Source organism: Mustelus asterias, chromosome 26 (assembly GCF_964213995.1).
Source record: "Mustelus asterias chromosome 26, sMusAst1.hap1.1, whole genome shotgun sequence".
In the NCBI taxonomy this organism is placed as follows: domain Eukaryota; kingdom Metazoa; phylum Chordata; class Chondrichthyes; order Carcharhiniformes; family Triakidae; genus Mustelus; species Mustelus asterias.
Window position 1 is genome coordinate 44,714,326 of NC_135826.1, and position 136,244 is coordinate 44,850,569.

The following is a 136,244-nucleotide window of genomic DNA, read 5'->3' on the forward strand; positions in this document are numbered from 1 at the left end:
TGCAGTGTTACAGTCATAGCTAGGGTGTAGAGAAATATCAACTTAATGCAAAGTAGATCCATTCAAAAGTCTGACAGCAGCAGGGAAAAAGCTGTTCTTGAGTCGGTTGGTGCGTGACCTCACTTTTGTATCTTTTTCCCGACAAAAGAAGGTGGAAGAGAGAATGTCCGGGGTGCGTGGGGTCCTTAATTATGCTGGCTGCTTTGCCGAGGCTGCGGGAAGTGCAAACAGTCAATGGATGGGAGGCTGGTTTGCGTGATGAATTGGGCTACATTCACAACCTTTTGCAGTTTCTTGCAGTCTTGGGCAGAGCAGGAGCCATACCAAGCTGTGATACAACCAGAAAGAATGCTTTCTATGGTGCATCTGTAAACGTTGGTGAGAGTCGTAGCTGACATGCCAAATTTCCTTAGTCTTCTGAGAAAGTAGAGGCATTGGTGGGCTTTCTTAACTATAGTGTCGGCATGGGGGGACCAGGACAGGTTGTTGGTGATCTGGACACCTAAAAACTTGAAGCTCTCGACCCTTTCTACTTCGTCCCCATTGATGTAGACAGGGGCATGTTCTCCTTTACGCTTCCTGAAGTCGATGACAATCTCCTTCGTTTTGTTGACATTGAGGGAGAGATTATTGTTGCCGCACCAGTTCACCAGATTCTCTATCTCATTCCTGTACTCTGTCTCGTCATTGTTTGAGATTTGACCCACTACGATGGTGTCGTCAGCAAACTTGAAAATCGAGTTGGAGGGGAATTTGGCCGCACAGTCACATGTGTATAAGGAGTGATGCGCGATTAAATCACTCGGGAGGCTGGATCGTACCCGGGAAATAAAGGCTTTTATTAGTAACAAGAATGGAGCATACTGCATAACAATACAATCCCAGACTAAAGGGTCACCAGGCAGTGCAGTGACCTTTATACTCCTACAGGTAGGCGGAGCCAACCGGAGTGTACCACAGAACAATACCAACAGGTAGAATACCCCAGCCCTAACCCCAACAGTGACAACAGCAACATATGTACAAGTACCCATAGTGCTAACCATCTATGGTTCAGTACCCATAGTGGTAACCATCTATGGTTCACCACATTCACCCCTCCTTTAAAACAAAGGCCGTTGGGGCAAAAAAACAGTACGAACTGTCCATATATTCACAAGTTCAGTCGTATCGGAGGGCCGCACCGTCTCTGCGACCTCCTCAACACTGGCGGTAGCGCCGGTTCTGGTGACCGTGATGACCCTCTCTCCAAGGCGGTGTCCAGTGACTCCTCCAGTTCCTCATGGACGGGTGGACCACGAGGTGGCGACAATCTTCTGGACTCAGGAACGCCCCAAGGTGGTGAAAATCTCCTGGACTCAGGCAAGCTGTACACGGGAGTAAGAGGATTAAGTGGTGGTCCCGATACTGCCCGCGCCGTGTCAGGAGGGGAGATAAAGGGCAAGGGGTCCCTAACCAGGGGTGCGGGAGCGACGGGGGTTTCCAGGTCCCCTGCAGGCGCCAGATCTCGAATAGAGACCGTGTCTTCTCGCCCGTCAGGATATGCCACATAGGCATATTGAGGGTTGGCGTGGAGGAGATGGACCTGTTCAACCAAAGGGTCGGACTTGCGGGTCCTAACATGCCGCCGCAGGAGGACAGGTCCTGAGTACGTCAACCAAGACGGCAGTGAGGTCCCAGAGGAAGACTTCCTAGGGAAGGTAAACATCCGCTCATGTGGGGTAGCGTTGGTTGCCGTACACAGGAGGGACCGGATTGAATGGAGCGTATCAGAAAGTACCTCTTGCCAACGGGAGACTGGAAGACCCTTAGACCTCAACGCCAGTAAGACAGCCTTCCAGACTGTAGCGTTTTCTCTTTCGACCTGCCCGTTACCCCTGGGGTTGTAATTCGTAGTCCTAATTGAGGCAATCCCTTTTGAGAGCAGGTATTGCCTCAAGTCGTCACTCATAAACGACGAACCCCTATCACTGTGGATATAACTGGGGTAACCAAACAGGGTGAAAAGATCCCGCAATGCTTTGATAACCGTGGCAGCGGTCATGTCTGAACAGGGAATGGCAAAAGGGAATCGGGAGTACTCGTCAACCACGTTGAGGAAGTACACATTCCGATCTGTCAAAGGAAGGGGGCCCTTGAAATCAACACTCAGTCTTTCAAAAGAGCGAGTGGCTTGAATGAGGTGTGCCCTGTCAGGTCGGTAGAAGTGCGGCTTGCATTCAGCACATACCTGGCAGCTTCGAGTTATCGACCTGACATCCTCTACGGAGTAGGGTAGTCCGGGCCTTTACAAAATGGAAGAGCCGAGTGATCCCCGGATGGCAGAGATCATTGTGGAGGGCCTGTAGCCGGTCCTCCTGCACACTGGCACATGTTCCACGTGACAGGGCATCTGAGGGCTCATTGAGCTTCCCCGGACGGTACATGATATCATAGTTGTAGGTGAAGAGTTCGATTCTCCACCTCAAGATTTTATCATTTTTGATCTTACCCCTTAACGTGTTGTTGAACATGAACGCCACGGACCGCTGGTCCGTGAGCAGGGTGAATCGTTTTCCAGCCAAGTAATGGCACCAATGCCGGACGGCCTCCACAATGGCCTGAGCCTCTTTTTCCACAGCGGAGTGCCGAATTTCAGGGCCTTGGAGGGTGCGAGAGAAAAAGGCGACGGGCCTGCCCGCCTGGTTAAGTGTGGCGGCCAGGGCAAAATCAGATGCATCACTCTCCACCTGGAAAGGGATGGACTCATCGACAGCGTGCATCGTGGCTTTCGCGGTGTCAGCTTTTATCCCTTCAAAGGCTAAGCGAGCCTCTGCTGCCAGGGGAAAAGAGGTAGACTTTATGAGCGGACGGGCTTTGTCTACATAATTAGGAACCCACTGTGCGTAATACGAAAAGAAGCCTAAGCATCTTCTCAGTGCTTTGATGCTAGTGGGTAGGGGAATTTCAAGGAGGGGACGCATACGGTCTGGATCAGGGCCAAGAACCCCGTTTTCCACCACGTATCCAAGAATTGCTAGGCGGCGCTTGCTGAATACACACTTCTCCCTGTTATAGGTCAGATTCAGGCGAGACGCAGTGCGTAAAAACTTTAGGAGGTTGGCATCGTGGTCCTGCTGGTCATGGCCGCAGATAGTGACATTGTCCAGGTACGGGAAGGTAGCCCGTAGCCCGTTTTGGTCCACCATTCAGTCCATTGCACGCTGGAAGACCGAGACCCCATTCGTGACGCCAAAGGGGACCCTTAAGAAGTGGTAGAGACGACCATCCGCCTCAAAGGCTGTATATTTTCAGTCCTCTGTGCGAATGGGGAGCTGGTGATAGGCTGACTTCAAGTCGATGGTGGAGAACACCCGGTACTGCGCAATCTGGTTGACCATGTCAGATATGCGCGGGAGAGGGTACGCGTCCAGCTGCGTGTATCTATTAATGGTCTGACTATAGTCTATGACTATCCGGGGCCTGTCTCCAGTCTTGACCACCACGACTTGTGCTCTCCATGGGCTAGTGCTAGGTTGAATGATCCCTTCCCTGAGGAGCTGCTGAACCTCAGATCGAATAAAGATCCGATCCTCAGCGCTGTAACGCCTGCTCTTAGTTGCGATGGGCTTGCAGCCGGGCACGAGATTCTCAAATAAAGATGGCAGGGTGATTCTGAGTGTCGAGAGACTGCACGTGGAGCGCGCTGGGCAATTTGGAGGCTGCTGTTCTCCCACTGAAAGTGGAGGGAGTGGCCCATCGTACTGCAGGGTCACACTCCTCAGGTGGACCATAAAGTCTAGTCCCAGGAGTATTGGAGCGCAAAGGTGCGGTAACACGAGGAGCCTGAAGTTCTCATAAACTGTGCCCCGCACCGTTAGGTTTACCACGCAGCTCCCAAGAACGGTAACAGATCGGGACCTCGACGCCATAGAAATTGTCTGTCTGACAGTCTGTACTCAGAGACCGCACCGTTTCACGGTGTCAGGATGAATGAAACTCTCCGTGCTCCCGCTGTCAAACAGACAATGTATTAGGCGTCCGTTTACCTCTATGCCCATCATGGACTTGTCGAGTCTGTGAGGCTTGGCCTGGTCCAGGATGATTGACGCCACCGTTGAATCTTGAGTGCAACTGCAGGCAGCTGAGATGGTTGATGATGATGACCCCTGCTGGTCGTCTGCGGTCGGTGCTGACCAAAATGGCTGCGCCCATGGATCGCACGTGGTCGATGGCGTTGAAAGTGGCGGCACTCGCAGGTCGCACGTGTCTTGCGTCGTCATCCTCAGGAATGGCGGCGCTCGTGAATCGCACGTGGTGGAAGACCTCGACGAAGCCGGAGACAAGGAGACAGATCCTGGAGAGTCACACGCCGCACTGCTTGGCTTCGAGGGTGGTTTAGCTCGGCACACTTTCGCATAGTGCCCTTTCTTCCCACACACGGAGCAAAATACTATTCTGGCCGGACATCGCTGATGAGGGTGCTTTGCCAATCCACAGAAATAGCACCGCGGGCCTCCTGGAGCCGCCGCCACCGTCAGGTCCGAGGTTGAAAGTACGATCGCGCAGTTCCTAGGAGCCGCTGGGTAGAGTTGAGTCGGTGGCTGTACTTGCCACGATGTTCCCACGTGGTCGGTGGGGTAAGTTTCAAGACTTCTGGAGGCCGTTTCCATCGCATCAGCCAATTCCACCATCTTAGCTAGGTCTAAGTTACCTTGTTCTAGCAGCCGCAGGCGAATATAGGATGAGCCGATTCCCGCCACGAACGCATCTCGGATCAAGTCGTTCGTATACTGGGCCGCCGACACTGGCTTGCAGTTGCAGGCTCTGGCTAGCTGCTGAAGTTCACACAGGTACTGTCCCGTCGTTTCGCCGGGCTGCCGCCGTCGAGTGGCTAGAAGGTGTCGAGCATGAATCTCGTTTGGCGGTTTGTTGTACCGTTTCTTAAGTAGTTCGATGGCCTCTTTGTAGTCTTGGGCATCGCGGATTGTTGAATACACAGTGTCGCTTAGCCTTGCGTGGAGGACCCGCAATCTATCGGCGTCGTTTTGAATGGCTGTTGAGGCGTCGATATAATCTTGGAAACACTTCAACCAATGGTCGAAAGTGTTCGACGCTCCAGCTGCACGCGGATCTAAGGTAAGCCGATCGGGTTTTAACATTTGCTCCATGGTTTTTTGGGGGTTTTTTTTCAACCAAAAATTGTTACTAATAAAATTGATGCGCGATTAAATCACTCGGGAGGCTGGATCGTACCCGGGAAATAAAGGCTTTTATTAGTAACAAGAATGGAGCATTCTGCATAACAATACAATCCCAGACTAAAGGGTCACCAGGCAGTGCAGTGACCTTTATACTCCTACAGGTAGGCGGAGCCAACCGGAGTGTACCACAGAACAACACCAGCAGGTAGAACACCCCAACCCTAACCCCAACAGTGACAACAGTAACATATGTACAAGTACCCATAGTGCTAACCATCTATGGTTCAGTACCCATAGTGGTAACCATCTATAGTTCACCACAAGGAGTATAGTAGGGGGCTGAGAACACAGCCTTGTGGGGTACCACTGTTGAGGATGATCGTGGAGGCGGTGTTGTTGCCTATCCTTACTGATTGCGGTCTGTGATTAGGATGTTCAGGATCCAGTCGCAGAGGGAGGTGCCGAGGTCCAGGCCACAGAGTTTGGAGATGAGTTTCGTGAGAATAGTGGTGTTGAAGACAGAGATGTAGTCAATAAATAGGAAAATGACATAGGTGTCTTTGTTATCTAGGTCCCCGGTATGACTAAGATAGATAGATTTCTGATAAGTAAGGGAATTAAGGGTAATGGGGAAAGAGCAGGAAAGTGTACAGGAGGAATGTTAGATCAACCGTGATCCTATTGAATGTTGGAGCAGGCTTGAGGGGCCGAATGGCCTACTCCTGTTTCTATTTCCTATGCACTTATGCAAATCAGGCCATGGAAAAGATGAGGTAATTGAAGTAGCGTTGGATAGGCTATCTCTACTTAAAGTCGACAAGGCATAGGGCTGGGTGAGATGCATCCATGGATACTGAGGGAAGTGAGAGTGGAAATTGGAGAGGCACTGGCCATAATTTTTTAGTCTTCCTTAGACTTAGGGATGGTCCCGGAGGACAGGAAAATTTGCAAGCTTTGACACTCCCGTTCAAAAAAGGGTGTAAAGTTAAACCCAGTAGGCCAGTCTGTTTAATTTCAAAGGTGGGGAAACTTCTAGAAATAATAACTTGGGACAAATTTAATGGTCAAGTGGACCAATGGTGGTTAATGAAAGGAAATATACATGAGGGGAAAGTTTGCCAGAACTTTGCCGCCTTGGCCACCCGAGGCTCGTAAAATCCCACCCGAGGCCCACGGGGAGCGCTGTTCTGCAAGCCGCGCTCACCCCAATTCTGGTCCGGGTGTGGCGGTAAATTCCAGCCATTGCATTTCACTAATTGGCTGGAGTTGGGTAACTGAAAGTGTTGATGAGGTAATGGAGTTGATGTGGTTTACACGGGCTTTCAAACAGTTTTTGATACAGTGTCGTACAACAAACTTGTGAACATAGTTCTAGCTCCTGAAATGAAAGGGACAACAGCAAATGGACACAGAATTGGCTGAGCGGCAGGAAACAGAAGGTAGCGGTTAATAGATATTTTTCAGGCTGGAGGAAGGTTGAATGCCATTCGGTAAGTCTTAATGAAGTCTTTGCAGTCTTAAGTAGTTTAACTAGCTTAGCTTAACTAGCTTGTCAATTACAAGAAGTATGTACAAATATACAATGATGGGTTAAAGCAAGGAGCTGCCTCTATGCTTGCTTGTGTATAGAGCTCTGTCCAACATGAGACAGACCCCTAGATGCAGGTCAGCACGGTGGCACAGTGGTTAGCACTGCTGCCTCACAGCGCCAGGGTCCCAGGTTCAATTCTGGCCCTGGGTCACTGTCTGTGTGGAGTTTGTACATTCTCCCTGTGTCTGCGTGGGTTTCCTCCGGGTGCTCCTGTTTCCTCCCACAGTCCAAAGATGTGCGGATTAGGTTGATTGGCTATGGTAAATTGCCCCTTAGTATCAGGGGGATGAGCGGGGCAAATGTGTGGGGTTACAGGGATAGGGCCTGGGTGGGATTGTTGTTGGTACAGACTCAATGGGCCGAATGGCCTCCTTCTGTACGGTAGACATTCTTTGAATTGAGGTCATGTGTTCTCTTGCATCACTGTGTGGGCGGTACTGTACTCTGTCTCATGTTAGCCTTATATACGCTAGACAAGGGTTTGTCAAAGTGGGGGTTGTGTCGCGAGGATGTTGAAAATGGGTCACCAGGTATCCTGTTTAAAAAAAACACAGGATGTTTCGTGGTCCCTTTCAAAAAAAAAGTGAAATGTTCTGTTTATAGCGCACGTCTTGTAGAAGGCGGTGTGACAATGAGGATCTCAACTCATTCTCCCCATGTCTGCTCGGGTTTCCTCTGGGTGCTCCGGTTTCCTCCCACAGTCCAAAGATGTACAGGTTAGGTTGATTGGCCATACTAAATTGCCCCTTAGTATCAGGGGGATTAGGAGGGTAAATATGTGCGGTTACGGGAATAAGGCCTGGGTGGGATTGTAGTCGGGGCAGGCTCCATGGGCCGAATGGCCTCCTTCTGCACCGTAGGGATTCTATGATTCTATGACTCAGACAATGACGTAGTCAGGATGAAGGGGAAATGCTTAGTATTGCCTGATACAGTTCAAGTTATGTACATTTTATGAAAGGAAAAGATAAGGTGTATCTTTAAATGTACATTGATCCTGTGTAGATTGCGAGTGTCGCAGCAGTGTACAGCTTGACTGCTCGGTGGGTCACAAAGGGAGGCCATTTTGTAAAAGTGGGTTTGTGGTTAGTGCAGACTCGATGGGCCGAATGGCCTCTTTCCGCACTGTAGGATTCTATGATCCTATATGTGCGTAAATCATTGAAGGTGGAAGGACAGGTGGAGAGAGCAGTGAATAAAGCACATAGTATCCTGGGATTTATTAATAGGAGCATGGAGTACAAAAGCAAGGAGCTTATGTTGAATTTGTATGAATTACTAGTTCAGCCTCAGCTAGAGTATTGTGCACAGTTTCGGTCGGATGTCAAAGCTTTTCATACAGAACGCGCAGAAAAGATTGACTAGAAAGGTTCCTGGTGTGAGAAACTTCAGTGATAAAGATAGATCGGAGAAGTTGGGACTGCTTTACTTTGCAAAGAGAAGGCTAAGAGGAGACTTAAATGAGGTGTTCAAAATCATCAGGTGTCTGGACAGGGTGGACAGGGAGAAACTGTTCCCACTTATGAAAGGATCGAGAACGAGAGGGCACAGATTTAAACTAATTGGTAAAAGCAGGAAGTATTCATTTTGGTAGGACTAATTTAAATGTGGATTACAGGGTCAAAGGTAGGGTTCTGAAGACTGTGGAGGAACAGAGAGATCTTGGGGTCCATATCCACAGATCTCTAAAGGTTGCCACTCAAGTGGATAGAGCTGTGAAGAAGGCCTATAGCGTGTTAGCTTTTATTAACAGGGGGTTGGAGTTTAAGAGCCGTGGGGTTATGCTGCAACTGTACAGGACCTTGGTGAGACCACATTTGGAATATTGTGTGCAGTTCTGGTCACCTCACTATAAGAAGGATGTGGAAGCGCTGGAAAGTGTGCAGAGGAGATTTACCAGGATGCTGCCTGGTTTGGAGGGTAGGTCTTATGAGGAAAGGTTGAGGGAGCTAGGGCTGTTCCCTCTGGAGCGGAGGAGGCTGAGGGGAGACTTAATAGAGGTTTATAAAATGATGAAGGGGATAGATAGAGTGAACGTTCAAAGACTATTTCCTCGGGTGGATGGAGCTATTACAAGGGGGCATAACTATAGGGTTCATGGTGGGAGATACAGGAAGGATATCAGAGGTAGGTTCTTTACGCAGAGAGTGGTTGGGGTGTGGAATGGACTGCCTGCAGTGATAGTGGAGTCAGACACTTTAGGAACATTTAAGCGGTTATTGGATAGGCACATGGAGCACACCAGGATGATAGGGAATGGGATAGCTTGATCTTGGTTTCAGATAAAGCTCGGCACAACATCGTGGGCCGAAGGGCCTGTTCTGTGCTGTACTGTTCTATGTTCTATGAAGTGCAATATGAGAAAAAGCTTTTTCACACAGCGAGCGATTAGAATCTGGAATGCACTGCCTGAGAGAATGGTGGAGGCAGTTTCGATTGAAGTCTTAGGAGGAATGCCACTTGCGTTCAGAGGGTCAGTACAGACAACATGGGCCGAATAGCCTCCTGGTGCGCCATGCCAATTGTGTGGTCATCAGTGAGGTTCAGGTTGGAGAATTATTCCCTGAAAACCCAGTTGGTTCGGCCTCTCACTGAGAACTCCTCACCACTGCCCCCGCCCCATCTCCTCCCTTTCCTGATATCTCGTCATTCTCCGTCACACTGCATTCCAAGCTGAATGCTCCAGCCATTTCGGAAAGAAACTGGTTTGTACAGAAACCCAGCAAAAGCCTCCTTCAGTGCCTGCCACACCACTCCCTGGAGAAACCTGAGCAACTCTGCAACGCACGAACACGTACAGAATTGTAGCAACAGTCAGGAACAATCAATCAGCCACAGCCAAAACTCCCTTCAAGCTGTGCTGGTTACAGCGTCAATTCCTCTGCCCACATCTCAATTGTTTAGTGAAGGGGTGAGTCAAAGAGTGACAGCACCTACATCAACACACTCCCTCACTGACAGCACGATCTCTGTACAGCTTTGATCTAGAGAAAGATAGGAACAGCAGGAGGCCATTCGGCCCTTCGTGCCTGCTCCGCTGTTCATCACGATCATGGCTGATTGTCCAACTCAGTAGCCTAATCCTGCTTTCTTCCCGTAACCTTTGATCCCATTCTCCCCAAAGTGCTATATCCAGCTGCCTTTTGAATACATTCAATATTTTGGCATCAACTACTTCCTGTGGTAATGAATTCCACAGGCTCACCACTCTTTGGGTGAAGAAATGTCTCCTCACCTCCGTCCTAAATGGTCTACCCAGAATCCTCAGACTGTGACCCTTGGTTCTGGACTCCCCCCACCATCGGGAACATCCTCCCTGCATCTACCCTGTCTAGTCCTGTTAGAATTTTATAAATCTCTATGAGATCCCCCCTCATTCGTCTGAACTCCAGCGAAAACAATCCTAACCGAGTCAATCACTCCTCATACATCAGTCCCACCATCCCCCGGAATCAGCCTGGTAAACCTTCGCTGCACTCCCTCGAGAGCAAGAACATCCTTCCTCAGAGGGGGAGACCAAAACTGCACACAATATTGCTATTTACAATTGCTTTAGGAGCAGTTTAGAAGATCAAGGGGTGACTTATCAAGACATAAGATCTTGAGGGGACTTGATTGAGTGAATACCCAAAGGATGTTTCCTCTTGTGGGAGAATCTAGAACTTGGGGACTGTAGCAGGAGATATTGAAACCCTTGCTATTAAAGGGCTTTTAAACAAAGTAGATTAGTTAGGGACCATAATGTGCCTTATATATATCATACAAAGGTATTGTCTATTAACCACATATATAATCAATAGTCATGAATTTTTAACAAGTATTGTAACTGTGAAATGTAGTCTTAAAGGTGTTTGTGAGCTGCCCCAACAGCAAAATGTGAAAAAGCAGAACCAGACAGGCCACATTCTCTGGAACAATGAAGCGTAGAACTTAATCAGTGAGAGGCTTTGAAAGATCTTGCAGCTGTGAGGTAATAGATAATGGAATAAATAGAACGGTTCAACTGATAATTTAAATGAATAGGAGCATTCTGTTCCTCACTCGGCCTGATAAGGTTTAGTCAGTTAGACAGGATGTCTCTCAGTTTCCACAGTGCAGGTGTCAGGAGCGAACCTTAAACCTGTCAGACCTGCATAAGCAGGTTGCTAAGCAATGGAGGTTTGGGTTCAAATAGCCAATGAATTCATAATTATGCCAGGGGATAGAATGTTATTGGCCAAAGTAGATTATGTGTATTATTGTAATTGGACCATCCAGTTTGTATGATAGATTGGGCCGGGAACACAAATCTTCGAAAATAGTATATCAGATGTGTTCATGTGATGTAATTTTAGAGAGAAGTCGAATTCCATCCGGCACCTCTCTCCCAATGTGTAACTGTCAAATAAAGAAGGTCTTTTACCGCACACTGTCTCTGGCAAGTTTTGTATTAGTTGAATTTGGCTCAATGCAGGACCCCCAGAGGGAAACCCCCAGAAAATTCCCCTCACAGCAATACATTTTCAAAATAAAAGGTACCCCTTTTAAGGCAGAGATGTGTCAAAAAGTTTCGCCGCACATCTCCCCGAAACCAACCACCTCTCACCTTAAACCTGTGTTTTCACAGTAACTTCATTGCAGTGTTAATGTAAACCTAATTGAGGCACCAATAAATAAACTTAAGACTCTTGTAGTTGACCCTTCCACGCTGGGAAAAAGCCTCCGACTATCTACCCTATTAATGCCTCTCATAATTTTGTAAACTTCTATCGATCCAATAGAATTGACGGATGGCCATGCTGGGGGTGCGTGATCAGTTCCTGACCCTGACAGCTCGCTGACGAGTTGGTGGCCCGTCACTACCAGCTCTGGATAAGGACAATGGGTCTCTCTGCTCCGTGTGTTCTTGTCTCTTCACTTGTTTTTGTTCCTTTTGCGAACACGGACAGTTGTCTGCGAGCTATGTGAGAGGCACTGCTGAACTTTTGCGTTTCATTTTTGATCAAGCAGTTAGAGGCTTCATGTAACAATTAGCAACCTTCTATTTTAGTTGTCTCAATGTATCGAAACATCAATCATATATGCCCAAGACCGCAAGGAACTACAAAATGTCGAGAATGTAGCCCAATCCATCACGCAAACCAGCCTCCCATCCATTGACTCTGTCTACACTTCCCGCTGCCTCGGCAAAGCAGCCAGCATAATTAAGGACCCCACGCACCCCGGACATTCTCTCTCCCACCTTCTTCCGTCGGGAAAAAGATACAAAAGTCTGAGGTCATGTACCAACCGACTCAAGAACAGCTTCTTCCCTGCTGCCGTCAGACTTTTGAATGGGCCTACCTTGCATTAAGTTGATCTTTCTCTACACCCTAGCTATGACCGTAACACTCTCTCCTTTCCTTCTCTATGAACGGTATGCTTTGTCTGTATAGCACGCAAGAAACAATACTTTTCACTGTATGTTAATACGTGTGACAATAATAAATCAAATGTTATATGTATTATGTATACATTGATCCTATTTGCAACTCAAAATATACTGCAGGTGCCTCTGCCATTTCTTGCTCCAAATTTATTTCCCCCAATCAAAACTGAAGTCCCCAGTTAAAGGGATACTCCCTATTTCACCCTCATTGCTGTCAATAAAATCATCAAATCCCTACAATGCAGGAGGAGGCCATTCAGCCCATCAAATCTGCACCGACTCTTCGACAGAGCATCTTAACCAAGTCCTATCCCCGTAACCACACATACTACCCGGCTCATCCCCAAACTAATGCATTGTGGGACACCAAGGGGCAATTTAGCCTGGCCAATCCACCGAACCTGCACAGTTGGAGCTGTGAAGAGGAATCACTCTGAAACAAAGTTCCATGACTTCCTGGGACAATTTGCCAAGACCTCACCAACACACTAGCAACATTGATTCCAGAAATTCTCTGAGCGATGTGCCTAAAAGGAGTGAATACGGTGTTACTCAATCCCTTGGGACACCTTACAGGGGGCACCAGGAGAAATTCCTGGTCTTGAACACCCAGGCGGTGTTCCCAGGGGCAGCACGGTAGCACAGTGGTTAGCACTGCTGCCTCACAGCTCCAGGGACCTGGGTTCAGTTCCCGGCTTGGGTCACTGTCTGTGTGTAGTTTGCACATTCTCCCCATATCTGCGTGGGTTTCCTCCCACAGTCCGAAAGACGTGCTGGTTAGGGTGCATTGACTCGAACAGGCGCCAGAGTGTGGCGACTAGGGGAATTTCAAAGTAACTTCATTGCAGTGTTAACACAAGCCTTACTTGTGACTAATAAATAAACTTTAACTTAACTAGGTCAGTGATGGGCAATCTAGGCTAGTGAGTGGGTCGCATCAGTGACCCTCCTTCATCTCATTGGGCCGCAAGATTGGAATCAAGCTTGTTCACTCACCATGACCCCCATGAATAAGATTAAATATATTTAATACACGCCAAATATTCCACAACGAGTTATAGATTAAAAAATCAGTCAAATATTAATAGGAGTATCAACTCAGCAAAATAAATATTGACACTTTGGACCCAGAGGGAACGCACAGCTTTCACAGTCAGTGTTGTGAGCAATCAGCACCTCACTTCACTTGCCCTTGTTTTATGTGCTAATTACTTCAGTCAGACGGGCAGGAAAAAAACTACACGGACGGGAATCAGCGGACGGTGGAATCCCCATATGTGGGCAACAGTCAACAAAATGTTTCTGGCGCCCAGATGAGCCGCATGTTCCCCCCGGGCCACAGGGTTGTCCACTGCTATATTAGGGCACCCCGCGCCCCCCCCCCCGCCCTCCCCCCCCCCCCGCCCCCACCTCGATCTGTGCGGGGAATGGGCAGAGGACAAGAGGGCAGCAACGCTTACAGGAGAGAGGGACAAGAAGATGTGGTGGAGAGTCGAGGACATCTTTCTCCGGTCAGGATCTCCAGGACGGGGTCCAAGAGCCTGTGTGCTCTCTCCATCAGTCTCTGACCTAGCTTGTAACGGGGTGGGGGGGGCGGGGGGGGGGGTGGGAGCTGAGCGCTGCACACTTCCAGCTCAAACCCCATGTTCACTGCTCCAATCAGTGTTAAACCAGGTTTCTGGTTAACCACCCTGGGCAAACTCAATATTACACACCGAAACCAATCTTTCAAACAAGCTGGTTTTATTGACATCACATCAGGAACCCAAGCACCTGCTTTCACCCAATGGCCAGGCATCAAACATCAAAGGATCTGTTGTCTCGGTGGGAAATGCTGCCATCTCATGGTTAACTTTGGATGCACGGTCCTGAACTCCATTAACTCTTTAAGTACAGAAATATTGTACTGGCTCAGAAAGAACATTGAACAGCACAGGAACCGGCCCTTCGGCCTACCATGTCGTACCGAACATGACACCAAATGCTAACCACTCTGCCACCGTGCCGCCAAAATAGGCCCTTCCCATCCACCCAATCCAGACCCCTCACAATTCTTCCGCTGAGAAGTGGCAAGCAGAAGATCCGGTGTCAAGGAGCGGTTAAGCCTGAAACACTACATTCGTGTTTCCTTCCCTCCCTCCTCTTCTAACCAAACAAAAAAAGCACCGTGAGGAGGTAAAAGCAAGGTGTTGCCTTGCCCTGCTGCAGTAGTGGTGGACACAGTGGAAAGAGCTGATTGGAAAGTAGAAAGGTCAGGTAAGTATTTATTCATTTTATCACCTGGAGTCATAGAAATCCTACAGTGCAGAAGGAGGCCATTCAGCCCATCAAGTCTGCCCCGACAACAATCCCACCCAGGCCCTATCCCTGCCACCCCGCACATTTACCCCACATTTACAATCCCTCTAACCTATTCATCCCAGGACACTAAGGGGCAATTTTAGCATGGCCAATCAACCTAACTCGCACATCTTTGGACTGTGGGAGGAAACCGGAGCACCCGGAGGAAACCCACGCAGACACGGGGAGAACGTGCAAACTCCACACAGACAGTGACCCGAGGCTGGAATTGAACCCGGGTCCCTGGAGCTGTGAGGCAGCAGTGCTAACCACTGTGCCACCGTGCCGCCGCGAGTCTCAGAGGTAATTTCTGTGGTTTATCATTTGTAAAGATTATATTCAGTCGTAACAAGGAGCAGGAAAGGGCGGCCCTGGAGAATTGGCTATAATCTGATTGGTTGGTGATGAAACGGCACTAAGTTTAAAACCTAACTAGGTAGAGATGGCTGGACAGGTGATGTGCTGTTGCTGCTTGATGTGGGAGCTGGTAGATCCCATCACGAGCTGCCGTGACCACATCTTCAGCAAGTGTTGGCAGCTTGAGGAACTCTGGCTCAGAGTTGCTGAGCTGGAGTCTGAGCTTCTGACACTGCGGCACAGCCAGGAGGGGGAGAATTCCCCGCACGCTTTGTTTCAGGATGCAGTCACACCCCTTAGATTAAGTATCTCCAATTCGGCCATTGGTCAGGGCCAGCAGGGTGTGACTGCAAATGAGGCAGGTAGAGGGATCCTGAATTCAGGAATGGAAGAGTTTCAGCTCTCGACCTTGTCCAACATGTACGAGGTACTTGCTCCCTGTGAGAATGAGGAAAGGGCCTGTAGAGAGGATGAGCTAACTGACACTGCACCGTGGTATAGGAGGCCATTCAAGAGGGAGGAGCAAAAAGAAGAGTGGCAGTGAATTCCATAATTAGGGGGACAGATGGCATCCTTTGTAAGCAGGATAAAGAGTCCCACATGGACTCAGTCCCAATTGCTTTGTCCTGGATGGTGTTGGGCTTCCTGAGTGTTGTTGGAGCTGCACCCATCCAGGCAAGTGGAGAGTATTCCATTGGCTTGTGCATTGTAGATGGTGGACCGGCTTTGGGGAGTCAGGAGGTGAGTTATCTTCAAAATTCACTCCCATTGCCACCGACGCACAGTAGCAATCCTGTGTGCCATCTACAAGATGCACTGCAGCAACTCACCAAGGCTCCACAGGCAGCACCTTCCAAACCCATGACCACTACCATCTTAAAGGATAAGGGCAGCTGATACATGGGAACACCATCACCTGGAAGTTCCCTCCAAGTCACTCATCATCGTGACTTGGAAATATATCGCCATTCCCTCACCGTCGCTGGGTCAAAATTTTGGAAGTTGCTCCCTAACAGCACTGTGGGTGTACCTGCCCCACATGAACTGCAGCAGGTCAGGAATGCTACTCACCACTACCGTCTCAAGGGCAGTAAGGGACAGGCAGTAAATGCTGGCCTAGCCAGCAACACCCACATCCATGAAAGAATACAAAGATTGTCCCATCTAAGACATCCCTGTGGACTCTAACCCAAGAAGACGACAAGCCACAATACAAGGGCAAGGCATCACAGGGGGCAACAAGGGTTGGGCGGGAGCTGAACAAAAAGTGGCAGAGCAAGTAGAAAAGGGGACATGTCCTCTCTCTGTCTGCCCCAAGAACTGAAAACCTACAAAAGTGAGAGTTTGCAGTGTGCGGAAGTTTGACTTACCCTCATGGAGCATTTGGGATCATTGAACCATTCCCTGCACCGCTCCTCTAGATCCCACAGGCTCTAACTTGGGGAGGCAATGGCCTCGTGGTATTGTCGCTAGACTATTAATCCAGAAACTCAGCTAATGTTCTGGGGACCCGGGTTCGAATCCCTCACAGCAGATGGTGGAATTTGAGTTCAACAAAAAATATCTGGAATTAAGAATCTACTGATGACCATGAAACCCATTGTCAATTGTCATAAAAACCCACCTGGCTCAGTAATGTCCTTTAGGGAAGGAAATCTGCCGTCCTTACCCAGTCTGGCCTACATGTGACTCCAGAGCCGTAGCAATGTGGTTGACTCTCAACAGCCCTCTGAAATGGCCGAGCAAGCCAGTTGTACAAGGACAACTGAGGACAGGCAGTAAATGCTGGCCAGCCAGCAACATCCATGTCCCACAAATGAATAAAGAAACCCACACTGGCCACCTCCTCCCAGGCCGGCCTGGGCAGGTTGGAGGACCTCCTGCTCCCATCCCTCAGAAAGGGGGAATCTCCCGATTTATCCCCGACTGCCGAGGGGAGAATCTCCAGAGAGCCATTGCTGAATCGTGAGGCTGAAGGTAAGCTGCCTTCTCCTGGACATTTTCTTTCAATTAACTCAGGGAACCTGGTCTAGAGTGATGAATGGCTGCCAGGTGTTTCTCCAGAAGGAACTATTCAAAATGCAGCTCATGAAAATACAACAAAACTTACTCCAACTTATAAATCAAAGAAAGGGTTTAATAAAGAAACAACATTATTCCAAACTTGGGGCCTCGTCCTGGGCCACTCCAAGCTCCCCACAATTCTACATAGTTCCTTATTTATCGTGAACCAGCTGGTCAGCTGACTATTACATCACTCTGTGATTGGTTCCATGTTTTACTGGGTCAGCTGACCCTTACATCTTGTTCCCATTGGTCACATTACATCCAATCAAAGCTGTCACCGGTTACCTTCTAACACCAGGGTGCCATTTATATAGAACATAGAAGAGTGCAGCACAGGAACAGGCCCTTCAGCCCACAATGTTGTGCCGAAGATTATGCCAAATTAAACTGATCCCTTCTGCCAGCCCTTGGTCCATATCTCTCTATGTTTTAGCCTCTCAGTTTCTGTGGAGTAAAGGAGACACGAGTTCTGCTTCTTCATAAAATACCTTTATTTCTTTGATCCAACTTCACACACAATTCTCCACCAACAAACAGCGCCACCTGTAGCCTCTTTATATACCAGTGACTTCTATTGAATAATTGATATCAAACTAGGACTTAAATGGAAGGTCTGTTAACCCAGTCCTAACACTCTATCCCTGCATATTCATGTGCTTATCTAAAAGCCCCTTAAATGCCCCTATCGTATCTGCCTCCACCACCCCTGGCACCGTGTTCCAGACACCTACCACTCACTGTGTAAAAAACCTAACTCTCACATCTCCTCTGAACTTTCCCCCCTCACCTAAGTGCGTGCCCCCTAATATTAGACACTTCAACTCTGGGAAAAAGATTCTGTCAACCCTCTCTGTGCTTCTCAGAATTTTAGAGACTTCTGTCAGGTCTCCCCTCAGCCCCCGCCGCTCCAGAGAAAACAACCCTAGTTTGTCCAGCCTCTCCTTATAGCTCATACCCTCCAATCCAGGTGCCCAGACACTTTGACCCATGAGGTGACAGCTGGGTGAGCTACCTCCTTCTCACCCTGCCGCAAGATTCAATGTTCTCTTCGCGGCTGCAAAATTAATGAGCTGAACAGCACGAGAACGCACGTGCTCTAGCGCCCGGCTCTCTTACAGAAATCACTCCGACATTCGCTTCAGCCTCTTGACTCAGTCCCCGGAACTGAAACTTCCGCCCATTAATACTGTTTCCCCTGAGCTGCTGAAGGAACCAGGCTTTAGAGAGGGTTTAAGTTTCTTGAAACATAGAAACTAGAAGCAGGAGGAGGCCATTCGGCCCTTCGAGCCTGCTCCACCATTCATTATGATCATGGCTGATCATCTAATTCAATATCATGATTCCCCCTTTGATCCCTTTAGCCCCAAAAGCTATATCTAATTTCTTCTTGAAATCACGCAATGTTTTGACCCAACTACATTCTGTGTTTGTGAATTCCACATATTCCCCACTCTCTGGGTGAAGAAATTTCTCCTGCCCTCGGTTCTAAAAGGTTTACCCCTTATCCTCAAACTATGACCCCTAGTTCTGGACTCCCCCCACCAATGGTAACATTCTTTCTGAATCTACCCTGTCTAACCCTGTTAGAATTTTATAAGTTTCTACGAGATCCCCTCTCCCTCTTCTAAACTCCAGTGAATGTAATCCTAACCGACTTAGTCTCTCCTCATATGACAGACCTGCCATCCCAGAAATCAGCCTGGTAAACCTTCACTGTACTCCCTCTATAGCAAGGACATCCTTCCTTCCATCTCATTTCCTTAGTGAAGAGAGAAAGAAGCAAGACTTTGCCACCAAAGGAGAAATTATTGGTGGAGTTGTCAGAGAGTTGTCCAAAACATGTAGGTTCCATTCCCAATGTGAATGTTGCTGCAGCATCCACTGGGTGACAGTAGAGAGCTAATTGAGTGAATGCTTCACCCTGTAACATAGAGTATAGATAGAGGCTATCCAGCCCATCATGCCCTCCAAGACGGGCAGGCTTTCTCCGGTGTCAAGACCTCCCGCAGTGACAGTATTGGTTTTAGAGTACAACTCAAAGTAGTGTTCCACCATCTCGCCAATTGATGATAACCTCCACTGACTTTGTTGTCAATGGAGTTATTTTCTTTGCTGATGGACCTGTTGCCTTGTTGATCCCTTCATCCAGGTCCCTGGCATTCCCTGTGTCAAAGGACACCTGGATATTCTAGCAAATATCCACACTACCAGAAGGATGTGGAGGCTTTGGAGAGGGCACAGAAAAGATTTACCAGGATGTCGCCTGGTATGGAGGGCATTAGCTATGAGGAGAGGTTGGAGAAACTTGGTTTGTTCCCACTGGAACGACAGAGGTTGAGGGAACAACCTGACAGATGTCTACAAGATTATGAGAGGCACGGACAGAGTGGATAGTCAGAAGCTTTTCCCAGGGTGGAAGAGTCAATTACTAGGGGGCACAGGTTTAAGGTGCGAGGGGCAAGGTTTAAAGGAGATGTACGAGGCAAGTTTTTTACACAGAGGGTGGCGGGTGCCTGGAACTCGGTGCCGGGGGAGGTAGTGAGTTTTAAGGGGCGTCTGGACAAATACATGAATAGCATGGGAATAGGATGGCAATAGAGGGATATGGTCCCCTGAAGGGTAGGGGTTTTTAGTTCAGTCGGGCAGCATGGTCGGTGCAGGCTTGGAGGGCCAAAGGGCCTGTCCCTGTGCTGTAATTTTCTTTGTCCTTTGTTCTAGATATAACCAGTCGTCAATGGCGCACCACCTCGCAGTCTGTTGACTCTTAATGCATTCCGATTTTTCTCGTTTGGATCATTCTTGTCATTAATGAGACCAAGATCTCTTGGCTTCATTGACAGGTTCCATCACAGTGACATTCGCACTTTTCCACTCTGGCTTCTCATGTGTTGAGAGTACGGTGTGGTAAATGGTGTCTCGAAGCGTGTTCCATTTCACTCCAGCACTCCCTGTGGGAATGCCGGAGCGTGCGTGATCAATTGAGTCCAGGAAATGTTGCTTTGTATGTGCGCAGGTAGCAAGGCTGATGTTGATATGAGGACGGCATTTCTACTTTGAACAGAAAAAGATCAAGTGTTACACTCCAGTTCTACCTTAGCATCCTGAAAATTCCTGTTTATTCCAACTCTCTGTTTTTTGTCCATTAACCAATCCTCAATCCATGATTATATGTTGGGGGTGTGGGATTTAAATCACATGATCAACTCTTAAAGCAATCATGCTACCACTTAAATATATAACATCCCTCCCCCTTTACTTCTGTGGTCATGACAACAAATTACTACAATGTTACGGATAGGATCAATAATACTCTAGACACAGCACTCCCCACCATTAATCATTATACACAGTCAATATTATTTACTTTTGAGATCATTCTTGTGAAGTAGACTGTGAACCTTTATTACTAACAATCTGTTTCAGTTTACCAAATCTTGCTGAAATGTTGCCACGATTCCAATGGTTTGTTCAGTTACAGCGGATCTAATGGTGACAGCTTCTGGCCACTTTGAGTGTGCATCGGTTATGACTAAGAACATGTAACCCTCAAACGGACCAGCAAAATCTACATGCAATCATTGCCATGGCATTTTAGGCCACTTTCAAAGAGACAACGATGGTTATTTCTTATTCATGCACAGGATCGACACTCTCCCACTTTTTCTTCAATTTCAGCATCCAGACCCGGCCACCAAAAATAATTCCTTCATCCAGACTGAACCAGGATGTCCTTCATGTAGTTGTTCAAGAACTCTTCCACGCAGACTAGGAGGGATGATCACTTGGATTCCCCACAATAGACACCCACCTTGGATGGCCAACCCAAGCCCTACTTGACACATATCAGGATGTGGACTATGCATTTCAGCTATCGCTCCTTCAATACCAGATCCATCACCCTCCCCATCACACGATCAGTTCTGGATTGTCTCTGAACTTGAGAAGCTGTCACAGACAAAATAAAGAATGTTAGCAAAACTAGTTGGTGGCATTTGCTCAATAGGTAAAGGTATGTGTAATCATGTGTCAGCATGAGACTTTATCTCATAGGAATGTGCAGATCAGATCAGTCATCATCTTTGCTATTGGCTAGCAGCTAATGAAGTTATGCCTTTATACAGCCCAAAAATAGTTGTTTGGGCTCGATGATCAGGTGAAATGATGACCATTTAAATAACAATGAAACCTTCATACGCCAAAGAATATACTCAGTGCTTCTTTTTCTAGCTGAGCACAGTTAGATTCAACACTATCGGTGTACACAAATCAAAAGCTGTTGGCTGTTCTCCCAAAGACATTATATAAAATGATTGCCCCTACTCCACAAGGTGAAACATCACAAGCAAGCAGTAATGGTAGCTTCAGATTAAAACTAACCAATACTTCAGATTTCTGCAGATCATCTTTGACATTTTTGTATGCTTTCTCACATTCCGTTGCCCAGTCCCATGACTGTTTCACACACAGTAAATTATGTAATGGCATCAATTATGTAGCTAAGTTAGGAACAGATTTGTCATAATAATTTACTAATCCGAGAAAGGACTTCAATTGTGATACATTCATTGAACGTGGTGCATCTAAAATAGCTCCCATTTTTTTTAGGTGTTTTATTATCAATAACATGACCCAAATGCTGGACTGACGACTGTAAAAAGTCACACTTTTCTTTCTTGATACAAAGACCATCTGCTTGAAGATGTTCCAATGTTCCTTCTAAATTATTCAAATACTCCTGTTCACTGGATACTAATTAGAATTTCATTCAGTTAACACTGTACGCCAGAGAGACCACTTAAAATCTGATCCATCGATCTTTGGAATAGGGCTGGTGTGGATGTTATTACAAAGGCAATCTTTTGTAATGAAAAAGACCTTTATGAGTAATGATGGTAAGCAATCATTGAGATCCCAGTGCTTACATTCATCTGTAAATATGTTTGAGAAAAATCAATCTCACTGAATTTCTGCCCACCTGATATAACCTAAACAAATCTTCAATTAAAGGAAGCGGATGTTGGTCAGCACAAAACCCTAGATTTATGGTTGCTTTTAAATCACCATAAATACGAACTGAACCATCTGGTTTCATGACAGGTACGATAGGGGTAGCCCAGTCACCCATTGTAACCGGCTCTAATACACCAGTGTTGACAAGTTGCACTAATTCTTCTTTGACCTTGGATGAATTGCATATGGCACTGCTCTTGCTTTGAGACTTGGTTGACTATCAGACTCCACCTTGAGTTTTATTTGAACTCCCTTCATTGAGCCAAGTGTCTCTTCCAATTGACTCTTGTATTATCCAGGTGCTGTGGGTCTGTTTTGGCTTTTTAATCCTGTTGACAGCACTCCAGTTAAACTTTATCTGTTCCAACCATGAAGCTGGAAAATTACCACAGACCACATGGAGAGGCAACCCCGCTGTTTGTCCACTCTACTGTAAGTTGACCACGATGAAACCATTTAACGGCACAATCTCTTCCGTGTATGTCCTTAAAATCACATCAGCTTATTTTAAAAGAAGATGCTTCAGCTTTCATTGGTATGTTGTCTCAGGAATTAAAGCAGCACCAGTATCTTTATCCATTCTAATAGGTTGTCCAGTTAATTTCAGAATCACCCACAATCTATATCATTCACCAGTATGGAAAAGACGTTCATAGAACATAGAACATAGAAAGCCACAGCACAAACAGGCCCTTCGGCCCACAAGACCCCAACGAGTTTGCCTCCACCACCACCGACGTCAGCCGATTCCACTCACCCACCACCCTCTGAGTGAAAAACTTACCCCTGACATCTCCTCTGTACCTACCCCCCAGCACCTTAAACCTGTGTCCTCTCGTAGCAACCATTTCAGCCCTTGGAAATAGCCTCTGAGAGTCTACCCTATCCAGACCTCTCAACATCTTGTAAACCTCTATCAGGTCACCTCTCATCCTTCGTCTCTCCAGGGAGAAGAGACCAAGCTCCCTCAACCTATCCTCATAAGGCATGCCCCCCAATCCAGGCAACATCCTTGTAAATCTCCTCTGCACCCTTTCAATGGCTTCAACATCTTTCCTGTAATGAGGTGGCCAGAACTGCGCGCAGTACTCCAAGTGGGGTCTAACCAGGGTCCTATAAAGCTGCAGCATTATCTCCCGACTCCTAAACTCAATCCCTCGATTAATGAAGGCTAGTACGCCGTACGCCTTCTTGACTGCATCCTCCACCTGCGAGGCCGATTTAAGAGTCCTATGGACCCGGACCCCAAGGTCCTTCTGATCCTCTACACTGCTAAGAATGGTACCCTTCATATTATACTGCTGCTTCATCCCATTGGATCTGCCAAAATGGATCACTACACACTTATCCGGGTTGAAGTCCATCTGCCACTTCTCCGCCCAGTCTTGCATTCTATCTATGTCTCGCTGCAACTTCTGACATCCCTCCAAACTATCCACAACACCACCTACCTTGGTGTCGTCAGCAAACTTACCAACCCATCCCTCCACTTCCTCATCCAGGTCATTTATGAAAATGACAAACAGCAAGGGTTCAGTTGGAGCTCTTCATCAAATTTCTGGATATTCTCTTCTTCACAGTCATAATTCTTTCCTTCCATGCTGTAAATTATTTTTTTTATAGAATGCAACTTGTTCTTCTTCTTGAAGGTACCAGACTCATCTTCTGAATATTCTTCTCAGGGGAAGCGGGTCTAACCCAACAAGCTTTTGTCACAATTCCTGCATTGACTGTCCTTGCTCCAGCATTCACTTGCTAAATGGCCAATTTTGACACAATCTCTGACATGCTTGTTGCTGTTTTGACTTCTTACGGGCAGTTCCCAACTTGTGGATCTTCATTCCTGCACTAAATTGCGAAACCTCTTTGGCAGCCAGTTCTACCGACACTGCGAATTCTACTGCTGTCTTTAAAGTTAAAACACGTTCAGAAAGCAATCTTCTTTGAATAACCTCATCTTGGAGACCAGAAACTAAACGATCTCAAAGAGTATCTCCTAATGACTCACCAAACTCACAATGTTGTGACAGCCTTTTTAAGGTTGCCACAACCGGAGCAATACTTTCGCCTTCCACTTGATTCTTGCGGTGGAACGTGAACCATTCCACGATGATCAATGGTTTTGGAGAGTAATGTTCTTCAAGGATCTTTGTCAAGTCATCATAGGTTTTGGTTCCGGGCTTTGCTGGATGAACCAAGCTCCAGTGCAAATTGAAGGTTTTACTTCTTATTGTACTGAGAAAAGCTGGTACGAGCAACTCGTCAGCAATTTTATTCGATTGTATAATGTGTTAAAAACATTCAGAAAAGTGACGCCATGATTCATTTTCTTCATTGAAAGGACCCATAGATCCTCACTGACCCACCATCTCTCTTCCAAACACTAGTGACTCGCGACTGCTCGGTATATTATGTTTTACTGTCCTCCCAGTACTCTCCTGTTTACCCTGGAGAACGTTAACTTAATTATTTTGTTTCTTTACGTCCCCAGCCATACAGCAAAGCTTCCCTTCTTTATAATTATGCCAGCTGCTGCCTGGAATTTCACACTTCACTGATTGGAACAAAAAATCTTTTTTAAAATCACACAGAGAGTTTCCACCCTTTTTTTTCTTACTTGGTCTCCCTTCATTGGAACTTTAATCCTGTTGTTGTTGATTTTCTTCTGATTGCAAGGACCCACAATGATTTTTCTTTCCTATCTGGGACCTTTCTCTCAATGTTCTCAATGAAGCCTGACTCATCGACAATTTTCTTTTTGCAACATCCTAAATTCGTTAAGGGTTTGAAACAAAAGGAAAAGACACACGCCAGAATTCTACCGCCCCGCCCACTATGGGAATTGGAGCGGGTGAGGGGCAGGCAAGGGGAAGGTCCATTGACTTCAGGCGGAATTTTCTGGTCTCTCGTTGAGCGAAGACGTGAAATGCTGCCCATGGTTTGCACACGTAGATTCAAAGTAACACACAAGGCATTTACACACACGCTCACTACACACACACACTACACACTGCAACCTTTGCCAGAATGAAACACACACACACAGACTCGCACACAGACACACACACACATACTAACTACACACACTCACTACACACACACACAAACTGCCAGAATGAAACGCACACACACACTACACCTACACACACTACACATTGCAACCTTTGCCAGAATGAAACACACGCATGCACACATACACACACAGACTCGCACACGCACACACACATGCACACACACACCCACATGTGCACACACACACAGCAACCTTCTCCAGAATGAAACACACAAATACACACACATTCACATAAACGCGCACACTCAAATACACATAAATGTACTCACACATGAACACACACACACTCACACTCGCTCACACACTCATATAACACACAAAATGCACACAAACACACACACTCATACATTCACACTGACACTCACAAACATACTCACTCACATAAAAACACCCAGACACTTACATGTTCACACAAAAATACACATTCAAACACACATAAGCACACTCTAGAATGTACGGTGGCACAGTGGTTAGCACTGCAGCCTCACAGCGCCAGGGACCCAGGTTCAATTCCCGGCTTGGGTCACTGACTGTGTGGAGTTTCCACTTTCTCCCCATGTCTGCATGGGTTTCCTCCGGGTGCTCCGGTTTCCTCCTGATGCACCATCAATCGAGCAAAGACTAGTTTGTATGCAAGAACAAATAGGCTTTTATTAGCAAAAGACTTGGAGCACACCCATGCCGATGAACTGGTTCAGACTGAGGCAGGGGGGTGGGGAACAGTCGCCTTTATACCTGGACCGGGGGGGGGAGGAGTCTCGGGTAGGGCCGGCAGGGATGTGTCCAGGCATGTCACACACACAGGCAATAAGCTAACAGTGGTTTAGCACGCCTCCCACAGCCCAAAGATGTGCAGGTTAGATGGATTAGCCATGGTAAATGCTTGGGTTTACAGGGATAAGGTGGGGGAGAGGACCTGGGTAAGATACTCTGTCAGAGAGTCGGCGCAGACTCGATGGGCCGAATGGCCTCCTTCTACAGTTAAGGATTCTATGATTCTATGAACAAATATTTGCAAACTAACACAGAACCCACATAAAACTGACACATTTGTATACGCACACATACTCACTCACACACTTTCCATCAATATCAGGAAGTGGAATTTTATCCTTTCCTTCCTTGTTCCAGACTGTAGCACCTGAAGCAGTTAGGGCAGCGGAGACTTAAAAAACAAAAACACAAAGGAAAGTACAGCACAGGAACAGGCCCTTCCGCCCATGATATCCTAACTGAACTAAAAAAAACCTTCTGCCCTTACTCGGTCCGTATCCCTGTATTCCCTCCCTATTCATGTACCAATCCAGATGCCTCCTAAATGTTGCTAATGTGACTGCTTCCACCACCTCCTCTGGCAGCGCGTTCCAGGCACCCACCACTCTCTGCATGAAAAACGTCCCCCCGCACATCTCCCTTAAACTTTCCTCCTCTCACCTTGAACCTGTGGCCCCTTGTAATTGACACTTCCACCCTGGGAAAAAGCCTCTGACTATCCACCCTGTCTGTGCATTTCATGATTTTGTAGACCTCTATCAGGTCTCCCCTCAGCCTCCGTCCTTCCAGTGAAAACCATCCTAGTTTAGTCAACCTCTCCTCATAGCCAACACCCTCGAGGCCAGGCAACAAACTGGTGAACCTTCTTTGCACTTTCTCCAAAGCTTCCACATCCTTCTGGTAGTGTAGCAACCAAACTGCAGGCTGCACGCTTACATTAACACTGCAATGAAGTTACTGTGAAAATCCCTTAGTCGCCACACTCTGGTGCCTGATCGCACCAGAACTGCACACAACACTCCAAATGCGGCCTAACCAAGGTTTTATACATTTGCAACATGATTTGCCAACTCTTGTACAGAATGCCCCAGCCAATGTAGGCAAGCAGTGCCGGATTTGGTGAGGCCCTAAGCTATATAAAGCTTGGAGGCCCCTTGTTAGAAAGTTACACCAAAAGGTCTCACAAAGGTGCGTCCCAAAACAGGACCTTGGGTTGCCACAAAAAAATTGAAAACATAATTATGCCTTTTAATTATTTAATAGCAAGGTATTTAAAGTGAAAAATACAAATTATTTTCAAATAATTTTACTGATTACATATTTATCATGTGGCTGGCTTGATCTCTCTCATAGATTTTGGTAATTTTGGTAATTTTTTGAGTTGCTCTTCAAGTTGGTGCTTTCTTTTTATTTTCTGGTATCCGCTCTTAAATGTTCTCTTCATGGTAAACCTTCTGAAATTTTGTGAGGCCCCTGCGGATTGTGAGGCCCTAAGCTGTAGCTTGTTTAGCTTCTGCCTAAATCCGGCACTGTAGGCAAGAATGCCCATATACCTTCTTAGTCCAAAAGACTAAGGTTAGGGTGCATTGGCCGTGCTAAATTCTCCCTCGGTGTACCCGATCAGGCACCAGAGTGTGGCGACTAAGGGATTTTCACAGTAACTTCATTGCAGTGTTAATGTAAGCCTGCTTGTGACACTAACAAATAAACTTTAAAAGGTTTAATCACCCTGGCCACCTGTGTTGCCGCTTTTAGGGAACTGTGGACCTGTACGCCCAGATCCCTCTGTACATAAATATTCCTATGGGTTTTAATGAAGGTGTTCAAAATTATGAATTTAGAGGAAGTGTTTCTTGTGAGAAGAGAGAGACTGTACGTGAGAGAAGACAGAGTGTGTGAGTGGGAGGAAAGAGAGAGAGCGACTGGGTAAGTGGGAGAGAAAGGCTATAACTGGAAGAGAATGAGAACTAGAGACTCACTGGGAGGAGACGGAGGGAATGTGTAAGTGGGAGGATGGAGAAAGAGAGTGTGTAAATGAGTATTGTGGACGGAGACAGGGAGAGACTGTCACTGGGAGGAGAGAGTGAGTGTGTAGAGAGAGAGAGAGAGTGTAACTGGGGGAGAGAGTGAGTGTTGTAGAGAGAGAGAGAGAGAGTAACTGGGGGAGAGAGTGAGTGTTGTAGAGAGAGGGAGTGAGTAACTGGGTAGAGAGTGAGTGTTGCAGAGAGAGAGAGAGTGTAACTGGGGGAGAGAGTGAGTGTTGTAGAGAGAGAGAGTGTAACTGGGGGAGAGAGTGAGTGTTGTAGAGAGAGAGAGAGAGTAACTGGGGGAGAGAGTGAGTGTTGTAGAGAGAGAGAGTGAGTAACTGGGTAGAGAGTGAGTGTTGTAGAGAGAGAGTGAGTAACTGGGGAGAGAGTGAGTGTTGTAGAGAGAGAGTGAGTAACTGGGGAGAGAGTGAGTGTTGTAGAGAGAGAGTGAGTAACTGGGGAGAGAGTGAGTGTTGTAGAGAGAGAGAGTGAGTGTTGAAGAGAGAGAGTGTGTGTAACTGGGGGAGAGAGTGAGTGTTGTAGAGAGAGAGTGTGTGTAACTGGGGGAGAGAGTGAGTGTTGTAGAGAGAGAGAAACTGGGGGAGAGAATGAGTGTTGTAGAGAGAGAGTGTGTTGTAGAGAGAAAGATTTTTGGGGTCAGGCAGAGAGAGGACATGTCCCCTTTTCTTCGTGCTCTGCCACTTTTCTTTCGGCCCACGTCCAACCCTTGTTGCTCCCTGTGATGCCTTGCCCTGATCTTGTGGCTTGTTGTCTTCTTGCCTCCTGGGCCTTTTTCTTCTTATATATTATTATTCATGTTAGTTTTTTCTTGTGTGGGGTGGTGAGTGTGGGGAGGGGGGGTACCGCAGTGTGGCAGAAGAGGAGGAGTAGGTGGGAGGGGGAAAGGAAGAACAAAGGAAAACAGGGTGATGGTCTGCTTCTGTCATATTTTAGGTGGTTGAGGGGGAGGTGGTTGGGGGGGGAGGGAGGTGGTTGTTGAGGTGGTGTGTGTTAGGAGGAGGGAGCTGCTAGGTCAGGGGTTTATGTGTTTCTGGGAGCTGGGCTGGGTGTCCAAGTGGTGTGTGTGTTGGAGAGTTGGTTTTTTGGGGGTTTCCTGGCTGGGAAGGTTTTGTGTCTGTTGCTGAGTCAGATTTTGTTATTTCGGGTGGGTGGGGGGAGGGGGGGGAAGTTTTGTTAGTGGGTGGGTTACTGAGGGGGTTACTGAGGTTGGCTACTGGGGTGAGGGGGGCAAGAAGTCAGGCGGAGGGAAAAAAGGTCCTGGGAGTTTCCTGATAGGGATGTTGGTGGGTAGGTTGTTGGTTGAAAGGTGGTTTGTTGTCCTTCCCTGTCTTGGCGCTTTAATCTCCCGTGTGTGCCTGTTAGGGTGGGTGGGGTGAAGGGGCCCCCAGAGCTGGTGGGATGGGGTGACGTTTTATTCTTTGTCGGTGTTTTACGTTGTGGTGGGCAGGATGTTGTGGTGTGGATTCGGGTAGTGGGGGCACTAATTGGTGGAGCAAGTTGGTGTAGGTACATTCCCATTTATTCAGATGGTTTATGGGTTTGGTATGAGGATTGGTCTTTTGTTGGCAGTGCAAAAATTACTTAATCGACAATTTATTTGTTTATTTCTTTATTTATTAATTACTTAGTGTCCCCAGTAGTCTTACATGAGCAATGTAATGAAGTTACTGTGGAAGGGTACACCAAGGGGGAATTTAGTATGGCCAATTCACATGACTAGCATATCTTTGGAGTGTGGGAGGAAACCAGAGCGCCCAGAGGAAACCCACGCAAACACGGGGAGAATGTGCAAACTCCACGCAGGTAGAGATTCAAGCCAGAACCCCAGCTTGTGTCCCTTGCCCTGTGTGGCAACAGTGCTAACCACTGTGCCACCGTGCCACCGTGCTGCCAATAGATGAATGGCTTACATGTCTGTCTCCTCACCATGCTGGCTTTCCTGCTGTCTATCATGGTTCTCCCTTATTTGTTTGCCCTCAGTCCTCGGGGTTGATCTCGTGTGCCCACTCTTTGTTCCATACCGTCTCCTCCTTATTGTGGTTCCCTTGTATCCTCTGTCTCCTGCTCTGTCATTGGCATTTGGGGTGGGGTTGGGGGGAGGTTTGTTTTTTTGGGGATGGTTGAATCACCTTTGGGTCTGTTTGGGTTTGTTTGTCTGGCCTTTGTCGGTGTTTGTGTTGAGGGAACTTAGCAATTAGTGACCCCTTCATCTGTGGTTCCCTCTCGGCCCGTGACTTGTGTTTATTATGGTTTTCCAGTTATGTTATGGTTCCTTCCCGTGGCTTTTGCATAGATGTGCTGGTGGTTTCTGTTCATTATTTTTCGTTCATGTCTTCTGGGTGTTTGCCCTGTTAGGTCCTTTTCTATCCCTGTTCTTGTGTGGTTTGAATGCTTCCGTGTCTTAGGTTTCAGCCCTTAGGGAATAAGGTTTTCATTCTATAGATCCATCCCTTCTCTGCTCATTTTCTTCCTGCTGTGGTCCAATGAACATTTGTGTCTAGTCCTGTAATAGTTAAGGCTTCCATGCCATGTTGCATGAAATGTCTGTTAATGGCCTTGTTTTCCTTCTCTGTCCGAATTCCACTGAGGTGTCTGGAGAGTCTTTCCCTTCGTGTGTTGCCCGTTTCCCCTGTGTATATTATTTTGCATGTTTTACATTGGATGGCATATACAACATTGCGTTGGTTGCATTTGATTTTTGACTTTAGTGCTACACTGGTGTTGGTGTGGTGGTTCCTTATTTCCTCTGGTGATACCAGGTGTTCATAGGTCTTGCAGTTTCTGTTTCTACATTTCCCCCTGATGCGCGACAATAAGCACATGGAACCAAGGCTTCGGTATTGAAGGCTTTAATAGAGTAACAATGGAACTACTAACACGAATACACCAGTTCAGACTGAAGGGGTCCTGCCGGAGCAGGGGGTCTTATACCTCGCCACCGGAGGCGGGACCCCACTGGAATGTGCCATGATAACTCTTATAACAGGTAAACACCCTAACCCAACAACATTGTACAACCCCCACAGTAACAACACCCTAGCCCAACAGTAACATAGTAACAACCCCCAGTGGTGAACCAACGATGGTTCACCACATTCACCCCTCCTTTAAGAACAAAAGGTGGCGGGGTGCACGAAAAACAGGTCATATAAACAGACAAATCACAGGATTCACAAGTCCAGACGGTCTGGAGGACCGCACCGACGCTGCGATCTCCTCAACACCGGTTGCGAAACCGGAGCAGGTGCTTGTGGTGGCGCTCTTTCCAAAGCAACGTCTGGCTGTGCCCTCAAGGACTCCCGGGCCGGCTGGCCCTGGTGAGGCGATGGTGCAGGGGATCCTGGAACGTTTGGTGGTAGTGGTGGTGGTGATGATGGTGGCGCCGATCTCCGAGTCTCAGGCAAGTTGTACATGGGAGTAAAAGTGTTATGCACTGGTCCCGGTGCTGACCACGCCACGTCTGGGGAAGTAATGAGGAGTAGTGGATTCGTGACTGGGGGAATAGGAGCGACAGGAGTTGCTACGTCCCCTGCGGGCGCCAGGTCTCTAATGGAGACAGTGTCCTCTCGCCCGTCAGGATATGCCACATAGGCATACTGCGGGTTGGCGTGGAGGAGTTGGACCGGTTCGACCAAGGGGTCGGACTTGCGAGCCCTCACATGTCGCCGCAGAAGGACGGGTCCTGGGTACGTCAACCAGGCTGGCAATGAGGTTCCCGAGGACGACTTCCGAGGGAATGAGAACATCCTCTCGTGGGGAGTAGCATTGGTTGCCGTACACAGGAGGGAGCGGATAGAATGGAGCGCATTTGGAAGGACCTCCTGCCAACGGGAGACTGGAAGGCCCCTGGATTTCAGTGCCAGTAGGACAGCCTTCCAGACTGTAGCATTCTCCCTTTCCACCTGTCCGTTACCCCTAGGGTTGTAGCTCGTGGTTCTACTAGAGGCAATCCCGAATGAGAGCAGGAATTGCCTCAAGTCGTTGCTCATGAACGACGAGCCCCTGTCGCTATGAATGTAGCAGGGGTACCCGAACAGGGTAAAAAGTTCACTGAAAACCTTGATGACGGTGGCAGTCGACGTGTCCGCACAGGGGACAACAAATGGAAACCGGGAATACTCGTCTATTATGTTGAGGAAATAGACATTCCGGTCCGTTGAGGGAAGGGGGCCTTTAAAATCCACACTCAGCCTCTCAAAAGGGCGAGTGGCCTTGACCAATTGTGCCCGGTCTGGTCGATAAAAGTGTGGTTTGCATTCTGCGCAAATCCGACAGCTTCTAGTCACTGACCTGACATCCTCCACCGAGTAAGGCAGGTTGCGGGCTTTGACGAAGTGGTAGAGTCTGGTGACTCCAGGATGACACAGATCATTGTGGAGAGCCTTCAAGCGGTCCTCCTGCATGATGGCGCATGTTCCGCGCGAGAGGGCATCCGAGGGCTCATTGAGCTTCCCTGGACGATACATAATATCGTAATTATAGGTGGAGAGCTCAATTCTCCACCGCAAGATCTTATCGTTCTTGATCTTGCCCCTCTGCGTGTTACTGAACATAAACGCCACGGATCGTTGATCCGTGATCAGGGTGAACCGCTTCCCTGCCAGGTAATGGCGTCAGTGTCTGACTGCCTCCACAATGGCCTGAGCCTCCTTCTCCACTGCTGAGTGCCGAATTTCTGGGCCTTGAAGGGTGCGGGAAAAGAACGTGACGGGCCTGCCTGCCTGGTTTAGTGTGGCGGCTAGGGCGAAGTCAGATGCATCACTCTCCACCTGGAAAGGAATGGATTCATCCACCGCGTGCATCGTGGCTTTCGAGATGTCGCTCTTCAAAACCTTGAAGGCCAATTGGGCCTCCGGCGTAAGTGGGAAGGTCGTGGACTTAATGAGCGGACGAGCTTTGTCCGCGTAGTTGGGGACCCACTGTGCATAATACGAAAAGAACCCGAGGCATCTCCTCAGTGCTTTCGTGCTAGCGGGCAAGGGAAGTTCAGTGAGTGGGCGCATACGGTCTGGATCAGGGCCAATGACCCCGTTTTCCACCACGTATCCGAGGATGGCTAACCTACGCGTACGGAATACGCACTTCTCCCTGTTATAGGTCAGATTCAGGCGAGATGCAGTGCGCAGAAAGTGTTGGAGATTCGTGTCGTGGTCCTGCTGGTCATGGCCGCAGATGGTGACGTTATCCAGGTACGGGAAGGTAGCCCGCAACCCGTTCTGGTCCACCATTTGGTCCATAGCACGCTGGAAGACCGAGACCCCATTGGTGACACCAAATGGAACCCTGAGGAATTGGTATAGACGACCATCCGCCTCAAAAGCCGTATATTGTCGGTCCTCTGGGCGGATGGGGAGTTGATGGTAGGCGGACTTAAGGTCTATGGTAGAAAACACTCGGTACTGCGCAATCTGATTGACCATATCAGAAATGCGCGGGAGAGGATACACATCCAGCTGCGTATAACGATTAATGGTCTGACTATAGTCGATGACCATCCGAGGTTTGCTCCCGCTTTTGACTACCACGACCTGCGCTCTCCACGGACTAGCACTGGCCTGTATGATCCCTTCCTTGAGGAGCCGCTGAACCTCAGATCTAATAAAGATCCGGTCCTCAGCGCTGTAACGCCTACTTTTAGTAGCGATGGGCTTGCAGCCAGGTACCAGATTTTTAAAAAGGGATGGTGTAGTGATTTTCAGGGTGGATAGATTGCATGCGGGGCGCTTTGGGCAATTTGGAGGCTGCGGCTGATTCCCTACTGCCAGTGAAGGGAGTGGCCCACCGTACTGTAGGATCACACTCTTCATGTGGACCATAAAGTTTAGTCCGAGGAGAATTGGCGCGCAAAGGTGAGGTAACACAAGGAGCCTGTATTGCTCGTAAATTGTGCCCTGTACCTCAAGAGTTACCATACATCGTCCTTGGATCGGTACAGACCGGGACCGTGATGCCATGGAAATTGTCTGTTTGGCAGGGAGAACCCGGAGTCCACACCTTTTAGCAGTTTCAGGGTGTATGAAACTTTCGGTGCTTCCACTGTCAAACAGACAATTCACAGTTCTACCATTAACCTTTATATCCATCACAGAATGTTCCAGTCTGTAGTGCCTGGTCTGATCCAGGGAGATCGACGCCACCGTTGGCCCCTGGGCGTCACTGCATGCTGCCGATGTGGATGCTGAGGACCCCTGCTGGTCGCTCCTAGTCGTCGTGGACCATGATGGCCGCCCCCATGAATCGCACGTGGGCGAGGGCGCCAAGCACAGCGACTCCTGGTGGTCTTCCTCCTCCTCTGTCAGCCACGATGGCGCCGTCCTGGGATCGCACGTGGTCGGACCTCGTGGGTACTGCGACGCCGAAGGAGATTGTCTCCGTTCTGGAGGGTTACAAGCTGCACTGCCGTTTTTAGGTTTGGACCTGCAGACTTTGCCGTAGTGGCCTTTTTTACCGCACTGGCTGCAGATTGCCGTTCTTGCCGGACACTGTTGCCGTGGATGCTTGGCCCCACCACAAAAATAGCATCGCTGGCCACCTGGAGCTGCCGCAGTCGTCGAATCGATCTGGGAGCGCGGGTTAGCGGGGCGAGGAGGGAGCTGAGCTTGCTCCAACCACGTTGACTGCACGTGGTCCTCGGGGTACAGCGCCAAGCTCTTCGACGCCGCCTCCAACCTCACGGCCATCTCCATTGCTTGGGTCAAGTTGAGTTTCCCCTTTTCCAGCAATTTAAGCCTGATGTACGAGGACCCTACCCCTGCTACGAACGCGTCTCGGGCGAGGTCGTACATATACTGTTCGGCTGATACGTCCTTACAATCGCAACCCCTGGCAAGCTGCAGGAGCTCATTGGCATAGTCCTCCATGGTTTCGCCCGACTGCCGACGTCGTGTAGCGAGGAGGTAATGAGCATGTATCTCGTTGGGTGGCATAGTGTATCTTTTTTTTAGGAGCTCGACGGCACCCAGGTAAGTGGGAGCTGCACGAATGGCTAGGTAAATCGTGTCGCTTACCCTTGCGTGGAGGACCTGGAGTTTATCACTGTCTGTAGTGATAGCTACCGAGGCTGCCAGGTAGTCCTCAAAGCACTTCCACCAATGGTCGAATGTGTTAGCTGCACCGACCGCACGTGGGTCCAGTGTCAGACGATCCGGTTTTAGAATCTGTTCCATACTCTCTGTTTTTTTTTTTTTCTTCTTGTTGCACAGTTGTGAGTTTTCTGTTTACTTTATTAAATTGATGCGCGTCAATAAGCACATGGAACCAAGGCTTCGGTATTGAAGGCTTTAATAGAGTAACAATGGAACTACTAACACGAATACACCAGTTCAGACTGAAGGGGTCCTGCCGGAGCAGGGGGTCTTATACCTCGCCACCGGAGGCGGGACCCCACTGGAATGTGCCATGATAACTCTTATAACAGGTAAACACCCTAACCCAACAACATTGTACAACCCCCACAGTAACAACACCCTAGCCCAACAGTAACATAGTAACAACCCCCAGTGGTGAACCAACGATGGTTCACCACACCCCCCCTTTGGGTCGTTTTATCCGGCTTCTGACTAGCATGTCCTTCAGATTTTTGTGTCATTTGTAGGCTGTTATAATGTTGTAGTTCTCTAAGATTCTGCTGTTCTTTTTTAAGTTTTCAAAGTTGTTTTTCACTATTTTACTTATTTCTCTACCCTGTGGGCTGTATGTGATGATTAGTGGTATGATGGATCTCCCTTCCTTTCTCTGTGCTGCTTCTCCTTTTGATCCTAGGAAGTTTGATTTGTGGTGTCTCAGGAACCTCTTGGTGCACCCTCTTCATTTGAGTGCTTGAAAAAGGGTTGTTGTTGCCTTTTCAAAGTCTGTTTGTTTGCTGCATTTGCGGTAGAAGCGGGATAGTTGTGATTTTACTAAGCCTCTAATTGTATGTCGTGGGTGGTTGTTGTGTGTATGTAGGAGTGCATGTGTATCTGTGAGCTTGAAGAATACTTTAGTGGCCAATTTGCAGGTGTTTGCATTATCCTGTGGTGATTTAAATACTGGAAGTCTAATTGGTCCTTATGTACTTTCATTTTGATTTTAATTGACGGGTGGTGGTTGTTTAGTGTGTTGGTGAAGTCCTCCATTTCTGCCTCGATGTGTGTCCATACTCCCCAGATATCATCCAGGTATCTGCAGTAACGTAAGGGTGTTTTGGATGATTTCTTAAATGCACTGTTCGCCCATGCTGCCATGTAGATGTTTGTACATGCTGGTGCAAACCTTTTACCCATGACTGTCCCCTTGACCTGTAGGTAGTACTTGTTATTGAATTCAAAACCATTCCTAGTCAGTCCCAGATGCAGTAATCAAATTATTGCCTCATCGGGTCTGCCTCCCTGGGGGAACCTTCTGAAAGCTTTTCTTACTGCCCCAATTCCCCGATCTGTCTCTATCTTTGTGTATAGGCTCACAACGTCCATCATGAACAAGAGGCTGTTTGACTACATTGTCAGAGAGTTTACTATTTGTACAAAGTTATAGGTGTCTTTGATGTAGCTTGGGTGTTTCCTTGGTATTGGATTCAGGAAGTAGTCAATATATTCTGCTATATTATAAGACTCACTGCCACAGCCCATTGCTATGGGTCTGCCTGCGGGTACTGTCCATGTGTCTGGGTGGTGGTGTATTTTTGGGAGTGATGCGCTATCAATAAGGCGAAAGACTACCGATATGCCAATATAAGTGTAGGCTTTTATTCACAACAGAATCAGGAGCAGATCCCAACAAATAACCGACCTGGACTGAACAAGGGGGAGGAGACAGCCACCTTTATACTAGGTGCTGAGGGGAGGACCCAAACTGGAAGGGGATGTGTCCAGGTATGACAAGCACACACAACGGTGGTCCATATAGGACAAAGGCACAACTGAGGTCCACCACAGGGAGTATTTAGAAGACCCTGGAGCATGGGTGCTGGCCTGCTAGATATTTCCTTTGTCTTTTGTTGATGTATTTGTCTGCTAATACTTGATTTAGGATGTTCCTTATGATTTCCCTGGTTTCTGGATAGATAGGCCTGTCTAGTTGTTCATAGTGTTCCCTATTGTGGAGTTGCCTCCAGTAGATATTGTTATCTGTCCATGATGACAATGTTGCTACCTTTGTCCGCAAGTTTTAGTATTATGTCCTGTTCTCCCTGTGTCCCCTTTTGGCCTGCCCTTCTGTTTTAGTGAGATTTGGTTAATTTTTCAATTGTGGGATCCTTGCTGTTTTCACCCTTGTTAGAACATAGAATATAGAAAAGCTACAGCACAAACAGGCCCTTCGGCCCACAAGTTGCGCCAAACATATCCCTACTTACTAGGCTTACCTATAACCCTCTATCTTACTAACTTCCATGAACTTATCCAAAAGTCTCTTAAAAGACCCTATCGAATCTGCCTCCACCACCACTACTGGCAGCCGATTCCACGCACCCACCACCCTCTGAGTGAAAAACTTACCCCTAACATCTCCTCTGTACCTACTCCCCAGCACCTTAAACCTGTGACCTCTTGTGGCAACCATTTCAGCCCTGGGTAAAAGCCTCTGAGAATTCACTCTATCAATACCTCTCAACATCTTATACACCTCTATCAGGTTACCTCTCATCCTTCGCCTCTCCAAGGAGAAAAGACCTAGCTCCCTCAACCTATCCTCATAAGGCATTCCACCTAATCCAGGCAACATCCTTGTAAATCTCCTTTGCACCCTTTCTATGGCTTCCACATCCTTTCTCCCTCTCCCTGTCTCCCTCTCCCTGTCTCCCTCTCAACTTCTCCCTGTCTCCCTCTCCCTGTCTCCCTCTCCCTGTCTCCCTCCCTGTCTCTCCCTCCCTGTCTCCCTCTCCCTCCCACTCCCTGTCTCCCTCTCCCTGTCTCTCTCTCCCTCCCTGTCAACTTCTCCCTGTCTCCCTCTCCCTGTCCAGTACTCCAGGTGGGGTCTGACCAGGGTCCTATACAGCTGCAGCATTATCTCCTGATTTCTAAACTCAATTCCTTTATTGATGAAGGCCAGTATTCCATACGCCTTCTTAACCACAGCCTCTACCTGCGACGTTGCTTTGAGCGTCCTATGAACCCGGACTCCAAGATCCTTCTGATCTTCCACACTGCCAAGCGTCTTACCCTTAATATTATATTCTTTCACCCTATTCGACCTGCCAAAATGAACCACCACACACTTATCTGGGTTGAAGTCCATCTGCCACTTCTTCGCCCAGTCTTGCATCCTATCTATGTCTCGTTGCAACTGCTGACATCCCTCTACACTATCCATAACACCACCAACCTTTGTGTCATCAGCAAACTTGCCAACCCATCCTTCCACTTCCTCATCCAGGTCATTTATAAAAATCACAAAGAGCAAGGGTCCCAGAACAGATCCCTGGAGCACTCCACTGGTGACCGACCTCCATGCTGAAAAAGACCCATCTACAAACACTCTTTGCCTTCTGTGGGCAAGCCAGTTCTGAATCCACAAAGCAATGTCCCCTTGTATCCCATGCCCCTTCACTTTCTCAATAAGCCTTGCATGGGGCACCTTATCAAACGCCTTGCTGAAATCCATATAAACTACATCTACCGCTCTTCCCTCATCTATTTGTCTAGCTACATCTTCAAAAAATTCAATTAGGCTCGTAAGGCATGATCTGCCTTGATCAAAGGCGTGCTGGCTATTTCTGATCATACTATTCCTCTCCAGATGTTCATAAATCCTGCCTCTCAGGATCTTCTCCATCAATTTACCAACCACTGAGGTTAGGCTCACTGGTCTATAATTTCCTGGGCTATCTGTTCTCCCTTTCTTGAATAACGGAACCACATCCGCAATCCTCCAATCCTCCGGAACCTCTCCCGTCTCCATTGATGATGCAAAGATCATCACCAGAGGCTCAGCAATCTCTTCCCTCGCCTCCCACAGTAACCTGGGGTACATCCCATCCAGTCCCGGCGATTTATCTAACTTGATGCTTTTCAAAAGCTTGTTGCTGCAAAAATTGTTGCTACAATGAATTCTCGTGTCTCCATGCTGATCGTGTCCTTGGGGAGGGTTTCCATGTGGATTTTGATCTGAATGGGAGTCTGTCCAACTTTCCCCCTTCAAAGTAGTCAACTAGTTTTATTTTTCTGTTTTAGTCGTTCAGATCTCGCTCCATTTGGCTGGGTTTCAGGTTTGCTGTGGGTACAAAGGAAAGACCCTTCTTTAAGGTCCTTCTTTGTGTTTCTGTCAGCTGGAAGCTAGTGCTCAGGTTTCTGACTGTCTTGCCCCGCTGAGGGGATCTGTTATCCCTGGTTGCATGTTCCTCTCCTTGGGCTTCTGTGCACATTGGTTTAAAGCCTTCAACCATTTTAAGATCATGTGTTGGGCTGTGGCTTCTGTCCAGTGTATGTTATCCCATCCCACCCTACAGAGTTTGTTGCTGAGTGTTGGTATGTGGTCCTGCGTATTTATGAATTTATTATCTCTAGTATGGTTGCTTCCTCCTCTTTAGGAATGTCCCTACTGTAGTTCAAGGCTATCGGTAAAATACAGACATTGGGGAATTTTAACTGGGCCGTTCTTAGGAGTGTTTGTCGCTGTTTTGTTGTTGTTGGGCCCTTTTGACTCCTGTTGTTAATCCCTATTGATATGATGAGTGTTTTCACATGTGGTTGGGGATATACTTTCTCCAGGATTGTCTGGGCATGTGTGAACTTTGCCCCCAGGAAGCTATTTGTGTTGCCCCATTGGGGCATTGTCGGTGTTTGGAGAGAGTGTGTGTAACTGGGGAGAGAGTGCGTGTTGTAGAGAGAGTAACTGGGGGAGAGAGTGAGTGTTGTAGAGAGAGTGACTGGGGGAGAGAGTGAGTGTTGCAGAGAGAGTAACTGGGGGAGAGAGTGAGTGTTGTGGAGAGAGTGACTGGGGGAGAGAGTGAGTGTTGTAGAGAGAGTGACTGGGGGAGAGAGTGAGTGTTGTAGAGAGAGTGACTGGGGGAGAGAGTGAGTGACTGGGGGAGAGAGTGAGTGACTGGGGGAGAGAGTGAGTGACTGGGGGAGAGAGTGAGTGTTGTAGAGAGCGTGACTGGGGGAGAGAGTGAGTGTTGTAGAGAGAGTGACTGGGAGAGAGAGTGAGTGTTGTAGAGAGAGAGACTGGGGGAGAGAGTGAATGTTGTAGAGAGAGTAACTGGGGGAGAGAGTGAGTGACTGGGGGAGAGAGTGAGTGTTGTAGAGAGAGTGACTGGGAGAGAGAGTGAGTGTTGTAGAGAGAGAGACTGGGGGAGAGAATGAATGTTGTAGAGAGAGTAACTGGGGGAGAGAGTGAGTGACTGGGGGAGAGAGTGAGTGTTGTAGAGAGAGTGACTGGGAGAGAGAGTGAGTGTTGTAGAGAGAGAGACTGGGGGAGAGAGAGTGAGTGTTGGAGAGAGAGTAACTGGGGGAGAGAGAGTGAGTGTTGTAGAGAGAGAGACTGGGGAAGAGAGTGAGTGTTGTAGAGAGAGAGACTGGGGGAGAGAGTGAGTGTTGTAGAGAGAGAGACTGGGGGAGAGAGTGAGTGTTGTCGAGAGAGTGACTGGGGGAGAGAGTGAGTGTTGTAGAGAGAGACTGGGGGAGAGTGTTGTAGAGAGAGTAACTGGGGGAGAGAGTGAGTGTTGTAGAGAGAGACTGGGGGAGAGTGTTGTAGAGAGAGAGACTGGGGGAGAGAGTGAGTGTTGTAGAGAGAGTAACTGGGGGAGAGAGTGAGTGTTGTAGAGAGAGACTGGGGGAGAGTGTTGTAGAGAGAGACTGGGGGAGAGTGTTGTAGAGAGAGTGACTGGGGGAGAGAGTGAGTGTTGTAGAGAGAGTGACTGGGGGAGAGAGTGAGTGACTGGGGGAGAGAGTGAGTGTTGTAGAGAGAGAGACTGGGGGGAGAGTGAATGTTGTAGAGAGAGTAGCTGGGGGAGAGAGTGAGTGTTGTAGAGAGAGAGATTGGGGGAGAGTGTTGTAGAGAGAGTGAGTGGGGGAGAGAGTGAGTGTTGTAGAGAGAGTAATTGGGGGAGAGAGTGAGTGTTGTCCAGAGAGAGACTGGGGGAGAGAGAGTGAGTGTTGTAGAGAGAGAGACTGGGGGAGAGAGTGAGTGTTGTAGAGAGAGAGACTGGGGGAGAGAGTGAGTGTTGTAGAGAGAGAGAGACTGGGGGAGAGAGTGAGTGTTGTAGAGAGAGAGAGACTGGGGGAGAGAGTGAGTGTTGTAGAGAGAGAGACTGGGGGAGAGAGTGAGTGTTGTAGAGAGTAACTGGGGGAGTGAGTGTTGTAGAGAGAGAGTGACAGACAGTGTAAGTGGGAGGAGTGTGAGCAGGGGAGGAGAGATTAGAGAGAGGCAGGAACAAGCAGGCTGCTGGAGGTTCCGCCTCGCTGGGAGGCTGGAGCTGCGATTGTGGAGACAGAGCCCAACCCGGGGGAGACAGAGGAGCCCATCCCGGGGATAGAGGAGCCCAACCCGGGGGAGAGCGGAGCCCGGGGACAGGGGAGCCCAGCCCGGGGGACGGAGCGGAGCGGAGCCCAGCCCGGGGGAGAGAGCGGAGCGGAGCCCCGTGGGGGTGCTGAATGTGACGGTGTGTTCTGGTCTCTCTCTCTCGCTGACAGTCTGAGTCTCGCAGCCTCCCCGGGCCGGGCGGATGATCGGGGGGAAATGCGGTGGAAGTTGCTGCTGCTGATGCTGCTGCTCTCCTGTGTGCTGCTCTGCCTCTGGCTCAACAACCTGAGCAACAGCCTGAGCTCCTGGAGGATCCCCCAACACTGGCAATGGAGCCAGGGCAAAGGCACCCTGGCCCACACAGGTGAGACAGAGGGGGCAGGGGAGAGGGGGCAGGGAGGGGAGAGGGGGCAGAGAAAGAGGGAGGGAGAAGGATGGGGAGAGGGTGATGGGGACAGGGGGAAAGGAAGGAAAGAGAGGGGTTTCTCAGGAGAGAGCTGGAGGGGAGGAAGGAGTGAGGGGGGAAAAGGGAGAGCAGAAGGTAAGAATGGGGGAAAGAGTGAAGCAGATGATCTGAAATCCTTCTCTTCTCACAGAAAATGGCTGTTATGACTGTGCATTATTTATTGAAATTGTTGTCAGCTCTCTAAGTGTGAGAGCTGAGGCTAAGTGCTGTTTTCATATCAATTGCTCGCTGCTTTTAAAAACAAGTGCCCTTGGTCAATGATTGCAGAAGGAAATAGAATTTAACCTTTGAATCCTGTCTTTTCACTCCCCCCAGAGAGAGATGACTCAGTACTGTCATGTGTAACTACATGTTTCGATCATCTTAAAGAAGCGTATTTGTAGACTTCCTGGAGGCAGATTACTATACCCTCTGACAATGCTGTTTGAGGGAGTCGTCTGATTGACATCATTGTGACTTTTCAAATAGATTGAAGGTGGACTGTAATTATTTGCACTTTGGGAGTTAATCTGGGATGCAGAGATGTTTTGGCAATGAGCTAGCTTCTTCCCACCCTCCCCCGGTGAAGTTACAGTGAGAAAAAGTTCATATAACCAGTTTCATAATCAATGTGGGTGTAGGAACTTATAATGGAAATATATAAACTAAGGAGAGAATGTGTGTCTATATGATGGCACTGGCTTTCCTTGGACCTTATCCCTCACCCTGTGGCCCTAATTTGCTTGTCCATGTACTGGCTGTCTCAGTATGAGTAGGTGAACATGTCCAGATAAAAGATCAATAGTGCCAGATAGCTTTCCCTTCTCTTTAATTTCACATTGGGTAGAATACAGTGACCAGAGAGTTTGACTACAAAATCCAACTTTGGTTTGATTTAAAAGCAACATACCGCAGATGCTGGAATCTGAAACAAAAACAGAAAATGCTGGAAAATCTCAGCAGGTCTGACAGCACCTGTGGGCAGAGAATAGAGCCAATATTTCGAGCCTAGATGACCCTTCATCACACCTGAAGCGAACTGGAAGTTGAATGAGATTTGATTTGTTATTGTCACATGTATTGGGATACAGTGAAAAGTATTGTTTCTTGCGCGCTATACAGACAAAAGCATACCGTTCATAGAGAAGGAAACGCGAGAGTGCAGAATGTAGTGTTACAGTCATAGCTAGGGTGTAGAGAAAGATCAACTTAATGTGAGGTCGGTCCATTCAAAGGTCTGACAGCAGCAGGGAAGAAGCTGTCCTTGAGTTGGTTGGTACATGACCTCAGACTTTTGTATCTTTTTCCAGACAGAAGAAGGGGTGCGCGGGGTCCTTAATTATGCTGGCTGCTTTGCCGAGGCAGCGGGAAGTGTAGACAGAGTCAATGGATGGGAGGCTGGTTTGCGTGATGGATTGGGCTACATTCACAACCTTTTGTAGTTTCTTGCGGTCTTGGGCAGAGCAGGAGCCATACCAAGCTGTGATACAACCAGAAAGAAGGCCTTCTATGGTGCATCTGTAAAAGTCGGTGAAAGTCATAGCTGACATGCCAAATTTCCTTAGTCTTCTGACAAAGTAGAGGCATTGGTGGGCTTTAGAATCATAGAAACCCTACAGTACAGAAAGAGGCCATTTGGCCCATCGAGTCTGCACCGACCACAATCCCACCCAGGCCCTACCCCCATATCCCCACACATTTACCCACTAATCCCTCTAACCTACGCATCTCAGGACACTAAGGGCAATTTTTAGCATGGCCAATCAACCTAACCCGCACATCTTTGAACTGTGGGAGGAAACCGGAGCACCCGGAGGAAACCCACGCAGACACGAGGAGAATGTGCAAACTCCACACAGACAGTGACCCAAGCCGGGAACTGAACCCAGGTCCCTGGAGCTGTGAAGCAGCAATACTAACCACTGTGCTATTTAACCCTAGTGTCGGCATGGGGGGAACCAGGACAGGTAATCTAGACATCTAAAATCTTGATGTTCTCGACCTTTTCTTCTTCGCCCCTGTTGATGTAGTCAGAGTAAGAAGTTTAACAACACCAGGTTAAAGTCCAACAGGTTTATTTGGTAGCAAAAGCCACACGTGTGGCTTTTGCTACCAAATAAACCTGTTGGACTTTAACCTGGTGTTGTTAAACTTCTTACTGTGTTTACCCCAGTCCAACGCCGGCATCTCCACATCACGATGTAGTCAGAAGCATGTTCTCCTTTACACTTCCTGAAGTCGATAACAATCTCCTTCGTTTTTTTAACAGTGAGGGAGAGATTATTGTTGCCGCACCAGTTCAACAGATTCTCTATCTCATTTCTGTACTCCATCTCATCATTGCTGGAGATCCGACCCACTATGGTGGTGTCGTCAGCAAACTTGAAAACCGAGTTGGAGGAGAATTTGGCCACACAATCATAGGTGTATAAGGAGTATGGTAGGGGGCTGAGAACACAGCCTTGTGGGGCACTGGTGTTGAGGATGATCATGGAGGAGGTTTTGTTGCCTATCCTTACTGATTGTGGTCTGTGAGTTGGGAAGTTCAGGATCCAGTCACAGAGGGAGGTGCCGAGGCCCAGGCCACGGAGTTTGGAGATGAGTTTCATGGGAATAATGGTGTTGAAGGCTGAGCTGTAGTCAGTAAATAGGAGTCTGACACAGGCATCCTTGTTATCTAGGTGTCCCAGGGTTGAGTGCAGGGCCAGGGAGATGGCGTCTGCTGTGGAGCTGTTGCGGCGATAGGCAAACTGTAGTGGATCCAGGTAGTCCGGGAGGCTGGAATTGATTCGTGTGGAGGGAATGCTATCTTTTGGTTGAGTTGTTGAACCAAATCTAACCTCTCTTGGGAGAACACAGAAAGCATTGCAACATTCCAAGGTAGGTCTCTCCAGTATCCCAGCAATTATCCCGGAGCCAATATTGCTGAATACCCGATTATCAGACTTGTTATCACCTCGCTGTTTATGGGAACTTGCCAATGCACAATTGATTGACTCATTTCCTACATTACAGTGGTGACTACACCTCGAGATGTACTTTGTGAAGCACTTTGGACCAGCTGATGTTGTGTCAGGAGCTATTTAAGTGCGAGTTCTCCTTTTCATGCAAATGCTAATTCACCAAGTCAGTTTCTTATGGGGCCTTCAATGAAATGGTTAGTTAGACTCTAATTGACAAGAGCAAACCCAAAGCAAGAATGATTATACGCACTGCCTCTGTTTTACAGTAAATATTCTGTTTGCTATTTCAGGTTCCGATAATTGTGTGTGTTTCTTGCGGCAGGGTTGGGGGGGGGGGGTGGGGTGGGGGGGTTCAATGAACTCTTTATTTTCCTGTGTCAGATCAATCCCAAGATGGAGTCATAGAAACCCAACAGTGCAGAAGGAGGCCCACCGACAACAATCCCAACCAGGTCCTATCCCCGTAACCCCATATATTTACCCTACCAATCCCCCTGACACTTAAGGGGTAATTTAGCATGGCCAATCAACCTAACCCGCACATCTTTGGACTGTGGGAGGAAACCGGAGCAGACGCGGGGAGATTGTGCAAACTCACACAGACAATGACCCAAGCCGGGAATTGAACCTGGGTCCCTGGAGCTGTGAGGCAGCCGTGCTCACCACTGTGCTACCATGTCGCCCGATCGGGGGGAGGGTGGACAAGGCTTCATCTTGTCAGCTTGGATCTTGTTTGTCTCCCTCGTGGGGATCTTGAATTGGATTCAGTTGGATTTTGAATTTGGTTTTTGGAGAAAGCAAGGAATGGATTCAGGTTTGCCCGGTCCACTCTGATCACTGGCTGTGTAACTTTAAGAATGGAGTAAAGCATGAAAAAAAAATACAAACCTTGATTATTAACCATAAGATCAGAGCTAGGCTCTTCTGGGGTGATATCAGGGAGCACTCTTTTTAAATAAATACATGTCAACCATATGTTAAAGCCAAATCATGTTTGACTAACTTGAATGTGTTTTTGGCGTTTGGATAAATTTGGAAAAAGTGTTGATAAAATGCCAAATGGTGGATTTGTCAATAGGATTGATGTCAATTGGATTAAAGAGGCGGTTTTACAAGATGGGTGGGGACACAGTGATATCTCCAGACCAGCATGCGGAGCACTGCTCTCGAGAATGCCCAGATAGCCCGGACATGGATCGATGGGACAGGATTTCAAAATATGAAAATGACTTGAAACTCATTGGGGTGGATTTTCCCCTTCTGCCCGCCATGGGAATCGAAGCGGGCGAGGGGCGGACCATGGAAAAGATCATAACATAAGAACTAGGAACAGGAGTAGGCCATCTGGCCCCTCGAGCCTGCACCGCCATTCAATAAGATCATGGCTGATCTTTTCATGGATTCAGCTCCACTTATCCGCCCGCTCACCATAACCCTTAATTCTTTTATTGTTCAAAAATGTATCTATCCTTGCCTTGAAAACATTCAATGAGGTAGCCTCAACTGCTTCACTGGGCAGGGAATTCCACAGATTCACAATCCTGTGTGTGAAGAAGTTCCTCCTCAACACAGTTCTAAATCTGCTTCCCCTTATTTTGAGGCCATGCCCCCTATTTCCAGTTTCAAGGCACTGACCTCGGGCGGGATTTTCCAGTTTCAGGGCGGCATGGCTGGAAAATCCCGCCCGTAGTACCAGTTCCAGGACATGAACAGACGGTGAAATGGACAGACAGGTGCATTTTTAGTTAATGCTTGCGTGAAACTCCTCGTGGAAGTTTCACTGCACTGCTCAAATGCCAGTGGTTGTTGCAGTAAGGGTCTGGCTGTTTCTGACAGGTTTTGCCTGAGACTAATGAGTTATCGTCCGAAACTGATATTCCGACGTGAAATTGGGGTGTGCAGCATTTTTTATTTATTACTGTCACAAGTAGGCTTACATTGACACCGCAATAAAGTTACTGTGAAAATCCCCTAGCCGCCACACTCCGGCGGGTACACTGAGGGAGAATTTAGCACGGCCAATGCACCTAACCAGCGTGCCTTTCAGACTGTGGGAGGAAACGGGAGCACCCAGAGGAAACCCATGTAAACACGGGGAGAACATGCAGACTTCACACAGACTGTGACCCAAGCTGGGAATCGAACCCGGGGTCCCTGGTGCTGTGAGGCAGCAGTGCTAACCACTATGCAACTGTGCTGCCGCTCTGCAGGAGGGCGGATTTGGAACACCTACTCTTCCTGCCACATCCCTGGCCGGTGTTGCTGACTCTCACTGGACTGCTGGGTTTGTCTTCCTGAACAAGTCGACGACATTAACCTCTCAGCTGCAGGAACAATGCAGCAGTACCACATCAAAGTCTAAATGATATGCTACATACAAGCTGAATCATCACCAACAAGTAAATACAGGACAATGTATGGTGCAGTACGCTTTCTATTCATTCTACCAACCGGAATTCTTCAATAGCTGGAATTTCTTGATTTTCCCCTAACACTAGTCAAAGCAGCTGGAAGCAATTGCAAAGTTTGCCTAGACTGTATACTTAATTATTCTATACTCTATGTTTGATGTACTTTTAAAGATAAAAGTTCTCTACTTCCTGAGTACTGAATTCACACTATAACAATATTACACTGTATTCATTGGCAAATGGAACTGGCCAAACTATTTGATTAACCAAAACCAGCTTTTCCCCACACATACCAACTGATAATGGTGTTATTGTACCTGGCGGGGAGGGGTAGCATTGCGTCAGGAGATAGCTAGCCTGGCCACATGTGCTGCCAAATAGCACCCCCAGCAATCAGCTGCAAACTCCAAGTCTGTTCATGTTTAAACTTTTTACATGTTCACCCTTTCCTGAATTTCCAACCCTTGACAAAAACCTCCTGGATTGTTCAGAAGCCTCCGGAAATGGAGGGTGGACCTCCCAGGCGCTGCTAATAGCAAGCTTGCAGAGGAAGGTCTTTGCAGTATAAGCTTCCATGTCACATGTAGGACTCGCCCTGTGCCCTCCACTGTCACAATTAAAGAGTTCAGTAAGTAGTCTCACAACACCAGGTTAAAGTGCAACAGGTTTATTTGGTAGCACAAGCTTTCGGAGCGCTGCTCCTTCATCAGGACTCGCCTGATGAAGGAGCAGCACTCCAAAAGCTTGTGCTACCAAATAAACCTGTTGCACTTTAACCTGGTGTTGTGAGACTACTTACTGTGCCTACCCCAGTCCAACACCGGCACCTCCACATCACAATTAAAGAGTTGACAGCAAGTGGGTACAGATTTATGGTGGTTGGTGCCAGAGAGGACATAAAGAAAACTTTGTTTTACACAACGAGAGGCTAGGATTTGAATATTTGATTGGTAATGGATATGGCTAGTTGGCCATTGATGTACTATGGATGGCACGGCAAGTTGTTGTGATCAGAGATGCCCTCCCTACCTGAAAGGGCGCTAGAAGCTAATTCAGTATTAACTTTCAGAAGGAAATTGGCTAAATACCTGAAAAGGAACAAAAATGGCAAGGGTGCAAGTGAAATGTAGCAGGGTTGTGGGGCTGGGAAGGGTTTGGTGGAACCAATTGGATAACTCACTCAAAGGTCCAGCACACGCTTAGTGTTGGCTGGAATTCTCTGGCCGTTCATTCCCCACTGCCAGCAGGAATGGAGAATTTGGCACTCAGCCAAGACTTCATTCACTGGAGAATCCCAGCTGCCGGCGAGTCCAGAGATTCCTGGCCTGTTGCATAAATTCCTCTGATTCTGCTTTGTCCTTGACCACTCCGAGTACCAACCTGTGCCCAAGGCTGAACCTGAAAGCAAAGAAGTAAAGTAGATTACAAAAAGCGGGTCATATGGAATATAAGTGAGAATAGTTTTGACGTCTGCTATTATTTGAGAAATGACAGTCTGCGATGTCACCGGACCAGATGTCTAACTGATTAATAGGTATCAGTATGTCCTGTAAAACATCATTAAGACGGCGGCTTATCAATGTGCTTTGTTGAAACCACAATATGTCACATATGGCACACCCACTCCAAGCCTGGCCTGGATGATAAGTATCGAGATAAGATGATTCCAAAATATTTCTCTAGGTGCCGCCCCTGGTTCCATGTTAATTTTATCACAGTACACTAAACTTGTATTAAAGTAAGGAATGCTTTGAGTGTACGGAGGCTCTAGACTACTGAAAACACAGAGACGTGTACAAACTACAGCAGAATGTTCAAGCAGTGCAAAATTGTCTGGTTAATTGTCAACCAGCACCTACAGCTGACCATCAAGGCATTGTTCTTTGTAGGAATTTGTTGTACGCATGTTGGCTGGCTTTCAGACATTGCAACGATGACATTCCCAAAAATATGTCATTGGTTGCAAGAGCCTTAGGGTGTTCTGAGGGGCTGAAAGGTGTTGGAGAATTGCAAACTTTTTTAAACCATCCACGGACCCTTGTGAAGGCCAAACCAGACTCGAAGGGGGTGAAAGTAGCAACCAGGACAATCGCCTCAAAAGTGTCCCTTTGGCCTTTGATTGAAGGAGGGTTTGTGTCAGATCTTTGGAATTTGTTCGATCACAAAGCTCAAACCAGTGGGCTGCTCCTGCAGAATGTGGGGCAAATCACCGGGCATATTAATGTTGAGGGAGAGGGTGTAGTGAAGACTCATCAAGATTTGGTACCAATGTGATGAGGGGAGATTTGAGATTCCGAGACCTATTTCTACCTGGAGAAGGTGAAGAGGTAACTCAAAAACAAAGGAAGCTTCTGATGGACTGAATGGGGTGATGAGTGAAGGCAGTGGAGGGAACCTCTGTGTAAAAATGTCACAATCTGATTTGAGAGGAGGTTAGAGGACATTTCTTTATAGAATCATTCAGCAGTTGGGAAGGAGTGCATTTGGCCCATCATGCTGGTGATGGCCCTTGGAATGAATCCCATTCGTCCCACTGTCTACTCTTTCTTCCTAGCCCAGAAATTGTTTTCCTCTTCCAAACATTTATCCAGTAGGCTTTTGAAAGTTAATATTGAATCTGCTTCTACCACTGTTTCTGCTGATGCATTACAGTAAAACAAAATCATCATCTCATCCCCTGATTCTTTTGCCAATTAGCATAAATCAGCATCCTATAATTACTGACTACCAGTGGAAACAGTTTCTCTCTATGTACCCTCATCAAAACCTTTAGAACATCTCTATTAAACCTCCCTTAACTGTCTTCGTTCGAGGGAGAACAGGCCCAGCAATTCTAGTCAGCATTATTCAAGGGATGCTTGGCTACTGGGAGTACTTGAGGCTGAGATCGTTGCAATTTTAAAGGTGTGAACACCTGAAGTGGAGAAAGACTCCAGGTGTCGTGGAAAACTCCGGAAAGTGGGACTAGGTGTGGCTTTGATGGGGTGTGGGATCACTGGCTGGGCCAGCATTTATCGCACATCCCTAATTGTCTTTGAACTGAGTGGCTTGCCAGGCCATTTAAGAGTCAATCATGTTGCTGTAGGATTAGAGTCACGTGGAGGCCTGACCGAGTAAGGATGGGCAGATTTCCTTCCCTAAAGGACATTAGTGAACCAGATGCATTTTTACGACAATCAACATTGGTTTCACGGTCATCATTGGACTTCCAGACTTTTTTATTGAATTCAAATTTTGTGGGATTCGTACGCCAGAACACTACCCTGGATCTCTGGATTACTAGTTCACTGACAATACAACCATACCTTTGCCTCCTCATTGGTTTAGGTTGAAAAAGACCCTGCACAGACACAGTGGGCTGAAATGGCCCCACATTTGGCAGGGTAGGACCTTGTGCTGTGTCTAGATGTGGTGTAGTTTTAGCAACGTGAACTTTTTCACTTCTGCACAGTCTGAATCAAATGTGTTGAATCTTTTAATTCAGGTTTAAGGACGCCCCCCCCCCCCCACCTCCAGCCTCCCTCAGGAGATGTGCTATTGTGTTGTGAGACACGATCTTATCACACATAACCTTCATGTCAAACTGCTGTCACCCAGAATCACAGCATCTCCCAAGCCAAGAGATGTACCACTCTGACAAACAAGGGCAGCAGACACATGGGGACACCACCACCTGAAGGTTCTTTTCCAAGTCACATGCGCCACCCTGACTTGTAACGTGTGTCGGCTGATCCTTCGTTGTGGCTGGGTCAAGATTCGGAGAATCCTGACTTTAACAGTTCTGTGGGAGCCCATTGATCGCTCAGATATCAGTGGTTGAGGAAGGAAGCCCACTGTTGTTTTCTCAAGAGTGATGAGGGTTGGACCTTGCCAGTGACACCCATATCCCATAGAATCATCAATGTTTGCAACATAAAGGAAGCCATTTGGCCCATTGCTTCTGCACCAGGTGACACGGCGCTACCTGGCCTAATTCCATTTTCCAGCTTTGGTCTGTAGCTCTGAGGTTACAACACTTCAAATGCAAATCCAAGGGCTTTTGTAGAGTAGGGTTTTTTCCTCTTCCACGCTTTCAGACAGAGTGTTCCAGAAGCTAATCTCCAAATATTTCTCTCCAACTCCCCTCTAATCTTAAAATAGAAGCAAAATACTGCGGATGCTGGAATCGGAAACAAAAACAGAAAATATTGGAAAATCTCAACAAGTCTGACAGCATCTGTGGACAGAGAATAGAGCCAATGTTTCGAGTCTGGATGTTCTTTCATCAGAGATGATGTTTCTGCTGACTATTTCAAAAATATATTGGTTCGTTATTGAACTCTGTCACTAAAAAGGGGCCCTTCCAATCCGCTCTATCTAGATCCCTAATGTAAGGAAAGCAAAATGCTGCAGATGCTGGAGATCTGAAATAAAATCTGAAAATGCTGGAAATACTCAGCAGGTCTGGCAGCATCCGTGGAGAGAAAAACAAAGTTAATGTTTCAAATCCAATATGACTCTTCTTCGGAACTGTCTCGACCCCTCACTATTTTATACACCTCAATTAAATCTCCCCTCAGTCTCCTCTTGTTCTGAAGAACCTCAGTATAATCCAGATAATGTTCCCTGGTCCAGACAAATCTCCTCTGCACCCTCTCTGGAGCTGTCACATCTTTCGTATGGTGTGGTGACCAGAACTGCACACTGTACTCCAGCTGAGGCCTAACTAATGTTTTATACAGTTCCAGCATAACCTCCCTGGCTATTGAAAGAAAGCACCTGGTAACCCTTTCTGACCTGGCACCTTCTTTATGCTGGGTCCATCAAAATACTCTCTGGCTCACAGCTCGTGTACGTAGCTTCTGTAAGTTCCAGGTACCATTTGAACTTAAATTCTGATTGTGTTCATTTGAGACTTTAACCATATTTGTAACAGGAAACAGTTTGGTGAAGTAATTCAGGAATTTTTTAATAAGTTGTAGATTAATACTTATCAGAAACAGGACAGACACGGGGAGAATGGGCAGACTCCGCACAAACAGTGGCCCAAGCGGGAATTGAACCCGGGGCATTGTGAGGCAGCATTGCCTATGCCACCGTGCCGACTGTGTTATTTTTAGTACAGTAAGAGTTTTAACAACACCAGGTTAAAGTTATTTTTAGTACACCCGTCAATTTCAAGCATTGATTTTTCTATGTATTTTATATAGACGGTGTGTAATTTCTGTAATTTTGTAAAGCTGTTCTTATACCAAGCACTGACAGGTACAGCAGAAATATATTGTGGAAAAGCAGTTGTTTCAACAAAGCATATTGATAAGCCGCCGTCTTAATGATGTTTTACAGGACATACTGATACCTATTAATCAGTTGGACATCTGGTTCGGTGACATCGCATACTGTCATTTCTCAAATAATAGCAGACGTCAAAACTATTCTCACTTATATTCCATATGACCCGCTTTCTGTAATCTACTTTACTTTGCTTTCAGGTTCAGCCTTGGGCACAGGTTGGTACTCAGTCTCTGCTCTCTCCCTGTGGCCAGTTGCTGCTCATTACACTTTTTCCAAGCCACAACCCACAGTGAGATCAATGATATTGCATTCTGATTGGCCCCTAAATGAGGAAAAGCTATTTCCTATTTGACTTAAGGACTGTGTGATCAGCCTGTGATTGGTCGAGTTTCAATCAGTTTCTGATTGGTTTCCCGAGGAGATAGAATCATAGAATCTCCGACAGTGCATCCTATGTAGGCCCTATCCCCGTAACCCTATGTATTTACCCCACTAATCCCCCTAACCTACACATCTCGGGATAATAAGGAGCAATTTAATACGGCCAATCCACCTAACCCGCACATCTGTGGACTGTGGGAGGAAACCGGAGCACCCGGAGGAAACCCACACAGACACAGAGAGAACATGCAAACTCCGCACAGTCACCAAAGGCCGGAATCGAACCCAGGTCCCTGGCGCTGTGAGGCAGCAGTGCTAACCATTGTGCCACCCTAGATGATAGATGGTCATCTATTGATGTAATTTTCCATTGTCCCCTGACTGGCCCTCTAAGGTATCAATTAAAAGTTTAAAAAATTACTTATTAGTCACGAGTAGCCATACATTCACACTAAAATGAAGTTACTGTGAAAATCTCCTAGTCGCCACACCCCAGCGCCTGTTCGGGTACACTGAGGGAGAATTTAGCATGGCCAATGCACCTAACCAGCACGTCTTTCGGACTGTGGGAGGAAACTCATGCAGATACAGGGAGAAAGTGCAAACTGCACACAGACAGAGAAACAAGCCAGGAATCGATCCCAGGTTCCTGGCGCTGTGAGGCAGCAGTGCTAACCACTGTGCCACCGTGTCACCTCATTACCTTAGGGACCAACCTTCTTGTTAAAGTTTGTTCTTGTTAAGATAAAAATAATGTTTTATGATCCTTGCCAGTTTGTTCAAGGTGGGGAGATATGCCATTATGCCTCTGATGATTGATAGCTTGAGCTCATTATCTCAGACTTTAATATTAAATTAGACCCTTATCAGAGAATCCGTTTTCCATGGGTCATTTGAAGGTTATCGTTACTTTGCTCCGTGGTTGCTTGGAATGAGTTACTTTACTTTCAAAACAAATGATAAGGCAGTAAAGGTGCTGAAAACCTTCACACTAATAGAGTAAATTACACAAAGTGGGTTACATGGAATAGTTTTGACGTCTGCTATTATTTGAGAAGTGACAGTATGTGACGTCACTGGACCCAATGTCCAACTGATTAATAGGTATCAGTATGTCCTGTAAAACATCATTAAGACGGCGGCTTATCAATATGCTTTGTTGAAACAACTGCTTTTCCACAATATGTTTCTGCTGTACCTGTCAGTGCTTGGTACAAGAATAGCTTTACAAAATTACAGAAATTACGCACTGTCTATATAAAATACATATAAAAATCCATGCTTGAAATCGACTGCTGTGCTAAAAATAACACAGCAGAGTCGGCACGGTGGCACAGTGGTTAGCACTGCTGCTGCCTCACAGCGCCAGGGACCCGGGTTCAATTCCCGGCTTGAGCCGCTGTCTGTGCGGAGTCTGCACATTCTCCCCGTGTCTGCGTGGGTTTCCCCCGGGTGCTCCGGTTTCCTCCCACAGTCCGTAAAAGACGTGCTGGTTGGGTGCATTGGTCATGCTAAAATTCTCCCTCTGTACCCAAACAGGCATCAGAGTGTGGTGATTAGGGGATTTTCACAGTAACTTTGTTGCAGTGTTAATGTGAGCTTGCTTGTCAAACTAATAAATAAACTTTAACTTTACTCAGGGGAGTTTAGAAGGATGAGGGGATGATCTCATTGAAACTTACAAAATACTGGAGTGTGGCGACTAGGGGATTTTCACAGTAACTTCATTGCGGTATTAATATAAGCCTACTTGTAACACTAATAAATAAAACTTTAAACTTTAAAACTTATTCAACTGACAGATAATTAAAAGAACTACAGAGTTACAAAAACTAATTACAAAACTTAATTCTAAACTTACAAAACTAAAGATAGTAAAGTTTATTTATTAGTCACAAGTAGGCTTACATTCACATAGTAATGAAGTTACTGTGAAAATCCCCTAGTCGCCACACTCCGGCGCCTGTTCGGGTAACACTGAGGGAGAATTTAGCTTGGCCAATGCACCCTAACCAGCACGTCTTCTACGGACTGCGGGAGGAAACCGGAGCACCCGGAGGAAACCCACGCAGACACGGCGAGAACGCGCAAACTCCGCACAGACAGTGAGCCGAGCCGGGAATCGAACCCGGGTCCCTGATGCTGTGAGGCAGCAGTGCTAACCACTGTGCCACCGTGCCGCCCCAAAGTCACATACTGTGAAAGCAGGTGACTCTTTCTAAACATCACAAGTTAAACAGCACTAATTGAATGCACAAGATGAATGATTTAACACCTGTTTATCTCTGCTCAGTCGAGAACACAGCTGAGCATTTTAACGGTGAGGGAGGTGGATGGTTCCACACCAGTAATGGTGTAACCTGGACACCTGCATCACTGGCTTATGGGTCTTGCCAGGTTCAAGTGTGATGCTAAGACCAAGTCATGTGATGAGCTCGTGTCCCAGAATACAGCGTAAAAACCATTAGCAGTTTACTACAGAGTTAACCCTCGTTTTTGTGGCTATGATTCATCTTTCATTCCCTCACCCTGTAGTATAAATATCTCCCACTTTCTGTGCCTTTTAGCTTTGACAAAGGATCATCTGGACTCGAAACTCTCCTTTTCTCTCCTTACAGATGCTGCCAGACCCGCTGAGATTTTCCAGCATTTTCTCTTTTGACATTAAAAACCTTACTGGGTTGGCACACTTTGATCATTAAAATTAAACATGAATAATTATCGACATTAAACTTTCCCACACCTCTGCTTAAGCACACCCAAACAACATGGTGGTGGAGTAATAGTTCACTCAGAGTCTGACATTCACTTCTTACACGTGTGCTGTAGCCTGGAGCTACGGACAGTGATGGTAGGGGCAGCAATATTCTTTCCATCGCATGACTGAACACAGATCTCTCCCCTCTCACTGCCTGGTGTAGGTATGTGTCAGAAGAATTTACAGGTTGTAACTCAGCCAGTTTGGTCATGTTACGAACATACCTTCCTTGGCCTTCCAAGTCCTGGAATGGGACTTGAACCATAGCCTTGGCAGGGACACTGGGAGGTCTTGTATCTCGTCCTGCAAACAACATAATAAGCACCCAATAATTTCCTTTTGTCTCATTTCATTGCTAGAAGGTTTTGCGTACCGGAATAAGAAAGTCTTGCTGCAGTTGATTAGAACCTTGGTCAGACCACATCTGGACCATTGTGGGCCGTTTTGGTCTCCTTACCCAAGAAAGAATGTACTGGCCATAGAAAGAGAACAACAAAGGTTCATCGCACTAATCCTCGGGACACTGTCTCAGAATGGGTGGCATAATGGTTATGGGTGGCACGGTGACACAGTGGTTAGCACTGTTGCCTCACCGCGCCAGGGACCCGAGTTCGATTCCTGGCTTGGGTCACTGTCTGTGCAAAGTCTGCACGTTCTCCCTGTGTCTGCGTGGGTTTCCTCCGGGTGCTCTGGTTTCCTCATCACAGTCCAAAAGATGTGCAGGTTAGGTTGATTGGCCATGTTAAAATGTCCCTTACTGTCAGGAGGGTAAATATCATGGGGTTACGGGCCTGGGTGGGACTGTTGTCGGTGTGGACTCGAAAGGCCAAATGGCCTCCTTCTGTACTATAGGGATTCTATGAATGGAGGTACGCCATTTTGGACCAAGATGAAGAGTAATTTCTTTTGCCAGAGAGAGGGTGACTCATGGGAATTCTCTACCTCAGCTTTGGAGTCTCTGTCATTGAAAATGTTCAAAACAAAGGTCGGTAGATTTCTAGACACCAATGGCGTCAAGAGATACGGAGATAGTGCGGGGCGATGGTGTTGAGGGAGAAAATCAGCCATGATCTAGTTTAATGGTGGAGCAGCCTCAAGGGGCCAAATGGCCTACTCCTACTCCAAATGTTCCTATCCCACAGTTCGTGCCATCCAGTGATTGGTGAATGTACTGTCTGAGAGTGTGGTGGAGGCAAAATCAATTTTAACTTTCAGAACTGAACGAACTAATTACCTTAAAGGGAAAGGTTTACATGGCTACGGGGAAATGGCGTGAGTTGCTCTAACAGAGAGCCAGCACTGACGCGACAGGCCGAATGGCGGCCTCCTGTGCTGTAACCAACCACACTGTACTTAACTAGGAATATATTTCAACAGCAGGTGAACCATTTATATATTTCTGTGGACAATTCAAAGCTTTTTGGAGGCCGTACGATTTCCCCTTGCTCTTCCAGCTCCTCTTATTTTAGTTTCTTTGTTTCCAACTGGGAATGAATGTTGTGTTTATTCATTTCATCCAGTCAGCAAGAACACTGTACTCCATGAAGCTGTTGTTGTTGCGTTCCAGTTAATACTCTTTCTCACATGATGAATAATTATTGCGAGTGGATGGTACAGGAAATCCAAATAAGGTGTTTTCTGTCAGTGCTGCGCCGCTCACTAATCTTTTGTTGTGGCTCATAATCCCAAACAATGATCTAAAATGCTGCCAATTAGAATACAGGAATAGTGAGGCCTTGTTTCAATTGTATAGAAGCTTGGTGAGACAGCACCTGGAGTACTGTGATTAAGCTGTGACCCCCTTAGCTCAAGAAAGGATATTATTACCATAGAGGGAGGGCAACGAAGGTTAGAATCATAGAACTCCTGCAATGCTGAAGAAGGCCATTCGGCCCACCGACTCTTTACTGACTCAGCATCTTACCCGCCCTATCCCTGTAACCCCACGCATTTATCCGCTAATCCCCCTAACCGTGGGTTTCCTCCCACAGTCCAAAGATGTGCGGATTAGGTTGATTGGCCATGCTAAATTGACCCTGGTGTCAGGGGGATTAGCAGCGTATATATGTGGGGTTACAGGGCCTGGATGGGATTGTGGTCGGTGCAGTCTCGATGGACCGAACGGCCTCCTTCAGCACTGTAGGGATTCTATGACTCTATGAACCTACACATCTTTGGACAATAAGGGGCAATTTAACATGGCCAATCCATGCAACGTGCACATCTTTGGAGTGTGGGAGGAAACCGGAGCACCCAGGGGAAACCCACGCAGACACGGGGAGAATGTCCACACAGACAGTGACCCAGCATTAGTGTTTAGTTATGATTATATAAGTGCATAGAACCAATAAATCAATGAGTGTCTAAAGTGTAGCGGGAATCTGAACGTATGCTGAGAGTTTCACAGTGGTATTTTTCACCCTGGATCTCCACACCAATGGATACATCACAGATGTTGGCACTTGTCCCTGTGTCACTCTTGGCCAACAATGAATAGCTACCAATTTTCTGAGGGCAGACCATTTGAAGCTTGGTGAACAGTTTGGATGATGCGGTGGCATCTGTGTTTTCCGCAAGATTGGCAGTGTGCAAAATGTGCTCCCTATCCTTTGTTTCATCATGCACGCTATCGTCATTTTTCCGGTTTATCAGTCACCTCGTGTTTGTTTCTGATGGGATACCCGGGATGATTGTTCTTATTGCCAGAAGGTATTCAGTGTGTGCAGTCTGTTTGGTCCAGTTCATGGCTTTTTGTAGCTGCATTAGCCTTGCTGTAGTGCACTGCTGCTGCCCATGGCCAGTTCTACCACTCTGCCTTGCAGAATTGATTGAAAGCTGGGTTAATTCCTTGGTGCGTGCAGAAGGCCGCACTTTCCACATGTTTTGCTAGGTTTTGTGTTCCAGTAACTGCATCAATGATTGAGGTTGTACTTTGGATCTGCATGCTCTGTCGACCTGTGAGGATGGCTTTGTACTTACTTCCATCCTTGAGTAGCTCTTCGATGCTATAAATGTTTTGGGGTTTGTCCAGCAGATCTTTTTTTTATTCATTCGTGGGACATGGGTGCCGTTGGCTGGCCAGCATTTATTGCCCATCCCTAGTTGCCCTTGGAGAGTCCAAGTCAACCACATTGCCGTGGTTCTGGAGTCACATGTAGGCCAGACCAGGTAAGGACTGCAGATTCCCTTCCCTAAAGGACATTAATGAACCAGATGGGTTTTCCCGACAATGGTTTCATGATCATCAGTAGATTCTTAATTCCAGATATTTTTATTATTGAATTCAAAATCCACCATCTGCCGTGATCCCCAGAACATTAGCTGAGTTTTCTGGGTTAATAGTCTAGTGATAATATCACTAGGCCATCGCCTCCCCGTAAGCTTCCATGGGAGTGGATGCGATCACCAATTCAACAATTCTGTCTGTGTTAGGGTACCGCATCAGAAACCGTGAGGTATATTATGAAGCCAAACTAGACCCCAGCAATATTTCTATTTTGGCATTAGTGTGAGGATAACCTGTTTTACTCGAGGCGCGATTCTAATGACACACTGGGAAGCTTTTATCAAAACAAAATTTTTTAATTTAATAACACAATTTAATTAGAACAAATGAATCAGCATAACCTCTAACAGTTGAACAATACTTAAACATGACAAGAAACAATTCTTAACTGCTAACCTATCACTGAGTTCCAATCAAGCAAAATTTCCCTTATAGACTTAAAGCACTCTTTAAAATTAGTTAACAAAACACAGCCACATTTGCTTTGACTTGGGTTAACAGCCCTGGAGCTTTCAGCAAACTTTGAGAGAGAGGGAGAGCTTCCACTGTCTACAGCTCCAGGCAGCAACTTATCTTTGTTTAGAAATGAAACTGTTTTTTCTTGCAAGCCTCGCTCCTCCCATTAACCACATCATTATACGATCTTGCCAATCAATCTTATCAAAATTCACATGTCTCTGTGTACCTAGTCTAAAATCCCAGAACTTAAGTAAACAGGAAGTCCATGAACACTGCAAAGTAACACCTTCCTAGCTAACATCAGTGATTATCCTGCTCTCAGCATTTGAATTGCATGTTTTCCCAGACAAAGCAACTGCTTGTGACAAAAGACTGCCTCTGAAAGCAGTCTCCAGAAACATAAAATATGTTAATAGCGCAGTATCATCACCGTCTGGTAGTTCTGTGTTTGGAAAATCACAGTAACGTACCCTTTTCTCTTTGCTGATGAAGTGGTCTCTGGATTCTGTAAACAGTTGTTGAAATGACATGGAGCTCTAGTCAATGAATGCAGAAGTTTAACCTGATTCTGAACCAGTGTAGCCCCTGTCTCTTGTGGATCCTTAAGCCTTTCTTCTGTTAATGCTGACATATTAAACCTTCATTCCCAGTTGCTAGGCAATTTTTTATGGCTCACTTCCCTGGTTCGCAATCAAAAAACCATAGTGCTCTGCGCGCTGTTTAAACATTTTGAATTTGGATAGCAGGTCAGCTACACCCAATTCAAACTGGGGAACTTTGTGGCTAATCTGACAACATGCGTCCAGGAAGATGAGTTGTGATGGGAACGCACCACGGAGTAATGGCGTAACCAAAGGAGAAAGTGCTGGAAAATCTCAGCAGATCTCGCAGCATCTGTAAGGAGAGAAAGGAGCTGAGCAGATGACCCTTTCTGAAAGTAATGATGGCATCCTTGCATTTAATTATTTTATTGTTCAGCAAAGCCACCCATTATAACCAGAACCTTCTTTAGCCCAGTTTTTATGACGGGCTTTGCCCTTTTCGTTTGACTCTCACTTGTTTGCTATCAATCAGCGCACATGTTAGTCACTCGCCTTTCCCGAGTGCCCTGACCTGGTGTTGGTCCTCCCCACCCGCTCTCACCTCACCTCACAGACAGGCAATTCGCTGCATTTTCGCTACGAGGGGATCCGTCTGATTACCCAGCTCTTTACCTGAGCACTATCTCAGTGCAATGTCTCTAAGGCAACAGTGCTAACCACTGCGCCAACGTGCTGTCCAAATATGCCAAGTCTCTGGGAGGGTTTTGCGTCTGACTGGGACTGCCATGGCCAAGCATGGATGTCCGACTTGTTACTGATCCTGGTAAAGGAAGGGGTAAATCAGCCAATCTTTCTCTACTCCGACTGACCAAACAATTATCCGTGTCGGGTGGTACCTAACCATGGATATTGGCAGAGGAGCGGCTTGGGCTGTGGTACCCTCTCCAGCACTCCCTCCCAGAATCTAATAGCTCACTGGGACTCACTGGTTTTAAATATGAAGTCCTTGGCCTTGGGAGATGCCCCATGTGGAATGTTCATGGGAGCCTGGGCTGTCTCGGGAACACGGGAGAAATTTCCCAATTGAGCAAATAATAGACAATGAACACATTGACAAATTGCAAAACCGCTCCTTTTAACTTGACTGCTGCATCAAGCCAGCATAGCACCAACCCACAGGCTGGAATGTTCTGCAGCCTACTGAGTAATGTGACAGGTGTATTTGTGAAAAAAAAAGTTTGCATTTTTAAGCCACCTTTCACAACTTCAGGAATCCCACAGGGTATTTTCACAGTAACTTTGTCTGTCTACACTTCCCGCTGCCTCGACAAAGCAGCCAGCATAATCAAGGACCCCATGCACCCCCGACATACTTTCTTCCACCTTCTTCCATCGGGAAAAGATACAAAAGTCTGAGTTCATGTACCAACCGATTCTAGAACAGCTTCTTCCCTGCTGCTGTGAGACATTTGAATGGACCTACCTTGCATTGAGTTGATCTTTCTCTACATGCTGGCTATGACTGTAACACTGCATTCTGCACTCTCTCGGTTCCTTCTCTATGAACGGTATGTTTTGTCAATATAGCGCGCAAGAAATAGAACTTTTCACTATGTTAATACATGTGACAATAAATCAAATCAAAAACACATGCGCATAAATGTGTGCACACATCTGGATACTCAGAGTGTGCGCGCACACACACACACCCTAGTTACCCTTCAGAAGATGATGGTGAGCTGCCTTCTTGAATTGCTGCAGTCTATATAGTGTAGGTACATCTGAGGGAGTGCCACACTAACGTTTGTTCCTCTTGATACCTATGACCATAACACTACATTCTGCACTCTCCTTTCCTTCTCTATGAATGGTATGCTTTGTCTGTATAGCGCGCAAGAAAAAAGACTTTTCACTGTATACTAATACATATGACAAATCAAATCAAAAAATTAATGTAAGCCCACTTGTGACACTAATAAATAAACTTTAAAAAGTTCTTTACAGCTAATGGTGCATTTTTGGAGTGTAATCACTGTGGCAGCTAATTTGTGCACAGCAAGCTCCCACAGTTAGCAATATAAATAACAAGATAATAAGAGATTGGGGGGGTAGTTTTTGTCTGTGACAGGGGGCGAACTCTCCCCCTTCCAAGTAGTGGCTATGGGATCTTTTGCATTCGCCTGAGGGGGCAGACAAGGCCTTAGTTTAATGCCATGAGCGAATGGCGGAGCAGACTCGATGGGCTGAATGGCCTAATTCTGCTCCTATATCTTATGGTCTTAATGTCCCATCTGAAAATGCCGCGTTCCCTCAGCACTGTACGAGAGTAGCAGTCTATGTGCTGAAGTGGGATTTGAACCCATCACCTTCTGACTTGGGCAAGAATTCCCAAGGGTGGCACAGTGGTTGGCGCTGCTGCCTCAACGCCAGGGACTCAATTCTGGCCTTGGGTCACTTTCTGCGTGGAGTTTGCATATTCTCTCCGTGTCTGCGTGGGTTTCCTCCGGGTGCTCTGATTTCCTCCCACACTCCAAGATGTGTGGGTTAGCTGGATTAGCCATGCTAAATTGTCCCTTAGTATCCAAAGATGTGCAGGTTAGATGGACTGGCCATGGGAAATGTAAGGGGTTAAGAGATAGGGCAGAGGGGAGAATTTGGGTGGGATGTTCTTTTGGAGAGTCAGTGCAGGCTCGATGGGTTAATGACCTCTTTCTGCACTGTGGGGATTCTATGGTTCTCCCAACTGAGCCACGCCTGATGCTTCACCCGAGCACGCAGCTTGTGACAAAGCCGCCGGGAAAGGAGAATGGAAAAGATACTTAACGCCCACAAACAGCTTTTGTGAAGCTGTGCCACGCTTGTAGCTTCCCCTCCCCCACACCCGAAGCTCGGTTGTTTCTGGAACCTCCTTCCTGCTGCCACACAGGGAGAGGCTACGATGCATTAAATCGTTATCAGAACCTAGATAGTCTTGTCTGCTCTTAAATGTATTTAAGGTCACATTCTTCTGGGGGATAAGGAAATGGTACTGTAATCCTCGCCGTTAATACCCTGGCAGAGTGTGCAGTGGTACGGAGTTGTCTGCGTTTTAAATAGAACGAGCTGTCAGCCTTGTCAAGTGTGCACTGCTGCTGTCTCTCTGCCTTCACTCTGGCCAGAGTGAAGGGTGAAAGTCCAAACCGTCATTAGCATCGTGCTGTCGGCACCTTGGGTACAAAGGGGGCTCTGTGTGTGCTCTCAGGGTAGTTTGTTGCTATGCTTGGTTCTCAGGATGTGGGATTTGCTGGCTCTGTCGACAGTGCCCATGCTGAGAGGGTGAACCAGAGCCAGCACATGAATAGACCAATGTCAGCCAGCTGGTCCGTACTGGAAGTTACACTCCACTCCACCATCCTCCAACCATATTTGGACATTTTTGCAAGACAGCTCCAACCTGATTTAATAAAATAAATTGGTTGTTACCGTCCCCAACCCCTGCCCCCAATTAGAGTCAGAGAGGTCAGAGAGACAACATGGAAACAGGCCCTTCGGCCCAACTTGTCCATGCCGCCCATTTTTTTTAAAACCCCTAAGCTAATCCCAAATGCCCGCATTTGGCCCATATCCCTCTATACCCATCATACCCGTGTAACTATCTAAATGCTTTTTAAAAGATAAACTTGTACCCGCCTCTACTACTATCTCTGGCAGCTCGTTCCAGACACTCACCACCCTCTGTGTGAAACAATTGCCCCTCTGGACACTTTTGTATCTCTCCCCTCTCACCTTAAACCGATGCCCTCTAGTTTTAGACTCCCCTATCTTTGGGAAAAGATATTGACTATCTACCTTGTCTGTGCCCCTCATTATTTTATAGACCTCTATAAGCTCAACCCTCAGCCTCCTCTGCTCCAGAGAAAAAAGTCCCAGTCTATTCAGCCTCTACTTATAACTCAATCCATCAAGTCCCAGTAGCATCCTAGTAAATCTTTTCTGCACTCTTTCTAGTTTAATAGTATCCTTTCTATAATAGGGTGACCAGAATTGCACACAGTATTCCAAGTGTGGCCTTACCAATGTCTTGTACAACTTCAACAAGACATCCCAACTCCTGTATTCAATGTTCTGACCGATGAAACCAAGCATGCCAAATGCCTTCTTCACCACCCTGTCCACCTGTGACTCAACTTTCAAGGAGCTATGAACCTGTACTCCTAGATCTCTTTGTTCTGTAACTCTCCCCAACGCCCTACCATTAACTGAGTAAGTCCTGCCCTGGTTCAATCTACCAAAATGCATCACCTCGCATTTGTCTAAATTAAACTCCATCTGCCATTTGTCAGCCCACTGGCCCAATTGATTAAGTTCCCGTTGCAATTGAAGATAACTTTCTTCACTGTCCACTATGCCACCAATCTTGGTGTCATCTGCAAACTTACTAATCATGCCCCCTATATTCTCATCCAAATCATTAATATAAATGACAAATAACAGTGGGCCCAGCACTGATCCCTGAGGCACACCACTGGTCACAGGCCTCCAGTTTGAAAAACAACTCTCTACAACCACCCTCTGGCTTGTCAAGAAGCCCAATTTTGTATCCATTTAGATACCTCACCCTGGATCTCATGAGATTTAACTTTATGCAACAACCTACCATGCGGTACCTTGTCAAAGGCCTTGCTAAAGTCCATGTAGACAACATCGACTGCACTGCCCTCATCTACCTTCTTAGTTACCCCTTCAAAAAACTCAATTAAATTTGTGAGACATGATTTTCCACTCACAAAGCTATGCTGACTGTTTCTAATCAGTCCTTACATCGCTAAATGCCTGTAGATCCTGTCTCTCAAAATACCTTCCAACAATTTACCCACCATAGATGTGAGGCTCACTGGCCTGTAGTTCCCAGGCTTTTCCCTGCAGCCCGTTTTAAACAAAGACACAACATTTGCCACTCTCCAATCTTCAGGCACCTCACCCATGACTTTCGATGATTCAAATATCTCGGCATGGGGACCCCCAATTTCCTCCCTAGCCTCCCACAACGTCCTGGGATATACTTCATCAGGTCCCGGGGATTTATCTACCTTGATGCGCTTTAAGACTTCCAGCACCTCCTTCTCTGTAATATGTACACTCCTCAAGGCAGCACCCACCCTTTGTCTTTCCAGAGGCACAGAGCATGAACGGATAAATCAGTGGCACTGCCGCCTCACAGCGCCAGGGACCCGGGTTCGATTCCGGCCTTGGGTGACTGTGTGGAGTTTGCACATTATAGAGTCATAGAGGTTTACAACATGGAAACAGGCCCTTCAACACAAATTGTCCATGCCGCCCCTTTTTTTAACTCCTAAGCTAGTCCCAATTGCCCGCGTTTGGCCCATATCCCTCTATGCCCATCTTACCCATGTAACTGTCTAAATGCTTTTTAAAAGACAAAATTGCACCCCCCTCTACTACTACCTCTGGCAGCTTGTTCCAGACACTCACCACTCTCCGTGTGAAAAAATTGCCCCTCTGGACACTTTTGTATCTCTCGGCTCTCACCTTAAACCTATGCCCTCTAGTCTTAGACTCCCCTACCCTTGGGAAAAGATAGTGACTATCTAGCTGATCTGTGCCCCTCATTATTTTATAGACCTCTATAAGATCACCTCTCAGCCTCCTATGCTCCAGAGAAAAAAGTCGCAATCTATCCAACCTCTCCTTATAACTCAAACCATCAAGTCCCAGTAGCATCCTAGTAAATCTCTTCTGCACTCTTTCTAGTTTAATAATATCCTTTCTATAATAGGGTGACCAGAATTGTACACAGTATTCCAAGTGTGGCCTTACCAATGTCTTGTACAACTTCAACAAGACGTCCCAAATCCTGTATTCAGTGTTCTGACCAATGAAACCAAGCATGCTGAATGTCTTCTTCACCACACTGTCCACCTGTGACTCCACTTTCAAGGAGCTATGAACCTGTACCCCTAGATCTCTTTGTTCTGTAACTCTCCCCAATGCCCTACCATTAACTGAGTAAGTCCTGCCCTGGTTCAATCTACCAAAATGCATCACCTCGCATTTATCTAAATTAAACTCCATCTGCCATTTGTCAGCCCACTGCCTCAATTGATCAAGATCCCGTTGCAATCCGAGATAACCTTCTTCACTGTCCACCAATCTTGGTGTCTCCCCGTATCTGCGTGGGTTTCCTCCGGGTGCTCTGGTTTCCTCCCACAGTCCAAAGATGTGCGGGTTAGGAGGATTGGCCCTGCTAAATTGCCCCATAGTGTCCCAAGATGTGTAGATTATGGGATTAACCATGCTATATTGCCCCTTAACGTCCCAAGATGTGTAGGTTCGGAGAATTGGCCATGCTAAATTGCCCCTTAGTGTAGATTAGGGAATTAGCAGGGTAAATACATGGGGTTATAGGGATAGGGTCTGGGTAAAATAAAAAGGGGTAGATGGAGACTCAGTGGGCCAAATCACCACCTCCTGCACCGTTGGGATTCTATAGATACCGCCCCCCCCCCCCGCCCCGAGATTGAGCCCACTTAAGAGAGCAGTTAAACTGGCATCACCTCTCCAGGAAACTGAAGGCTGAACAGTGATGGTGGGTTTTAAGATTGTGTAAGGGAGTGGACGTAGAGAAGATGTTTCCATTGACGAGGTAAGAACTGTGGGCCATAAATAGAAGACAGTCAGTAATAAACCTAATCAGGAATTCAGGAGAAACCTCTTTACCCAGAAGCAGTGAGGATGTAGGAATCACAGGGAACGGTTGAGGTGAAGAGGCATTTACGAAGGAGCTAAATAAACAGAGAGAGAAGGAAATACTGCTGGAATGTGATGAGGAAGGATATGGAGCTTAAACGCTGACCTGGAGTGAGTGTCCAAGCCATAATCACTATCAGAAGGGTAATGTTACCATTGAGATTCATCAGTTGCTCTATAGGTTTGGTGTCTTGTGATGTATGTAAAAGCCTCACTCATTCGCCTACTGCCAAGGCTGGAAGTTTCTCCTAACCTTGCATTTGGGACAGTGTTATGAGTCTCGCCCTCAGCATTTACAGCTACAGTCATCACTGTCCTCGCTCAACTTTCTGCACCGTGGAACTTTTCAAATGATTTCTAATTCTCCTTTATCACAGATGCCCCAACTCCAAGCAATGGGACAGCAGTCATCAAATCTTCTGAAACGACCCAGTTGGAGAAATGTCCCTCTGACCCACCGGAGCTGGGTAAGTGACGAGAAGAAATCAACAGGATCAAAACCTCCTTTCTAGTGATCTGAGCGTTTCTACTCTCAGAAAGTTGGTCGTCATTGCATCTTGGAAATTCCTCCAGTTAACTATTGGGAAGACTGAAGTTGCTATCTTCAGTCTCCCCGTCACAAACTCTGCTGCCAGCCACCCACCTCCATCCCTCTCCCCAGGAACTGAGGCTTAACCTAACCGATCACCAGCTCGGTGCCACGTTTGAGGTCAAAATGAGTCTCCAGCCACCTCCCTGCTCCATCTCTGAAACTGCCCAGTTCCACCTGGCTCCACACCTGCCTCAGCTCATCTGCTACTGAAACCCTCATTCGCGTTTCATTTTTCACCTTTTGTTCTTGAACATTCAAACACTCCCCTGGCGCCTCCCAACGTTCACCCTCACTAATCAGAGTTGATCCAAAACACTCTGCTCTCTGTCTCTTGTTCACCGCCACCCTGTGCCCGTTGCCCTACAAAGAAAGAACAAAGAACAGTACAGCACAGGAAACAAGCCCTTCGGCCCTCCAAGCCTGTGCCGCTCCTTGGTCCAACTAGACCAATCGTTTGTATCCCTCCATTCCCAGGCTGCTCATGTGACTATCCAGGTAAGTCTTAAACGATGTCAGCGTGCCTGCCTCCACCACCCTACTTGGCAGCGCATTCCAGGCCCCCACCACCCTCTGTGTAAAAAACGTCCCTCTGATGTCTGAGTTATACTTCGCCCCTCTCAGCTTGAGCCCGTGACCCCTCGTGACCGTCACCTCCGACCTGGGAAAAAGCTTCCCACTGTTCACCCTATCTATACCCTTCATAATCTTGTATACCTCTATTAGATCTCCCCTCATTCTCCGTCTTTCCAAGGAGAACAACCCCAGTCTACCCAATCTCTCCTCATAGCTAAGACCCTCCATACCAGGCAACATCCTGGTAAACCTTCTCTGCACTCTCTCCAATGCCTCCACGTCCTTCTGGTAATGCGGCGACCAGAACTGGACGCAGTACTCCAAATGTGGCTTAACCAGCGTTCTATACAGCTGCATCATCAGACTCCAGCTTTTATACTCTATACCCAGTCCTATAAAGGCAAGCATACCATATGCCTTCTTCACCACCTTCTCCACCTGTGTTGCCACCTTCAAGGATTTGTGGACTTGCACACCTAGGTCCCTCTGTGTTTCTATACTCCTGATGACTCTGCCATTTATTGTATAACTCCTCCCTACATTATTTCTTCCAAAATGCATCACTTCGCATTTATCCAGATTAAATTCCATCTGCCACCTCTCTGCCCAATTTTCCAGCCTATCTATATCCTGCTGTATTGCCCGACAATGCTCTTCGCTATCCGCAATTCCAGCCATCTTCGTGTCATCCGCAACGTTGGCTGGCTGTCGGTCTGTTCTCCCAGTTTCAAATCTCTCCGTGACCTCAACCCTCGCCATCTCTGTAAATCTCCTCCCAGTCCCACAACTGTCTGAAATGTGTAAACTCCACCAATTCCGGCCTCTTGAGTTCTGTGCCTTAAGCTGCTTGGACTCTGGAATTCCCTCCCTAAACCTCTCTGCCTCTGTCTCCTTTAATGCACTCTGTAAAACATATTTGACCAAGATTTCTCTGTCCTTGCATCCCCTTATGTAGTTTGGTTTGAAATGTTGTTCAATAACTCCATGGCCGAGTGGTATTATCGCTGGACTATTAATCCAGAAACTTAGCTAATGTTCTGGGACTCCGGGTTCAAATCCCGCCACGGCAGATGGTGAAATTTGAATTCAATAAAAAATATCTGGAATTAAGTATCTACTGATGACCATGAAACCGTTGCCAATTGTTGGAAAAACCCATCTGGTTCTCTTTAGGGAAGGAAATCTGCCGTCCTTATCCAGTCTGGCCTACATGTGTCTCCAGAGGCACAGCAATGTGGTTGACTCTCAATTGTCGCCCAAGGGCCACTAGGGATGGACAATAAATGCTGGTCAGCCAGCGACGCCCATGTCCCACGAATGAATTATAAAAATTGCTGCAAAGTGGTTTGGGAATTTTTAATCTGTTCAAGGTGCAATATAAATTGTTTCTGATTAACAGTCTGACAAACTGAATACTCCTCCTGAGGTCAGAACCATCATTATATCAATCCATAGCGGGCTAGTCCCACAGGAGTGGAAGGTTCGGACACACCGAACGTGAGTATCCCGCCAGAGGTTGTCCTGGAATTCCAAGTCGGAGTAGCCGTTTCTTTTCACCAATACTGGCTGGAATGAGGAGTTTGAAATCTGAACCCCCCCCCCCCCGACTCGGGAATATTACCCACTGACCCTAAAGCTGACCCCAACCGTGGTCACTTTTCAGTCTCAGCTGCGGCCCATTGGACTTCCGTCCGAGTCCAAAGATTGTGGATTCAAATCCCACTCTGGAACAGTCCTGAGTGTTGGAGCTGAGGCCGGCATAGATCAGCCATGATCGTATTGAATGGCAGTTCATAAGATATAGGAGCAGAATTAGGCCATTCGGCCCATCGAGTCTGCTTCGCCATTTGATCATGGCTGATATGCTCCTCATCCCCATTTTCCTGCCTTCTCTCCATAACCCTTCACCCCATTACCAATTAAAAATCTGTCTAACTCCTCCTTAAATATACTCACTGTCCCAGCAGCCACCACACGTTGGGGCAGCGAATTCCACAGATTCACAACCCTTTGGGAGAAGTAGTTTCTCCTCAACTCTGTTTTAAATTTGCTGCCCCTTATCCTAAGACTATGATCTCTTGTCCTGGAATGCCCCACAAGAGGAAGCATCTACTCCATGTCTACTTTATCCATACCCTTTATCATCTTGTATACCTCAAAGGCGGATTGCAGGGCAGGCTTGAAGGGCATGGTGATCCATTCCTGCTTCTATTTCTTGCGTCCTTGTGAGGGAGCGCTGCCCTTTGGGCAGGATGTTAAAATGCAGATCCTGGTGTGTGGATGTCAAAGATCCTGTGGCATTATTCCAGGAGTTCTCACCGTCATCCCGGTCTGGTGTTCTTTGCTAAACCAATATTGCCAAAAGTGAATTATCTGGGGGTTTGCTGAGTGCATATAGGCAGCCACTCTTTCTACATTACAAAACTGATTACACCTCAGAATTGCTTAGAGTCTTTCAGACAAGGCAGGGCCATTTATTTAGTTACTGCTGGTGAGAGCTTGCTGTGCATAAATTTGTTGCTGCAGAATGCGGCACAGTGGTTAGCACTGCTGCCTCGCAGCGCTGGGGACCCGGGTTCAATTCCAGCCTCGGGTCACTGTGTGGAGTCTGCACGTTCTCCCCGTGAATGCGTGGGTTTGCTCCGGGTGCTCCAGGTTTCCTCCCACAGTCCAAAGATGCGTGGACTGGCTGTGGTAAATTGCCCCTTAATGTCCAAAGGGAGAAGTACGGGCATGGGTTCTGTTGGAGAGTTGGTGCAGACTCGATGGGCCGAATAACCACCTCCCGCACTGTAGGGATTTTGAGATTTTCCTATGTTACCGTGCTTCAGCAGTAATGGTTGTGAAGGGTTTTGGGATGTTGTGAAGTTATCTAAGGCACCGTTTTAAATGCATGTTTTTTTTTAAATCCTTATTTCTCTTTATCCAGATTAAATGGTGGCTTATCCCTGATGGTGACTTTAATGCCCCTCCCTCAGTGCTCCTGAGAAGGCTGTGAGCCCCCCCCCCCCCCCTCCGCCCCCTCCTCCCCCCCCCCCCCCCCCCCTCCCAATCACTCTGCAACTTGCTAAGCCATTACTCAGGACATTAAGATTCAGCTACGTGGCTGTGAGTCAATAAGAATGGCACGTTGTCCTCAGTTCACTGGAAGACAATGGGGGTAAAAAGTAGCATTTTATTCTAGATTCCAGTCAATTAAATTGAATTTAAATTCCCCAGCTGCTGTGGTAGGATTTGAACTCATGTCCTTGGATCTTTAGTCCAGGCCTCTGGTTTACTGGCCTGAGAACCTAACACCTGGTAATGTCACTGGACTAGTAATCCAGAGGCCCAGCTGAACGCGGCGGGGGGCAGGGGAGAGGGAGGACACAGGTTCAAATCCGCAGCAGACGTTGCAATTTAAATTCAGTTAATTAATCAGGGATTAGTCTCCGTAGTGGTGACCATGACAACTGCTCGGGCCTGCATGTGACTCCAGACCCACGTGGCTGGGTTCGGAAAAGGCCTAGCAAGCCAAGCTACTCAGTTCAAGGGCAATGGATGTTGGCCTTGCCAGCGACGCCCACAACCCATGAAAGAATAAAGAGAAAAAAGAACGTGCTCCTGTGCCCCCTTGAATTGATTCGATTAACAAAGCTCTCTGGTTTTTGGTTTAACAGTCGGGCCCCTGAGGATCGTGTTTGACAAAGAGCAGTCGCTGGAAGAGCTGGCTGGATTAAACCCCTACGTGGAGTTTGGAGGTCACTACAAGCCTGAGAACTGCATCCCCCTGCAACGCATCGCCATCATTATCCCCTTCCGAAATCGGGATCACCACCTGAGACACTGGCTCTACTATCTTCACCCGATCCTGCGCCGGCAGCAGGGCGATTACGGCATCTACGTTATTGAACAGGTAGGAATGACTTGTGGCAGAGCGAGTAGGATGAGGAACTCCAGTTGGAGAGAGAGACTGGAGACGCCATTGCCACCTCTTAGCCTTTCCTCTTGTTTTTGTGGCTATGACTCATCTTTCATTCCCTCCACCCTGCAGTATAAATATCATAGAAATCATAGAAACCCTACAGTACAGAAAGAGGCGATTCGGCCCATCGAGTCTGCACCGACCACAATCCCCACCCAGGCCCTACCCCCATATCCCTACATATTTATCCACTAATCCCTCTAACCTACACATCTCAGGATGCTAAGGGCAATTTTGTTTTTAGCATGGCCAATCAACCTAACCCGCACATCTTTGGACGGGTTATATCTCCCATATCCGCATATCTCCCATTTTCCCTGCCTTTTAGCTTTGACAAAGGGTCGTCTGGACTCGAAACGTCAGCTCTTTTCTCTCCTTACAGATGCTGCCAGACCTGCTGAGATTTTCCAGCGTTTCCTCTTCTGGTTTCCGATTCCAGCATCCGCAGTAATTTGTTTTAATTTTACGGAGAGGGACTGGAGTTGGTCTCCTTCGATTAAGCGGAAATTTGACACAATCATGAATGACTTTGATGAGATAAATAAGGAGATGCCACTTTCAATGGTCCAGTATCCAGACAACACACAGATTTAAGGTGATTGGTTATGGAACCACGGACGACATGAGGAAACATTATTATGAACAGCAATCTGCTAAATTGCCCCCTAATGTCAGGGGGATTAGCGGGGCAAATACATGTGGTTACAGGGATAGGACCTGGATGGGATTGTGGTCGGTGCAGACTCAATGGGCCATAAAGGTGTCGCCATAAAGGACAGTGGAAGCAGATTCAATCGTCACTTTAAAAAAGAATTGGATAAATACATGAAAAGTGCAAAAAAAATACAGGTCTCTGGGAAAACAGCAGGGCAGTGGAATTCGTTGAATAGCTCATGGAAGCCATATGGGACACTTGCTTTTATCAGTCGTGGCATAGAGTATAACAGCAAGGAGGTAATGTTGGAGTTGTACAGAGCATTGATTAGGCCACAGCTGGAGTACTGTGCAGTTCTGGTCACCTCACAATAGGAAGGATTTGATTGCACTGGAGGGGGTACAGAGGAGATTCACCAGGATGTTGCCTGCGATGAAGTGTTTGAGCTATAAGGAGAGACTGGATTGACTTGGATTGTTTTCTCTGGAGCAGAGAAGGCTGAGGGGGGACATGATTGAGGTGTATAAGATTGAGGGGTACGGACAGGGTGAACAAGAAGCAGCTGTTCCCCTTGGTCGAGGGGTCAGTCACGAGGAGGCATACTTTTAGGGTGAGGGGCAGGAGATTCAGAGGCGATTTAAGAAAGAACTGTCACTCAGGGTGGTGGGAATCTGGAATGCACTGCCTGGGAAGGTAGTTGAAGCCGGAAACCTTACAACCTTTAAAAAATATTTGGATGAGCACTTATAGAACATAGAACAGCACAGGAACAGGCCCTTTGACCCACGATGTTATACCAAACATGACGCTAAATTAAACTAATCCCTCCTGCCTGCCCTTGGTCCATATCCCTCTATTCCTTGCATATTCATGTGTTTATCTAAACAGCCCTTAACCACCCCCCCCCAATGGTATCTGTCTGCACCACCACCTCTGGCAGCGTGTTCTGGACACCTACCACTCTGTGTTTTAAACAAATTGCCCTTCACATCTCCTTTGAACTTCCCGCTCTCACCTTAAGTGCGTGCCCCCTAGTATTAGACATTTCAACGCTTGGGGGGGGGGGAGAGAAAACAACCCTAGTTTGTCCAGCCTCTCCTTATAGCTCCTACCCTCCAATCCAGGCAGCATCCTGGTAAACCTCTTCTGCACCCTCTCCAAAGCCTCCACATCCTTCCTGTAATGTGGCGACCAGAATTGAACACAATACTCTAAGTGCGGCCTAATTAAAGTTTTATAAAGCTACAAGATGACATCCTGATTCTTGTACTCAATGCCCCAACCAATAAAAGATAGCATGCCATATGCCTTCTTTACCACCCTATCTACTTGTGTGGTCACTTTTAGGGATATGTGAAATATCATAACATTCAAGGATATGGGACAAGTGTCGGAAACTGGGATTAACATATCTTTGGGGATTCAATTTATTATTGTCACATATATGTTCTATGTTCTATATTAGTATACAGTGAAAAGTATTGTTTCTTGCACGCTATACAGACAAAGCATACTGTTCATAGAGAAGGAGAGGAGAGAATGCAGAGTGTAATGTTACAGTCATAGCTAGGGTGTAGAGAAAGGTCAATTTAGTGTGAGGTAAGTCCATTCAAAAGTCTGATGGCAGCAGGGAAGAAGCTGTTCTTGAGTCGGTTGGTACGTGTCCTCAGACTTTTGTATCTTTTTCCGGACGGAAGAAGGTGGAGGAGAGAATGTCCGGGGTGCATGGGGTCCTTGATTATGCTGGTTGCTTTGCCGAGGCAGCGGGAAGTGTAGACAGAGTCAATGGATGGGAGGCTGGTTTGTGTGATGGACTGGGCTTCGTTCACAGTAATTATTGTCAGTGCAGACTCGATGGGCCAAAGGGCCTTTTTTGAGCTGTGTGAGTTCCAGGATTTCCAGCGACAGTGAAGGAACAGCGATATATTTCCAGGTCAGGATGATGAGTGACTTGGAGGGGAAGCTCTAGGTTATGGTGTGCCCATGCGTCCGCTGCCCTTGTCCTTCCAGATGGTAGTGGACATGGATTTGGAAGGTGCTGCTTGAGAAGTTGTTACACTGCATCTTGTAGATGGTACACAACAGTACACCACTGTTCTTCGGTGTTGGAGGGAGTGAATGTTTGTGGATGGGGTGTCAATCAAGCGAAGCTGCTTTGTCCTGGATGGTGTCAAGCTTCATGAGTGTTGTTGGAGCTGCACCCATCCAGGCAAGTATTCCGTTACATTCCTGACTTGTGCCTTGTAGATGGTGGACAGGCTTTGGGGTGGGGCGGGGGGGGGGGGTTGTCAGGAGGTGAGTTACTTGCCGCAGGATTCCCAGGCTCTGATCTGCTCCTGTCACCACAGTATTTATATGGCTGTGTCCAGTTCAGTTTCTGGTAACTCCCAGGATGGTGATAGTGGGGGATTCAGTGTTTATAATGTCATTGAATTTCAAGGAGGGATGGATAGATCCTCTCTTGTTGGAGATGGTCAGTGCCTGGTATTTGTGTGGTGCGAATGTTACTGCCACTTGTCAGCCCAAGCCTGGATATTGTCCAGATCTTGGACACGGACTGCTTCAGTATCTGAGGAATTGCAAACGGCGCTGAGTATCCCCCGCTCTAATCTTATGATGGAACAAAGAACAATACAGCACAGGAACAGGCCCTTCGGCCCTCCAAGCCCGCGCCGCTCCCTGGTCCAAACTAGACCATTCTTTTGTATCCCTCCATTCCCACTCCGTTCATATAGCTGTTTAGATAAGTCTTAAACGTTCCCAGTGTGTCCGCCGCCTCCACCACCTTGCCTGGCAGCGCATTCCAGGCCCCCACCACCCTCTGTGTAAAATATGTCCTTCTGATATCTGTGTTAAACCTCCCCCCCTTCACCTTGAACCTATGACCCCTCATGAACGTCACCACCGACCTGGGGAAAAGCTTCCCACCGTTCACCCTATCTGTGCCTTTCATAATTTTATACACCTCTATTAAGTCTCCCCTCATCCTCCGTCTTTCCAGGGAGAACAACCCCAGTTTACCCAATCTCTCCTCATAACCAAGCCCCTCCATACCAGGCAACATCCTGGTAAACCTCCTCTGCACTCTCTCCAAAGCCTCCACGTCCTTCTGGTAGTGTGGCGACCAGAACTGAAAGGAAGATGATTGACCTCCAATCATCAAAACCATCTTCCTTTCTGCCAGGAATGACTCTAAGCAGCAGAGTCTCCCCAATCCCCACTGATTCCATTACGCACAGCGAGCTCTCTCAAAAGGCAGAGGGCACTCCCTGCTCTGCTTTGAGATAGCGCCAGATGCATCCTTTATGCTAGTGACAGGTCAGACAGGGCCTCAGTTTAATGTTTCATGTGCCTGAGTGTTTCTGATTACTAACCGAGAAGCTGAGGTTGAAGATATTGTTGCTTGGGGTATTGTTGCTGCAGTTGTTAATCTATTTGTATCTTTAACCAGGCCGGTGAAAGCACCTTCAACCGAGCAAAGCTCCTCAATGTGGGATTTGCGGAAGCTTCGAAAGAGAATGACTACGATTGTTTTATATTCAGCGATGTTGATATTATACCCGAGAACGACAAAAATCTGTATCGCTGTTCTCTCAATCCTCGCCATCTGGCCTGTGCCATGGACAAGTTTGGTTATAAGTAAGTACCCAGGCTGTGCACTGATCAACCGGATCTTTTCATGTCCCCTCTTTCTCTTACCTTTCCTCTTTATCTCAATTTTATTTCTCTTTATCTCCATTGACTTCTCTCTCTCTCTCCCCCCCCCGACCCCAAACAACCCCACTCTTTCCCCAATTCTCTTCTCTCTCTCTCTCTCTCTCCCCCGCCCCCCCCACCATAGGACAAAAAACAAAGAAAATTATACAGCACAGGAACAGGCCCTCCAAGCCTGCACCGACCATGCTGCCCATCCGAACTAAAACCCCCTACCCTCCCGGGGACCATATCCCTCCATTCCCATCCTATTCATGTATTTGTCCAGACGCTCCTTAAAAGTCACTATCATATCTGCTCCCACTACCTCCCCCGACAGCGAGTTCCAGGTATCCACCAAAAAAAAATCTCCCAGTCTGTCTTTCCCCTCTCCCCCTTGTCTGTCTGTCCCTCCTTCTCTCTGCCCTTCGCTCTCCTCTCTTTCTTATTTCTCTCCTCTTTGTGCCTCCCTTCTCTTTTGCTTGGCAGTATTTTTCACTTTAATCACCCGTAGAAACAGCAGCAAGCTGTAAGTCTTCCAGCTTCCGCATTGCTCAGGTTTTGTACACTGTGATCCGTCCAGCACTGGTATAACTGGATTATCTTCGATCCTTGTAAATCCCTTGGGCCTCAGCAGTGTCTGCCTGAGTCTCACCAGTAAGAAGTCTAACAACACCAGGTTAAAGTCCAACAGGTTTATTTGGTAGCAAAAGCCACCAACCAGGAGTCTCACCAACCAGGAGAGCTCCACTTTGATCATTGGTGTGTGCTGTTAGTTGCTGGAATTGTGTTGTGTGCTTTGAGGGGGGGGTCTCCAGATCCTGCTGCCCTGACCCAGGCTGGTCCTGTGCGTGCGTGCGAATGTTGCAGGGGGATTGACTCAGCAATGAAGTCCTGTGGTTGAATAGTCTGCCCACTTTCATAGCTACTTGCTCAAGCTAGTTGCCCTAGTGAAGATTTAATTAATTTGGGATGGGGGGGGGGGGGGGGGGGGAGGATAGGAAGGAAATGGACAGAACAGTGGCATTATTTAAACCTGTTAATGTAACGTCCTTGCAAGCTCCAAACTTTTTTTTCTTTATTCATTCATGGGCCATGGCTGCTGCTGGCTGGCCAGCATTTATTGTAAGAAGTCTTAACAACACCAGGTTAAAGTCCATTGGACTTCTTACTGTGTTTACCCCAGTCTAACTCCGGCATCTCCACATCAGCATTTATTGCCCATCCCTAGTTGCCCTTGAGAAGGTGGTGGTGAGCTGCCTTCTTGAATCGCTGCAGTCCACGTGCTGTGGGTTGACCCACAATGCCGTTAGGGAGGGAATTCCAGGATTTTGACCCAGCGACCGCGAAGGAACGGCGATATATTCCTAAATCAGGTTGGCTTGGAGGGGAGCTTGCAGGTGGTGGTGTTCCCATGTATCTGCTGCTCTTGTCCTTCTAGATGGAAGTGATTGAGAGTTTGGAAGGTGCAGCCTAAGGATCTTTGATGAATTGCTGCAGTGCATCTTGTAGACAGTGGTGAGGGAGTGAATGTTTGTGGATGTGGTGCCAATCAAGCGGGGCTGCTTTGTCCTGGATGGTGTCGGGCTTCTTGAGTGTTGTTGGAGCTGCACCCATCCAAGCAAGTGGGGAGTATTCCATCACACTCCTGACTTGTGCCTTGTAGATGGTAGACAGTCTTTGGGGGGTCAGGTGGTAAGTTACTCGGCGCAGTATTCCTAGCCTTTGACCTGCTCTTGTAGCCACTGTGTTTGTGAGGTGAGTCCAGTTGAGTTTCTGGTCAATGGTAACCCCAAGGATGTTGAAAGTGAGGGATTCAGTGATGGTAACATCACTGAGTGTGAAGGGGCGGTGAGGTTGTGCGTGTGGTGACCTGATCGGATCAACTTTCACTACAGCGCAGTGAATTACTTCATGTGTTGCTGAGCGAGTCTCACGTTCCTGGTGTGTTATTAAAGCAGCTGTAATTGGAGTAATGAGACAGCTGGTTTCTGCACGATTAAAGCAGACGAGGTATAAAGTTTCTAAGGTGGGGCAGGAACAGGGGAAATCGGTTGTTGATGAGGACCAAGTGTTATTGGTGCAACACAGTCAGACTAAGCTTGGCGGGGCAGAGGGGGGTGTACACAATGAATCATAGAATCCAACAGTGCAGAAGAAGGCCATTTGCCCATCGAGTCTGCACCGACCATAATCCCACCCAGGGCCTATCCCCATTACCCCATGTATTTACTCTGCTAGTCCCCTTGATACTAAGGGGCAATTTAGCATGGCCAATCCACCCTAACCTGTGGATTGGACTGTGGGAGGAAACCGGAGCACCCCGAGGAAACCCACGCAGTCACAGGGAGAATGTGCAAACTCCACACACACACACACAGTGACCCAAGCCGGGAATTGAACCCAGGTCCCTGGCGCTGTGAGACAGCAGTTCTAACCACTGTGCTGCCGTGCCGCAATGGATGTTACTGATCTCACAGATCATTCTTTGGCAATACAAGGGCTAATAAGTTCACAGTTTTTTGTGTTATTAAGTAGGCTTACATTAACACTGCAATGAAGTTACTGAGAGAATCCCCTAGTTACCACACTCCAGCGCCTGTTCGAGTACACCAAGGGAGAAGAGTGACCCAAGGCTGGGAATCGAACCTGGGTCCCTGGCGCTATGAGGCAGCAGTGCTAACCATTGTGCCACCAAGCCTCATAGAAACCCTACAGTGCTGTAGAATTCGTTTTTCAGAAGTCGGATCAAAAACTGAAGAGACACAGGTTTCTCCGAAAGCCTTCTTTATTGCATCAGAGGAAAGATCGCTAGACCATGCACATCCAGCATGGGTTCGTGAGTCTCTATCCGACTTACAAAACAGTTTTTCAGTTATACCTGACGGAGATGCATCCACATACTTCTGTTAGCCAATAAGGGCATAGCTGTATTGTTACATTTCAATTAGATTACTTTCAAGAACAAAAAGTGATAGCCACGTAAAGACATGGCTATTAAAGTTTCTGATTAGATTACTTTCAAGGACAAAAGGCCAATTGATAAGGCCCTGCCCTCCTAAGCCAGGATGTGGAGATGCCGGTGTTGGACTGGGGTTAACACAGTAAGAAGTTTAACAACACCAGGTTAAAGTCCAACAGGTTTATTTGGTAGCAAAAGCCACACCAACAGGTTTATTTGGCAGCAAAAGCTTTAACCTGATGTTGTTAAACTTCTTACTCCTAAGCCAGAACCACAATTACCTATTAGCAGTTTCTTTAACATGATCATTAGTTTTGCTTATTGCCCTCTCCTCAGGCCCTTTCCAAAACCAGTTTATCCCTCAACTGATTTCTAGTTACGCATCCCAATTTTAACCCTTTCCTCTTCTCAATCTATCTTGTACACATTCTCAGTGCAGAAGGAGGCCATTCAGCCCATCAAGTCTGCACCAGTCTCTGACAGAGCATCTTACCCAAGCCCTTACCCCATAACCCCACGTATTTACCCCGGTAATCCTCCTACACATATTGGAACACTAAGGGGCAATTTAGCACATGTTTCTTGATACGAAACAGAGACTGCACTTCAAAATTTGATATTCCTGAGCAGAATTTAAATGAGAATTATTATCCTTTTTTCTCACTGCTTCTCTAGTGCAGCAGCAGTGCTAACCACTGTGCCACCGTGGCTTATAAGGACATCCCTCTATACCCAGGATCAACCTAGTGAACCTTCTCTGGACTGCATCCAATGCCAGTATATCTCTCCTTAGATCAGGGGCCCAAACTATTCACAATATTCTAGGTGTGGCCTAACTAGTGCCTTGTATAGTTTTAGCAAGACTTCCTTATTTTTATACTCCATCCCATTTATACACCATCTCCATTCTCCCGTGTCTGCGTGGGTTTCCTCCGGACGCTCTGGTTTCCTCCCACAGCCCAAAGATGGGTGGGTTAGGTGGATTGGCCCATGCTAAATTGACCCTAGTGTCAAGGGGATTACCAGGGTAAATATGCGGGGTGACGGGAATAGGGTCTGGGTGGGATTGCTGTTGGTGCAGACTCGATGGGCCGAATGGCCTCCTTCTGCACTGTAGGGATTCTATGAGATCCCCTCTGAAAATAAAGGCCAACATTCCATTTGCCTTCATTATAAACTGCTAAACTTGCGCACCAGCTTTTTGTAATTGGAGCCTGTCCAACATTTTAAAAGCAGGCAACACCAAGGGAGAGAACACCTCCAGGTAGTGATGTCCCCTCAATTAACATAGAACATAGAACATAGAAAGCCACAGCACAAACAGGCCCTTCGGCCCACAAGTTGCGCCGATCACATCCCCACCTCTAGGCCTATCTATAGCCCTCAATCCCATTAAATCCCATGTACTCATCCAGAAGTCTCTTAAAAGACCCCAACGAGTTTGCCTCCACCACCACCGACGTCAGCCGATTCCACTCACCCACCACCCTCTGAGTGAAAAACTTACCCCTGACATCTCCAATTATTTGCACAAACATTCCAGATCTATTCTGTAGTCCATTCCTGCAATTTGCATTGATCTAGCGCCATTAATGCAGTAAAACACCCCAGGGCCTGTCACAGCAGGAGTGTTATAAAACAAAAGTTTGACACCAAGGCACATTACGAGATATGGTGACCAATCAAAGAGGTAGGTTTTCAAAAGCACCTTAGAGGAAGACAGAGAGAGAGACACAGAGAGGTTTAGGGAGGTAATTACGGAGCTTGGAGGCAAGGTGAGAGATTACAAAAGCAGGGAAATCATCTTGGAGTTGTATAGAACTTTGAGGCCATGGCTAGAGCACTGTGTACAGTTCTGGTCGCCACATTATTGGAAGGATTGCACTGGAGGGGGTGCAGAGGAGATTCACCAGGATGCTGCCTGGGGTGGAACATTTAAGTTACGAAGAGAGGTTGGATAGGCTTGAGTTGTTTTTGTTGGAGCCGAAAAGACTGAGGGGTGACCTGATCGAGGTGTTCAAGATTATGAGAGACATGGACAGAGTGGATAAGGAGCAGCTGTTCCCCTTAGAAACATAGAAAAACTACAACACAAAACAGGCCCTTCAGCCCCACAAGTTGTGCCGAACATATCCCTACCTTTTAGGCCTACCTATAACCCTCCATCCTATTATGCTCCATGTACTCATCCAGGACTCTCTTAAAAGACCCTATTGAGTTTGCCTCCACCACCGCTGACGGCAGCCGATTCCACTCGCCCACCACCTTCTGTGTGAAAAACTTCCCCCTAACATCTCCCCTGTACCTACCCCCCAGCACCTTAAACCTGTGTCCTCTCATAGCAGCCATTTCAACCCTGGGAAAAAGCCTCAGAGTCCACCCGATCTATGCCTCTCGACATCTTGTATATCTCTATTAGGTCTCCTCTCATCCTACGTCTCTCCAAGGAGAAAAGACCGAGCTCCCTCAGCCTATCCTCATAAGGCTTGTCACTCAATCCAGGCAACATCCTTGTAAATCTCCTCTGCACCCTTTCAATCTTTTCCACATCCTTCCTGTAATGAGGCGACCAGAACTGAGCACAGTACTCCAAGTGGGGTCTGACGAGGGTCTTATATAGCTGCATCATTATCCCCGGACTCCTAAACTCAATCCCTCAATTGATAAAGGCCAGCACACCATACGCCTTCTTAACCACCTCCTCCACCTGCGGGGCCGATTTTAGAGTCCGATGGACCCGGACCTCAAGGTCCTTCTGATCCTCTACCGTACTAAGAGTCTTTCCCTTTATATTGTACTCCTTCATCCCATTTGACCTGCCAAAATGGACCACTACACATTTATCTGAGTTGAAGTCCATCTGCCACTTCTCCGCCCAGTCTTGCATCCTATCTATGTCCCTCTGTAACTTAGTTGAAGGGTCAGTCACTAGGGGACATAGGTTCAAGGTGAGGGGCAGGAGGTTTAGGGGCGATGTGAGGAAAAACTCTTTTACCCAGAGGGTGGTGGAAGTGGGTTTCCTCACATCCTTTAAAAAGAATCTGGATGAGCACTGGCACATCATAACATTCAGGGCTATGGGCCAAGTGCTGGCAGATGGGATTAGGTGGGAGTTCAGGTGTTGCTAATGTGTCAATGTGGACTCAATGGGTCAATGGGCCTCTTCTGCACTGTATGATTCCATAATTCTAAGGCGGTTGAAGACACAGCCATCAATGGTAAAGAAAATGGAGAACTTTTCTTTCATGTCATTAGTATACCTTTCTGAGGGGAATTAAGAGTGGAACTCGATTGGGCCAAAGCTACAGTGTATTGAATCGTTCAGTCTGTTGTTCCAGTTACTAATTCAGAGCTTTTTCAGTAGCCCGAGAGACTTGCACATTTTTTAATAATTATTTACTCCATTCATAAAGTTACAAAGCCAGTGCTCAGAATGGACTGGGCAAACCCGAATCCATTCCTTGCTTGCTCCAAAAACCAAATTCAAAGTCCAATTGAATCCAATTCATTGGGCGGCACGGTGGCACTATGGTTAGCACTGCTGCCTCGCAGCATCAGGGACCTGGATTCGATTTCAGCCTTGGGCAATTGTCTGTGTGGAGTTTGCACTTGCTCCCTGTGTCTGCGTCGGTTTCCTCTGGGTGCTCTGGTTTCCTCCCACAGTCCCAAGTGTGGGTTAGGTGGATTGGCCATGCTAATTTGCCCCTTAGTATCAGGAGGTCTAGCAGGGTAAATATGTGGGATTATAGGGTCTGAGTGGGATTGTTGTTGGTGTAGGTGTGATGGGCCAAATGGCCTCCTTCTGCACCATAGGGATGCTATGATTCCCCACCAGAGAGATAAACAAGATCCAAGCTGACACAATGAGGTGTTGCCACCCCCATCTTGGGCTTGATCTTAGCCAAAAGGCCGAGAGACTTGCACATCCTGTGACTGGATCCAGCCTTGTTTCAAGGTTTCACGGATTTACTGCCTCGGAGAAATGTTGCCTGATTCTCTTTGTGTCTCTTTCCAATCCAGGTTGCCGTACACTGGGTATTTCGGAGGAGTTGTGGCATTTACGAAAGAGCAGTACTTGAAAATAAACGGTTTCTCCAACAACTATTGGGGCTGGGGGACTGAAGATGATGACACGTACAAGAGGTAAAATAAAACAGATCTTCGAGGTTTACAGCATGGAAACAGGCCCTTCAGCCCAACTTGTCCATGGCACTAGGCTAGTCCCAATTGCCCACATTTGGCCCATATCCCTCCATTCCCATCTTACCCACGTAACTGTCTAAATGATTTTTAAAAGACAAAATTGTACCCGCCTCTACTATTGCCTCTGGCAGCTCATTCCAGACACTCACTACCCTTTGAGTGAAAAACTGGCCCCTCTGGACCGTTTTGTATCTCTCCCCTCTCATCTTAAACCTCTGCCCTCTAGTTTTAGACTCCCCTACCTTTGGGAAAAGATGTTGACTATCTAGCTGATCTATGCCCCTCATTATTTTATAGCTCTCTATAAAATCACACCTAAGCCTCCTACGCTCCAGGGAAAAAAGTCCCAGTCTATCCAGCCTCTCCTTATAACTCAAACCATCAAGCCCTGATAGCAGATGTCTTTTTTAAAAAAAGGCATAATCAGCAGTGAGGCGTCTTGGGACGTGTGGTCGCTGACTCTACATAGTCAACATGTTTTCCCAAAGGTAAAAGAGGCTCGATAGACTGGGACTTTTTTCCCTGGAGTGTAGGAGACTTGGGGGTGATCTTGTAGAGGTCTATAAAATAATGAGGGGCATAGATCAGCTAGATAGTCACCTTTTTTAACATTTGCTGCTCTCGTAGAGTTTAGGGAAGTGTCATTAATCCTACATAATGGTTCAGTTGGTAGTGCACTCTCACCTCCGGAGTCTGAATATCTGGGCCTGAAGCTCCAGATTCAAGTCCCACTTCAGGACTTGATGGCCATGGAACAGCATTCATAATGTGGCCAAACGGATTGAGTATCTGGCTGGAAACCCTTCCAATACGCTTGATTGGAGCTCGTAAGAGTGGGAGAGTTTCCTGGCCAGTCACACTGCAGAAGGCAATGGTAAGCCACAGCAGTACTTTACCGAACGTAATGGACCAATCCAATGGAAGTTCATGTTGCCAATGCCCTCTTGGGGTACGGTACCTGCAGGAGGAGGAATCAGGAGTGTGTATGGTTGCTGAACCTCCTGCGAGGTAGTCTTCAGGTCTGAGTAACGTCGGGTGATATTCTCCGGCCTCCCAGCCGCGTGTTCCCCAGGTGGTGGAAGGGCTAGTGGCAGGATTCTCTGGTTATGCCGTTGTTAGAGTTTTAACAACACCAGGTTAAAACTCTTACTGTGTTTACCCCAGTCCAGTGCCGGCATCTCCACATCGTGCTGTTGTTAACAGGATTCCCCATTGATGCCCCCCATGCCCCCCCCCCCCCCCCCCCCCACGCTGCCGTGAAACCCGCGGGCAGGGATGAGTTGCTGGCGGGATCAGAGAATCCTGCTGGCAGTAACAGCCGGAGAACTCCAGCTCATATTTGCCTATTTTTATATTTTAGACTTCAGACGGATGAAACCCAATTGCAACAGCTTTGTATTTCACAACATTTTTAACATTGGCTGCTCTTGTAAGAGTTTGGGGAAGTGTCATTAACCCTATGTGATGGTTCAGTTGGTAGCTTTCCCTCACCTCTTCAGTCCGAATGTCTTGGATAAATACTCCACTCCAGGGCCTGTCTGCCAATCAAATTGCCCTAAAAGATCCTGTGGCATTATTTTGAAAAAAGCAGGGTTTCTCTCCCCAGTATCCCAGCCAACATTTATCCTTCAACTGACCTCAGCAAAGTCCGGTTAGCTGGCCCTGATCTCTGTGTTGTTTGTGGGAGCTTGCTGTACACAAATTAGCTGCAGGTTTCCTGCATTACACCTCGAGAAGTATTTCATTGGTTGTAAAGTGCTTTGGGACATTCTGAGGCCATCGAAATGCTATAGAAATGGGAGTCTTGTCTTTCCTTCTTACTTGGCATTTAGAGCACACCCTCAGGCAGAAGACATCAGTCAGCTCTCAAAGTAAGCCATTGTTGTTTGTGTTTTCCCCGGAGACCTGTCACACACAGGTGTGTAGGAACACAGCATGAGTGGTTAGGTAACCCGGTGACAAATCCAGGGACACAAGTTCAAATCTGCCCACAGCATCTGGGGAATTTAAATAGAGTGAATAAATAAATAATCTGGAGTAACAAAAAGATCGGTGATGGAAACCACCGCGTTGTGTTTAAAAAAAAAACCCATCTGGTTCACTAATGTACTTTAGGGAAGGAAACGAAATTTACCATTCTTGTCTGATCTGGTCTACACGTGACTCTAGGTCAACAGCAATGCCTCGCAATTGCCCTCTGAAATGACCTTGCAAGATACTCGATTAGGGATGGGCATTCATTGCTGGCCTTGCCAACAATGCGCACATCCTGCCATTGAATGAGAAAAGATACAATCATTGAATTCAGAGTTTCTACTTGAAAGCACACCTTTAGACCCTGCGAGTGTCCAAACCAGACAACCTTTGGACTAAAAGGTTAAATCCCAGTTCTCATTCATCATGCTATGCTGGTACTAACACATCAAAGCGTTTGAGTTCCCCGAAGATCTGTCAACCCTTGAGGTGGCACAGACATGATGAGCTGAATGTCCGCCTCCTTTTCCTGTAGAATTCATACGAACTTAGGAGTAGGCCATTCAGCCCTTCGAGCTTGCCCTGCCTTTCGATAAGATCATGGCTGATTCAGTTGTGTCTCAGTTCCACTTTCTTATCCACCCTTCATCCCATCACCCTTGATTTCCTCCCATCAAAAATCTAAATAACTCTTGGAATCACTTCAATGAACTTGTCCTCCACTGTTTTCTAAGGAAGAGAATTCCACAGACCCTTTGAAAGAAACAAATTCTCCTCATCTCCAACTTAAATGGTAGACCTCTTATTCTCAAACGCTGTCCCCTGCCTCTCGGGTGGCAATGGCAGCACAGGAGAGATTGGGTAAACTGGGCTTGTTCTCCCTGGAAAGATGGAGAATGAGGGCAGACCTAATAGAGGTGTACAAAATTATGAAGGGTATAGATAGGGTATGAAGGGAACAGTGGGCAGCTTTTTCCCAGGTCGGAGGTGACGATCACGAGGGGTCACGGGCTCAAGGTGAGAGGGACGAGGTATAACTCAGATATCAGAGGGACGTTTTTTACACAGAGAGTGGTGGGGGCCTGGAATGCGCTGCCAAGTAGGGTGGTGGAGGCAGACACGCTGGCATCATTTAAGACTTACCTGGATAGTCACATGAGCAGTCTGGGAATGGAGGGATACAAACGAATGGTCTAGTTGGACCAATGAGCGGCACAGGCTTGGAGGGCCGAAGGGCCTGTTTCCTGTGCTGTGTGGAGTCTGCACAATCTCCCCGTGTCTGCGTGGGGTTCCTCCGGATGCTCCGGTTTCCTCCCACAGTCCGAAAGACGTGCTGGTTAGGTGAATTGGCCATGCTAAATTCTCCCTCTCTGTACCCGAACAGGTGCCAGAGTGTGGTGACTAGGGGATTTTCACAGTAATTTCAATGCAGTATTAATGTAAGCCTACTTGTGACCCTAATAAATAAACTTTAGTCTCTCCCACAATGGAAGCATCGTCCTGGTAACCACCCTATCAAAACCCATCAGGATCTTACGAGCTTCATTAACAATACCTCTTAGTCTTCTGAACTCCAGTGGGTATAGACAGAATCTCTCTCCATTAGACAAGCCCCTCATTCCAGCAGTCATTGAGTGAACCTTCTCTGAACTGCTCTGACTGTTGGATTTTACGTAAGAAATTGGAGCAAGAGTAGGCTGTTGACCCCCTTGAGCCTGCTCCACCATTCAACATCAGTTAGATTCAACAAGATCTAGCTCAACTCCACTTTCCCGCATTATCCCCAGATTCCTCAATTCCCTTGGTACACAAACATCTATCGATGTCAGCCTTGACTGTACTCAAAGAACAAAGAAAATTACAGCACAGGAACAGGCCCTTCGGCCCTCCAAGCCTGCACCGACCAAGCTGCCCAACTGAACTAAAACCCCCTTCCCCTCTGGGGACCATATCCCTCTATTCCCATCCTATTCATGTATTTGTTCAGACGTCCCTTAAAAGTCACTATCGTATCTGCTTCCACTACCTCCCCCGGCAGCGAGTTCCAGGCACCCATCACCCTCTGTGTAAAAAAAAATTTGCCCCGTACATCTCCTTTAAATCTTGACCCTCGCACCTTAAACCTGTGCCCCCGAATAATTGACTCTTCCATGCTGGGAAAAAGTTTCTGACTATCCACTCTGTCCATGCCCCTCATAATCTTGTAGACTTCTATCAGGTCGCCCCCTCAACCTCCGTCATTCCAGTGAGAACAAACCAAGTTTCTCCAACCTCTCCTCCTAGCTAATGCCCTCCCTACCAGGCAACATCCTGGTAAATCTTTTCTGTACTCTCTCCAAAGCCTCCACATCCTTCTGGTAGTGTGGTGACCATAATTAAACACTATATTCCAAGTGCAGCCTAACTAAGGTTCTATAAAGTTGCAACATAACTTGCCAATTTTTAAACACAATCCCCCGGCCGATGAAGGCAAGCATGCCGTATGCCTTCTTGACTACCTTCTGCACCTGGTTGCCACTTTCAGTGACCTATGTACCTATACACCCAGATCCCTCTGCATATCAATACTCTTAAGGGCTCTGCTATATGCTGTACTCATTGACTGAAGCTCCGCGGAGCAGATATTCCAAAGCCTCACAACCTTCTGAATGAACAATTTCTCCTCATCTCAATCCAAAGTAGCTGACCAGCGACCCCCAAGCTCCCATCTCCCCTTGCTTATTGTCCATCCTGGGTCAAGAGCAGGTTTTGGGATTTCCCTGGCTTCCTGGGTAACCAACCAGCAGTACAATCTCATCCCAGTCTCCAAGGAGTAGAATAACTCCTCAGAATTAGCATTAATTTAACAAAGTCACTCCAAGGTAGTGAGTGCGATAAGCTGACAGGCACACTGCTTCAATGAGGCTAAACTGAAGGTGTATTATTTGGACAAGATAAACAAAGCTTTTCTGTAAAATTGACATCCTCAGTGGATCTCCGAAGCAGACTTCGGCAAAATGGAAAACACTTAGTAAAAAAAATTCAATTTGGAACCTGTGGCAGTGACATTTAAACTTCTGCTCAAACAGTGTTCTACACTCCTGACTTTTGAGAGTTGCTGCCTCGATGTTGTTGCTGCATTGTTTCTCAGGCTATTTATAGCATATCATTTGATGTTTTGGTGTACCTTATCATTACAGCAATAAGCTGTGTACTTGTATCAGCTGAGACTGCCACGTGTGCCAGTGAGGTAAATGGGCAGACACAGCTGGCTTCTCATGGTGTTGGTGGGGCCTGGGAAAGGTTTTTAAAGAGTATAAAATGTGCCAACATGTGAGGGTTTACCCCTCATTTAAAGGCCCAAGCAGGCTGTCACCTCCCTGAAAACTTCCAACGATCACAGACAGCCCCAACGCTTCAGAGGTGTTTAGTCTGCCCACAAATCCCTCAGCACCCCACACCCTTATCCCCCCACCTCCCCCGCCCGGACCCCCTCCCCCCTTCCGGCCCCCCCTCCCCCCACCTTCTCTCCCCCCACGGCCCCCCCTCCCCCTCCATGAGATGTGGGCGTCGCTGACGAGGCCAGCATTTGTTGCCCAATCCTAATTTCCCTTGAACTGCGTGCCTTCCTAAGCCATCTCTGAAAGCAGCTGAGAGTCAACTACTTAACTGTGGGCAGCCCGAGTAAGGATGGCAGATTTCCTTCCCTAAAGGACATTAGTGACCCAGGTGGGGCTTTTCTGACAAGCGATGATAGTTTCCTGGTCACCATTTCCGAGAATAGCTTTCTATTTCCAGGTTTTTAATTGAATTTAAATTCCACCAGCTGCTGCTGCTGTTATGGAGAAAGCTTTGCTAAACAGGAAATGCTTAGTCATTTTGAGAAAATAAACCAGGCCTGGGTTGGGGGTTGGAAAATGTTGCATTTGAAGAAAGTCCCATGAAGTTCTACATCTTGAGGGGAAAGGAATAAAAATCCCCATGATAACTGGACACCCCCATCCTGCAACCTGATGGTTCAGCCATCTGGAAAAGTTCTTCACACCTGACCCAGAATTTCTCCCCATCAACCCCGAGTCTCCCCCACCTCGTTTCTCGAAAGGAACATCTTGCAATACAGCTGCCTACTCAATGATCAATCTTCCTGATGGTTGCTGCTGACTTTGAGGTCATTTCATATTCAATGAGATAATTCATTTTCGATAAGAAACAAGATAACCTCTGGAGTTGTTAGTTGATGGAATCATTCCCAGTCTGATTTTGAACAGTCAGTCTTTTCCCCTTCTCTCACCTGCTCCCATAATGTTTTTTTCCCTCTTTAGTCTCACAGGGGAGGCAATGGGCTCATGGTATTATCGCTAGACTATTAATCCAGAAACTCAGTTAATGCTCTGGGGACCCACCACAGCAGATGGTGGAATTTGAATTCAATTAAAAGAAATCTGGAATTAGGAGTCTACTGATGACCATGAAACCATTGTTGATTATCAGAAAAACCCATCTGGTTCACTAATGTCCTTTAGAGAAGGAAATGCTGTCTTTACCTGGTTTGGCCTACACGTGACTCCAGAGCCACAGCACTGTGGTTGACTCTCAACTGCCCTCTAAAATGGCCGAGCACGCCATTCAGTTCAAGCGCAACTAGGGATGGGTGCGCTTCACGTCCGTGGTCGGGAAGTTGTTGGAGAGGATTCTTAGAGACAGGATGTATGCGCATTTAGAACGGAACAATCTCATTACTGACAGATAGCATAGTAAGAGGGAGGTCATGCCTTACAAATTTGGTGGAGTTTTTTGAGGAAGTAGAACATAGAACATAGAACAGTACAGCACAGAACAGGCCCTTCGGCCCACGATGTTGTGCCGAGCTTTATCTGAAACCAAGATCAAGCTATCCCACTCCCTATCATCCTGGTGTGCTCCATGTGCCTGTCCAATAACCGCTTAAATGTTTCTAAAGTGTCTGACTCCACTATCACTGCAGGCAGTCCATTCCACACCCCAACCACTCTCTGCGTAAAGAACCTACCTCTGATATCCGTCCTGTATCTCCCACCACGAACCCTATAGTTATGCCCCCTTGTAATAGCTCCATCCACCCGAGGAAATAGTCTTTGAACGTTCACTCTATCTATCCCCTTCATCATTTTATACACCTCTATTAAGTCTCCCCTCAGCCTCCTCCGCTCCAGAGAGAACAGCCCTAGCTCCCTCAACCTTTCCTCATATGACCTACCCTCCAAACCAGGCAGCATCCTGGTAAATCTCCTCTGCACTCTTTCCAGCGCTTCCACATCCTTCTTATAGTGAGGTGACCAGAACTGCACACAATATTCCAAATGTGGTCTCACCAAGGTCCTGTACAGTTGCAGCATAACCCCACGGCTCTTAAACTCCAACCCCCTGTTAATAAAAGCTAACACACTATAGGCCTTCTTCACAGCTCTATCCACTTGACTGGCAACCTTTAGAGATCTGTGGATATGGACCCCAAGATCTCTCTGTTCCTCCACAGTCTTCAGAACCCTACCTTTGACCCTGTAATCCACATTTAAATTTGTCCTACCAAAATGAATCACCTCACATTTATCAGGGTTAAACTCCATTTGCCATTTTTCAGCCCAGCTTTGCATCCTATCTATGTCTCTTTGCAGCCTACAACAGCCCTCCACCTCATCCACTACTCCACCAATCTTGGTGTCATCAGCAAATTTACTGATCCACCCTTCAGCCCCCTCCTCTAAGTCATTAATAAAAATCACAAAGAGCAGAGGACCAAGCACTGATCCCTGCGGCACACCGCTAGCAACCTGCCTCCAATCCGAAAATTTTCCATCGACCACCACCCTCTGTCTTCGGTCAGACAGCCAGTTACCTATCCAAGCGGCCAACTTTCCCTCTATCCCACACCTCCTCACTTTCATCATAAGCCGACCATGGGGGACCTTATCAAACGCCTTACTAAAATCCATGTATATGACATCAACTGCCCTACCTTCATCAACACACTTAGTTACCTCCTCAAAAAATTCTATCAAATTTGTGAGGCACGACTTGCCCTTCACGAATCCGTGCTGACTATCTCGGATTAATCCGCATCTTTCTAAATGGTCGTAAATCCCATCCCTAAGGACCCTTTCCATCAATTTACCAACCACCGAAGTAAGACTAACCGGTCTATAATTACCAGGGTCATTTCTATTCCCTTTCTTAAACAGAGGAACAACATTCGCCATTCTCCAGTCCTCTGGCACCATCCCCGTGGACAGCGAGGACCCAAAGATCAACGCCAAAGGCTCTGCAATCTCATCCCTTGCCTCCCACAGAATCCTAGGATACATTTCATCAGGCCCAGGGGACTTATCGACCTTCAGTTTATTCAAAACTGCCAAGACATCCTCCCTCCGAACATCTATTTCCTCCAGCCTATTAGCCTGTAACACCTTCTCTTCCTCAAAAACATGGCCCCTCTCCTTGGTGAACACTGAAGAAAAGTATTCATTCATCACCTCGCCTATCTCTACTGACTCCATACACAAGTTCCCACTACTGTCCTTGACCGGCCCTAACCTCACCCTGGTCATTCTTTTATTCCTCACATAAGAGTAAAAAGCCTTGGGGTTTTCCTTGATCCGACCCGCCAAGGACTTCTCATGTCCCCTCCTAGCTCTCCTAAGCCCCTTTTTCAGCTCATTCCTTGCTAACTTGTAACCCTCAATCGAGCCATCTGAACCTTGTTTCCTCATCCCTACATAAGCTTCCCTCTTCCTTTTCACAAGACATTCCACCTCTTTTGTGAACCATGGTTCCCTCACTCGGCCATTTCCTCCCTGCCTGACAGGAACATACGTATCAAGGACATCCAGTATTTGTTCCTTGAAAAAGTTCCACTAGGAAGTGACAAAAACGGTTGACGAAGGAAGGGCCATGGATGTCTATATGGATTTCAGTAAGGCATTTGACAAAATCCCTCATGGCAGGTTGGTTAAGAAGGTTAAGGCTCATGGGACACAAGGAGAGGTGGCTAGATGGGTAGAGAACTGGCTTGGCCACAGGAGACAGAGGGTAGCAGTCGAAGGGTCTTTTTCCGGCTGGAGGTCTGTGACCAGTGGTGTTCCGCAGGGCTCTGTACTGGGACCTCAGCTATTTGTGATATATATAAAAGATTTGGAAGAAGGTGTAACTGGTGTTATCAGCACGTTTGCGGATGACACAAAGATGGACTTGCGGATAGCGATGAACGTTGTCGGACAATACAGCAGGATATAGATAGGCTGGAAAATTGGGCGGAGAAATGGCAGATGGAATTTAATCCAGACAAATGCGAAGTGATGCATTTTGGAAGAACTAATGTAGGGAGGAGTTATACAATAAATGGCAGAGCCATCAAGAGTGTAGAAACACAGAGGGACCTAGGTGTGCAAGTCCACAAATCCTTGAAGGTGGCAGCACAGGTGGAGAAGGTGGTGAAGAAGGCATATGGTATGCTTGCCTTTATAGGACGGGGTATAGAGTATAAAAGCTGGAGTCTGATTTTGCAGCTGTATAGAACGCTGATTAGGCCATATTTGGAGTACTGCGTCCAGTTCTGGTCACCGCACTACCAGAAGGACGTGGAGGCTTTAGAGAGAGTGCAGAGAAGGTTTACCAGGATGTTGCCTGGTATGGAGGGTCTTAGCTATGAGGAGAGATTGGGTAAACTGGGCTTGTTCTCCCTGGAAAGACGGAGAATGAGGGGAGACCTAATAGAGGTGTACAAAATTATGAAGGGTATAGATAGGGTGAACAGTGGGAAGCTTTTTCCCAGGTCGGAGGTGACGATCACGAGGGATCACGGGCTCAAGGTGAGAGGGGGGAGGTATAACTCAGATATCAGAGGGACGTTTTTTACACAGAGGGTGGTGGGGGCCTGGAATGCACTGCCAAGTAGGGTGGTGGAGGCAGGCACGCTGACATCGTTTAAGATGGATAGTCACATGAGCAGTCTGGGAATGGAGGGATACAAACGAATGGTCTAGTTGGACCAATGAGCGGCACAGGCTTGGAGGGCCGAAGGGCCTGTTTCCTGTGCTGTACTGTTCCTTGGGTAATAAATGCTGGCCAGCCAGCGACGCCCATGTCCCTGGGATGAATTTTTTAAAAACTCACTACCTTCCTCTTGCACTCTCGCTCTCTCTTGCTTTCCCCGTTCTCCCCTCGGCCACTCTGCCCTCCTTTTCAAGACTCATAGTAAATCCTGCATTTTTTGCCAAGCTTCTGGCCACTCTTTCCAATATCTCCTTCTTTGTCTCCACATTTTATACCTGTTTACATCTAAGTTGAGCAGCTTGGGATATCTCTCTGCAGCAAAAGTATAAAATACAAGTTGTTGCTAATTTTAAAAATTCTTTCATGGGATGTGAGCGTTGCTGGCTCGGCCAACATTTATTGCCCATCCCTAAATTGCCTTTGAGAAGGTGGTGGTGAGCTGCTTTCTTGAACCGCTGCAGTCCGTGTGGTGTAGGGACACAGGGAGTCCCAGGGTTTTCACCTTCTGAGCGAAGGAATGGCAATATACGGCAGGATGGCTTGGAGTGGAACTTGCAGTGGCGGTGTTCCCATTTGTCTGCTCCCCTTGTCTTTCTGGGGAGTGAAGATTGTGGGTTTGGAAGGTGCTACCACTGAAGGAGCCTTGGTGAGTGGCTGCAGTGCATCTTGTAAATGGTACATACTGCTGCCACTGTGCGTAAGTGAATGTTTAGGTGGTAAACAGGCTGCTGACCAAGTGGGCTATTTTATCCTGGATGGTGTCGAGCTTCTCTAGCGTTGTTGGGGCTTCACTCTTCTAAGCAAGTGGAGAGTATTCCATCACACTCTTGACTTGTGCCTTGTAGATGGTGGACAGACTTTGGGGAGTCGGGGGTTAGTTCTAGCCACAGAATTCCCAGCGTCTGACCTAAGCTGTCACAACCTAACTATTAATAAGCACAGGACTGCATATATTTTCGAGGTCTACACACAGGAAAAGGTCCTTCAGCCCATCACATCTCTGCCAGTCAAAGATAAAACTCCAACTATTCTAATCCCATTTTGACATAAAAGTTTTATTAATCCAACCCCTTTATCCTCTTCCTCCAATCTCCTCCAGCCCCCAGTTAATGGTGTTATAGAAATGCAACGTGTTGTTGGTTATATTAAGACGAGGCTTTAAATCAGGTTGAGCAGATTCTTGCATTGAGTAAGTGCTTTGTTCCATTATCCTGCAGGGTAACAATGAGTGGGATGTCTGTTGAACGACCTGATCGCAACATTGGAAGAACCAAAATGATACGGCACCAAAGAGACAAAGGAAATGAAGTCAACGAGAAAAAGTGAGTCAAAAATTGTTTTTTTTTATTCATTCGTGGGACATGGTAGGTCCATTTAAAAGTCTGACGGCAGCGGGGAAGAAACTGTTGTTGAGTTGGTTGATATGTGACCTCAGACTTTTGTACCTTTTTCCTGACGGGAAAAGGTGGAAGAGAGAGTGTCCGGGGTGCGTGGGGTCCTTAATTATGCTGGCTACTTTGCCAAGGCAGCGGGGAAGTGTAGACTCAATGGATGAGAGGCTGGTTTGCGTGATGGATTGGGCTACATTCATGACCCTTTGTAGTTTCTTGCGGTCTTGGGCAGAGCAGGAGCCCATACCAAGCTGTGATACAACCAGAAAGAATGCTTTCTATGGTGCATCTGTAAACGTTGGTGAGAGTCGTTCTGCCCAAAGATTGACAAATCAATGTGGTTAAGGATAATAGGGGATTTTGAAGGAAAAGGGTGTTAATTAGATATCAATTATGTTTAATTGCATACAAAAGGGGGGCATCAATTGGGAGTTTTACTTGAACACATAAAAAGACAAAACTCCCGTTTGGGCTAAGCATGGTGTCTTCGGGTAAGCGTTCTCCAAGGCGGCCTTCACGACACATGACAGCGCAGAATCGCTGAGCAGAAACTGATAGCCAAGTTCCGCACACATGAGGACGGCCTCAACCGGGATCTTGGGTTTATGTCATCCTATCAGTAACCCCCACAGCTTGCCTCCTGGACTTGCAGAATCTCACTGGCTGTCCTGTCTGAAGACAATACACATCTCTTTAACCTGTGCTTAATGCTCCCTCCACTCACATTGTCTGTATCTTTAAGACCTGGTTGGCTGTCGATATTCGCATTCTAATCAGTATTCTGTAACTTGATTTTGTGCCCTATTTGAGAGCAGATTTCCACTCCATCTGACGAAGGAGCAGCGCTCCGAAAGCTAATGGTATTTGCTACCAAATAAACCTGTTGGACTTTAACCTGGTGTTGTTAAAACTCTTACTGTGTTTACCCCAGTCCAACGCTGGCATCTCCACATCATAAGTGTGGTGGCACAGTGGTCAGCACTGCTGCTTCACAGCACCAGGGACCTGGGTTTGATTCCTGGCTTGGGTCACTGTCTGTGTGGAGTTTGCACGTTCTCCCCATGTCTGCGTGGGTTTCCTCCGGGTGCTCCGGTTTCCTCCCACAGTCCAAAAATGTGCGGGTTAGGTTGATTGGCCACGCTAAATTGACCCTAGTGTCAGGGGGATTAGTAGGGTAAATATGTGGAGTTAGAGAGAATAGGGCCTGGGTGGGATTGTTGTCGATGCAGGCTCAATGGGCCGAATGGCCTTCTTCTGCACTGTAGGGATTCTTTGTTAAAATGCCTTGTAAATGTGAAGATCCCAGAGGCTTGAGTTCAGATCTCTCTGCTGTAAAATTAAGATCAATATATCTGGTAATTTGTGGGCTTGTACCAGATAAAAAGAGTCACTTACTGAAACTACGGCTGGTTGAGTTAGGAGGCATACGCTTGTAATGTTTCACTCAGTAAATAAATATAAGACGGAATAAAAATGAGCGACAATTCTGACCTTCAACGAACTGATTTTCTGCAGTGAATAGAAAAAGAGATTCTGATAAAGTATGATTTGAAAGTGGAAGTTAAATTCACCGTTTATTCATGGATGAGCCAGTCTAAAAATGAGTAACTTTCATATCAGCGTCTTAAATCCTGTCCTTTCTGTCTTTCCAGTTATGCTATTTATAATCGGATGAAGTTTACACGGAAGCAGGATGGATATATATCTCTGAAATATTCACTCATCAAGATAGAAAAAAGTCAACTTTACACAAAAGTAACGGTCGATATCGGAAAACCTCCATCATAAAGAATTGGGAATGTGCCTTTCCTATCTCCGAGTGGAGTGGAATTAACCAAAGAAATGTGTGCAGCTGCTGCTTCGGACTACCACTCACACATTTAAACAAGAAACAAGGTCATAGAGTTCTGTGACTGAAGTCTCCTCACCTTGAAGAGAACAGTCTTTCTGTTCTGTCTCGTGTAGAGCCAAGGGAAGTGGGGGATGCTGTTGGTTGCTTCTCTCTGGTAGAGAAAGAGCTTCCAACCCTACTTGAATAGTGAGAAGGCTCATGGGTGCGTGAATGTGTGTGAGTACAAAGGAATGAAGTCTCATACACGCGCGCCAGGTCTCCGAATCGGAATGATCTCTCGCATTGTTTTGCCCACCTTCTCTTTTGGGTTTTTCTCTTTTTGGGCGTGAGGGGACTGATGAACTATTTGGCCGATTATAAATTGTTGAGCAAGACTTCCTGTGTTTGCAGTTTACAACTCCATTCTATATCGGGGTGAGCACCAACTTAAGTCTACCAGGGAAGGAAGAGAATTCTTTGTCCCTTCAGAGTCCACGTAAACTCTCAGGTACGCTGGTTACGTTTTTGTTTTAAACCAATTATTTTTTTTTCCCCTCCCTGAGCTCATTTTTGGCTTCCAAGCCAATGAATTCCATAGTTAGCCGGGAGCAGGTGTTGCCTCTCAAGCGGTTTGGACAGTTTCTTCACTTGTGAAGACCAGCCGCTCAAGACTGTCCATCGTGGGTTTGGCTGTTGTGACCAGCACGCTGGCGTTCCTGCCTCTGTTGCTCTGGGGGAGCTCTATCTCTCGGGAAGTGCTGACTCCCAACAAGAGTACAGTTCCACCGACACCTGATATCCTTCAGTACTTTCACCCAAGTGCCCATTTGCAACGTGTGAGACGCCAACCAGCGCCATTTGGTTGTGGCGCGTTATGGTTGACTCCGGCCTGGTCCTCATTCATTCACTCAAGTACGCAGACACACGGAATTTCCAATACAAAATCACTGGTCAGGAATCGGGAGTGGGAAACCCCGGTTGGATTTTCCTCGATTTGTGGGAACTATGCTTACGGCTGAGTGGAAAGAGCTCGACGCGGATCAGAGAGTCAATGTCAACCTGATTTAGTTTTTGGCCTCAGTCCCGCGCTGGGCAGTACCGGTCTCAGCTTTTAAACCGAGGACTGTTTTTATAGAGTGTGCTGCCTGACTTTTTATTCCATTTGTTTACAACACATTCTGTAAATGACGTCATCCGTACAATCATGTTGACTACTGACTGACGCACAACCTTAGTGTTGGGCTCTCCGTCTGTTCCACCGCGACGGTTGCCATGACTGTGACACAAAGGGTGGGGGCAATTAAAACCTTTTTAACCTTTCAACTAAATTCTCCACCAATCTCTTTACAGCAATACTGTCCCTCCAGTTGCAATCTGCGTTACCAACAAGGAAAATTCCATTCCTCCTTTGTTGCCTCTGTTAATTTTGGATTGTAATGTTCCATTTGGAAACCTTTTTTTAAAAAAAAAAGATAATAATTGTAAATGAACCAAAGATCCCGGTGCAAAATTGTTTAAATTAAAATGACTTCTAAAATGGAATATTAGTTCAATTGTGTACCACACACAAACTGCTGGTTTTGGAGTGATTACATAATGAATGATACTGGGTTGTGAAAAGCATCTTTTATCTTTTTTAATTGGATTTGGTGTGAGGATTTATCCAATGTTATTGTTGAAATTCAGCCTCCCTCGACGGTGGCACAGTGGGTTAGCACTGCTGCCTCACAGCGCCAGGGAGCCGGGTTCGATTCCCGGCTTGGGTCACTGTCTGTGTGGAGTCTGCACGTTCTCCCCGTGTCTGCGTGGGTTTCCTCCGGGTGCTCCGGTTTCCTCCCACAGTCCGAAAGATGTGAGGCTTAGGTGGATTGACCGTGCTAAATTGCTCCTTCGTGTCGGGGGGGGGGACTAGCTAGGGTAAATGCATGGGGCTGTGGGGATAGGGCCTGGGTGGGGGTGTGGCTGGTGTAGACCCGATGGGCCAAATGGCCACCTCCTGCACTGTAGGATTCTATGACTCTATGACAAATTAGTTGCTGCCCCAGCAGACTCGCTCGCTGTCCCTACTGGAGTGATCAGTCATCCACTTCTCAAACAAGGTCAATTTATCCCTTTTCTCTCTTGGCTCTGGTCACACACGGCCTTCGCTGGTTGAAGCTGTGGGGAGCTGAGTTGTGTGGAACTGCAAGGTCCCAGGTCCCACTCTCACCCATTCCCCCACTCAGTCACATTGAAGGAAGCTTGATATCAGCCAGGATGGCAGTAGCAGGGGCACTGGGTTCCAGCTCCTGAGTGTAGTGTGATTTGGACAGGTGGAGTGTGTGGGCATCTGCATGGTAGATGCAGTGTAATGTGGATAAATGTGAGGTTATCCACTTTGGTAGCAATAATCGGAAGAAAGATTAATACTTGAATGGGTGTAAATTGAGAAAGACGGATACTCAACGAGACCTTGGAGTCCTTGTGCATCAGTCGCTGAACGTAAGCGCGCAGATACAGCAGGCAGTAAAGAAGGCAAATGGTATGTTGGCCTTCATAGCGAGAGGATTTGAGTATAGGGATAGGGATGTTTTGCTGCAATTGTACAGGGGGCTGGTGAGGCCACACCTGGAGCATTGTGTGCAGTTTTGGTGTCCTTATCTGAGGAAGGATGTCCTTGCTATAGAGGGAGTACAGCGAAGGTTTACCAGGCTGATTCCTGGGATGGCAGGTCTGTCATATGAGGAGAGACTAAGTCAGTTAGGATTATATTCTCTGGAGTTTAGAAGAGTGAGAGGGCACCTCATAGAAACTTATAAAATTCGAACAGGGTTAGACAGGGTAGATTCAGAAAGAATGTTCCCAATGGTGGGGGAGTTCAGAACTAGGGGTCATAGTTTGAGGATAAGGGGTAAACTGTTTAAAACTGAGGTGAAGAAAAATTTCTTCACCCAGAGGGTGGTGAATGTGTGGAATTCACCACCACAGAAAGTAGTTGAGGCCAAAACATTGTCTGATTTCAAAAATAAATTAGATATCGCTCTTGGGGCTAAAGTGATCAAGGGATATGGGGGGAAGGGGGGATCAAAATATTGAATTCAATGATCAGCCATGATCAAGATGAATGGCGGAGCAGACCCGAGGGGCCGAATGGCCTCCTCCTGCTTCTAGTTTCTATGTACATTTCTACGTAAGACTATTGCCAGCCAACATTGGAGATGTGTATGTGTGTGTGTGTGTGTGTGTTAGGGAGCATGTGTGTGTGTGTGTGTGTTAGGGAGCATGTGTGTGTGTGTGTGTGTTAGGGAGCATGTGTGTGTGTGTTAGGGAGCATGTGTGTGTGTTAGAGACCACGTGTGTGTGTGTGTTAGAGAGCATGTGTGTGTGTGTTAGAGAGCGTGTGTGTGTGTGTGTTAGAGAGCGTGTGTGTGTGTGTTAGAGACCACGTGTGTGTGTGTGTTAGAGAGCGTGTGTATGTTAGAGACCGCGTGTGTGTGTTAGAGAGTGTGTGTGTGTGTGTGTGTTAGGGGGCGTGTGTGTGTGTGTGTTAGGGGGCGTGTGTGTATGTGTGTTAGGGAGCGTGTGTGTGTTAGGGAGCGTGTGTGTGTTAGGGAGCGTGTGTGTGTGTTAGAGACCACGTGTGTGTGTGTGTTAGAGAGCATGTGTGTGTTAGAGACCACGTGTGTGTGTGTTAGAGAGCGTGTGTGTGTATGTTAGAGCGTGTGTGTGTGTGTTAGAGACCACGTGTGTGTGTGTGTGTGTGTGTGTGTGTGTGTGTGTGTGTGTGTTAGAGAGCATGTGTGTGTGTTAGAGAGCATGTGTGTGTGTTAGAGAGCATGTGTGTGTGTTAGAGAGCATGTGTGTGTGTTAGAGAGCATGTGTGTGTGTTAGAGAGCATGTGTGTGTGTTAGAGAGCATGTGTGTGTGTTAGAGAGCGTGTGTGTGTTAGAGAGCGTGTGTGTGTTAGAGAGCGTGTGTGTGTTAGAGAGCGTGTGTGTGTGTTAGAGACCACGTGTGTGTGTGTGTGTTAGAGAGCATGTGTGTGTGTGTGTTAGAGACCACGTGTGTGTGTGCGTGTTAGAGACCACGTGTGTGTGTGCGTGTTAGAGACCACGTGTGTGTGTGCGTGTTAGAGAGCGTGTGTGTGTGTGTGTTAGAGACCACGTGTGTGTGTGTGTGTGTGCGTGTGTGTGCGTGTTAGCAAGACTTGGACCATCATTACATGAAGAATGGTAGCCTTGTCACCAAGAGCGCCAGTCAGCAAGGGAGAGGGAAGGAATTGAGCAGAATTTCCTTTGATGTAAAGTTTGTACTCCCAAAGGAGCTGAAGTGCAGAATGTGACACATTTCAACCTTCCAGCTTCAAATAATCATCTTCAGGAGTAAGACGCAGAGTAAACCTTCTATTAGCCTGCTCTGTCCAACTTCTGCAGAGTGACGATTACAATTACCACCATGTCCTGTGCCCCGCAATCCCCCGATACTTTAAGACCGAATTGGGGATATTTGGAATTGGCTTGTGTGCATCCACATAAATTAGACACTGGGACGCTGTGAACAGTTGGGTGTTTTCTATACTTCAGTCTGCACTGAATGCGGGGTCCTGCAACCAACTTTCTCCGAGCCATCCAAAACAGATAAAGTCACAAATGTTTCATTCCCCCACCATGTTCTGCATCACCACAGCTGCCATGGTTTAAAGTTTTAAAGTTCATTTATTAGTATCACAAGTAGACTTACATTAACACTGCAATGAAGTTACTGTGAAAATCCCCTAGTCGCCACTCTCCAGCGCCTGTTCGGGTACACTGAGGGAGAATTTAGCACAGCCAATGCACCTAACCAGCACGTCTTTTGGACTGTGGGAGGAAACTGGAGCACCCGGAGGAAACCCACGCAGACACGGGGAGAACGTGCAAACTCCACACAGACAGTGACCCAAGCCGAGAATTGAACCCGGGTCTCTGGCGCAGTGAGGCAGCAGTGTTAACCACCGTGTCTGCATTCCCTCACCAAAGCATCGAGGGAGTCTTCCTTCCTTATTGAACTCTGTTTAGTGGTTAAACAATGCTATCCTTTCAGGAATGCACTGAATGTGGGAGAGGCTTTGGGAAGGTCGACTGCCGGAGGGTAGGGAGAGAAATAGGTGAGGCTAGAAGCAGAATATTCTTCAAAGCACCTATCACTGTATCCTTTTTGGAATTAAACTTGAAATGTGTAGATTTCGTGTGGAGTCCCACTTGTCGGCTGGCAAACACTCTGCAGATTCATCAGTAATATTTGGGTGGGCGGGGGGGTCCCACTCTAGTGGGTGTGAGTCATGTGTTTTGAGACACAATGAAAATATTATTCCTTTTTGCTTATGAGAGAAAAGTTATTGTTTACTGAGGAAACATTTGCAAAGTGAATTTAATTAAAATTTGTCACGTTGCGTCCTTTCTATTTGAAACTGCAGTCAAGGTCAGAGTTTGGAAGAGAGGATTGAATGAAATACTTTAGCGAGAGGACCTGTGTGGGAGAGGGCATCTGTGGGGGTTAACTGATGTTTGCAGCAAGTTCGAACTCATTGAAAACTGAAGACGTTGCCTCCTGATGCACCGCTCTGGCTGCCGGGGACAACATATCAGAAAATCGCAACCCGTGCTGGGAAAAATGTACCAGGAGGTTTATGGAAGTCCCATTTTCCTAAATTACTACAAATGAAGAAATGCAAAAGGGCATGAGAAAATTCACAGATATTTCAATCATAGAATCCCTACAGTGCAGAAGGAGGCCATTCAGCCCATCGAGTCTGCACCAACCACAATCCTACCCAGACCCTATCCCCTAATCCCATGCATTTACCTAAGATAATCCCCCTGACACTAAGGGGCAATTTTAGCATAGCCAATGCACTTAACCTGCGCATTATTGGACTGTAGGAGGAAACCAGAGCACCCGGAAGAAACCAACGCAGACACGGAGAACGTGCAGACTCCACACAGACAGTGACCCAAGCCGGGAATCGAACCCAGATCTCTGACACTGAGGCAGCAGTGCTGACCACTGCGCCACCCCTCATTTACTTCACATTCTCATGAAATCTCAAAAATCCACAATCAAAGCTTGAAGAGCTATTTTCATGCAAATATTAGTAGTTTCTGGTGGTGTTGTTTGAGAGATGCATTTTGGCCACACCCGTGTTGAGGATGATCGTGGAGGAGGTGTTGTTGCCTATCCTTGCTGACTGCAGTCTGTGGGTTAGGAAGTCTGGGATCCAGTCGCAGTGGGAGGAGTCGAGCCCCAGGCCACGAAATTTGGAGATGAATCTCATAGGAATAATAGTGTTAAAGGCTGAGCTGCAGTCTATGAATAGGAGTCTGACATAGTCTATGAATAGTAGTCGGTAATGGCCTAGATTTCCGTGCACAAAGCTCTGGGGTGAGGAACTCAAACCCACAACCTTCTGACTCAGAGGTGGAAGGCTGACCAGCTGAGTGGTAGCTCAGCAGAAAGTTAGACCACAGCTAATGTGTACAGTTCTGAAACTTGGTGCCCTCTTTTTAGGTCAAACCAAAACAAGTAAACAAACTCAGATTAAATCAGGACAAAGTAAAAGGGGCAGCTCCCCAAAAAGGAGGGGGAACAGCCCGAACAGAAATCAAAGTACAAAGGAAACTTTAAAACATCAAATTAAAATGTGATTATTGGGGTCAATAATGCACCCCAGCCCCTGCGGTGCCCAGCGGGCGCGGAAAGCGTCAACCTCGCCCGTGGACACCGCATGCTCCCTCTCCAGGGACACCTGGCCGCGAACATAGCCGCGGTAGAGGGGAAGACAGTCAGGATGGACGGCCCCCTCGATCGCCCGCAGCCTGGACCGGTAAATGGCGCGTTTCGCCAGGCCCAGGAGCAGGTTCACGAGGAGGTCGCCATCCCGACCCTCCCCTCTCCGCACCGGGTGTCCGTAGATCAGGAGCGTGGGACTGAAGTGCAGACAAAACATCAACAAAAGGTTCTTCAGGAAAACATAAAGGGAGTGCAGCCTAAGACACACAACAAAGAGATGGTCCACGGACTCCACAAGGCCGCAGAAAGGGCAGTCTTCGGAGCCCGTGAACCAGTGAACCCTACGGTTGTGCGGAACTGCTGCATGCATCACCCTCCACCCCAGGTCCCCGACGTAATTGGGGGAGATCCCTCCGTAGAGGGACCTCCAGCGGGGACCTCCGCCGCCCGGCGGCAACAAGGCCCGCCAAGGTGTATCCGGGCGACAGGCGAGGAGGCAGTGATGGAAGGTGTGCAGCAGCAGCCCGCACAGGAAACGCCCTGAAACTTGGTGCCTGAAAGGATGGGAGAGACAGAAACCCTTGTCATTTAAAAAGATTACATATGGACTTGGGGTTAGCACTGCTGCCTCACAGGGGCCTGGGTTCGATTCCCAGCTTGGGTCACTGCCTGTGTGGAATCTGCAGGTTCTCCCCCGTGTCTTTTTTAGTTTATTTATTAGTTTCACAAGTAGGTTTACATTATCACTGCAATGAAGTTACTGTGAAAATCCCCTAGTCACCACACTCCGGCGCCTGTTCGGATACATTGAGGGAGAATTTAGCACAGCCAATGCACCTAACCAGCACGTCTTTCGGACTGTGGGAAGAAACCGGAGTACCCAGAGGAAATGCATGCCGACACGAGAAGAACGTGCAGACTCCACACAGACAGTGACCTGAGCCAGGAATCGAACCGGCAGCAGTGCTACCAATGTGCCACCATGTCGCCGCCCACCACCCCCCCCCCCGATCTGCGTGGGTTTCCTCCGGGTGCTCCAGTTTCCTCCCACAGTCTGAAAGATGTGCTGGCCAGGTGCATTAGCCATGCTAAATTGCCCTTTCGTGTAACTGAACAGGCGCTGGAGTGTGGCAACTCGGGGATTTTCACAGTAACTTCATTGCAGTGTTGATGTAAGCCTACTTGTGACACTAATAAATAAACTTAAACTTAAAACACAGGGCTCTGAATCAAGAGCTGGAAAGTGGGATTGGGCTGGATAGGTCTTTGGCCAGCAGAGAGGATGGGCCCAATGGCCTCCTGTGCAGTCAATGTTTTGTTTCTAAAGTTATGAAATACAGAGAAACTGTAATATCTGATAGTATGGGTAGGTTTTATCTCAGACATATACCCATAATCAGCAATATTTTATTTGAAGAATAGTTCTTTCTATAACTACGTTGAGGTTTATTTCAGTTTAAATCTCCTGGATTTCCCCTTTAAGAGTTTTTTCAGCCAGCAGAGTCCCTTTAATGAAGCCCCGCCTCCTCCTGTTGCTAAGTAACCACGGAGTCGCGCCAGTGACAGTTGGCGCATGCGCGCATCAGCTGGTGAGAGTCCACTTCTTCTGGGTGATTGACAGCACGCGCACGGAACCGATTGGTTTATCCCACCGGAGGTGGGTGTATATTAGAGCTAGGCGTCCTCCGATTGGCTATCATGGCTGTCGATCAGAGTCCCATTTCCGGGGCGGTCGGGCGCCGGGCCGGGATTAAAGTCCCGCCGCTCTGAGGAATGGAGTCGGTGGCGAACGTGCTGGAGACTTACCGGGGCCGGGACCGGCTGGTGCGGACTGTCTGCTACAGCTCACGCCTGCTGGGCGGCCTCCTGGTGGCGCCGGGCGGAGGCCGCCCCGAGCTAGGCCGCCGGCTGCTGCTCATCGCCCGGGAGCTCAGCAACTGCAGGGCGGCGCTGCGGCTCTTCGACGACCTGTCCATGTACCTGTACTCGCGGGGGTACGGCCTGGGCGGCACGGTGAGGCCTGGGAGGCGCCGGCTGAGGGGGGAGGGGCGGGCCAAGGTTGCTGCTGGTGTAGGCGGGGCCTGGGAAGGTAGGCGGGGTCAGGAGCATGGGGAGAGGCGGGGCAAGGAGGAGGTAGGCGGGGCAAGGAGGAGGTGGGCGGGGCTGGTGTTTGGGGCGGGGCTAGTGCAGGTGGGCGTGGTTTACGTTTGAGGTGGGGCTGGGGAGGTGGGCGCGGCTGGAGTTTGGGGCGGGGCTAGGGGCGTGGCTGACGTTTGGGGCGGGGCTGGAGGTGGGTGGGACCTCTGGGTACTGGTGATCCCCATACAGAACTGTACTGGGGGGGGATAGCGGGGAGAGAGGCAATAAATAGTGACACAGCACTGCTGCCTCACAGCGCCAGGGACCCGGGTTCAATTCCGGCTTGGATCACTGTCGGTGTGGAGTCTGCACGTTCTCCCCGTGTCTGCGTGGGTTTTCTCCGGGTGCTCCGGTTGATGTGCCGGCTCGATTGATTGGCCGTGCTAGGTTGCCTCTTAGTGTCCCAAGATGTATAGGTTCTGGGAATTAGTAGGATAAATGTGTAGGATTATGGGGTTAGCGTTTGGGTGGGATACTCTGTCGGTGAGTCGGTGCAGACGCGATGGGCTGAATGGCCTCCTTCTGCACTGTAAGGACTCTATAAAGGTTTTATGAAGCAATGATGTCCTCAGATAGTTGGGAAACCCCCAGCACAACCTGGAGCTGAGGCTTATCACAGACCGGAGCTTCAGCTTCCCCCAATGCAAAACTCTCTGACTGTCTTTCTGCTCGTCTGCTTATCCATCTCAACTTCAATATTGGAGACCCTTCAAATGAGAGGAGTTGTATTTCCAAATCAAATTGAGTCTCCTGGCTACTTTCGCATGTGGATGTAAAAGATCCGATGACAATTTGAAAATGGGATTGGGGGTTCGTTCATCCTGCTGTCCTGGACAATATTCTTCAGCCAGCAACATTAAAAACAAATTATCTGCTCATTTAGCTCATTGCTGCTTGTAGGATCTTGCTTGGGCAAGCTAGCTGCCAACACCTCCTGCACTACAACAGTGACTACACTTCAAAAATACTTAATTGTCTGTAAAGCACTTTGACACAACAGAAATACTCACCTATCGCACTCACTTCATGCCTTTTACCATCTGATCATGTGTCAATATTCTAACCATGAATGTACTAAACATGTTCACACGTTCAGGTGTTCTCACTGTGGAACTGGGTTCAGGCATTTATATAACCTCACTGCACACCAGCGAATTCACACTGGGGAGAGACTGTTCACCTGCCCTGTGTGTGGAAAGGGATTCACTCAATCATCCCACCTGCATAGACACCAAAGAATTCACAAGTAACCACAAGTGACCAAGGGCAGCACGGTGGCACAGTGATTAGCACTGCTGCCTCACAGCACCAGGGAGCCGGGTTCGATTCCTGGCATGGGTCACTGTGTGGAGAGACTGCACGTTTTCCACATGTCTGCGTGGGTTTCCTCCAGGTGCTCCGGTTTCAAAGAACAAAGAACAGTACAGCACAGGAAACAGGCCCTTCGGCCCTCCAAGCCTGTGCCGTTTCTTGTTCCAACTAGACCAATCGTTTATATCCCTCCATTCCCAGGCTGCTCATGTGATTATCCAGGTAAGTCTTAAACGATGTCAGCGTGCCTGCCTCCATCACCCTACTTGGCAGCGCATTCCAGGCCCCCACCACCCTCTGTGTAAAAAAACGTCCCTCTGATGTCTGAGTTATACTTCGCCCCTCTCAGCTTGAGCCCGTGACCCCTCGTGATCGTCACTTCTGATCTGGGAAAAAGCTTCCCACCGTTCACCCTATCTATCCCCTTTCCTCCCACAGTCCAAAAGACATGCTGATTAAGTGCATTGGCCACGCTAAATTCTCAGAAAGGTGATTGCCAATTTCACACCGCAAGATCCCAAAAACAGCAATGTGGCGATGAATAGATAATCTGTTTTTGTGGTGTTGATTGAGTGATAATTATTGTCCAGGACATGGGTGAGAACTCTGCTGCCCTTCATTGTAGTGGCCACGGGATCTATTATGGTCACGAGATCTATTATGTCAGCTTGAAACGATAGACAGGGCCTCGGATTAATGCCTCATCTGAAAGACAGGCACTCCTGACAGTGCAGCACTCCCTCAGTATTGTATTGGGCATTTTGGTACTCTAACCCCTGGGGTTGGATTTGAACCCACATCCTGACTGGGGTGAGAGTGCCACCAACTGAGCGACAGCTGATTCATGATCTCATCCAAAGGACTACACCTCCGACAGTGCAGCAACACTGACCCACTTCCAACATCATCTATTCAGCCGTGAATTTCCATGGGATGTAATAAGGATGTAAAATACATTATGTACCTATTGAAAGTGTAGAATTCCCCCCCCCCCGCATCGTCCATCTCCACAACTTCACTTCCTAAACCTCTCTCCGTTTCTGGTGAAAGAACACCAACATTCATTGCAAACCCACCCGACTCACACAGCTACCTTGGCTACAGCTCCTCACACCGTTTCCTGTCAGGACTCCATCCCATTCTCCCAGTCTCTCCGCCTCCATCGCATCTGTGCCAATGATGCCACCTTCAAAAATGGCAGTTTTGACACGTCTGCCTCTTCCCTTAACTGACGTTTCCCCTGGCCCCCAAACCCCCCCTCCCACCACCAAGCCAGGCACTCAATTGGGTTCAACCCATTTCCTGCACCTCTGCCCTAACCCCTTCCCTCCCAGAACCATGAGAGGACCCCACCCCTTGCCCCCTTTTCCATCGCACCAACCTCTACATTCAAAAGATCACCCTCCGCCAACTACAGCATGATGCCATCACGGAATCTATCTTCCCCTCTCTTCCTTTGTCAGCATTCCACAGGACTGCTCCCTCTCTGACACCTTGGTCCATTCCTCCAACACCCACCCCTTTCTCCAGGCACCTACCCATGCAATCGCAGAAGGTGCAACACCTTTACCTCAGCACCCCGACACCACCTCACTCACCATTCAAGGGCCCAAACATTCCTTTCAGGTTAAGCAGTATTTCACTGGCACTTCCCTCAACTTGATCGACTGTATTCGCTACTCCCAATGTGGTCTCCTCTACACTGGGGAGACTAAACACAGACTGGGTGATCATTGTAGACCATTTTAACTTAGCATCTTGCTCCTGCTGCAATGCTCCAGTGAAGCCCAACGCTAACTGGAGGAAGAGCATCGTATCATCTGATTAGGCACATTATAGCCCTCAGGATGTAACATTGAGTTCAAAGACTGTAACCTTTCTCCTCCATCTTGACCTTATTTTAAAAATCCAGAACATCCAATGCAACATCCCGTCCCCCACTGGGCCACCTGTCACTTGTTCTTTCGTTTTGCTTTCGCTGAGCGTTAACCTTTGTTCTCCCATTAACACATTCTGATATCTTACTTTTGTGCCGCTATTAACACCTGCTCTAGCTCTTCACACTGCCATTAACGCTTCCTCTGTCTAATGTCCTACACATTGTTGTTGCAATCTCTCCTAGCTCCCACCAATCACTGACCACCACCTCTGCTCCTGCTGCTCCGACCCCTGTATACAGTATAAAATCCATCACATTTCTCCCTCCCTTTAACCCCGAAGAAGAGTCATACAGACTCGAAGCATTAACTCTGTTTCTCCACAGATGCTGCCAGACCTGCTGAGTTTTTTTCCAGCATGTTCTGTTTCTGCGTTAAAAGTGTAATGTTGATTTTAGGTTTTTTATTTTCCCCCTGAAGGAGGAAGATGCTATTGTGCGGTTGCTTTCCATAACGGGAAACCTGGCAGATCAACTCTACTATCCCTGTGAGCATGTAGCCTGGGCCGCTGACTACAGAATCCTCAGCATCAACTCGGACAAGTGGTGGACACTAAGTAATTCACTGTGGAGTCTATCACTGGCACTGGGAGCTCTGCGGTGAGGGACACTTAGTTAACTCAATCTCCTTCCTCCTTATCTGTTCCCTCCAGAGACAACAGCTCCATTCTGACGCAGGGGAAACACCAAGCCAGCAAGCTCCTGCAGACAGCGATGTGATCATCTGTCGCTGGGGGAGGATGCGCAATTTCTTCTCTCAGATAATCACCCCAACCCCCTCTGAAATTCGCTTCTCCAGCGATCAGGGCAGGCTGGGTCATTGACTACATTCCAGGCTGAGTCAGAGAGGTTTTTGACTGACGAGGAAGTCGAGGGTTATAGAAACAGGCAGGGAGGTGGAATTAAGGTCACAGTCAGATCAGCCATGATCTTATTGACTGGTGGAGCAGGCTTGAGGGACCAAATGGCCTAGTCCTGCCCCCGTTTCTTCTGATTTTTATAAGGACACAATGGAGATCTCCACTGCATTTCTTTGCGTGATTTTACACCCATTTGACAGAGTCTGGGTTTAAGAGTTTGCCTGAAAGAATACACTTCTGACAAAGCAGCACTCTGTCATAGAAACCCTACAGTACAGAAAGAGGCCATTCGGCCCATCGAGTCTGCACCAACCACAATCCCACCCAGGCCCTACCCCCATATCCCTACATATTTTACCCACTAATCCCTCTAATCTACGCATCCCAGGACACTAAGGGGCGATTTTTTAGCATAGCCAATCAACCTAACCCGCACATCTGGACTATGGGAGGAAACCGGAGCACCCGGAGGAAACCCACGCAGACACGAAGAGAATGTGCAAACTCCACACAGACAGTGACCCGAGGCCAGAATTGAACCCAGGTCCCTGGAGCTGTGAAGCAGCAGTGCTAACCACTGTGCTACCGTGCCGCCCAGGGGCATGTCAGCATGGGCTTTGTGTTCAGATCTCTGGAGTGGGACTTAAATCCACGACCTGTTGACACAAGATGCCATGCACTAAAATCATGAGGGGCATAGATAAGGTGAGTAGCCAAGGTCTTTTACCCAGGGTTGAGGAATCCAAAACTAGAAGACGTATGTTTAAGGTGAGGGGGGGAAAGAATTACAAGGGACTTGAGGGGCAACTTGTTCACGCAGAGGGTGTTGCGTGTATGGAATGAGCTGCCAGAGGAGGTGGTAGATGTGGGTACAATTACAACATTTAAAAAACATTTGAACAGGTATATGGATGGGAAAGGTTTAGAGGGATACCGGCCAAATGGAGACAAATGGGACTAGTTCAGTTTAGGAAACCTGGTTAGCATGGACAAGTTGGACCGAACGGCCTATTTCCGTGCTGTATATCTCTATGATTCTGACTAAACCACGGCTGACAGCATTGAAATATAGAAAAACTACAGCACAAAACAGGCCCTTCGGCCCCACAAGTTGTGCCGAACATATCCCTACCTTTTAGGCCTACCTATAACCCTCCATCCTATTAAGTCCCATGTACTCATCCAGGAGTCTCTTAAAAGACCCCATTGAGTTTGCCTCCACCACCACTGACAGCAGCCGATTCCACTCGCCCACCACCCTCTGTGTGGAAAAACTTCCCCCTAACATTTCCCCTGTACCTACCCCCCATCACCTTAAACCTGTGTCCTCTCGTAGCAGCCATTTCCACCCTGGGAAAAAGCCTCAGAGAGTCCACCCGATCTATGCCTCTCGACATCTTATATACGTCTATTAGGTCTCCTCTCATCCTACATCTCTCCAAGGAGAAAAGACCAAGCTCCCTCAGCCTATCCTCATAAGGCATGCCACTCAATCCAGGCAACATCCTTGTAAATCTCCTCTGCACCCTTTTAATCATTTCCACATCCTCCCTGTAATGAGGCGACCAGAACTGAGCACAGTACTCCAAGTGGGGTCTGACGAGAGTCTTAAATAGCTGCATCATTATCCCCGTACTTCTAAACTCAATCTCTTGATTGATAAAGGCCAGCACACCATACGCCTTCTTAACCACCTTGAGATCTGTGGGTATGGATTGCCTGCAGATTAATAAGGGGAGTAAACCTCTTTTGTGGCTTGGCATTCTGCGCGCCCCCCCCCCCCTCCCACTCCCAGCCACCCCTGCCCCACACCCAACCCCACCTGAGACTCCATGACAAGTGCACCCTCAGAAGATTAAACATTTAGGACACTCTGGGTCGAATGGATAAAGCCAACCTGGTGACGTACTGAGCCATTTAGGCCGGGTCTGGTTCCCCAGTACTGCCGAGGTGATTGACCTTGCCTCTCTGTACTGGCAGTGGTAAAACAAAGCCAAGGCTCCAGTTTCTGATTGTGGCACAATGCCCAATCGCTGCAGGGTTGGGATTGACAAGATTCTGATGGTCAGAGAGCCAATCATCACTCATGATTGGGAATGTTATGTGATTGGACCAGAGGCCTGAATTAGTGACCCAGTGAGCCATGTTCCAATCTCACCACAGCCGCTCAGGATCTGAAATTCCGTAAATATTCATGAAATAAATCTGTGATAAAAAGATTCTATCATACTGAAGATTATGAAACTGCCAGATTGTCATTAAAAAAAAAACCCACCTGGTTCATTGCTGATCTTTAGAGGAGGAAATCTGTCAATGTTACACAGTCTGGCCTACTTATGACTGTAAACTGCAACAACGTTGGTGACTTCTCACTGCCCACTGGCATGTCCTAGAAAGCCCCCCATTTGATAAGAAGGGGCTCATCGCCACCCTCACAAGGGCAATTAGGGGTGGGCAATAAAAGTGGACCCCCCCCCCCCCCCCCCGGTGTTGATCACATCCTGGGAATACATTTTTAAAATGTATTGTTTGGTGCCGAAAGCTAAGGAACAGGGAAATTGTTGTGGGGATGCAGGGAAATGGGGGGATGTGGAGTGGCACAGTGGTTAGCACTGCTGCCTCCATGCCAAGGACCCAGGTTCGATTCCCAGCTCAGTGACTACCTGTGCAGAGTCTGCACATTCTCCCCGTGTCTGCGCAGGTTTCCTCTGGGTGCTCCGGTTTCCTCCCACAGTCAGAAAGACAGGCGCCGGAGTGTGGCGACAAGGGGGCTTTCACAGTACCTTCATTGCAGTATTAATGTAAGCCTACTTGTGACAATAATAAATAAACATTAAATGGATTCTGATTTTTGGTCAGTTAACTCACAAGCTGAAATATTTTCCTCCTCCTCCTTTAACGTTTACAGATCCTTCAGAGTTGTGCAGCTGCTGAGGAAGGAACTGAATGGAAACCCGAATAAAACTTACCTCAAAACAGAGTATGTGAAGAACATGGTTATTTACACTGGATGCTGTAACGAAGTGCAGCTGTAACAGGGAAGGTGTATCTGATTCACTGTTATAATTATGTGGTTTATAAGATTATTTTGTTTGGGACAGTGCCTTTAAATTAAGGTAAAATGAAGGGGTCATGTGACCTGTTCTGAATCAGCTTGCCAGCAAGCCTGAGTGGTTTGATTGTTAAAAGGTTTAAAAAGGCTCAGATAGTATTGCTGAAAATGAGGTGCAAGCTGTTCAGTCTGGGAGACAATGGCAGCAGCCTGTGTGCTAACAGTGCATATAGACTGTGTGTGTCTCCAAAATCCCAGAAGAATGTTGAGAATGTCAGATTATAAAGTAACTGTGCTTTAAACTGTCTGTTTTGTTCCAAGATAATAGAGAGTTAGGATCTCGAGGATAGCCAATCATTTCTACATGGATACATGGCCCATGTGATTCATGTTGCCATGGAGATGGGCTTTGAAAGGGAATACCTCTCAAACTAACATATAAGTTTGTCTTCCCGGATGCGAATGAGGGAGAGTAGCTATAGGTAGCAAGCACTGTGGTTCACCATACAGGAATGCAGGTGGGAGATCGTGGTAGGATTGAAATCCATGAGGAGTTAAAACAAGGCTGGAAGATTTGTCCAACTTTTACTAAAGGAAGAATCGGGGGCAAGAAACCTCTCTGTGAAAAACTGAGAGTAAAAAATACCATGAACTCTTGGGAGCTAAGCATCACCCGGGACTGGTTCCAGGAGAATTGAATGCCTCTTGAAGGAATATCAGTGAAGTGTAATTTCATTGTGATATAAGAAAAGGTGAATTTTCTATTTTGTGGTTTAAAGTATAAACCATTCACGGCGAGAGGGCGAGAATACAAGAGCAGGGATGTCCTTCTGAGGCTGTATGAGACTCTGGTCAGATCCCATTTGGAGTATTGTGAGCAGTTTTGGGCCCCATATCTAAGGAAGGATGTGTTGGCCTTGGAAAGGGTCCAGAGGTGGTTCACAAGAATGATCCCTGGAATGAAGAGCTTGTCGTATGAGGAACAGTTGAGGAGTCTGGGTCTGTACTCGTTGGAGTTTGGAAGGATGAGGGGGGATCTTATTGAAACTTACAGGATACTGCGAGGCCTGGATAGAGTGGACGCGGAGAGGATGTTTCCACCAGTAGGAAAAGCTAGAACTAGAGGGCACAACCTCAGGCTAAAGGGACGATCCTTTAAAACAGAGATGAGGTGGAATTTCTTCAGCCAGAGAGTGGTGAATCTGTGGAACTCTTTGCTGCAGAAGGCTGTGGAGGCCAGGTCATTGAGTGTCTTTAAGACAGAGATAGATAGGTTCTTGATTAATAAGGCGGTCAGGGGTTATGGGGAAAAGGCAGGAGAATGGGGATGAGAAAAAAATCAGCCATGATTGAATGGCGGAGCAGACTCGATGGGCCGAGTGGCCTAATTCTGCTCCTATGTCTTATGGTCTGCATGGGTTTCCTCCGGGTGCTCCAGTTTCCTCCCACAGTCTGAAAGACGTGCTGGTTAGGTGCATTGGCCGTGCTAAATTCTCCCTCAGTGTACCCAAACAGGTGCCGGAGTGTGGCGACTAGGGGATTTTCACTGTAACTTCATTGCAGTGTTAATGGAAGCCTACTTGTGACACTAATAAAATATACTTAAAAAACTTAAGTGCCTGCTGTTGATTAGCAATTCCCTCTGGTGCCAGTTTGGAAACTTGGGAACGACGGTCCTACATTCCATGGCGCGCTGCCACGAAGCTGCACAAAGAGCTTGCTGAATACTAACCTGTCTGAGCTGGCGGCTGCTTTCAGTACATTCCAGCCAATTACTGGGGCCCATAGGCACTGCGAATCAGACAGTGCAGAAACATACTGGGTTGTGTTGAGGCAAAGCTGCTCTGGCAGACACCATTACAAATTGCACCAGAATCCTCCACCAAGTGGGAGGTGGGTGTCTGGCTCACTGCAGAAATGTACACGTTCTACATGCTTTATACATCTCGGCACCACTTCACACACGGGGGTGGGGGTGCGGGTAGATGCATGAAGACTCCCCCCCGCCCTACCCCACCTCATCCCTGCAGAAGGCTGGGATGCTGAGGGACAATTGGGGCTTTCAAGACTGGAGTCAATAAATGTGAACAACCTGAGAAATAGGCGCAGGAGTCGGCTGTTTGGTTCTGCTGCAACATTCAATAAGATCATGGGTGATCTTCTACCTGAACAGCATCATCCTGCACTTACCCCTCATAGAATCCCTACAGTGCAGAAGGAGGCCATTCGGCCCATCAAGCCTGCACCAACCACAATCCCACCCAGGCCCTATCCCCGTAACCCCACATATTTACCCTGCTAATCCCCATGACATTAAGGGGCAATTTATCATTGCCAATCAACCTAACCCACACATCTTTGGAGTGTGGAAGGAAACCGGAGCACCCGGAGGAGACCCACGCAGACACGAGGAGAACGTGCAAACTCCAACAGACAGTGACCTGAGGCTGGAATTGAACCTGGATCTCTGGCGCTGTGAGGCAGCAGTGCTAACCACTGTGCCACTCGAAATGTCTTTGATGCCCTTGTGGCTTGATTCTCTTGGTATCCAACAATCTATCAATCTGTATTTTGAATATATTCAACAACTGGGTATGCAGCTCTCTGGGGGAGAGAACTCCAAAGATTCACAACCCATTTGGTGAAGAACTTTCTCCTCATCTCAGTCCTAAATGGCTGGCCACTTAGTCTTCTGATGTTCAGAAAGGGTGGTTTTGGGGAGTTAAGATACAGATCAGCCTTGATCCAAATGTAAGATGGTCTCTAATAAATCCAATGAAGAGTTCAGGAGAAACCTCTTTTTCCAGATAGGGCTGAGAATGTAGAACTTGCAACCAGTAGAAGTGGTTGCGCAGAACTGAGGGAGAAAGGAATAGAAAGATATGCTGATGAGGTTAGATGAAGATCTGGGTGGAAGGAGATTGCTGTGGACAGAAACACCAGGAGGGAGCAGCTGGGCCAAGTGGCCTGTTTCTGTGCTGTAAGTTCAATGGGTTTACATATGTCATGATGTGGAGATGCCGGCGTTGGACTGGGGTGGGCACAGTAAGTAGTCTCACAACACCAGGTTAAAGTCCAACAGGTTTATTTGGTAGCACAAGCTTTCGGAGTGTCGCTCCTTCTCCACCTGATGAAGGGGCAGCGCTCCGAAAGCTTGTGCTACCAAATAAACCTGTTGGACTTTAACCTGGTGTTGTGAGACTTCTTACTGTGTTTACATATGTCAGCAGGCATTGTGTCAATAACTTGTTCTTTTTCCAAATATCACCCCCTAGAGAATCGAACAGGATGAGCAGACGGCCGTACAGAACTCGGATGCGAGTGGAAATTCTCAACATCATCAGCTGTCTGGCTGACCTGGCCAATGCCATCCATTGGATGCCGCCAGGCTTCCTGTGGGCAGGGAGGTTTCCCGAGTGGCTGGTGGGACTGATGGGAACGCTCTCCTCGGTGATCGGGCTCTACCAAATGTCCTGCGGGAACTGCAGCAGCAAGGACCCGTGACAGGACAGGCGCGAGCGAGCTTGCGCCCTGGTTAACCTGGCACCGTGCGATGATTGCACGCGATGCCTGATCCAATCTATCGACGCGTTTGTGGGGGGAATCGTTGATTGTTTTTTGGTTTTGGAGGGAGTGGCATCTCCACCTCACCGAATGAAGCTACAGACAGCGTTATCACCACCTCCCAACACCGGATCTCCACTGCCAAGGTGCGGTACAAGAGCGTGAAGACTTTATGTGGTGAAAGCGTGGCTCCGTTCCCGTGACTGTCACCCACTGACACCGAGAAAACACTGTTTAGCTTCCTTTCCAACAAGTTCAAATACATCTCCATTTTGGGTGCAGTTCAGCCCCAACCCTCTACCATAGAATCTTAAAAGCAGGCCATCCGGCCCATCCTGCCTAAGCCAGTTCCCTGAAAGAGCTGTCCACTCCCACTGCCTGTTTGGCTGTTGCTCAGCGCCACTTGAGGGAGTTTCCTTTGCATCACTGACCTGCTCAAGGGCAGGACTAACACCCCTCCTGTACCAGTGGCTAAAACCTGGCACCATTACGGGGTGGGGGAGTGGGGTGGGGGGGGGGGGGGGGGGGGGGGAGCTAGAATTTACGGGATGGGGGAGTGGGGGGGGCTAGAATTTGAACTCTGCTCTTGCTCGACCTCAGCCCCTGGGATGGGGAACTCTACGGGTGGGCCCCATACTCCCGGGATGAGACACCAGGACAATCATTCGGGGACCCACCCTGGGCCAGTGTTCCTGTGGGAAATGTGCACGTGTGCGCACTTTGGGGGAGGCAGAGATAGGGCTGAGCTGTGGACATCTCCAGCTTCAACATTCCAAATCACAGGAAACCTGTGATGGTAACCACAGACCCTCCTGATATGGCGGCACAGTGGTTAGCACTGCTGCCTCACAGTGCCAGGGATCCGGGTTCAATTCCCAGCTTAGGTCACTGTGCGGAGTCTACACATTCTCCCCGTGTCTGCGTGGGTTTCCCCCGGGTGCTCCGGTTTCCTCCCACACTCCAAAGATGTGCGGGTTAGGTGGATTGGCCGTGCTAAATTGCCCCTTTGTGTCAGGGGGATTAACAGGGTAGATACGTGGGGTCAAGGGGTTGAAGCCTGGGTGAGATTGTTGTCAGAGCAGGCTCGATGGGCTGAATGGCCTCCTGCTGCACTGTGCGGATTCTATGATTCTACCTCTTTGGGAAGAGCAGGGACAAAATTAAAAACTGGAGAATTTGCAGGTGCGGCAAATTCACTTCATTAGAGCAACAAAGCTGACGGGTTAGATTTAAACTGAATACCGGGTTAAGTTAAAACACGCCTTTTATTTCTCGGAATATATATTTTAATTAATCCAGCAGAGCCTTATTTGTGCTGTTGCTTTTTTCTTCAGCCTCACAGGGACCCTCACTCTGTCAAGTGTCTTTAGACAAACGCAGTTAGCGTTGCAGAAACTGGGTAAAAGTTATTTGAACACAGTGACAAAATCAATCGTACCACGAGTGTTGGAAAATGATAACTGACAGTCAGGGAAATTTAACCTACGGCGTAAAAAGTTTCAGAATATTTAAAAGACAATTCCTTCAATAAAAACACTTCTTTCAAGTTTTGCTTTTGCCTCTTGTTTCTGACGTTCTTGATGCTGGCTGTAAAGATTTTGTGCCCTGAATTTTCGTTGAATCATTCCCGCACTGTGCAGCTGAAATGTGTGCCGAGGAAACTCGATGAGAGGTCACATGACACCAGGTTAAAGTCCAACAGGTTTATCTGAAGCCACAAGCTTTCGGAGCGCCTGCTCCTTCATCAGGTGAAGTGGAGAGAGGCGCGCAGACACAGAATATATAGGCGGAGTGACGAGAGTTCGACACAGGTAATCAAGGGTATCAATGGATATGTACAGATATATTCCGTGCCTGCGCGCCTCTGTCCACCTGACAAAGGAACAGCGCTCCAAAAGCTTGTGTTATTGAATAAACGTTTTTGTTTTGATTTATTATTGTCACATGTATTAACACACAGTGAAAAGTATTGTTTCTTGCGCGCTATACAGACAAAGCATACCATTCATAGAGAAGGAAAGGAGAGAGTGCAGAATGTAGTGTTACAGTCATAGCTAGGGTGTAGAACAGTGGTTCCCAAAGGGTGCGGCGCGCCACACTGGTGCGGCGAGAGAGGATGGCAAGTGTGGCGGGAAGATTCAAGGACAATCAAAGAAACATTTAAACATGGTTTAAACAAGCATTGTTTTATACTTTCTGGATGTCCCATGATCATATTATAAAGTAGTTGTGTTCTATGTTATGAATCAAGCACTGCTCGGAGTTGTTTTTTTTTTGATTTTGAATATTTCTTATCAATAAAAAATTAGGTGTGGCGCGAGCAAATTTTTATTCCGAAAGTACGGCCCATTGAAAAAGGTTTGGGAACCATTGACGTAGAGAAAGATCAACTTAATGCAAGGTAAGTCCATTCAAAAGTCTGACAGCAGCAGGGAAGAAGCTGTTCTTGAGTCGGTCGGTACATGACCTCAGGCTTTTGTATCTTTTTCCCGCGGGAAGAAGGTGGAAGAGAGAATGTCCGGGGTGTTGTTGGGCTATAACCTGGTGTCGTGTGACCTCGTCCACCCCAGTCCATAACCGGCATCGAGGAAACTTGAATGATCTAATGATTGAGTTTTAACAAAGTGAGATTTCACACGTGTGAATCACCAATCCCTGCTGCCGTCAGACTTTTGAACGGACCTACCTCGCAGTAAGTTGATCTTTCTCTACACCCTAGCTATGACTGCAACACTACATTCTGCACTCTCTCCTTTCCTTCTCTATGAACGGTATGCTTTGCATAGCACGCAAGAAACAATATTTTTCACTGTATACTAATACATGTGACAATAATAAATCAGTTCATGTGAATTGACTATCCAGTGATCTGCAATAATTGTAACTAGTGGAGGGAGAGGATAATAAAAGGGACCTGTTAACAGCTGTTTTAATATTGCGCAATGTAATCAGTTCCTGGTGTACAGATCTTGATGTGGATTTCTTTGTCTGCACTGTTGGAGAACAGATAACCACTCCATCTGACAAAGGGGCAGCGCTCCGAAAGCTAATGGTATTTGCTACCAAATAAACCTGTTGGACTTTAACCTGGTGTTGTGAGACTTCTTACTGTACAGACCTGGCACAGCACACATCTACCCGGAGAGACCTGAATTTTAGTTTAAGCTGCTCCTTGCCAAGCGCTGGCCTTGGCAGCTGCGGCTCAGCGAGTGGCACCCTGGAGTCTGAAAGTTGGGGGTTTGAGTACACCTGAGCAGACAATCGAGACTGACAGTACTGTGGGACTGTCGCGCTGCCAGAGGTGCCATCGTTCACAGGGCAGGAAAACGTCTCTCGCCATTTCTTCATAGAAAAGCTGGAAGTTCGTCCTCGGGCAGCACGGTGGCACAGTGGTTGGCGCTGCTGCCTCACAGCGTGAGGGACCGGGTTCGATTCCCGGTTTGGGTCACTGTGGAGTTTGCACATTCTCCCCGTGTCTGCGTGGGTTTCCTCCGGGTGCTCCAGTTTCCTCCCACAGTCTGAAAGATGTGCTGGTTAGGGTGCATTGGCCGTGCTAAATTCTCCCTCAGTGTACCCGAACAGGCGCTGGAGTGTGGCGACGAGGGGATTTTCACAGTAACTTCATTGCAGGATTAATGTAAGCTTACTTGTGACACAAATAAATAAACTTTTAGAAACTAGTGTCCATAGAATCCCTACAGGGCAGAAGGAGGCCATTTGGCCCATCGAATTTGCACTGAATCTCCGAGCACACTTCTTACCCAGGCCCACACCCCTACATCCCCCACCCCCCGCCACTCGCACTGTCCCCATAACCCTGTGTATTTACCGTGGTTAATCCACCTAACCTCCACATTTTGGGACACTAAATGGCAATTGAGCATAGCCAATCCACGTAACCAGCGCATCTTTGGACAGTGGGAGGAAACCGGAGCACCCGGAGGAAACCCAAGCAGACACGGGGAGAATGTACAAACTCCACACAGACAGTCATCCAAAGTCCGGAATTGAACCCAGTGCTAACCAACGTGCCACTGCCAATATCCAATATTTATCTCTTAACTGACATGAATATCTGGTCATTTATTGCATTGATGTTTGTGGGATCTTGCTGTGTGCACGTTGGCTGCCCCGTTTCCTACTGTACAGCAGTGACCTTATACTTTTGAAAGTATTTCACCGGCTACAAAGCACAAAGGCAAGGCGGCACAGTGCTTAGCACTGCTGCCTCACAGCGCAAGGGACCCGGGTTCAATTCCAGCCTTGGGTCACTGTGTGGAGTCTGCATGTTCTCCCCGTGTCTGCGTGGGTTTTCTCCAAGTGCTCCGGTTTCCTCCCACACAGTCCAAAGATGTACAGGTTAGGTGAATTGGCCATGCTAAATTGCCCCTTACTGTCCCAAGATGTGTAGGTTAGATGGTTCGGCCACGGTAAGTACACAGGATTATGGGAATAGGGAAGGGGAGTTGGGCCTGGGTAAGATGCCCTTTCGGAGAATCGGTGCAGACTCGATGGGCCAACTGGCCTCCTTCTGCAGTGTAGGCATCCTATGGAAAGGCACTACAGAAATGCAAGACTTTCTTTGTTTATTTGCTGAATGTGGGACGTTGCCCATGGTATTTCTGCAGGAGACTCAAAAGTGCCGAGAACCGGCCACAGACTGTGAAAGAGTTTACAGGTTACTTACTGAGCCTGGTACCCAGACACAAGCTGTGAAGGCTGTAACTCTGCTGAAATAAAAGGCAGGAAGCACTGGGCATAGGCAGCACGGAGAAAAGGCCACGGTTGCTGTACCGAGAGGCCTCAGGAGTTTGTTATGCAGAGTCTGGAGAGGCACCTTCTTCATCAAGCTTTCATTTAGTGGTGGCTTTAGTTACAAACATGACACAACTGTGCTAACCAGTTGCCACGGCGATATATATCCTGACTGAAGGAAAGCCTTGTTCATCCTTAAACAAAAAGGCTTGACAAAGCAATGTCAACAGAGCACTTATTGAGATTCTGCAGGCATAGATAAATGAATACATGGTCGCAGTATTTAAGTGGTTATATCCCTGGGCCCATGAGCTCAAATCGCACGAAGAAAACACTGTCCGCGGCGCGGTGGCGCAGTGGTTAGCACTGCTGCCTCACAGCTCCAGGGACCGGGGTTCGATTCCCGGATTGGGTCACTGTCCGTGTGGAGCTTGCACATTCTCCTCGTGTCTGCGTGGGTTTCCTCCCACAGTCCGAAAGATGTGCCGGTTAGGTTGATTGGCTAAATCGCCCCTTAGTGTCAGGGGGACTAGCTAGTGTAAATGCATGGGGTTATGGGGGTAGGGCCTGGGTGGGATTGTGGACAGTGCAGACTCGATGGGCCAAATGGCCTCCTTCTGCACTGTAGGAATTCTATGATTCTAGGGGAAGCGACCATCATCGATTATCATAAAAACCTAACGTGTTGACTGGTGAGTTTCTGGGGCAGCTGTTAGCATCCTCACCGGGTCTGTGTGACTCCCATCCCAACCAGCATTGGTTTGACCTTTGACTGACCCCTGAAGTGAAGTAGTAAGCCACTTTGTTGTATTAAACAATGAACGCTGACAGTGAGCGCCAACCTGGGCAGCCTTGCCCACACACAGTGGCACAGTGGTCAGCACCGCTGCCTCACAGCGCCAGGGACCCGGGTTCGATTCCCGGCTTGGGTCACTGACTGTACGGAGTCTGCACCTTCTCCCCGATTCTGCGTGGGTTTCCTCCAAGCGCTCCGGTTTCTTCCCACGGTCCAAAAGACGTGCTGGTTAGGTGCATTGGCCATGCTAAATTCCCCCTCAGTATACCTGAACAGGCGCCGGAGTGTGGTAACTAGGGGATTTTCACGATAACATCATTGCAGTGTTAAGGTAAGCCTACTTAGGGCGGCATAGTGGCTCAGCGGTCAACACTGCTGTCTCACAGCACCAGGGACCCGGGTTCGATTCCCAGCTTGAGTCACTGTCTGTACGGAGTTTGCACATTCTCCCCGTATCTGCGTGGGTTTCCTCCGGGTGGTGCGGTTTCCTCCCACACTCTGAAGATGTGTGGATTGGCCATGCTAAATTGCCCCTTAGTGTCAGGGGGAATCGAAGGGTAAATATGTGGGGTTGTGGGGATAGGGCCTGGGTGGGATTGTGGTCAGTGCAGACTCGTCGGGCCAAATGGCCTCCTTCTGCATTCTATGATATAGTAATAAATAAACTTTTAAAACTTTAAACATCTCAAGAATGAGTTGAGAAAAATAGTGTAACTGGGAACAATCTCTAACCATTCTTTTGGGTAAACTACCCCTCCCCATCTTGACCCGTCTGCAACTTTTTAACACGGTGACCATACCGACCTCCTCAAGCTCTTCCCCACCATTACCCAGCTGGGGGGGGGGGGGGGGGGGCGCGGGGGGGGGGGGGGGGGGGGGGGGCTGCACTCCACTGATTTCATTCTTATTTGCTCTGCCGCAACCAATCCACCCTAACCTGCACATCTTCGGATTGTGGGAGGAAACCAGAGCACCCGGAGGAAACCCACGCAGACACAGGGAGAACGTGCAGACTCCACACAGACAGTCAGCTAAGGCCAGAATTGAACCTGGGTCTTTGGTGCCATGAGGCAGCAGTGCTAACCACTGTGCCACCCACAATCTCTGTAACTAAGAACATGATTTGGAGCTCAGGGCTAGAGAGGTGAAGGGGACAAAGTTAAAGTTAAAGCTTATTTGTTATTCTCAAGTAAGGCTTACATTAACACTGCAATGAAGTTACTTTGAAATTCCCCTAGTCGCCACACTCCGGCACCTGTTCAGGTCAATGTACCCAACCAGCACGTCTTTCAGACTGTGGGAGGAAACCAGAGCACCCGGAGGAAACCCACGCAGACACGGGGAGAACGTGCAAACTCCACACAGGCAGTGACCCAAGCCGGGAATCGAACCCAGGTCCCTGACGCTGTGAGGCAGCAGTGCTGACCACTGTGCCACCGTGCCGCCCAAGGGGCCAGTTTGGATAGATAAACCCAGTGCATTGGCCGTGTGGGACAGTGAGTAATGTGGACACGTTCAGGAGGGCGTCTGACTGATATTCGGCCAAGAAGGTTTTGAAAAACAGAACAGCATTTTTCCAACGTTGAGACTGACTGGCTGATTCAGCAGCTGCTTCTAGAGTGCCTTTAGCATCGTAAAGTGTCCCAATGTGTTTCATTGGAGCATAAATCAGACAAAGTAAAGGACCTGGGAACAAGAGAGTGCAAAGGAGCAATGGAATAAATTCAAAATACCAGACGGATTAATTGTTAAAAAAACCTCAATTATCGAGTTATTTTAAAACAGGCCTTTTAACAGGACTTTTTTTAAAATCCAGGACAGAATGATACTCTGTTCAGGCAGCACAGTACAAGCCCCTTTCTAAAATTAACAGACGCCTGGGACTCATTCTCGGAATGGTATCTCCGAGTAAGGAATGTTTAACAATCTTCAAATTGTTTATTATGTCTGAAAACCTCCAACCTCCAGGATTACTGCCTTGTAAACACAGCCAGGTACCCACACAGAGCGAGACTCTCCACAACAGGCCAGCAGCGAGGCGAAGGCACGTCAGGAATTCTTACAGGGAGCTCACCGGGAACTTAAACCAAAAGAGAAAATGCTGGAAAATCTTAGCAGGTCTGGCAGCATCTGCCACACACTGTAGGGGTGGCACGGTGGCACAGTGGTTAGCACTGCTGCCTCACAGCGCCAGGTACCCGGGTTCAATTCCCGGCTTGGGTCACTGCCTGTGTGGAGTTTGCACGTTCTCCTCGTGTCTGCGTGGATTTCCTCCGGGTGGTCCGGTTTCTTCCCACAGTCTGAAAGACGTGCTGGTTAGGTGCATTGGCCGTGCTAAATTCTCCCTCAGTGTACCCGAACAGGCGCCGGAGTGTGGCGACTAGAGGATTTTCAGAGTAACTTCATTGCAGTGTTAGTGTAAGCCTTACTTGTGACACGAATAAATAAACTTTAGCATCTGTAGGGAGAGAAAAGAGCTGATGTTTCGAGTCCAGATGATCCTTTGTCAAAGCTGATTTGTCACAGTAATTTGCTTTTATGGAAACTTACTCCCCAACTTGCTGCATTGTTTTCCATCCAGGAAGAACATGTGAGGTTGGGGTGGAAAGACCAGGGCCACTGGGACTAATTGGGTCGCTCTACCAAAGAACCAGGCACCGACACAATGGGCTGAATGGCCTTCTCCAGTGAGTTAAATTGTGTTTTTTGGAACGTAAACCTAACTCTTTTTATCATTTCCCACCTTGTGTCGTGGTTGTGTGGTCAGGGAACCTCAACTCCAGTCCCCTGTTTGAAGGGTACCTGACGGGCTGAGGAAGTCTAGCCATCACTGGCGGTTCTGTGCTGAGCCAGGCTTTGAGGACGCAAGCAGTTGACAGAGTCACACAGCACGGACGGGGGCCATCGTGTCTGCAAGCTTTCTGAAGGAATAATCCTATTAATCCCGCTCCCCATCCCATCCCTGCCTTCCCCCCATTGCCCGACAAGTATTCTCATTTCAAATATTTAATGTACTTATCCATACCTTATTGAAAGGTATGATTGAGTGAGTCTGTCTCAATCAGCACAGTCCAGACCACAACAAGGGTGGCACAGTGGTTAGCACTGCTGCCTCACAGCGCCAGGGACCCGGGTTCAATTCTGGACTGTCTGTGTGGAGTTTGCACGTTCTCCCCATGTCCGCGTGGGTTTCCTCCGGGTGCTCCGGTTTCCTCCCACACTCTAAAGATGCGCGGGTTAGATTGATTGGCCATGCTAAATTCTCCCTTAGCATCAGGGGATTAGCAGGGTAAATATGTGGGGTGGCGGGAATAGGGCCTGGGTGGGATTGTTGTCGGTGCAGACTCGATGGGCTGAATGGCCTCCTTCTGCACTGTAGGGATTTTATGAGGGGAGAAGAAAAGTGAAGAAGATTCCTGTGGAAAATAGATAAATCAGTCATTACGAAATATAAACACCAATTGGTCTGAGTCACCCAGCCTTGAAGCCCATGTTGTGAGGAACTGTCCATTTTGGAAAAGGCCCCTTGGTAAAAATGTTCCAGAGATGATACCTTCAGGAAGGAACAGGGGAACAGGACAGCAAGGGCGTTTAACTAAACAACGGTAATTATTTATTCAATAACTGCATCATTTCTGTAAACCACTCCCAAACATTGTTTTGGGTGGTTTGCCCAAAGCCCCGGGGTATGTTCCATCCTCTAACTTTCAGCCGTGGCTCAGTGATTATCCCTCTCACCACTGAATCGGAATGTCGGTGATACAACAACTCTCCCCTCCCCTCTCACCCCGCCACCCCCGCACCTGTGGGTGGTCTTTCAGGAGAGATGTTTAAACTGAGGGCCTGCCACCCCCTCCCAGGTGGATGTGAAAGATCCGATGGAGCCGGGGAGTGCTTCCCAGTCAATATTTATCCCTCGATTGGGTGGCACGGTGGCACCGCGGTTAGCACTGCTGCCTCACAGCGCCAGGGACCCGGGTTCGATTCGCAGCCTCGGGTCTGTTCAGAGTCTGCACGTTCTCCCCATGTCTGCGTGGGTTTCCTCCCACACTCCAAAGATGTGTAGATTAGGTTGACTGGCCATGCTAAATTGTCCCTTGTAGTCCCAAGATGTGTAGGTTCGGGAGATTAGTAGTGCATTTACGTGGGGTACATACTGCCGGGGGAGGTAGTGGAAGCGGATACGATCGTGACTTTTTAGGGGCATCTGGACAAATACATGAATAGGATGGGAATAGAGGGATATGGTCCCCAGAGGGGAAGGGGGTTTTAGTTCAGTTGGGCAGCATGGTCGGTGCAGGCTTGGAGGGCCGTAGGGCCTGTTCCTGTGCTGTAATTTTCTTTGTTCTTTATTAGCCATGGGAAAAAGGTTTAAGTTTAAGTTTAAATGTATTTATTAGTGTCACAAGTAGTCTTACATTAACACTGAGTGAAGTTACTGTGAAAATACACAGGGTTATGGGGTAGGGTGTGGGGTTGTGCCTGGGTAAAGTACTCTGTCAGAGGGTCGGTGCAGATCCAATGGACCGAATGGCCTCCTTCTGCACTGTACACTTATGACCGACATCACAAAACATAGTATTATGTCTGCGGGCTCTTGCTGTGCACAAATTGGCTGTCGTGTTTACTCGATCAAAGCAATACCACACTTCAAAAATTAAATAAAAAAGGCTAGGAGGGCTTTTGGGATGTCCATGAGTCATGAAGTTGCAAGTCTGTTTTTAAATAGTAGCCTCCTTCCAATTACAAATTTCCTTGAAGGGGTGAAATTGCAGTTAATGAGAGTGGCCACTAAGTGGCACCAACATCAAAGATCTGATGCGCTTGCTGAAATGGCTGTGAACAGCAGGGAGAGGCAGAGAGCCATTCCTGCTGAGAAACATCACTTGTCAAAACTTGTGGAAAGTTTTAGAACATAGAAACATAGAACAGTACAGCACAGAACAGGCCCTTCGGCCCACGATGTTGTGCCGAGCTTTATCTGAAACCAAGATCAAGCTATCCCACTCCCTATCATCCTGGTGTGCCCCATGTGCCTATCCAATAACCGCTTAAATGTTCCTAAAGTGTCTGACTCCACTATCACTGCAGGCAGTCCATTCCACACCCCAACCACTCTCTGCGTAAAGAACCTACCTCTGATATCCTTCCTATATCTCCCACCATGAACCCTATAGTTATGCCCCCTCGTAATAGCTCCATCCACCCGAGGAAATAGTCTTTGAACGTTCACTCTATCTATCCCCTTCATCATTTTATAAACCTCTATTAAGTCTCCCCTCAGCCTCCTCCGCTCCAGAGAGAACAGCCCTAGCTCCCTCAACCTTTCCTCATGAGACCTACCCTCCAAACCAGGCAGCATCCTGGTAAATCTCCTCTTTCCAGCGGCAGAACAGAGGAGCCAGCAGTAACTTTTTTTCTGATGATGTGATGATTTTTGTGTTGTGACCGGGATTCCTTTTACTCCCCTCGCCTTTTCAACTCAATCAAGTGACAAGATTGAACATTTGAAAATTACACATCAGGGGTCCGGCATCCTTGGAGAGAGAATTTCAAATCTGAGCTGCCAGGTGCGCTTTCAGGGAATTTTATTTGATATCCTGTGTCTGAAATACGCAGCAACACCAACTGTACGGTGGCACGGTGGGTTAGCACTGCTGCCTCACAGCGCCAGGGATCCGGGTTCAATTCCCAGCTTGGGTCACTGTCTGTGCGGAGTCTGCACATTCTCCCCATGTCTGCATGGGTTTCCTCCGGGTGCTCCGGTTTTCTCCCACAGTCCAAAACATGTGTGGGTTAGGTGGATTGGCCATGCTAAATTGCCCCTTAGTGTCCCAAGATGTGTAGGTTAGGGGGGTTAGTGGGGTAAATTAAGTTTATTTATTAGTGTCATAAGTAGGCTTACATTAACACTGCAATGAAGTTACTGTGAAAATCCCCTAGTCGCCACACTCCGGTGCCTGTTCGGGTACACAGCGAGAATTTAACATGACCAATGTTAACCTGCACGCCTTTCGGGCTGTGGGAGGAAACCGGAGCACCCGGAGGAAACCCACACAGACACGGGGAGAATGTGCAGACTCCACACAGACAGTGACCCAAGGCCGGAATCGAACCCGGGTCCCTGGCGCTGTGAGGCAGCAGTGCTAACCACTGTGCCACATAGGTGCGGCTATTGGGATAGGGCGTGGGTGAGATGCCTTGTTGGAGAGTAGGTGTAGATTTGATGGGCCTATTCTGCACCGTAGGTATTCTATGATTCAAACACACACATACACAAATGGAAAGAAGGCAAATTCTCACGCACCCACTGGACATTCTGACGATCGGCAATGAAGTGCCCCCCTCCCCGATGGTCACTCTGTCACCCCACCTATTGGGTTCAGGCCGTTCAGCTCAGCTGCAGTGCCGCCTACACAGTCGAATAGCTGGCCAATAACTCTCCGTCGAGGTTTAATTCATCTGGAGCGGCGTGCGGCCCTGGAGTGTGGTAACCAGGCCAGTTCTCCAGCTAGAACCGACGCCTTCGAGAGGGGAGAAACCACAAGGGACAAAACAGCTGCTCACAGGGACAATAATGAAATAATGTACATTCCAGTAAATTGAAGGATGGCTCCCTCCTCCTCTGAGTATCGAAGGAGCCGTTCCTTCACCTCCTGTTCTGATTCTGTGTTAGTCTGGCGCTGCCTTTATCTCAAACAAATGTGAGGTTGTTGGAGCTTGAATCACAGCAGCTGTTTGCAGTCAGTGTGCAGTGACAGTTAACTATCAAAGTACAGCACCCTCATTAAAACACAGCTACATTCGGAGATTGCAAATCAAACAATTACTTGGATTAGTAACCTCATTAAGAGTCTCATCCTCCCTTCCCCAGTGCAATCATGTTGCAATAAAGTCCCCAACAGCAGCCTGGGAGTGAACTGTAGATCGTGCATGAATGGGGGGGGGGTTGCTTTAAGGGTAACAATCCATTTATACATGGGATGAAAACATTCACAGGGGCGGCACGGTGGGTTAGCGCTGCTGCCTCACAGCGCCAGGGACCCGGGTTCGATTCCCGACCTTGGGTCCCTGTCTGTGTGGAGTTTGCACATTCTCCCCGTGTCTGCGTGGGTTTCCACCGGGTGCTCCGGTTTCCTCCCACAGTCCAAAAGGTGTGCTGGTTAGGTTGATTGGCCGTGCTAAATTGCCCCTTAGTGTCAGGCGGATTAGCAGGGTAAATATATGGGGTTGCAGGAGTGGGATTGTGGTTGGAGCAGACTCGATGGGCCGAATGGGCTCCTTCTACACTGGATTCTATGTTCCCACCCCCGACAACAGCCTCCCATTGGTCCCAGCAACTCTGATCCAGGGGAGGGGGTAATCAGTCAGAGTCTCAGGCCCCCAACACTGCTCACCAACCCAGCACTGCGTGAGTGATCTGGGAAAAGACTTACACTTATGTAGCGCCTGTCACAAGCACCGAACATCCAAAAGAGCTTTTCAGTCAAGGAAATACCTTTGAGTGTAATCACCGATAAAATCCACAAATCAGCCTCCCATCCATTGACTCTGTCTACACTTCCCGCTGCTTCGGAAAAGCAGCCGGCATAATTAAGGACCCCTCGCACCCCGGACATTCTCTCTTCCACCTTCTTCCTTCGGGAAAAAGATACAAAAGTCTGAGGTCACGTACCGACCGACTCAAGAACAGCTTCTTCCCTGCTGCTGTCAAACTTTTGAATGGACTTGCCTTGCATTTAGTTGATCTTTCTCTACACCCTAGCTATGACTGTAACACTACATTCTGCACTCCCTCCTTTCCTTCTCTATGAACAGTATGCTTTGTCTGTATGGTGCACAAGAACAATACTTTTCACTGTATGTTAATACATGTGACAATAATAAATCAAATCAAATCAAATTGTCCACAGCAAGCTCCCCCCAACAATAATGTGACATTGACTCAGATGTGCTGTATTTTTTCACTGATGTTGTTTGAGGGATAAATATTGGTCAGGACACTGGGAAGAACTCCCCCGCTCTTCTCCAGAGCAGTGCCAGAGGATGCCGCCATTGGCCGTGCTAAATTCTCCCTCCGTGTACAGGTGCCAGACTGTGGCGACTGAGGGATTTTCACAGTAACTTCATTGCAGTGTTAATGTAAGCCTACTTGTGACACTAATACGATAAACATTTAACTAAAATATCCCTGTAACACCATACATTTATCATGGCCAATCCACCTAACCTGCACATCTTTGGACTGTGGGAGGAAACCCACGCAGACACGGGGAGAACATGCAAACTCCACACAGGCAGTGACCCGAGGCCAGAATTGAACCCAGATTCTTGACGCCGTGAGGAAGCCATGCTAACCGCTGTGCCACTGCGCTGCCCGAAGTACCCTACCAGGGTACCAAAGAAGCCTGCTTTGGGTAATTAGGTTTCTCCTGAGTTAGATTTCTTGCTGCTGATCTTATACTGACGGCCTTTGGTTCTAATCTTCCCCACAAGAGGAAACATTCTCTCTCTATCCACTCCATCAAAACCTTTCAGAATTTTGAGGACCTCTATTAGGTCAACCTTCTGCTTTCTCATTTGCAAGAGAAAAAGGAGGCATTCTGTCATAGAATCATAGAATCCATACAGTGCAGAAGGAGACCATTCAGCCCATCGAGTCTGCCCTGACAACAGTCACACCCAGACCTTATCCTTGTAACCCCACGTAATCCCCCTGACTCTAAAGGGCAATCCCACCCTAGACCTGTTCCCCGTAACCCCAAGGATATACCCCGCTAATCCCCCTAACCTACACATCTTGGGACACTAAGGGGCAATTTAGCACGGCCAATCCACCTAACCTGCACATCTTTGGAGTGTGGGAGGAAACCGGAGCACCCGGAGGAAACCCACGCAGACACAGGGAGAACACGCAAACTCCACACAGACAGTGACCCAAAGCTGGAATTGAACTGGGGTCCCTGGCGCTGTGAGGCAGCAGTGCTAACCACCGTGCTCTCCTGATATGTAAACCCACACGTCACTGGTATCACCCTGGTGAATCTTCACTGCATCTTCTCCAGTGCCTCTGTATCCTTTTTGGAATATGGAGACCAGGACTGTACACAACAAACTATGTGTCGTCCAACCAAAACTTGATTCCTGTTCCTGAGAAAGGGTGTTCTGCACTCTTGGTGACCACAGTGCCCTGCCCCGTGAGACCTTGGCAATGTGCCAGGTCCAATCCAGAGGGCTCACTGAATCAAGTAGAGCGGAAATTCAGATTAGAGTTTCTATTTGCTTTGCAAACTGGCCTTTTATTCATAAGATTAATGATGTTTGTTTCTGAGTCAGCTGGGGGAAATTCATTGCAAGGGCGAGTTTCATGAATGAGTTAGACTTGCCCTCTCAAATCTTTTACGGGGCTTTGATATGACAGGAAAGCAAAGTTACACTTGTGTAGAACCCTAAGGACATCCTGAGGACATTAACAATAAAGTTAAAGTTTATTTATTAGTCACAAGAAAGGCTTACATTGACACTGCAATGAAGTCACTGTGAAATTCCCCTAGCCGCCACAGTCCGGCACTTGTTCAGGACAATGAACCTAACCAGCACGTCTTTCAGAATGTGGGAGGAAACCGGAGCACCCGGAGGAAACCCACGCAGACACGGGGAGAAGGTGCAAACTCCACACAGACAGTGACCCAAGCAGGGAATCTAACCTGGGTACCTGGCACTGTGAAACAGCAGTGCTAACCACTGTGTCACCATGCCGCAGTTGAATTGAAGTCATTGGTCCATAGAGACAACTAATTTGCACCAAGCAAGATTTCCCAAAGCGCTATTGAGATGATAGACCCCTCATAATGCTGGTGAGAGGAATATTAATCAATAAACCAAGAAAATCTCCCCTGTATCTTTTCATTTAGTAAGAGTTTTAACAACACCAGGTTAAAGTCCAACAGGTTTATTTGGTAGCAAATGTCATTAGCTTTCGGAGCCCTGCTCCTTCATCAGATGGAGTGGAAATCTGGATATCTGCTAATGACATTTGCAACCAAATAAACCTGTTGAACTTCAACCTGGTGTCGTTACAACTGTTACTGTGTTTACCCCAGTCCAACGCCGGCATCTCCACATCTTTTCATTTGTACAGTGAGAGTGTTTTCTTTCATCTGAATAGTTTGACTGGTCTTCTCATCCCAGAAGATGGCATGTCTGACAATGCAGCACTCCCACTCCCTCTGGAGTGCAGTGGGCAGCACAGTGGTTAGCACTGCTGCCTCACAGCGCCAGGGACCCGGTTCAATTCCAGCCTTGGGTGACTGACTGTCTGTGGAGTTTGCACGTTCTCCCGGTGTCTGCGTGGGTTTCCTCCGGGTGCTCCGGTTTCCTCCCACACTGCAAAGATGTGCAGGTTAGCTGGATTGGCCATGCTACATTGCCCCTTAGTGTCCCGAGGTGCATAGGTTAGATGGATTAGCCATGGGAAATGTGTGGGATAATGGGAATGGAGCGGGGGGGCGGAGAACCTGGGTAAAAATACTCTGTCAGAGTCGGTCCAGAGTGGATGGACTGAATGGTCTCCTTCTGCATTGTAGGGATTCTATGATGGTTAATTTTCTAAGTGGAGAGGGGAAAGTGCCAATGATTCTGCCAATCTGACACAGAAGCACACAAATCTCCTCCACCAGATATACTCTCCATACCCAATAGACCAGAGGCTGTTTAACATCGAACCGTGCGGCAAAACAACGGCAGCTGCCAAAGGGAGGCCGCTGGCTATATATAAACGTCAGCAGCCAACCCCCTTGTACCTCCTCTGACACAGCAAGCGAGACAGAGGCAGACAGGGACAGAGGAGGCCATTCAGCCCCTTGAGCCTATTCCACCATCTAATGAGATCGAGACTTCTCTGCAGCTCGAGTCCATTTACCCGCCTTTCATTCATTTTCCTGACGGATTAAAAATCTGACAGGGCGAACGGAATGTTGGCCTTCATCTCAAAGAAGTGAGGAAATTATGCTTCTTTTGCACAAAGTCTTGGTTCACGCCACATCTGGAGTAACTGCGTTCAGTTTCGGGTGCCGTACCGCGGGAAGAATGTATCAGGGGGTCAAACTGACCAGATTTTTTTTTAATTCATTCGTGGGACATGGGTGTCGCTGGCTGGGCCAGCCTTCAATCCCCCATCCCTGGTTGCCCTTGTTCAGAGAGCAGTTGAGAGTCACCCACATTGCTGGAGTCACAGAGTCATAGAGGTTTACAGCATGGAAACAGGCCCTTCGGCCCAACTTGTCCATGTCGCCATTTTTTTAACCACTAAGCTAGTCCCAATTGCCCGCATTTGGCCCATATCCCTCTATACCCATCGTACCCATGTAACTTGTCTAAGTGCTTTTTAAAAGATAAAATTGTACCCGCCTCTACTACTACCTCTGGCAGCTTGTTCCAGGCACTCACCACCCTCTGTGTGAAAGAATTGCCCCTCTGGACCCTTTTGTATCTCTCCCCTCTCACCTTAAATCTATGCCCTCTAGTTTTAGACTCCCCTACTTCTGGGAAAAGATATTGACTATCTGGCTGATCTGTCCCCCTCATTATTTTATAGACCTCTATAAGATCACCCCTACTTAGGCCAGACCAGGTAAGGATGGCAGATTTCTGATACGTGGGAGATATTTCAAGTTCTCATCCAAATATTTTTTAAAGGTTGTAAAGTTTCCAGTCTCCACTACCTTCCCAGACAGTGCTGCTGGAATTCTACTGCCGTGCCCGCCACGGGAATGGGAGCGGGTGAGGGGCAGACACTGGGAACGTCTGTTGACCTCAGGTGGGATTTTCTGGTCTCGGACCAAGCAAGGTTGTAAAATCCTGCCCTGCGTTCCAGATTCCCACCACCCTCTGGGTGAAAATTTATTTTTCTCAAATCCCATCTGAATCTTCTGCCCCTCACCCTAAAACTATGCCCCCTCGTGACTGACCCCTCAACCAAGGGGAACAGCGGCTCCCCACTCACCCTGTCCTTACCCTTCATAACTGTGCCCTAAAATTAAAACTTGGCTATCTAGGAGTGAAATCCGGAATCACTTTTTCACACAAAGGATTGTGGAAATCTGGAACTCTCTCCACAAAAAGGCCGTAAATAAATTAAGGAATCCCTGCAGTGCAGAAGGCCATTTGGCCCACCAAGCCTGCATCGACCACAATCCCACCCAGGCCCTATCCCCATAACCCCTTGCATTTACCCTGGCTAGCCCCCCTGACACTAAGGGGCAATTTAGCATGGCCAATCCACCTAACCCACACATCTTTGGGCTGTGAGGGGAAACCGGAGCACCCGGAGGAAACCCACGCAGACACGGGAAGAACGTGCAAACTCCGCTCAGACAGTGACCCAAGGTCGGGAATCGAACCCGGGTCCCTGGCGCTGTGAGGCAGCGGTGCTAACCACTGTGCCACCATGCTGGGGATCAATTAGACTTGTCAAGATTGAGATTGATAGATTTCTGTTGGGTATCGAGGGACGTAGGACAGAGACAGGGACAGGAAGCCGAGATATGGATCAGCGATGGTCTGACTGAAAGGCAGGGAGCAGGCTCTAGGGACGGAATGGTCTCCTCGTGTTCCGATATTCTCCTTGCGTAGGACCGGGAAAATAAGCATTAGGAAGGGGTGTTAGTGAGTGTCGGGGGAAGTACAAAGAATGACTTGTTCTGAAACTATCAGCAGTCCTTCGGTGTAGGATAGAAACATTTGTTCCATTCATTTCCAAAACACTCAGCTCTTCTTAATCTGGGTATTGTGGAAAAAGGTCAGAATGTTCCACCAAGTCCCCATTTATTATTCGTTTGTAATGTTGCCTGCTCATCGCAAAACGCCAGCTTAGTTATTACACCGGTCGATTCAGCAGCGAATCAGCATTTCAAAAGGTTTCCCATTTAGCAAATAATTTAAGGCAGTCATATTTCTTCACGGAAATTTAAATTGAATTTGATCACGGAAAATTAAATTGAATTTAAATTTTATTAGGCCACACTTGGAATACTGTGTATGGTTCTGGCCACCCTATTATAGAAAGGATATTATTAAACTAGAAAGAGTGCAGAAAAGATTTACTCGGATGCTACTGGGACTTGATGGTTTGAGTTATAAGGAGAGGCTGGATAGACTGGGACTTTTTTCTCTGGAGCGTAGGAGGCTGAGGGGTGATCTTATAGAGGTCTATAAAATAATGAGGGGCACAGATCAGCTAGATAGTCAATATCTTTTCCCAAAGGTAGGGGAGTCTAAAACTAGAGGGCATAGGTTTAAGGTGAGAGGGGAGAGATACAAAAGGGTCCAGAGGGGCAATTTTTTCACACAGAGGGTGGTGAGTGTCTGGAACAAGCTGCCAGAGGTAGTAGTAGAGGCGGGTACAATTTTGTCTTTTAAAAAGCATTTAGACAGTTACATGGGTACGATGGGTATAGAGGGATATGGGCCAAATGCGGACAATTGGGATTAGCTTAGGGGTTTAAAAAAAAGGGCGGCATGGACAAGTTGGGCCGAAGGACCTGTTCCCATGCTGTAAACCTCTATGATTCTATGACTCTATTATTGTCACATGTATTCGTATACAGTGAAAAGTGTTGTTTCTTCTGCACTGTACAAAGCATACCGTTCATAGGGGAGAAGGAAAGGAGAGTGTGCAGAATGTAGAGTTACAGTTATTTGATTTGATTTATTATTGTCACATGTATACATGTGAAAAGTATTGTTTCTTGCGTGCTATACAGACAACGCATACCGTTCATAGAGAAGGAAAAGAGAGGGTGCAGAATGTAATGTTACAGTCATAGCTAGGGTGTAGAGAAAGATCAACATAATATAAGGTAGGTCCATTCAAAAGTCTGACAGCAGCAGGGAAGCTCTTGAGTCGGTTGGTACGTGTCCTCAGACGTTTTGTATCATTTTCCCAATGGAAGAAGGTGGAAGGGAGAATGTCCGGGGTGCATGGGGTCTTTAATTATGCTGGCTGTTTTTCCGAGGCAGCAGGAAGTGTAGACATAATCAATGGATGGGAGGCTGGGTTGTGTGATGGACTGGGCTATGTTCACAACCCTTTGGAGTTTCTTGCGGTTTTCGGCAAAGCAGGAGCCACACCAAACTGTGATACATCCAGAAAGAATGCTTCCTCTGGTGCATCTGTAAAAGTTGGTGAAAGTCGTAGCTGACATGCCAAATTTCCTTAGTCCCTGAGAAAGTAGAGGCGTTGGTGGGCTTTCTTAATATAACATCGGCATGGGGGAACCAGGACAGGTTGTTGGTGATCTGGACACCTAAAAACATGAAGCTCTCGACCCTTTCTACTTCATCCCCATTGATGCAGACAGGGGCATGTTCTCCACTATGCTTCCTGAAGTATAACACAAGATCAGGCCATTCAGTCCACCTGGTCTGTGTTGGTACTTTTGGGCCCACATGAACTTTCTGTCACTTTACTTTACCTCGCTATATTAGTTTATCCTCCTAATCCTATCTCCCTCATGTACATATCTATCTTTCCCTTCAATGGATCTGTAATATTCACCTCCGGTTTAACAGGTTCACCTCAGATTGAACAGAGATTCTCAAAATACTGATGGATTTTGATAAGAGAGAAACTATTCCCACTGGCAAGAGGGTTGGTAAATAAAGAACATGGGTTTAAGGTAACTGG

The 136,244-nt window shown here is 47.6% G+C and overlaps 2 protein-coding genes and 1 long non-coding RNA gene across 4 annotated transcripts; 2 read left to right on the top strand and 1 right to left on the bottom strand.

The window, feature by feature from the left end:
- Positions 1-17,352: 17,352 nt before the first annotated feature.
- On the bottom strand, positions 17,353-105,071 carry LOC144479665 (uncharacterized). The gene is made up of 3 exons (XR_013495553.1): positions 104,952-105,071; positions 48,287-48,504; positions 17,353-19,993 (listed from the first exon to the last, which is right to left on the bottom strand). It is a non-coding gene; the product is annotated as an uncharacterized LOC144479665 (long non-coding RNA).
- On the top strand, positions 41,181-98,004 carry LOC144479659 (beta-1,4-galactosyltransferase 2-like). Of its 2 annotated transcripts, XM_078198656.1 has the most exons (7): positions 41,182-41,651; positions 66,931-67,020; positions 71,378-71,613; positions 75,789-75,976; positions 83,013-83,135; positions 94,394-94,498; positions 96,220-98,004. In XM_078198656.1, exons 1-7 carry the CDS (start codon positions 41,504-41,506, stop codon positions 96,353-96,355), a joined length of 1,026 nt encoding a protein of 341 aa, XP_078054782.1. In that variant the 5' UTR covers positions 41,182-41,503; the 3' UTR covers positions 96,356-98,004. The 2 variants fall into 2 exon arrangements, with proteins under 2 accessions (XP_078054783.1, XP_078054782.1); XM_078198657.1 differs by lacking the exon at positions 66,931-67,020 and having other exon boundaries at positions 41,181-41,651.
- Positions 104,871-117,547, top strand: pex11g (peroxisomal biogenesis factor 11 gamma). Its single transcript, XM_078198660.1, has 4 exons — positions 104,871-105,158; positions 108,953-109,131; positions 112,300-112,371; positions 115,719-117,547. The coding sequence occupies exons 1-4, from the start codon at positions 104,919-104,921 to the stop codon at positions 115,945-115,947; spliced, it is 720 nt and encodes a 239-aa protein (XP_078054786.1). The 5' UTR covers positions 104,871-104,918; the 3' UTR covers positions 115,948-117,547.
- Positions 117,548-136,244: the final 18,697 nt, after the last annotated feature.

Excerpts from the sequence above, each read along its gene's own strand:
- LOC144479659 (XM_078198656.1), top strand. The coding sequence starts at position 41,504 with ATGCGGTGGAAGTTGCTGCTGCTGATGCTGCTGCTCTCCTGTGTGCTG. Across the intron at positions 71,614-75,788 it reads GCATCTACGTTATTGAACAG|GCCGGTGAAAGCACCTTCAA; the intron begins GTAGGAATGACT and ends ATCTTTAACCAG. Across the intron at positions 75,977-83,012 it reads ATGGACAAGTTTGGTTATAA|GTTGCCGTACACTGGGTATT; the intron begins GTAAGTACCCAG and ends TTTCCAATCCAG.
- pex11g (XM_078198660.1), top strand. The coding sequence starts at position 104,919 with ATGGAGTCGGTGGCGAACGTGCTGGAGACTTACCGGGGCCGGGACCGG. Across the intron at positions 105,159-108,952 it reads GGTACGGCCTGGGCGGCACG|GAGGAAGATGCTATTGTGCG; the intron begins GTGAGGCCTGGG and ends TTCCCCCTGAAG. Across the intron at positions 112,372-115,718 it reads AAAACTTACCTCAAAACAGA|AGAATCGAACAGGATGAGCA; the intron begins GTATGTGAAGAA and ends ATCACCCCCTAG.